General features: G+C 43.1%; 12 protein-coding genes across 29 annotated transcripts; 6 read left to right on the top strand and 6 right to left on the bottom strand.

Annotated features, from left to right (window-relative positions):
* Positions 1-4,749: 4,749 nt before the first annotated feature.
* Positions 4,750-9,685, top strand: LOC109616571 (lipoxygenase homology domain-containing protein 1-like; the record flags this gene model as incomplete). Its single annotated transcript, XM_034297058.1, has 12 exons — positions 4,750-4,756; positions 4,831-4,941; positions 5,661-5,821; positions 6,167-6,253; positions 6,604-6,739; positions 7,181-7,335; positions 7,478-7,638; positions 8,179-8,255; positions 8,357-8,553; positions 8,751-8,943; positions 9,166-9,326; positions 9,512-9,685. Coding segments are annotated over exons 1-12 (1,620 nt in total), but the record flags the coding sequence as incomplete, so codon positions are not given.
* An 89-nt stretch (positions 9,686-9,774) lies between these two features.
* On the top strand, positions 9,775-30,077 carry loxhd1a (lipoxygenase homology domains 1a). 3 transcript variants are annotated; one of them, XM_020053488.3, is made up of 23 exons: positions 9,775-9,857; positions 9,986-10,137; positions 10,352-10,485; positions 10,912-11,081; positions 11,423-11,527; positions 11,633-11,761; positions 12,060-12,224; positions 14,160-14,341; positions 14,600-14,716; positions 14,974-15,136; positions 15,995-16,149; positions 16,774-16,983; positions 17,141-17,273; positions 17,449-17,657; positions 17,868-18,053; positions 18,734-18,861; positions 19,148-19,265; positions 21,208-21,385; positions 25,748-25,933; positions 27,376-27,546; positions 28,179-28,293; positions 28,656-28,811; positions 28,968-30,077. In XM_020053488.3, exons 2-23 carry the CDS (start codon positions 10,021-10,023, stop codon positions 29,446-29,448), a joined length of 3,708 nt encoding a protein of 1,235 aa, XP_019909047.2. In that variant the 5' UTR covers positions 9,775-9,857; positions 9,986-10,020; the 3' UTR covers positions 29,449-30,077. The 3 variants fall into 3 exon arrangements, with proteins under 3 accessions (XP_019909047.2, XP_019909049.2, XP_019909048.2); XM_020053490.2 differs by lacking the exons at positions 28,656-28,811; positions 28,968-30,077 and having other exon boundaries at positions 28,155-28,498; XM_020053489.3 differs by lacking the exons at positions 9,775-9,857; positions 9,986-10,137; positions 10,352-10,485 and having other exon boundaries at positions 10,892-11,081; positions 28,155-28,293.
* A 3,334-nt stretch (positions 30,078-33,411) lies between these two features.
* Positions 33,412-44,857, bottom strand: rnf165a (ring finger protein 165a). Of its 4 annotated transcripts, XM_020053492.3 has the most exons (10): positions 44,664-44,856; positions 43,300-43,496; positions 41,325-41,371; positions 36,711-37,017; positions 36,317-36,442; positions 35,914-36,046; positions 35,620-35,724; positions 35,324-35,419; positions 34,782-34,885; positions 33,412-34,560 (listed from the first exon to the last, which is right to left on the bottom strand). In XM_020053492.3, exons 3-10 carry the CDS (start codon positions 41,344-41,346, stop codon positions 34,443-34,445), a joined length of 1,011 nt encoding a protein of 336 aa, XP_019909051.1. In that variant the 5' UTR covers positions 41,347-41,371; positions 43,300-43,496; positions 44,664-44,856; the 3' UTR covers positions 33,412-34,442. The 4 variants fall into 4 exon arrangements, with proteins under 4 accessions (XP_019909051.1, XP_019909050.1, XP_010862745.1 ...); XM_020053491.3 differs by having other exon boundaries at positions 41,325-43,496; XM_010864443.5 differs by lacking the exons at positions 41,325-41,371; positions 43,300-43,496 and having other exon boundaries at positions 35,324-35,416; positions 44,664-44,857.
* Positions 44,858-47,895: 3,038 nt separating this feature from the next.
* Positions 47,896-62,115, bottom strand: c14h18orf25 (chromosome 14 C18orf25 homolog). 5 transcript variants are annotated; one of them, XM_010864447.5, is made up of 5 exons: positions 61,851-62,115; positions 58,463-59,365; positions 50,755-50,952; positions 50,078-50,189; positions 47,896-49,773 (listed from the first exon to the last, which is right to left on the bottom strand). In XM_010864447.5, exons 2-5 carry the CDS (start codon positions 59,298-59,300, stop codon positions 49,575-49,577), a joined length of 1,347 nt encoding a protein of 448 aa, XP_010862749.2. In that variant the 5' UTR covers positions 59,301-59,365; positions 61,851-62,115; the 3' UTR covers positions 47,896-49,574. The 5 variants fall into 5 exon arrangements, with proteins under 5 accessions (XP_010862749.2, XP_010862750.2, XP_010862747.2 ...); XM_010864448.5 differs by having other exon boundaries at positions 62,003-62,115; XM_010864445.5 differs by lacking the exon at positions 61,851-62,115 and adding an exon at positions 60,774-61,011.
* Positions 62,116-62,176: 61 nt separating this feature from the next.
* Positions 62,177-64,695, bottom strand: haus1 (HAUS augmin-like complex, subunit 1). Its single transcript, NM_001303693.1, is given in 9 exon segments — positions 62,177-62,440; positions 62,526-62,573; positions 62,659-62,730; positions 62,993-63,058; positions 63,283-63,406; positions 63,491-63,625; positions 63,759-63,894; positions 64,283-64,457; positions 64,604-64,695. Coding segments are annotated over 9 exon segments (855 nt in total). The 5' UTR covers positions 64,625-64,695; the 3' UTR covers positions 62,177-62,362.
* Positions 64,696-65,633: 938 nt separating this feature from the next.
* atp5fa1 (ATP synthase F1 subunit alpha) lies at positions 65,634-72,569 on the top strand. The gene is made up of 11 exons (XM_010864451.4): positions 65,634-65,772; positions 66,466-66,544; positions 66,894-67,063; positions 67,321-67,494; positions 68,463-68,629; positions 68,842-69,142; positions 69,246-69,470; positions 69,644-69,751; positions 71,736-71,880; positions 72,090-72,240; positions 72,349-72,569. Exons 1-11 carry the CDS (start codon positions 65,713-65,715, stop codon positions 72,425-72,427), a joined length of 1,659 nt encoding a protein of 552 aa, XP_010862753.1. The 5' UTR covers positions 65,634-65,712; the 3' UTR covers positions 72,428-72,569.
* An 857-nt stretch (positions 72,570-73,426) lies between these two features.
* On the top strand, positions 73,427-82,051 carry LOC105006106 (transitional endoplasmic reticulum ATPase). The gene is made up of 18 exons (XM_010864454.5): positions 73,427-73,577; positions 74,870-74,981; positions 75,214-75,386; positions 75,469-75,611; positions 75,944-76,074; positions 76,292-76,423; positions 76,545-76,647; positions 76,885-77,018; positions 77,988-78,123; positions 78,285-78,397; positions 78,549-78,713; positions 78,875-78,997; positions 79,118-79,330; positions 79,542-79,720; positions 80,184-80,313; positions 80,557-80,712; positions 81,180-81,334; positions 81,493-82,051. The coding sequence occupies exons 1-18, from the start codon at positions 73,561-73,563 to the stop codon at positions 81,596-81,598; spliced, it is 2,421 nt and encodes an 806-aa protein (XP_010862756.1). The 5' UTR covers positions 73,427-73,560; the 3' UTR covers positions 81,599-82,051.
* hwa (huluwa) lies at positions 79,722-84,698 on the bottom strand. Of its 2 annotated transcripts, XM_010864453.5 has the most exons (4): positions 83,663-84,698; positions 82,764-82,959; positions 82,570-82,664; positions 79,722-79,802 (listed from the first exon to the last, which is right to left on the bottom strand). In XM_010864453.5, the coding sequence occupies exons 1-4, from the start codon at positions 84,284-84,286 to the stop codon at positions 79,740-79,742; spliced, it is 978 nt and encodes a 325-aa protein (XP_010862755.2). In that variant the 5' UTR covers positions 84,287-84,698; the 3' UTR covers positions 79,722-79,739. The 2 variants fall into 2 exon arrangements, with proteins under 2 accessions (XP_010862755.2, XP_012992657.2); XM_013137203.4 differs by lacking the exon at positions 79,722-79,802 and having other exon boundaries at positions 82,060-82,664; positions 83,663-84,688.
* A 996-nt stretch (positions 84,699-85,694) lies between these two features.
* zgc:122979 (J domain-containing protein) lies at positions 85,695-89,803 on the bottom strand. The gene is made up of 4 exons (XM_010864455.4): positions 89,601-89,803; positions 88,364-88,619; positions 87,385-87,953; positions 85,695-86,629 (listed from the first exon to the last, which is right to left on the bottom strand). The coding sequence occupies exons 1-4, from the start codon at positions 89,694-89,696 to the stop codon at positions 86,396-86,398; spliced, it is 1,155 nt and encodes a 384-aa protein (XP_010862757.1). The 5' UTR covers positions 89,697-89,803; the 3' UTR covers positions 85,695-86,395.
* A 12,117-nt stretch (positions 89,804-101,920) lies between these two features.
* Positions 101,921-107,954, bottom strand: LOC105027275 (urea transporter 2). Of its 5 annotated transcripts, none has more exons than XM_020053177.3 (11): positions 107,854-107,954; positions 107,638-107,691; positions 106,339-106,472; positions 105,686-105,875; positions 105,250-105,378; positions 104,891-105,020; positions 104,723-104,788; positions 104,092-104,239; positions 103,138-103,272; positions 103,002-103,051; positions 101,921-102,621 (listed from the first exon to the last, which is right to left on the bottom strand). In XM_020053177.3, the coding sequence occupies exons 2-11, from the start codon at positions 107,646-107,648 to the stop codon at positions 102,355-102,357; spliced, it is 1,260 nt and encodes a 419-aa protein (XP_019908736.2). In that variant the 5' UTR covers positions 107,649-107,691; positions 107,854-107,954; the 3' UTR covers positions 101,921-102,354. The 5 variants fall into 5 exon arrangements, with proteins under 5 accessions (XP_019908736.2, XP_019908735.2, XP_019908737.2 ...); XM_020053176.3 differs by having other exon boundaries at positions 107,638-107,701; positions 107,854-107,879; XM_020053178.3 differs by having other exon boundaries at positions 103,138-103,233; positions 107,638-107,950.
* Positions 107,955-111,251: 3,297 nt separating this feature from the next.
* LOC105027274 (KN motif and ankyrin repeat domain-containing protein 1) lies at positions 111,252-127,919 on the top strand. 4 transcript variants are annotated; one of them, XM_020053045.2, is made up of 12 exons: positions 111,252-111,536; positions 115,504-116,330; positions 116,668-118,570; positions 118,879-119,013; positions 119,623-119,731; positions 119,933-120,079; positions 120,216-120,303; positions 122,888-123,107; positions 123,384-123,526; positions 123,663-123,863; positions 124,067-124,165; positions 124,931-127,919. In XM_020053045.2, the coding sequence occupies exons 1-12, from the start codon at positions 111,530-111,532 to the stop codon at positions 124,991-124,993; spliced, it is 3,942 nt and encodes a 1,313-aa protein (XP_019908604.2). In that variant the 5' UTR covers positions 111,252-111,529; the 3' UTR covers positions 124,994-127,919. The 4 variants fall into 4 exon arrangements, with proteins under 4 accessions (XP_019908604.2, XP_019908603.2, XP_010897606.2 ...); XM_020053044.2 differs by having other exon boundaries at positions 118,852-119,013; positions 122,891-123,107; XM_010899304.5 differs by having other exon boundaries at positions 111,253-111,536; positions 118,852-119,013.
* Positions 127,920-129,453: 1,534 nt separating this feature from the next.
* Positions 129,454-136,053, top strand: LOC105027273 (probable global transcription activator SNF2L2). The gene is made up of 6 exons (XM_010899303.5): positions 129,454-129,911; positions 131,971-132,206; positions 132,593-132,698; positions 134,117-134,218; positions 134,345-134,486; positions 135,323-136,053. The coding sequence occupies exons 1-6, from the start codon at positions 129,744-129,746 to the stop codon at positions 135,460-135,462; spliced, it is 894 nt and encodes a 297-aa protein (XP_010897605.3). The 5' UTR covers positions 129,454-129,743; the 3' UTR covers positions 135,463-136,053.
* Positions 136,054-140,696: the final 4,643 nt, after the last annotated feature.

The raw sequence follows: 140,696 nt of genomic DNA, 5'->3' as shown, positions 1-140,696 counted from the left end.
TGCATCTCAGCTGTTTCATTTCAAATCCATTGTGCTGGCGTACAGAGACAAAATTAGGAAAATTCTGTCAGTGTCCAAATATTTCCAGTCCTAACTGCATGTGTTTCAGAGGAAGTAGTTAACACATTGCAAATAGGCATTGAGTAGATTGAGTTAGTAGCAGTTGGCGCTTGTTAGGTTTTCTAAGGAGCTACATTACAGGCAACTATTTAAAGTTTTACATTCAAGTCTGGTCCTATCTCCTGAATCTTTGTCTACTCTTAACTCTATGTTGCTGCACATTGAGTTGATCTGTGCCGCGAAGGAGCCGCGATTTACCAGATATATTGTTATCCTGATTGCTGTTATAGCCTTCCCTTTTGCTCATGATGTCTATCGTTTGTTTCACATTACAGAAGTCGAACGGCATTTGAGAAAAATAAGACGGACGTGTTCAGGATCAAAACTCATAACGTGGGGCCCTTAAGAAAGTTGAGGTATGCTAATTAACAACACTGGTATGAGCTTAAGGTACATTTCTCCTCTTCTGCTCCGGTAGGGGGTGTTTCACAATACAGTTGCAAAAAGGGTTGGCAGATTGCATCAGTTGTACTGGTGTTTCCTTTAATAGCGTTGCGTGTAGAAATTGTTCAAGTAGTAGCAGGAGGCCTAGTTGTCAGATGGGAAATGACTTCCGGTCCTTGTGTCCCCAGGATTGAGCATGACAACACAGGTGGCTTGAATGCCAGCTGGTTCTTGGACCGGGTCGTGGTGACCGATATGAACCGTCCACACCTGAGGTTCTACTTCCCATGCAACAACTGGTTGAGTCGCGAGGAGGGGGACGGACTGTATGTCAGAGACCTGCTTGGGAGCCTCAACCCCATGGACGTCCCCAAATGTAAGGCGTCCTCCCTTACACAGCAGGCTATAGGGCTACAGAATACACCCCCGCACACAGGCAACTGTATGCACGTCATTTTCTTAAATGCAACACCCCCCAATTTTACTTTCTTGGTGCCTCGTGGTGCATATTCATATGGGTAGTGAGACACAGGAAACACTGAAGAAACCTTATATGCCCGAAGGTGGACATTCTCTGACCTTCCCCCTCAATTAAGCTCATTGCTGACCAATTTCATCATCCTCCACGAGGATTCGAACCCTGGCCTTGCGATATTTAACTGCAAGAGTTCACTTTTCTAAACAGGTCCCACCCCAGGGTTATGGAATGACGACAATTTGATGAATGATTTCTGTAATCCCACACATTTTGCCATGAGGCACTGAGATCTGTGGTAGCCTTAATTTCTGTACGTAGTTATATATGACAGAAAGGCTAACATATTCAATGGGGTCACAGTAGACCTATTATTCACAGCTGTCATGGGCTCAGACACACCCGTACAACACACACAAACACAAACAAACACACACAAATACACACACATCTACAGTAGACCTATGAATATTTAACCTGGAAACTGTATTATTGAGCATTACAGGAACTCTGGGCTGGGTTAGACATGCGATTCAGCTACACTTGGATTACAATGTAATTAATGAAAAAACACAAAACTATATTTTTTCAATTTAAAGAGAGACTACAAAATCACCAAGAATTTGCCAGGAAAGTAGTTTAATTCCAGCAATCAATCCATGCAATAAAATAGGAGGCATTATGTGATTGTGTTAAAATTGTAATTACAGTATCTTTATTATTGTAATTTGTTGTATATTTTACGATAACAAATTTGGCAGACATACACAGAGAAACTTGGCAGGTTGTGGTGAACTTGTAGGGTGCAAATATTTTTGGACTGCGTAAGCGGAGCCGGCCAAGGAGAGCGAATGTCTCTTACTGACTGAGTGAGTGACTACCCATTGTTAAATAGCCTAGTAGTTAGAGATGCAGTCTGACACACAGGAGACCAGGTATCCAGTGCCGGCTCAAGTTTGGGGCCCTAAGTAAAATTATTTGTATTTGGGGCCCCCTCTCTCCCAACGGTCGGGGGGGCTCATAAGCAAATTGCCCCCCCCAGCAGTTGGGGGCCCTAAGCAACCGCTTATGTCACTTATGCCTAATACCGACCCTGCTGGTATTTTATTCGACCAGGGACAAAACAAATGAGGATTAGTTGAGGATAAACTTAAACTTCACTGGCTACAAGCTTCTGCAGCTACATATCATAAGCCAAAAATAAAATAGCTTGAAATGTTGGACTCTTTGTCTTGAAACACACTGCTCTCTCATCCAGGAAGAGCAGTTCAGGGTGAGGGCAATGAAAAATATTTCTGTCTCCCTATTTATTCCACTTGATGGATATTTGTGAAGAAATAAGTTAGCCATGCGAAAGAAAAACATATATTATGTTGATTGACAAATGTTTTAGTAGCATATATATTTATGTAGCATGTATATAAGTTCTTAGAGTTTGATAGAACTTTGTGAAGAAATACATTAACTAATGAAAAACTAACAACAAAAATATATTATGTTGATTGACAAACAAGTAGTATACATATTTTTCATTTCTGTTCCTCTTCTGTCCAAATCATTCTGAAAATAATTTGTTTATAGGTACTGCATAGTTATTAGCTATCCATCTACCATAATCATTTTCTAATTTGATGCGTTAAATGTATATTTCTGATATGCAAATGGTGTTCCATGCACTAGGTTTCAGATTAGCACAGGAACAGAGTATTGGCCACTTCTCACAACAAAGCTGGCTTTGGCCCATAAATAGTTGCTCTTCAAACCCCCTCCCTTGTTCATCACCATCACATATACCAGCGGCCTGGCCCAACTAAGCTTGCCTAGCTTTACTGCCTTGTTTTGAATAATCTTTACATAATAATTTTTAATAATGTTACACAAAGTTCCAGCCTCCCCAACCATCTACTCAGACAAAAATGGACCCACGACTAAATCTAGTTGCTTTCGTATGTTGTACATGTATTGCATTATCATTGAGTTTACCAGGGCCTATCCAATGTGATGTACTCTTGTTCCACAGTGAATAAATACATTGTGAGTGTGTTCACCTCTGCTGAGAAAGGCAGCGGGACCGATGCTGATGTTTTCCTCAACATCTTTGGAGAACTTGGAGACACCGGTGAGATGATGCTATGCCATAATTTACACAGATACTGATACTTTTATGGTTTTTAATTATAATTATATATATATATATATTATTTTTTAACCAGTCAGATCAGCTTTTAAGTAGAGCTTATGTGAAAAGATATAACAATAAGTGAAATAAATAGTTTGTACCATTGCTGGTCTTTCTCTCAATAGTTGATTTAATGGTAAAACACTGTGCTCCATTTGCATTATTTCTATATCGCTCTATTCTATATGATTTAATTCTATAAAACATCAACAATAATGTATATATCACTGTCATTCTATGTCACTGAATTCTACATGATTTCATCCTATATCACTGTATTTTATATGATTTAATTCTTTAAAATCAATAACATTAAAGGAGAGAGGCGTTTGGACAGTGACAAAGATAACTTTGAGAGGGGAACGGAGGACAAGTTCACCATTGAAGCACCAAACCTGGGAAGGCTTAAGAAAATCACCATCGGCCACAACAACAGAGGGTCATCTGCTGGATGGTGCCTGGATAAGGTACAAAAACACACACACAGACACACACAGACACACACAGACACACACAGACACACACAGACACACACAGACACACACAGACACACACAGACACACACACACAGACACACACACAGACACACACACAGACACACACACACAGACACACACAGAGACATATGCACCACATGAGATGTTTTCTGACTCAGGTAGTGATTGATGACATGGGAAACAAGGAAGTGTATGAGTTTCCAGTGAATCGCTGGTTCGCCATGGACGAGGATGATGGAAAGATACAGAGAGATTTGTTGGTGGGAATGACAGAAACCATGGGTAAGTCAACTCTTAGAGTACTTTCAGCATTACGAAGGAATTACATGATTGTTATGGGGCAATCATCATCAAGACAATTGAATTACAAAATTCAATTCTCTATGATCATCGGTGGAGAATTGGCCTCAATACCCATACATCTGAATGTAGCAACGTTAGTGACCTGGGCTTTTCATGGTCAGTTCACGTGACATTAGTTCGCGTTGGCTTTTCCAGTACAACAGAATCAATGTTTTGACTTGTAACCTAACCCCCCGTGTGACCGGGTTCCCAAAGCGGTGGTGTACAACGTCCAGGTGATGACGGGCAACGTCAGGGGCGCTGGCACCAACTCCAAGATTCACATTATCATGCACGGCACCAAGGGCCTGAAGAACAGCGGGAAGGTGTTTCTTGAGGGCGGCGCGTTCGAGCGCGGCCTCATCGATATCTTCAACGTGGAGATCGCCGCGCTGCTGAGCCCCCTCAGCCGAGTCACGATCGGGCACGACAACGGAGCTGTGGGCGCCGGCTGGTACTGCGAAAAGGTCAGGCGTCCGGTGTGTGGAAGTTCCAGCTGTTGACGTCGTGTTGTTGAGGACGTTGTTAATGTCGTTAAGCTGTGGGCGCCGGCTGGCACTGTGAAAAAGTCAGACGTCCGGTTGTGTGTTCCTGCTGTTGACGTCGTGTTGTTGAGGATGTCTTGTTGACATCGTGTTGTTAAGGATGTCTTGTTGACGTCGTTAAGGGATTTCATTGTTCCGCCACTTCGCGTTTCACCACCTGCGTGTTCCTGGTGTATAGCACTGTGAGCTTGTGTGTCCATTTACACGATGAGCGGTTTGTGTTCTCATATGATCGGTCCCTTCATACGTTTCTCCCCGCACAGGTCACAGTCTACTGCCCGTTCACAGGCATTGAGCAGACGTTCCCCTGCGGTAAGTGGCTGGATGAGGATGAGGGCGACGGACTGATCGAGAGGGAGCTCTACGAGATGGTGTCCCTCAGGCAGAAGAAACTTAAGAGTGGGTGACCTCTCCATTCTACATGCATGTCAATGTAGCGTCCAGTGGGTTAAGGTTGAACAGAACCTACCAGGACATTAATGTGACACAGAACAGCAGTGAGATGCAGGACACATTCATGTTTTGCATCTTTCCCAAGAAACGTGTCTCGCCAACTAAACCACTGAAAACTGCACACATTAATGGATCAGACATTTGTGCACTGCTTTGAAGGGAGGCTGGAATCTCTGTGTTTTTAGAGTTAAGCATTCCAGTAAGAACAAAACTGTCTGTAACAACCCAACCGTGTGAACTAGAAACATGGTGCATATGTAAGCAGAAAGTCTAGACTAAAAGATAGCAATTGTTTCCTGAGATCAGATTTCATGACAGGACTGTTCTCATATCTCTTGTTTTACTTACCGGCTGTTTCAATTCTTATATTCTATTTTCAAATATTTACCTATAGGGGTTTTGAAAAGCTAATTCTAACTGCAAAATTACCCCTATTATAAAAAAATTATCCTGTACAATATCTCAATATAAACAAACATCGCTGTAAGAAATAAATGTGAGTTTCTGTGTTTCAAAATAAGACCAAACAGAAGGACAATGCAACATGAAGTAGGTCAGTATAGGTCGGAAATATAAAGGCCCTATTGATCATTCCAAAACCACGCTGACATTAACGACAGTAACACAGGCAGGAGATGAGAAACAGGTTCCCCATCTCCTCCCAGAGTTCCCCTGGACCCTGTGGATCTGGACCTCGGACGTGAAGGGGGCCGGGACTGACGCCCAGGTCTTCCTGCAGATTTACGGAGAGAAGGGCAAGTCAGACGAAATGAGACTGGAGAGCAAATCAGACAGCTTTGAGCAGGGTCAGCTGGATAAATTCATGGTAAGACCTCTATCAGACGTGGACCCAGAGCGCTTCAGAACAGTTACAACACTGTGTTGGCCCAATGTAACTCGGGTGTGTTGGCCCAGTGTAACTCGGGTGTGTTGGCCCAGTGTAACTCGGGTGTGTTGGCCCAATGTAACTCTTGTGTGTTGCCCCAATGTAACTCGGGTGTGTTGGCCCAATGTAACTCGGGTGTGTTGGCCCAGTGTAACTCGCGTGTGTGTAGTAGACATTTCTGGATAGTGATTTGTCACCAATTCACAGCCATGCTTGTATTATGCTTCAGATGTTTGAAAGTATTATCTCTTCAATGCTAACTGTTTCAACTTGTTGGACCACTAGATTGAGATGCCAGACATTGGAAAACTGACAAAACTCCGTATCTGGCACGAGAAGAGACATCCTTTTGCTGGCTGGCACTTTGCGCGGGTGAGCTCTACTGGGTGGCTTGATCTGTCGACATTAACCCTTTACAAAGCTTGTTATGTACATTTAATTTTTCAAAGTGATGATAAAATGATGACTGATTGATTCCAATAACAATTTATTACCTGATCATTTCTATAACATACAATTACAGCATACTAAATTACACAGATCAGGAGCTGATTAAGGAGCGGTGAAAATATATTATACATTATTAGGGTGTCTGAGATATAAATTCCAATTTCACTTTTGAACTGTATTCTGATATACCAGGTCACATAGTCAGGAAGCACTGTTATATATTCATGTTTCTGTATTTATTTATACCTTTTTATGTCTTTGTCCTACCCCAGGCCACGGTGATGAAGACTCTGACGAGGGAGAAGTACTCATTTAACTGTGGCCGCTGGCTGGACATCAACGAGGACGACAATGAGATCATCAGAGAGCTTCCAGCCACCAGTGCTCTCATCCCCGAGCCCCTACCATGTAGGACCGTCACGCCCCCCCCAAAACTCTTCTTCTTATTATTCCGCATTTTAGTCAATAAGCAGACAGTCCTATTATGTTTATTGAACATTTTAGTCAATAAGCAGACAGCCCTATTATGTTTATTGAACATTTTAGTCAATATGCAGACAGCCTTTTTATTATTTGTTCACAGTTTTTGTTAATAAGCACTCTTATCCAGAGCAACTGAAATAGTGTGCGTCTTTAGATAGCTAGGTCTGACAACCCCACACCTCAGTGATAGTAGGTACCCTTCACACAACGATGCAGTTGGCAAAACGTCAATACTAAAACCATAGACCAGTGTGGCAAATGCTTACCTTCAAACAGTACCATGAATACACAAACGGTCCTCCCCTTTCAGCCGTTCTATGCCAGGGCTGTTGTTAGCCTTGTGGCCTTTTCTCTGTCCCTCTTTAGTGGTGAAGTATCGCATCACCATCTGCACGGGAAGGGTGAGCGGTGGTGGCACCGACGCCAGCGTGTTCGCCAACGTCATCGGGGAGCTGGGCGACACCGGGGATCGACTCATGCTCCTCAGCAAAAACAATGTCAACAAGTTCGAGAAGGGCAACGTAGGTTTTGGGGGGGGCACTGCGCGTCATGTGATCGGTGCCGTTGCCTGACACCTGAAGGCTCATGTTGAATTCCGCATGTGACGTTGGCTCAGTGACTTGCTTCACCGTGGTTCATCCTGTCCCCGTCCATTCCACGCAGGCGGACGAGTTCCTGATTGAGGCAGTGTTTTTGGGGCCGATCCGCAGGGTGCGTGTCGGCCATGATGGGCGGGGCGGAGGCTGCGGCTGGTTCCTGGATAAGGTGATGGTCAGGGAGGAGGGCCAACCAGAGTCTACAGCCATTGAGTTCCCCTGTTACAGGCAAGTCACCAAGAAATGAGTCGTACGAAACATTTTGAAACACAAGGGCTTACGTGGTCAAGTAACTGACTCCAAATGGGACACTGAAATGTTACCAGTTCATTGCAGACAGCGATCCGGCCAAGCCCAGTCCGTCTCTAATTCCCGTTCTCCGAAAGCCTCACTTAAGCAGTTAGCCAGCTGATGGACCAGCATCTCATTACAAATAGGGATTAAACACATTGTGGTCAGCCAGGTCTCTTTCACCTCCTGTAACCTGAGCTAAACTACAAGACTGCAGTGCCTTGTTACAATGTCCTTGTTACAACACTTTCCTGTTCCAACCACAAGGGTGTACATTAAGACGCATTGAGGGAAAGTGTGGAAGATTGTACAAGCGAGCCTTGCCGCGGTGCTGTTGATTCAGGGAGTGTGTACCCGTTGGTGTTACTCTGCCAGGTGGACGAACCACAAATGGCGACGATGGAAAGATTTGCTTTATGCCAAACGCTGTGCAAAGTTCAAATGAATCGCAACTCTCCCTGTGTGTCTTTGGCGAAGGTGGTTGGACCGAAATGAGGACGATGGGCAGATTGTCCGTGAGTTAGTGCCGGATGGGGACGGTCTACGTCTCCACAGTGAGTAAACAGAGCAACAGAGGAACACTGAAGCTGGTGAAAAATCCCTGTGTACATAGCTGCCATGAATATACTGCATTTCTACTACTATGTATTTCTAGATGTCAACTACCAAATCTCGATAAAGACGGGCAGCATCAACGGGGCCAGCTCGGATTCTAAGGTGTTCGTCAAATTGTACGGGGAGAAGGGTGACACTACGAGAATGCTGCTGATGGTCTCTGACAACGATCTACGGAACTATTTTGAGACCGGGCGAACCGATGTCTTCAGCATTGAGACTTGTGACATAGGACAAGTGCGTGATTTCTTCCCATGAATGTAGAATTCATTAACGGATGTGTGAATTCCAGTTGTGTTTGAACATCATCCAAACACTGTGACAGTAGTGTATGCTGAACTGTCTTGGAGTCGTACGGTTTCTTAAACATCTGCGTTGTGCGTTTGATTTCTGCGTGTGTCACTTGTGATTCTCCCTTCCTGGTTTCTCGGTAGATCCACCGCCTGCTGATTGGCCATACAAATGAGGGTCTGCGTGCTGGCTGGTTCCTGGATAGTGTCCAGATCACTGTGCCAGTCCACGGGAAGCAGTACATGTTCCCCAGTCACCGCTGGCTCTGTAAGGACGAGGCTGATGGAAAGGTGGAGGTGGAGATCTACCCCAGCGAGACCCTGGACATCGAGAAATGTAAAAGAGAACTCCTTATGAACAATTCCAGGCGAATTACAAATGAAAGATCTAACCAGATGACTTGACTAGTTACAGTGCTGTCTGGTGATAAGTGACGATCGCCCACAGTACTTAGCCTTGAAAATGATTATGATGGATTGTGGTTCGTTAGTCCACTCTTCATCATCCTGCCCCCGTCTAATTGGTTAGTGACATGTTGCCCTGCCCTCTGGTTTGCAGTGATTAACTATGAGATCACAGTGATCACGGGCGACATGCGCAATGGAGGCACAAATGCGAACGTCTTCTGTCAGATCTATGGAGACGAGGGGAAGACCGAGCTCATCGACCTCAGGAACCGATCCAACAACTTTGAGCGCGGGGTGACAGAGATCTTTAAGGTCAGGATCACCTTGTTCAGACACATTCATTTAACCAGCAAAACAGTTTATTTCATTGTATGGCTGTTTTTGTTTTTTTGAAGGCATCATAAAATCAGTTGTGTTTGCAGAAGTTGTGAGGTTACGAAGACACATTTCAAAAGGACCCCCGTTGAACGGTCTCACTGTCTCCCATCCTCCCCCAGATCGACGCACTAAATGTGGGTAAATTGTTCAAGATCCGCATCGGACACGATGGATCGGGCCTGGGGGATGGGTGGTTCCTGGAATCAGTGAACATCAAGAGGCTCACTATGGCCATGGTGCAGAGGGAGGTGGTGAAGGACAAGCCAAAGGATGATAAGAAAGACAAGAAGAAGAATAAAAAAAAGAAGAAAGAGGAGGAGGTGGAGGAGGAGGAAGAGTATGTGACGGAGCTCCAGGAGGTGGTGGAGAGTGTGACGTTCCCCTGTCATCGCTGGCTGGCCCGTGATGAGGAGGACGGGGAGATTGTGGTGGAGCTCCTCCCAGAGGACCCCGGAGACCTGGAAGGTAGGTGGAGGAGGAGGTGGAGGCTCACGGTCTGACTCACCCGATTCATCCACTCCTTGTTGACCTAGCCAAGTCAGTGCTGATGGGAGACCAGGGAGGATTAACGTGTGGTTGTGGGTGACCCACAGAGAACAGCTACGAGGTGCATGTGTTTACGGGCACAATGTGGGGAGCTGGAACAGATGCCAGTGTTTACATTAATATCTACGGAGAGATCGGCGACTCCGGCGAGCGGAAACTCAGGAAGTCCAACAACCTCAACAAATTTGAGAAAGGGAAGGTGAGTGAGCCATGTATCGATATGATGATGACAGATATCTCAAGTAATAACTCTCTCCCGTTGACCTAGATGTTTGACCCCTAACCTTTTGTGCTTGATCAGATCAATTACAACATGAAACGATAATCGCTGGTTTGAAAAAGACTGTTTTCTCAAGAATCCTTGTTGGTGCCTTTGGCCTCTGACCTTTCGCATGCTTCTCTGTGGTGCTCAGGAGGATGTTTTCACCGTCTCGGCCATTGATCTGGGCGTTCTGAAGAAGCTGAGGATACGCCATGACAACAGCCAGCTTCATGCAGCCTGGTTTCTGGACAGAGTGGAGATAATAGACAGCAAAGATGACACCACGTAAGGGGCTGGGCCATGGGTGGGGGGCGGGGTTTCTATAAAATAAGGAATATTAATAATAAGATAAATATTATTAACCCTTTGATTAGACAATTTGAGATAAATTGCCTATTTACTATTACAGTTAACTATTACAGCTTATTCATGTATATTTTAATCTAAACTGTATAATATGCTTCTATAGAGCTAGTAAATCACTGCAACAGGTTTAAATTCTTGCTTGTATATTTAAGAAAAGCTGTGTGGTTTATCGAGACATAAAATGGTCTGCCCGTAGATCTAAGAAAATAAGGGAACAGCACCCCTTGGAGGTTAGAAATGGAATATATGGGTTTTAATCGTGTTGCTTACAGACCAACAGGCTGACAGGACCGAATTGCTTGATCGCTTGGGTTGGTGGTAGAAAGACTGACTGTTTTGTTCTAGTTACTACTTCCCCTGTAAACGGTGGCTGGCTGTGGATGAGGATGACGGACAGATTGCCAGGGAGCTGGTCCCAGTGGATGAGGCCTTCATGAAGAAGGGTGATGATGCTGACGAGGATGACGAAGACGACGAAGGAAGCTCCAGTGCCACACTGGGTCTGGAGCAGAAGGGTGAGGCATGAACAAGGCTTGCCCAGTCTTTCTATCTTGTTTTTGTACATGTTTTTTCCTTCTGGAAAATAGCTCATGCTTACTCCTAGGGCTAGTTAAAATGTACATGTTTTTTATTATCTATTTCTCCAAACCTGTCGGACTGTGTCTGTTACTGACCAGTGTGTGTATATTTTAGGGGTTAAGGCGATTTACCCGTCTGTGGTAGGAAAAGCAAACACAGAAGAATACTGCAATGAGACATGCCAGGGTTCACATTTTTTTTTTTTTTACCACTACATCACTGAGCTAAATCACCACGTTCTCATCATACATCCCGTTCTTGTTGTTCTGTCTGTCAGCCATGTCCACCACCTTCACAATGAAGGTCAAGACTGGAGACAAGAAGTACGCGGGAACCGATTCCAACGTGTTTGCCATCCTCTATGGCACTAAGGACGACACAGGTAACCAGAGACACCGGGACGAAATGAGCAACTTGGTGTCTGTAACCACATGTATTTGCATATATTCCATTGATAACCCTGATGTTTCCCACTGCGTTTGCCCAGGCATCATCATGTTGAAGTCATCCAAGTTACATAAGAATAAGTTTGAGCAGGGCATGATCGACGAGTTCACGGTGGAAGCTGTGGATTTGGGAACTCTGAAGAGAATACGTATAGGGCATGACAACTCAGGTACAACCACCTTACAACGACCGTATGAAGGGCGCCACACACACCAGACATTATTACTATTACAAATCGTATTTTCCCAAACCCCTTAGTCTATCCCTAACCTTGACCCCTGAAAATATTACCCTAAACCTAACCCTAATTGTAATCCTCTCTTTAACCCTAAACCTAACACCTTTATCCTCGTGGAGACTGGAAAAATGCCTCGATCCTTGCAGTGATTTCTGGTCGTCCCCAGGATAGTAAGACCGGTATACACACACACATAGTGGTGGTGACAGAACGTGTTATGCCTCTGCAGGGACGGCAGCAGGGTGGTTTCTGGACTGGGTGGAAGTGAACGCCCCGTCCCTGGGCCAGAAGCTCAAGTTCCCCTGCGGTCGTTGGCTGGACAAGGGCGAGGATGATGGCGCCATCGTCAGGGACCTCTACCCTGCACACCTTCAGACTGAGCTCTATACACCATGTAACAACCAGCTTGCAACATACTATACACACCATGTAACAACCAGCCCACAACATACTATACACACCATGTAACAACCAGCTCGCAACATACTATACACACCATGTAACAACCAGCCCATAAACATACTATACACACCATGTAACAACCAGCCCATAAACATACTATACACACCATGTAACAACCAGCCCACAACATACTATACACACCATGTAACAACCAGCTCGCAACATACTATACACACCATGTAACAACCAGCCCATAAACATACTATACACACCATGTAACAACCAGCCCATAAACATACTATACACACCATGTAACAACCAGCCCCCAACATACTATACACACCATGTAACCACCAGCTCACAACATACTATACACACCATGTAACAACCAGCCCACAACATACTATACACACCATGTAACAACCAGCTCGCAACATACTATACACACCATGTGACAGCCAGCCCACAGCATACTATACACACCATGTAACAACCAGCCCATAAACATACTATACACACCATGTAACAACCAGCCCATAACATACTATACACACCATGTAACAACCAGCACACAACATACTATACACACCATGTAACAACCAGCCCATAACATACTATACACACCATGTAACCACCAGCCTGCAACATACTATACACATAATGTAACAACCAGCCCCCAACATACTATACACACCATGTAACCACCAGCCTGCAACATACTATACACACCATGTAACCACCAGCCCACAACATACTATACACACCATGTAACCACCAGCCCACAACATACTATACACACCATGTAACCACCAGCCCACAACATACTATACACACCATGTAACCACCAGCCTGCAACATACTATACACACCATGTAACCACCAGCCCACAACATACTATACACATAATGTAACCACCAGCAAGGAAAATTATATTTTATACTAATAAAACTATACTAGAATACCTATACACTACTAGAATACCTAAACCCTACTAAAATACCTATACCATACTAGAATAACTATATCCTACTAGAATACCTATACCATGCAAGAATACATGTACCTTAATATAATACATATACCATACTAGAATAACTATTTCCTACTAGAATACCTATACCTTACTAGAATACCTAAACCCTACTAGAATACCTATACCATATTAGAATATCTATACCATACTAAAATAACTATATCCTACTAGAATAACTATACCTTACTAGAATACCTAAACCCTACTAGAATACCTAAACCCTACTAAAATACCTATACCATATTAGAATATCTATACCATACTAAAATAACTATATCCTACTAGAATAACTACACCGTACTAGAATACCTATACCTTAATAGAATACCAACACCCTACCAGGATACCTAAACCCTACTAGAATACCTATACCATATTAGAATATCTATACCATACTAAAATAAATATATCCTACTAGAATACCTAAACCCTACTAGAATACCTATACACTAATAGAATACCTATATCATATTAGAATAACTATATCCTAATAGAATACCTATTCTCTACTAGAATAACTATATCCTACTTGAATATCTATACCATACTAGAATAAATATATCCTACTAGAATACCTACACCCTACTAGAATACCTATACTTTACTAGAATACCTAAACCCTACTAGAATACCTATACACTAATAGAATACCTATACCATATTAGAATAACTATATCCTAATAGAATACCTATACTCTACTAGAATAACTATATCCTACTTGAATAACTATACCATACTAAAATAAGTATATCCTACTAGAATGCCTATACCCTGAAAAGCCATACCTGAAATACCATAAGAGCCTACCTAACACACACTGTACTCATTGAAAATAACACCTGTAAGATCGAACGCTGTATGCCTCATCATACCCTCTTCCCCCTTTGTCACAGTTGTGCCGTACGAGATCAAGACATTCACCAGTGACCTGTTTGCAGCGGGCACAGACGCAGACGTGTTTATCGTTTTGTATGGCCGAGACGGGGTGTGCACTCAGCAAAGGGCTCTCTGTGTCAACAAGAGAGAGAGGACCATGTACTTTGAGAGGGGAGCAGAGGACATGTTCATCGTTGAGGTAGGACAATAACACACTTACCTGTTAGATTATGAAAGAGCACACAGCCGCAGGGAAAATATCATTCTGAAAAGAGGATAATGGTGCAGATGACGGTGGTGATGAAGAGGATGATAATGAATATGATCCTCGTAATTATTATTATTATGATGATTAGATAACATATTTAAGTCATCAACAAGTGCATAACCTTTAATATGACCCTCGTGAGGAACATGATGATGATTGTGATGAAGAGGTCTGTGTAACACTGTACAGTTAGAGGATGTGGGTGATGTCATAGAGAAGATCCGTATTGGTCATGACAACAGAGGGATAAATGGAGGCTGGCACCTGGACAGAGTGGAGATCAGACGCCTGCTGAGGAAGGGGAAGGTTAGTTACAGATCTAAGAACAGCTTAACCTCCTCAAATCCTAACCTCAGCCGTTACGGACACAATCTCAAATCTGTTTTTAGGTCAGTGTCTAGAGGATGACCCCTACTCCCTCGTGTTCACTAAAAGGACGATGGGTGACGTCATATTATAAATCAAAACAGTGTCATTGTCAGTCACAAGGTGGTGCTCTTCTCCTCACCAGAGGCCCGGAGTGCATTCAGGCCTGGACAAACTGCTTCTCTGTCTCTCCCCAGGGTTCAGAGACGGTCATCTTTCCATGTGAGCGCTGGCTGGCCAAGTCAGAGGATGATGGGGAAACAGTGAGAGAGTTAGTCCCTTCTGAAATCATCACAGAGAAACTACAACGAGATGGTACCCTAAAAGTCAACGAGATTGAGGTGGAGGACGCACTTGAGAGTATGCACACACACACACGCAAACGCATGTGTGCATGCATGCAAGCACACACACACACACTTTGGCCTAATGACTCACACATACACCAGCTCATTTAAACACACCCACCTCATACTGAGTTGGAAAATGCAGTGGAATACACACTCACAACCACACAGACACTGGAGGCAGGCCATTACAACAGAATGCAGTGGAGTACACACTCACAACCACACAGACACTGGAGGCAGGCCATTACAACAGAATGCAGTGGAGTACACACTCACAACCACACAGACACTGGAGGCAGGCCATTACAGCAGAATGCAGTGGAGTACACACTCACACCCACACAGACACTGGAGGCAGGCCATTACAACAGAATGCAGTGGAGTACACACTCACAACCACACAGACACTGGAGGCAGGCCATTACAACAGAATGCAGTGGAGTACACACTCACAACCACACAGACACTGGAGGCAGGCCATTACAGCAGAATGCAGTGGAGTACACACTCACAACCACACAGACACTGGAGGCAGGCCATTACAACAGAATGCAGTGGAGTACACACTCACAACCACACAGACACTGGAGGCAGGCCATTACAGCAGAATGCAGTGGAGTACACACTCACAACCACACAGACACTGGAGGCAGGCCATTACAGCAGAATACGCTATTAGTTTGTCTGATTTATTGTCTGGCTGACACTTTTTTCTGACAGGTAAACAGTGTGGTTGTATTCTGCTCTAAATTGCTCTGTTTCTGCACTGCAGTCACACAGAATGTTAGCAGTTGGCTTCCCTTTAAACCCATGGTTGTGTTCTGTGTTCGTGTTTCCTTATCATATCTGGGCCCATCTTCCCCCACAGCTCACACTTACAAAGTGTCCGTGATGACGGGTGATGTTTACAACGCGGGCACCGATGCCAACGTCTTCCTCACCATCTATGGTGACCTGGGCGACACAGGCGAGCGCAAACTCAGCAAGTCAGAGACCAACAGTAACAAGTTTGAGAGAGGAGCGGTATGAGATGCAACATACACACGCCATATAAACGACCGGATGCTGGAGGGTTTATGTTCTTTGTCATTTAAATATACCGTTGCCTGGCTTTGGTATAACAATGTAAATGGTAGTACAGTTTTCAGAATACAATAGTAGATTGGGAGAGAAAAATTAAGGCCGTATAAAGTGCCATCCTTGGGAAGTATATCAAGTATTGGGACAGTGAATATTTGTTTTCTTTTTTTACCTTCTGATGCTCTGTCAGATCTTTAATGTAGCCATCTTCAGCTGTTTAGTGTCTTTTTGCCTCAGATTTAACTTTTAACAAATGGTACTTTCAGGTATTTGGCCCTGAAAAACGTGTTATTTGCTGAGGCATAATGTTTGGGTCTTTGTCTTGCACTGTCCAATGACTTTGGAGACAGACGCTTGTACTTTACCAGAAAGAATGTTCGCTTTTGTACACTTCAGAATTTATACCCCAGCTTCTGTCACCACTTACATAATAATTAATGTCAATTAAGCCAGCCATTACATCCATTTCACAAATTCCCACAGCCGAGGTGGCGTGCTTTGAACTTTTCTCCACACTCTTCTCTTGCCATCACTCTGGTGCATGTTAATGTTTGTCTTCCATTCCAGGTGGATCAGTTTGTAATTGAGGCAGTGGACCTGGGCCAAGTGTTCAAAATTAAGATTCGCCATGACAACAGCATGCTGAGTGCCGACTGGTACCTGGATCAGGTGGAGATAGTTGACGAGGACTCAGAGGAGGTCTTCCTGTTCCTGTGTGAACGCTGGCTGTCCAGGAAGAGGGAAGACAGGCGCATTGAAAGGATGTTCTATGTCAAGGTAGTGTAATAAAAGGCTTATGAACTTGCTATGAACTTTACCTCTGCAGTCAGTGTGTATGGGTGAATGGGTGCGTGCGTGTGTGTGTGTGTGTGTGTGTGTGTTTCTGTGTGTGTAGTACCCTGGCGAAGTATGTGTGATGCGTGTATTGTCTCAGGGCTATGAGGGTGAGAGGGAGCCTATCCACAGCAGAGAAAAGAGCTCAGCTCTGATCCTGAAGAGTGTGGACAGCAACATGAACAAGAAGAATAAGAAGGTGAAGGATGAGGACATCCAAGAGGAGAGCACCAGTACGTAAACACCCTACTGTCCACAAACACACACATACACCCGCACCCCGAAACACACGACGCCTGCACCCTAAAACGCACACACCCACACACACACACACCCCAAAAGACACACGCGTACCCCCCTAACCCAAAATACACCTTCCGTATAAATGCGGGACAATGTGTCCTTCAGTCATCCCGTACCACCTGACCGTCTCCACGGGAGCGGAGAAGGATGCCAGCACCGGCAGCAGGGTGTATGTGATCATCATGGGGTCCAACCACGCCCGGACGGAGAGGCTGTGGCTGGACCTAACCGGGGGGAAGAAGGGCTTTGAGTCTGGGTCCCTGGAGTCTTTCGTGTCCCACGGTGCGGATGTGGGGGAGATTAAGAAAGTAGAAGTAAGTAGATGAAGTAGACTGAAATAGGTGCCGGCACTCATTTAAGGTGCCATCACATTTTCAGTCATATTTTAGTGCCAATATTGTGCTGTATATGGTTTGCTGGTACATAAGCAGGAGAGCACATTTTGAGATCCACCGATCCAATGCACGCACACACACACACACACACACACAGATGGATGTGATTGCTCTGTGCCCTCCCTGTAGCTTGGACACGACGGGGCCACTCCGGAGAGCTGCTGGTTGGTTGATGAGCTAGCTGTTGCCGTGCCAACCAAAGGGGTCAAATACATTTTCCAGTGCAAGTGCTGGTTGGCCAAAGACCGGGGTGATGGACTGACTGCCAGAGTGTTCAATGTGCTGGATGCCGAGAGCATCACCATCTCCCAAAAGGCAAGTATAGCAGAGGATGAAAACGACCCTTACTGCTACACTAGTACTAATTGATTTTCTTTACCGTTCCCCTAGTAACTAAAAGTGTTCCATTGACATTCTTGAGCTGTTTCTGCAGGGAAAATATAGGAAAGGGTCAACCAGGAACCAAAAACAGCTTTACCGTTACTTTATCATCACAGTCCTATTATACACCACACACTGGTATCTGAAAGCAAATGAAAGGTTATTTCAACCTTAGACCAATGTCATTCCTGCTCCCGAGAGGGCGGACCCCTGCGTCTCCCAATCTCACCGTGATAATACCCTCTGCACAGTAGAGAGAACTGGGGATTCATATCATAGTGGGATCTATACTTAGAAGGAGCCTTTGCCTGCCTTGATTGGCTGAGACAGACGTATGACCTTCACAGGTCTAACTTTCTTTTTTAGTTATCCAGTAATATTTTTTTCCAGAAAACAATATCCCTTAGGGACAGATGATGAACCCTTATGTAAGCCTAAGCTGCTTTTTAAACAGCTCTTACTTGCTAATTCAATAGACCTACAATGCACGTTTATGTCCATTTTATATACCGTATATTAAGCACAGAATGGTACATTCGTATGGTAAATAATAGTATATGTTCTTTGACTCATTTGATTGCTTGACTGATTTGTCAATTGTGCGTTGTTGTCAGATCATCTATGAGGTGACAGTGGTGACAGGAGATGTTCAGAACGCCGGAACCGACACTCAGATTTACATATCTGTGTTTGGGGCCAACGGCACCACTGAGGAGATCCTCCTGCAGAAGAACGAGGACAGGTGCCACACACCTCTTTTGACCCAGACCGAACACACTGTACCAATCTTACAGCTGAACAGATATTCACACACAACCAAGAACCCTAAATGTTTACATGCATTACAAACACACACCTGAAAGTTCCCCCACGGGATCTTACTGTTCACTCTGGAACAAATGCACAGACATGACAAGCTCAGATAAGTGGACCTCTTAGTGGTGTTGAAACATTAGTCCAGAGCTGTGTTGTGTGGACAAGGGGTGTATGTCCATTATGAAAGACCCTCCGGTCATGCTCTTCCTCAGGTTTGAACGGGGTCAGGAGGACACCTTCAGTCTGGAGGTTGATGACGTCGCTCCCCTGAGGAAAATGAGGGTTCGCATTGACGGCTCTGGCAGTCGCCCTGACTGGTTTCTGAATAAGGTTGGCAGACACGTCACAGTCCACTGGCTCAATACAACTGTCTTTTGTCTTTTGGCCCTTACACGTCAGCGTTTGCTCCATTTGTACTGTAACAATATATGACAATACGTTACAATTCAAGCCAGTCATTCTAATCTGCCAGTCATTCTAATCTGCCAGTCATTCAAGTCATTAGACACAGGGTTGTTTAATCCACAACATCCCGCTCAGACTCTTTCTCTCTCACACATACACGCACATGCACATACACACACATACACACACACACACGCACATACACACAAACATTCAGCCACACACTGATCCCTGCCTGCAGGCGATAGGTCACTGCATAATTCAGCCGCATGCCAGACAGACAGACACGCTCACACTAGACTACATGGCGGGGGTTAGAGTTCATTGCGGTGAGCTCCACTGAATGGCACGTGAGTGTATTGACCCATTTCAGTCACTGTGGTGTTGGAGCATGCAGGCATACAGTCAGGCAAGAGTTGCTGAATCTCCCCAGAGAAAGACATACGAGCTCAGACAGGGGTCATACGCTGTACCCAGGAAGGACACATCTGTACTCTACTATGTAGTGGCAACGAGGTTGGAAACATCACCAGCAAAAACACACTGTGTCATATTGTATTGAGTAACCATCTCAGACATGTAATGCCTTCATTTTACTGAGTGAGCCGAAGTATAATATACTTTGTGACACATCTCGGGTGCATTACAAATTGTACCAATTATCCTCCATATTTCTTTTGAACAGCTTCAGATGTTGGCAGAAGTGGTACATGCTTTATACATTTAATTTCTGAACATTCCCCAGCCACTTCCAGGAAAATATAAGTGTTTTCCTTGATTTGTAATTTGGCCCTCATGCCATTATAGCCTCCTAATCATCCCAGCTTCCAGCTTCCTCATTATTTCTTTCTTTAAAAAAAAGAAAGACATTCCGAAGAACTCTAGCAATTAAAATCTATGCAATAAGTCGTATTTCTAATTCACTTGTAGCGCGTCAGCTAAATGACTAAAACATGAAATCTTGATGTTTTGCTCGTTGCGACGTTATTCTGTTCAGTTTCTGACTGATGGTCTCTTTTTCCTCATCGGTATAGTGTGAACGCTGGCCCCCCAAATTCACAATCATGTCGAGACCTTAAAAAATCTGGTGAAAAACAGGCATCTTCTATGCAGGATTAACCCCTCCATGTCCATCCCTGTCAATCCTGCCGCCCGGAAGACCAGTGGAACGGTAACGGAGCAGCCAGGGTGTCTGTCTGCATCAGGGCCGTGTCCTTGGTCTGCCCCAGAAGCTATAAAGAGATGTGTGCTGCTATTGTATGGATTACACACACAGAGCCTGTTTATTCAAATGGCCGGTGCAGTGAGCTAGGCTCTCAGCCAGAATACTAATCCCACTCAAGTTAATATATTGATGGAAGTTAATGGATGTTGGTCTGCCAGAGCCAGAGCTTTGGGTTTTTACAGTAGGCAGGTTTTTTTTTTGGTTACTGCACCCTGTTAATTGACAAGGGATCCAACATACTTAGAGAGCGATGGTAAAAATGTTTAAGAAAATACATTGTTTTTAATATTTCAAATGTATATACATATATTTTAATTAATTTTATATATTTAAATATGTATATTGTATATTTTAGCACTATTGATTATGTCAAAACATTATTGGTAGTTGTCTGCTTTGTCCTGCAGATAATGACATCGTCCTTCAGACTGGCCTACATATAATCCATTAACCTGATAACGTGGTGACGCTTGATGGTTTCTTCCAACAGAATTACAGTAGTTATGTAAAGACACAGGCTCCAAGCACCATGAATGTGTTGCTAAAAAGGTTGCGGCTGCGAGGGATAGTTCCCTGTGTCAGTTACCTGATTATCCCTAGGGTTAATTACTTGTGCTAATAATGATCATTCCCAAATGCCAGATCATCATGCGTAACCTGACCACAGAGGAGGTGTCGCTGTTCACCTACGAGGAGTGGCTGTCTAAGACCAAAGGGCCCAAGAGGGCCATGATCTGTGAGATGGCTGCCGTAGTGGATGAGGAGGAGATGGTAGAGATTACCACATACATTATCCAGGTCAAGACCAGCGACATTGGAGGTGGGTCCCTGAGCCAGCCGGTCAGCCAGTCAGTAAATGCACAAATAACAAGCATATTCTACACTTCTCAGTTTAGACAGTTATTTTTCTGTTACCAACCAGGGTCGTTATTCATAAAGAATCAGGCCAGGAATCTTCTTCTAGGAAGCTTCATGAATACAGGCCCAGGATTCACATTATCCCAATGACGACATTACCCTGCTGACCTAAAGCCTATTCATTACTGTAGTTTCCTCATCCTCATTTACTATTATTTTTCACACTGTCCCTACAATTCTTTTCTTGTTTTCGGCGCATCGATGCCATTTATACTGGGCTACTCTGCTCCAGATCCAGCTTCAGTCCTGTTCTAGCTCTTCTTGCTGCTCAGAGAGAGACGTGTGAAACTGTGGCAGAGGTGGAACACAACATTTCATTTGGAGGCTAATGAATGAGACGCTCCCCAGAAACCTCCTCCTTACTCCACCTGAGCGGAGAGAGAGGCAGGCTGCTGATTGACGCGATGTGAAAGCTAGGGGTCTGGGGTTCACTTCAAAGCGGCCCTCCTTCTGCCCTGGGCTGCCAGGGTAATGGAAGACACGGCCCTCGTCTTCCCACGGAGCCTGTGTTGGGGTTGGGGTTGGGAGGGGGTGCCGTAATGGGCAAGACTGTCACACACTCTGCATCGGCGAGGAAATGGACTCACACACAAACACACATACGTATGTAGACACACACGGGCACCCGTGCATGCAAGGGCACCCGCAGAGGTTAGCGACGTGCATCACACTCATGCACCGACGCTAGCGTGCACCAGCCACTTTCATACTCACACACACGGAGTCACGTGGTTAAATCAGAGGAAACGGGGCTTCTCTGGTGGCTCTGGCTTGAGGTTTGATAAGGTAGCTGGTTAGTTAATGGGGGAGTACTGGGAAGGCCGTCTCTACTTTAAGGTTATCTGACCACTATTGGTGAAATGACTGAAAAAGAAGGTAGCGGTTGGTGGGGAAGGTGGCTTGAAAAGCCGTGAATTGGGATGCTTTGTAGTGAATTCCTGATGGTGAGTTGAACATTCCATTGCTGTTAAAATGGAAAATATCTGAAAAGGTTCATTTATTTAGGTTTGTAACATGTATTTTCATGGGGAAAGTTCAGTTTCATAGCAGTTAATTAGTTTACCTTCCCAGAGTCTGATGAACTATGCTCAGCATGTAAGGAGTGTAGAGGTCATACTGGGAATGCTGACTAGCTTACCGTATAGTTCAGAAGACTGTAGAAACAGATTCTGCTGCTAGTTAACAACTATGCAACATTAGATAATTACTTCCCCATCTGCATACAGAGGCATAAACATTTTATCCACTAGTTCATCTGATTCTGCAGAAGTAAAATTGATTGTCAAACATCCAAACTATCCATTACAGTTTTTGTCAGATGTTTACAGAATTTGGCTCGTTGTGTCAAAACTATACACACAAGCCAAAAAAACACTACCTAACAATCCTTTTTCAAAATGTAATTTTTGCGACAGAATGATACACATATGAACCATTTGAATAACTCTTTCAAAGCGGCAGAAACGCACTGATGTACTTGATAGAAAATACTGCTGTCATTAGTACTTTGTAGACCATTTACATTTTCTCATACAAGCATCTGTGAAAGATTGTTCCAGTACATCTACACATTTCATTGAACACAAAAATAGAAAGGCTTCAACAAATCTACAGCTTATTTGCCTGTTTTTGCATGTTTTCACAACAAAAACACACAAAGGAAAGTACAAATCCGATTCCAAAAAAGTTAGGACACTGTACAAATTGTGAGTAAAAAAGGAATGGAATAATTTACAAATCTCATAAACTTGTATTTAATTCACAATAGAATATAGATAACATATCAAATGTTGAAAGTGAGACATTTTGTAATGTCATGCTAAATATTGGCTCATTTTGGATTTCATGAGAGCTACACTTTCCAAAAAGTTGGGACAGGTAGCAATAAGAGGCCGGAAAAGTTAAATGTACAGATAAGGAACAACTGGAGGACCAATTTGCAACTTATTATGTCAATTGGCAACATGATTGGGTATAAAAAGAGCCTCTCAGAGTGTCAGTGTCTCTCAGAAGTCAAGATGGGCAGAGGATCAACAATTCCCCCAATGCTGCGGCGGAAAATAGTGTAGCAATATCAGAAAGGAGTTTCTCAGAGAAAAATTGCAAAGAGTTTGAAGTTATCATCATCTACAGTGCATAATATCACCCAAAGATTCAGAGAATCTGGAACAATCTCTGTGCGTAAGGCTCATGGCCGGAAAACCATACTGGATGCCCGTAATCTTCGGGCCCTCAGATGGCACTGCATCACATACAGGAATGATACTGTAATGGAAATCACAACATGGGCTCAGGAATACTTCCAGAAAACATTGTCGGTGAACACAATCCACCGTGCCTTTCGCCGTTGCCGGCTAAAACTCTATAGGTCAAAAGAGAAGCCGTATCTAAACAGGATCCAGAAGCGCAGGCGTTTTCTCTGGGCCAAGGATCATTTAAAATGGACTGTGGCAAAGTGGAAAAGTGTTCTGTGGTCAGACGAATCAACATTTGAAATTAATTTTGGAAAACTGGGACGCCATGTCATCCGGACTAAAGAGGACAAGGACAACCCAAGTTGTTATCAGCGCTCAGTTCAGAAGCCTGCATCTCTGATGGTATGGGGTTGCATGAGTGCGTGTGGCATGGGCAGCCTACACATCTGGAAAGGCACCATCAATGCTGACTGTTATATCCAAGTTATCGAACAACATATGCTCCCATCCAGACGTTGCATTTTCCAACATGACAATGCCAGACCACATACTGCATCAATTACAATGTCATGGCTGCATAGAAGAAGGATCCGGGTACTAAAATGGCCAGCCTGCAGTCCAGATCTTTCACCCATAGAAAACATTTGGCGCATCATAAAGAGGAAGGTGCAACAAAGAAGACCTAAGACAGTTGAGCACCTAGAAGCCTGTATTAGACAAGAATGGGACAACATTCCTATTCATAAACTTGAGCAACTTGTCTCCTCAGTCCCCAGACGTTTGCAGTCTGTTATAAAAAGAAGAGGGGATGCCACACAGTGGTAAACATGGCCTTGTCCCAACTTTTTTGAGATGTGTTGATGCCATGAAATTTAAAATCAACTTATTTTTCCCTTACAGTGATACATTTTCTCAGTTTAAACATTTGATATGTCATCTATGTTGTATTCTGAATAAAATATTGACATTTGAAACTTCCAGATCATTGCATTCTGTTTTTATTCACAGTTGTACAGTGTCCCAACTTTTTTGGAATCGAGTTTGTAGAATTACAGTACAGTAATCAAGACAAAATGTTACTGTAAAGTCCCAGAAACAAATATAATTACAATATTACAGCGCATTGGTAAACAAAAAATAATAGTGTCAGGGATGAGGTGGATGGTTCATGTATCCTGCCTTCTGTTAGGGTCTGGTTACCTCATCCACATCCCAGGCAATGTCATCCCTGGCTACGTGGAAAATGTGAAAAATGTCATCCCTGGCTAGACAACATGGAAAATGTCATCCCTGGCTAGACAACATGGAAAATGTCATCCCTTGCTAGACAACGTGGAAAATGTCACCTTGCGTTCCGTATCAACCCTTCTATATCCACCTCATTGTCTCTGAATGCCTCTTCCATTTCTTGCAGAAGAGACAGGAGGTTCCCTAAAGTGGCCCTAATGTTGTCAGAAATATGTCTCTGTCTATTGCCTGGGCCCTTTCTTTGTTCTTGTCCTCGCCCTACTCCTACTCCTCCTCTCGCTCTCTCTTCCTTTTCCTCTCGTTTGCTCCATGTTTGCAAAGTTCTCACAAAATGGGAGAGCTTACCTGATGTTTATTTGTAGTTCTTAGGCTCAGACAAGTTGATGTTCAATTACTGTATAAGTGTTTTCGTGTGGGTGTGTGGGTTCTGCCAAATTCAGGTTTGTTTTGCATTTTGAATAGAAGTATTTTCCCAATAACAGCAAGAGATTTCATTCTTGAACGAAATGTCTAATGTAAGGAACATTGTGCAGTGTTTTGCAGAATTGTGAATAAAGTGCAAAGCAGAACATTTTTGTACTTTTGCTGCCTTTGTTTATGGTATGGTTACAGAAGTTAAGGTTTTGATGCTTTTGTCTAAGCATTCACTTTTATTGTGTAAGCAGTTGGCCAAAACTGTATAAGCTGTAGGCTATACCTAAGGTTGGTTAAGTAGTAAGAAATGTGGTTCAGAGAACTGTGTCGCCATTATGTCCAGTCTTGTGATGCCAATGAGACCCAGTTTACACTGTGGTTTTTCTGTATTCCTTGTCTTTCCACAGGGGCAGGCACTGATGCCAACGTGTGGATCATTGTGTTTGGGGAGTGTGGTGACACTGGGACCCTCGCTCTGAAAGAGTGCCAGAAATCAAACAAGTTTGAGCGCAAGCAGACAGACGTGTTCCGTTTCCCTGACATGTTCAGCCTCGGGGAGCTCTCCAAGGTCCGTGTGTGGCATGACAACTCAGGTGAGACAGTCAATCATCAGGCAAATGTGGTGGGGGAGCGGATTTTACAGTGAACCAAAACTGATATAGGGTTAAGTTTCGCACAAGTCTATGCTGGGATTACCCCCCCCAAACTGATGAGCATTCATGAGCTGAACCCTGTGATTAGCTGAGCCCAGTGATGAATTGAACCCAGTGATGAGTTAAACCCGTTGATGAGCTGAAATGATCTCAGTCATGGCACCAGTATTTGCAGTGTCATTAATATACAGTGTGAACAATAGTGAATTCAAAATCCAACACTGAAGTACCACTTCCCTAAATTTAGACACCCGTCTAATGCAATATTCTGAAACCTGTTCCCAAACCTGAAAACGTCAACTGGTTTAGTAAAATACCAACTTAATCCTAACCACATGCGTCCAGGTCCATTGTGGACTGTGACTTGACAGGCTCTTCCTGTGACACAGCACCTTTCCTCCTTCAAGTTACAGAGATAATCTGAAGTTTCTTAAACCATGAAGCTCCCAGCGTAGACGGTGGTCAGAGGACAACAGTGCCTGAGCTGGGGCACACTATGTTGGCGGGCACGGGCGTTGGCGGGCACGGGGGTTGGCGGGCACAGGGGTTGGCGGGCACAGCTTAATTGTCACCCGACATTCTTCTGAAGCTCTCAGTGTTCTAGGGATTGAACTGTCATCAGTGTCGCCATCTCCTGAAACCCGCTCTCTGGGACACCCACTTCAAAATGTAAAACAAAAATCCAACGCAAGTTATGTTCATAATGTTCATAGTTGTTTTACTTCACATTCTGTTTACACTTTGGGCACAAATAAAAAATCTTCCTCTTTCATCACAGTCTGTATTTCACACAGTTCACATTTCATAGCTTTACAGCCTAGCCAGTCCAGTTCAGAAATATTGTCGAAAGCAATTGTGTTTGGAAGCACGTGAGTCAACTTAGAAATAGTTACCGGTTAAAAGAAGAACAAATACAATCAAATAATCTGCGATGTGAAATCTACATGCACATCATTTTTCATGCCTGTCTGTATTGTACCTTTTCAAGAGCCAACCCTGTCTCACACCCCCAACTCCCCCCAAGCAGTTGTTTCCTTTGTGAACTAATGCTTGAAATGTCTGTTATTTGTGTGGTCTCCCTTCCAGCTCTTTTCTGACAGTTACTTCATTCACTTTGACATTGTGGACTTTTTTCTGTCAATCAGTGAACACTTCTAAATAAATCCATTTGGATTTTATTTTAAAACACAAAATGTGCACAAGTCCATACTTTTGAGAGGCTCTGCACTTCAGTAAGTGGGAGGCACTACCTACTACTGATTTGCTTTGTTCCAAAAGTAGTAAGTAGTAGTAATTACTACCACTGTGTTGCTTCCAACTGTCTTAAAATGTGTGATCTAACTATCTGCTAAATGACTAATGTAAATGTTTACCATGACCAGGCCCTGCTCCAGGATGGCACCTAGAATACATCGATGTGAAGGATGAGATCCTGGACAAGACGTTCCGTTTTCCCTGCGACCGCTGGTTGGCCAAGAACGAGGACGATGGTCAGGTCATGAGGGAGTTGGCCTGCGCCAACAATGACATTTTAGATCTCAACGAGAAGACCAGTAAGATCAACTGCGCACAAGCCTTATATGCTGTCAGACAGAACTCCTGACTTGAGTCTTTACAGTGATCCAGTCAGTAGTTTCATTGAGGTTTTCAAGGGCATATGAATTCCTCAATAGCCTATGTCAATACCAAAATTGGAAGTTAGCATTGAATTATGGCATTAATAGCAATGTTAAAATTGTTCACATTATTCAATGTCTATTTCAGAACAAGAACAACAGTAACTTTAACGGGTGCCCAAAAAGAATCTAACTTCGCATAGACGTCCACCTCTGTATTATTCAAGACATTCAAAATGAGTATTGGACACTGACCATACCATTTTTAGAACCCCACAGTTTCTTCCAAGCACCTTTCCTCATGTGTCATATTGAAATCTACTATGAATTCTACCACATTGCAGCCTTTCTCAAATCCAGTCCTTGCGTTTGTCTAAGCTCTTCACTATTTGAATAAGGTCTGCTTTGTCTGGGCTCTAACAGAAATGTGTAAAACTAGGGTTACATGATAACCTGAGACTCACTGTACTTATGTCTACGATTATCTATGGACTGTTCCCCCAGGGCCAAACTAACATAATTTTGTCTGTGCTTTTGCTTGAAAGAATATGAAATTATTACCACTACAGCGGACACAGACGACGCAGAGACTAAGGAAAATGTCTGGATTGCACTGGAGGGGAGAAAAGGGCGATCAAAAGAATTTGTGATGGAGAACTCTTCAAAGAAAAAGAGGTTCTTGCGGTATGCTGCTCTTCAGAAACAGGCCTTGTGTTTGTGTGAAGAATAAGCAGAAATGATGGGGTTGGAGGGTTTTCCTGATGTTCTGTGACAGCTAGGCTCATTAGAATGAATCCCCTTACCACTAAGAACATTTTGCAAACGCTATGATGAGTCAGGCTTCTCAACAGTGTACTCTGCTCTTATTTTGGAATTCAACCACAAGTAATAAACCTGTTAGACGTTGCCAGGCATGGCAAGATCTCATAAATTGGGATCAACACATTTTAATGTAAAACCCGAATGACACTAAATGATTGATGTAGTACTTCTAAGGTTTTTTATTATAATTTGATGGTTAAAAGGGGGACTTCTTTTTCATTCAGGGGAAGCACGGACAAGTTTGAGTTCTCTTCCAAACAACTAGGCGACATTGCTAGTATCTGCCTGGGTCACACCCCGAAAGATGGGAAGAAGGTGAAAGGGGAGGCGTTCTGGCATGTAGAGGAGGTTGTTGTCATAGAGAAAGAACTGGGCAATAGGTGAGTAGCCTTTAGTCTCACCTTTGTATATTAACAACCTGGGCCTGATTCAGTAGATGCAACATTACACAAACATGCAGCTAATATTTTGGATCCACAGAGTTCACTGTCTTGCGGAAAGAAACATTGTCCCTTTTTAACCCCTCATGGTACCAGGTTCATATTCATCTGCAATGCTCTGATCCCCCTCTCTTCAAAGAGGGACGAGTTTGTGACCATCGAGTGCACCAAGGCCATCGAGAGCTTTGCCAGCAAGGCCCGCAGCCTAGTTCCTGTAAAGTACGAGATAATCGTCATCACAGGCGACGAGAAGGGGGCGGGCACCGACGCCAACGTCTTCATCACCATCTATGGTTCCAACGGCGACTCGGGCCGCCGAACGCTGCGGCAGAAGTTCCGCAACCTGTTTGAACGTGGCCAGACGGACCGCTTCCTGTTGGAGATGCTGGACATGGGCGAGCTGCTGAGGGTGCGCGTAGAACACGACAACACCCACCTCAGCCCTGGGTGGCTGCTTGACCGCGTGGAGATCACCAATATGGCCAACGGCGTCACCACAATCTTCCTATGTGGGAAGTGGCTGGACACCAAGAAGGCAGACGGGCAGATTTCCAGGGTGCTTTACCCAAAATACTAAACAACTTCTATTGAAAGTGCTCAACTATTTAAAAATGTATAATATTCACAGGACTGAATTGCACAGTGGGGTTGGAAAGAAGCCGCACAGTACATATGTTGGACTATTTCCAATTCTCTCTGTAATGATGGAACACAAACTCTTGGAGTTAAGTCTGAATGTGGGCCGGTGTTTCATCTTGAATGGAAAAAAACCTGCACTCACTGGAACACGTCTGCAGTTATAATTAATTTTAGCAGTAGCAGAGGGCAGCAAAACGGACTAGTCTCATCCACAGCTTTTGAAATTCATTAAAATTGCAGGAGTATTCCAGTGAGTGTGGGTTTTTCTTCTTTTCATTATTCATTTTTAAAGCTGCCACTTGAAGGCTAAGACAGTACATCGATTACTTTTTCAATCTTTTTATTTTCCCATGAGCATTTTTTTTTTATACTGCCTCAATATGTTCATGATCTCAGGAATGGAAAATGTTTATATGTGTATAAGTAGATTTGTGAAATAGGGTTTGGTATAGAAAATATTCCACTCTGCCTGATAATTGGCTGGGAGTTGATTGCTAAAACACAATAGGGTCAAAAAGCCATGTAACATGATTGTGCCACAATTTTTAAACAGCCTACTATCAGTGATGGAATGTTGTTCAGCTGCTTTCTTGTAAATCATATTTTATAAGAAAGGATACTATTTTCTACTGTGGATTGCAGAATGTTATTGTTTTTCAAAACTGCTTTTTTAGATCATGGTTTAGAGAGGTGTTTTTTTACTCCTGGTGAGATTGATCACCTTAAGGCACTCAGAAAACAAATCAAAAGAGCCTCATCAGGATGAATATTATGTGGTCTCTTATTCTCAAAGAAAGTAGTCTATGGGGTAAAAACCCACATCTGTATCACTTCTTGAAAGAGGCCTTATAAGGAGTTGGGACACTGGTTCATCTCTACTGAGGCACTCACACACACCACATACGTACACAACATCTTCCATTTTATCCAATTTATTACAAAAAGAGCACATACAAAAAGGATAATATACAAGCCTTGAAATAAAATTGAAATTAAAAAAACGGAACAGTTTGGGTTTAGCGATGCAACTTTTAAAATCATTATTATTAGTAGTAATAAATAAAGTAAAAAATTCCACCAAATGTGAATCTAACATTTACACATAATATGCTCATCCAGTTTATCAACACACTCATCATTAATGAGCTATTGCTTTAATATTAATGATAAATAGTTATATTCTCCGATAAAATATCCTATATTGAAAAACATTGCGCAGTCACAGCTAAACAGCAGAGTTCTCATACGAAGATGGAGGCAGCCCTATCACTGGCACTTTTTGGGATATTTTCTCTTTCCTTCAGTTTTTGTTTTTCAGATGCAAGCAGCAGCAAAATTAATTATCTAATATTCTTTGTATATTTGCAAATATTTTCACTATATACTTCTATACCATTGAGAATATATTCAAACCTGAGAAAAAACATGCATTTTTAGTAAGGTTGTGCTTTAAGAAATCCTCTGTCTGTTCTTGCTTTCCCTAGAGAGAGGATTGTGATAGGAAACATTGGATGGGTTCTGGGTGGAGGGATGGATAGACAGTGAAATAATAACGAAAATAAACTGACGGAAAGGCAGGAAAAGATTACGAAATGATGGGAATAATTAGCGGTGTCTATGAACACAGTGAAACATGCTTCTGTCATCAGAAAGATTTCCACAAAGATTTGTAAAATATTCTCTTAATTTGAACAGGAGATAGATGTTTCAAGGGAATTACCAAACAAGATCAGGATTTGGAGTTTAACTAAGTAAAATAGGTAAACTAGAAACTGGCTATGTCCAAGTACTGCTCAAATGCTGCTTAATCCCATAAGGTGACCACAGATCTATTTGGCTAGGGAACGCAATATGATGCCGACCACACCATCTTGGAGTTCCCACACTCCATCAAGGGGACAATTGTTTAACCTAGCAGGTTGCTCAGTGGTTATCAAAAAAAGAGAAAGGTGATCGAGGTGGGAGAACAACATTGAACAGTCTCGAGATATACAGTTCAGGCTGTTTATGAAGCAAGACCTCCACATAAATATGTACTCAGTTCAGGCAGGATGGCTTTTGGAAAAATCTCTTGACACTAGAAGCGAGGCACTTGTTGGGCTCAAAACTACATGTTTGTCTGGAAAAGAGGGTAGAAGGAGATATATCCCAGGAGAAAGAAAAAAAGGAACATGCTTTTTTTTTTTTTTTTTTTTTAAGATAATGATAAGATGGACGAGAGGCAGAGAGCTGGAAATGACAGAGTATGTAGCAATACGTATGTTATAATAATACATATAGGATCAGAACTGCGTTATGCCAGTGAGAGGGTTCCCAGGTTAAAAATAAGAGTGCAAAACGTGACAGGGAAACAATTACAAACAAAACAAAAAATAATCACTCCATTTGTCCACTACACCGCATAGGGGATCAGAGAAAATTGCATTGAATGGAATGTAACCAAGATGTCCACAGCACCACATGAGAAGAGCAGGCTGGACAGCTCAGCCCGGGACAGTAAACATAACACAGCCGACTCAGGGAGATCAAACAGCGGGGCGTTTAGTTTCATCAGGAAAAATACAACCGCATGCGAAGCATTCCCACTTAAAACAATGCAAAAATGAGGTAATCGTTTTTTTTAGTATTTTTTGTGTTATTTCTAAATAAATAAATTATGATTCAATTGCAAAAAAAAAAAAAAAAAAACTATATAAAATTAAATACGTACCCACAATATCTACAGTTAGTAATAAATTATGATTGTTAAATACTTAAGGCATCTCAACTGACAACACCCTGTGTAAACTATCAAAACTTTCCATAGAAAACTCCACTAAGGAGGAGGCAGTATCTACACTGGTAGTGCACAGGACAGTTGGGGTCCATCCCAGTCTGTCACAACTCATCCTTCAGTCCACAGGGCTCTAATCATTCAACAGAGTCCTCAAAGCACAGGTCAGGACAGTTGTTCATGCACATCGACACACACGCACGCACGCACACACACACACACACACACACACACACACACACACACACACACACACACACACACACACACACACACACACACACACACACACACACACACACACACACAGACAGACTGTAACGTAGCGACAGAACAAACGGAAAGAGCACAAAATATCCAAATTTAAAGAGTTGTTCGATTTTTCTTCATTTGTTTTATAACAAATGTGTTGTATTTTGGTCCATATTTTGCCCCCGCCCCCCCCCCCCCAGCCCTGTCCGTGTGCACTGAGCGGTCGCTACTGCCCCCGTCACACAACATTCTACATTGTTGTTCTAGCAATACAGCGTAGCAACCAGCATAGCAACCACGAGGGGAGATCTGTTACACAAAAACACACGTTTTACACACAAACTCCTCACTCGGTCCAAAACACTGCGTGTTTATATACCTAAATATACGGAAACCAACGCGAATGCAAATCCAAAGAAAGAGGTTGTTGCTATATCTATCATCACATGTGCTTGTTCTTTAGGCAATAAGGTAAACGTCACAATAGGATTCCATTTGCCACCAAAAAGGGACAAGATGAACACACGCTACAGGTCAGGGGCAGCCACTGACATCGTGCTCAGTTTTTTTTCTTCATTTGTTTGTTAGTGTTGAGAAAGATAGTCACAGCTCAGATTAACTACGTCATGCACAGACAACCCCCCCCTCCCCCACCCTCCATTTTTTATTTTTTATTTTAACACGACAGCCCAAGCCAACATTAAAACATGCATTTCACTACACTGCTCAGCCATAACAACTGCATCGGGATGGGATGACACAGAGTCACTGTTTCCAGGGCAGCTAACGCTCTTGCTTACCCAGAATGCCCCGTGCATCTCACTCAGTCACTGTAGTGCATGATGGGGGATGGGTCCAACTACATTTGTATAGTGATTTTTTTTTTGTCCTTATTTGGCTTTGTATTCTACACTCCCATTGACATTCTTTTTTAAAATTGCCCTTTTAACCTTGAAATAAAATTGAGCCCGCACTTCAAGTTCATCACGCACACTCACACGTTGGTTAAACACACTGAAACCCAGACACTGGGGGCGGAACACGCACGCTAACCCGCGCTGCTGTGGGTCAAGCAAAACCAGAACAATGCATTTGGTAAAACACTCACGAGCTTGTGCATTCACTCAAACACACACTGGGGCGGGCCGACGTGACAGCAGTGAAATAGTCATTATGTCGTGACACTGACAGCAGCATCAGTCCCAAGCAAATTTACAACTACTGTATTGCAAAAAGTACAAGCTGGGTGAGATCTGAACACTCAGTTAGTCCCCTTCTCCTAACAAAGCGAGAAGGCTTTGAAAACACCACTGTGTCGGATGTGTCTACGATTCTACCACAAATGATCAGTAGGCAAACATGGCGACAGGGCTTTTAAGGGGTTGATTAGCTTCCTGTTGTGGCAGAATAAGCAAGTTGTGTGTGTGTGTGTGTGTGTGTGTGTGTGTGTGTGTGTGTGTGTGTGTGTGTGTGGTCACCTGGCCAGTGGGGTTGTGTGTTTTTCACTCAGTACATTAATGTCATGGCTTTAAGAACATGCTACAAAGACACAGGAAACAGGACACACACCTGCCCCCCTACCTAAAACAACAGCAACGACACCCCACCTCCAGCAAGCAGCTAGTGAACCCTGTGAGTGCATATATAATATGTGTGTGTGTGTGTGTGTGTGTGCGTGTCTTTTTGCTGGGGATGTGCTTTTATTGAGAGAGAGAGAGACTCCAGTCTATGGTACAGTAAGGAATCCTGGGTTGGCTCAGTAAAGCGTGAGTCAGAGAAGGTGATGACGTCTGGAGACATTTGGCAAAGCACCCAAACACGGAGGGGCCGGGACTGTGTGTGGGGGAGCAGGAACCACGCCAGGGTGATTGACAGTAGCCGGTCCGTCAGGCTCCGCCCCTGGGCCATCAGCTGTCTGGGTTGAGCTGCGTCTCAATGTCCACGCGGCAGATCGGACACTTCCTGCTGGTCGCCAGCCACTGGTCCACGCAGCCCTGGTGGAAGAGGTGCATGCAGGGTAACCGCCTGGTCGGGCGGTATGGGACAGGGAGGGGGGTGGAAGGGGGAGAGTGAAGGGGTGGGTGTCAGTCACAGAGTTGTCAATACACAAACCGTAGGTGAAAAACAGAACAGAAGGCACATCACACTTAGCAAGCGTTTGGCAAGCACCCCAGGTCACTGAGAGAAACGGGCTCAGGTTCACCACCTTTGGGGGCCTGTCGGAGTGGTGACCTGGAAGTGGTTACCTGACATCCTCTGCCTCCTCAAGCATTGACAGGCAAATGGTACATTTCTCGTCCACGTCAGTTTCCTCGTCATCCTTGCCAATCTTCATATCCAGAGGCTTCCTCTGTGTGCCGATGGGGAGACATGGCCAGATTAGAACTCGAAAGGGCCGTCAGTGCTTAAAAAAATAACCCCCTCATTTAGAAATCTAATGAAAAAATGACTGGGGATGGTCAGAGGTCAGCATGTCTTGGGGGTGGGGGGTTGGGGGTCTCTGAACCTCTGCAACTTTCTGACTCAAAATTGTGTACGACTCATTCAGGCTTGCAGGTTTTCATCACATAAAAGCATAAAAGAGAACACTGCATTCCTAACAATTTAGTCCATAATTTATTTGATAAAATACATCACTTATAAAGTTGTAAAAAGCATAAAAGCAATAAAGCATCATTATTTCTGCTAATTCATTTTACAGAAGTTCATTAACAATGCGAATAACTTGAAGGCACTGTAGCTCCGCGGCGTGGGGGATATTTGCAACGCAGAAAGCTGCTTTCCTCACCTTCTTGTATTTGTGTGGGAAGGTGAATCTCTCTATGGTGGTCTGAACCGCTCCCCTACTGACACTCCCCAACCGGTCTTCAAGCTGTAACAGCTCCTAGGGCACAGGAGAGCAAGGCTTTAGACAGATAACTGCACTTCATCCTCTGCCACGACCAGTGGAAACCCATGACGACTGGATAGCAGTGACACACTTTGCCATTAAAGCCTAACCGATTAAAAACAAGCACAGCACGAGGGTGCGGCACAAGCGAGGACATCAACAATGACAGGACAGACGCAGAGACGGACATTTACCTCGTAGCTCTCTCGTACGGCGGAAGCGTGGCGTGAGGGGTTGAGGCCCTGCAGGGCCAGGAGGTGGAGCTGGGGGTACGGGTAGTTTCTGATATCATGCACAACCTGTCAAATGCGCATGAGGAGACACTTCAGTCATCGACAGTTCAACGGAACCAATGTTGGACAGCACTGGACTGAACATCTCATCACGTCCGTACAGACAGACAGATCCAATAACCGGTCAACATAGACAAAGGAGCAAAACAAAAAAAACCAGGGGCCAACTGGAACAAGCAACAGACACGAACGTACCACTTGTGCCGAGGTGGCGTTCCTGGGAAAGTGGTGCATTCTGGGGGATGCTGCCAAGTAATGCTGATAGTGCTGTGGAAGCTGCTGGAGCTGGTACTGATGGTGAGAGAGGCCAGCATCCACACTGAGGTCCCTGATGGACAGACAGACACATAAAGGAACATCAACACAAAGTAGGACTCATCCATGGCCATCTAAGGTTGGGATTATGAATGGGTTTGCATTACTAAATCTGTCCGTATGAGTAACTACTACCCCGGAACACTAAGCGCTCCCGACGTGCTCCCTACAGGCAGGTGGAGAGACACCTAAATCACCCATCAACACTAATGCCAGACAGATGGAGGGATAGAAGAATGACTTATCTCCCCGGCTCCCTGTTTCATTTCAAAGCGTGACTCACCAGTCTGTGCCCTCGGCCAGGTAGCGCGGCTGCTGGGTGATTGGTTGGGGAACGTGGAGGGGAGGGGAGTAGTCGTACGCCGAGCGAAGCCTGTGAGGATTCAGAGGAACGCGCTCCGGTGTTCGTCTGCACGGAGGAGACATTTACATACATTAGCATTGGAAATTGGAAGGGATGCAGTGTTCTCTTAGTCACACACTGTCTGCCCATCTGTGGGAATAGGCTTGTGCGTGTGTGTGTCTGTGTGGGTGTCTGTGAGAGAGACAAAGCATGCCTGTAATTGTTTGCACAACTGAGCAGTCAAGTGTGTATTTAAGTGAGCATGTCAAAGTGTGCGTGTGCACGCGCAAGTGTTAGAGAGCACGCCTCAGAGGACGTGTGTGTGGGTGAGTACCTGGAGTGAGGGAGGATCCGGCGGTGCTGCGCCTCCAGAAGCTGCTGCTGGATGAGGTATTGCTGGTGTAAGGCCTGAGGTAGGAACTGTGGCCCCGGGATGTCCTGGAACTGAGGGGGGGCCGGCAGGGCGGTCAGGGGTGGAGGGTGGTGTGGGGTTGGGGGCAGGTGAGGAGCCAGACCAGTCTGTGGGGCCTGGCTGGCATGACCCAGGGGGAACTCGGCTGAGATGGGCGCCTGGGGGGCGCCCAGGTGAAAGTGTCTGCACGAGGTAGCATGGCTGTGCTGATGCCTGGTAAAGTGTGCCCCTGCAGGAGACAAGCACACCTGATCAGGATTCAGCGAAAGTAAGCTCCAACCAGTCAGACAGGGATAACGGTCAGCCAATCAGACGATAGAGAGACACCAATCACATCCACACAAAAGAAGAAATAATGATCCACCAATCAGCCAGGATAGGTGAACACACTCACCCAATCAGACAGGACATCAGAGTAGACAGACCGAATAATCACACCAAAGCAGACACACAAACACCAGAGGTGATCATCAGGTAAAATTAGACACTCAAACAGCAGAGGGGATCATCAGGTAAAATCAGACACTCAAACAGCAAAGGGGATCATCAGGGAAAATCAGACACTCAAACAGCAAAGGGGATCATCAGGTAAAATCAGACACTCAAACAGTTTAGAGGATCATCAGGTAAAATCAGACATTCGAACAGCAGAGGGGATCATCAGGTAAAATCAGACACACCACATGACAGCGACACTGACAACACAATCACACAGAAAAACACATCAGAAACACAGATGAAGCAGGTATAGTCAGTCTGACAGACAGAACACAATGACAGACACAGTCAGAAAAAGACACTGAAACACCTAGAGATCACTTGCACCATCATACAGATCAGTCACACACAGAAAGAAACCAGAAAGAGTGACCTCACCCAGGAAGAGAGAACACAAAAGAGGCAAAAGAGCAGATGGGGAACACAGACAGTGACCCCAACGGAGCAACCTTTAACCCCTTGAACCCAACTGCCCTGTCATATCTTGCCGTTCTATAGGGTCAGCTGGGAGGAAAGGGGTTCGTTGGGCACTAATGATTGCCCATTAGTTTGACAAGGACATAAATCTCTGCCTCTGAAAATATCCATTAGGTTTGATTTCAAGTTTCAATGTGGACTTGGGTTGAAGTGGGTGGGTGTAGAAAATTGTGTTTTTAATGGGACCTGAAAAAAAGATGAATGTTTATAATCATACACATTTTAATATACCTGCCACACTGATCTTTTGCTAGAATATTTGTCCAATTACTAAATAAAAGATAAGTATAAGGCTACCTGTTTGAGCTGTAACTGTATTATAAACATTGGACCTCTTAGCACTAGACCCATCAGTGTCTCCCATTAGGGTCCCTGGCATTATAGGATCCAGACCCATTGGTTTCTCCCATTAGGGTTCCCGGCCTTATAGGATCAAGGCCAATCGGTCTCTTCCATTAGGGTCTCTGACATTATAGGTTCAAGACCCATTGGCCTCTCCCATTAGGGTCCCTGGCATTTTAGGATCAAGACCCACTGGGCTCTCCCATTAGGGCCCCTGGCATTACAGGATCCAGCACTGGATTCACCAGCTACTGGGGCCTCCTCTCCATGACTTATTTAATCTGACCTGATCTGATTGGACGGGTCAGGTGAACCCAACTTGGCAGAAACAAATCCTCAATTAGCTTTTACCAGTCTAGTTCTCTGAGACATTTTTGAAGGAAAGGACACATGTAAAGGGAAAGCCTACACCACCTCAATCTGAGGTGAGCTGCTGCTGATAATTCCTATATACCACCCCCCGGAGTTAGGACCTCCCCTCGAAATGCCTGTTTATGGAAGGAGGAGCAGTGAGAAGCCCTGGTCAACCTGCTGAATCAGCATGCTGCTGGGTTGCAGCCAAACAATCAATATCCATTACACCCGGAGGAGGGGTTTGTGGGGAGGGAGGAAGGCAGCTGCTCCCTGGGCCCCGTTTTAACCCCCCAGCTGTCTGAGCTAGGGAACAGACACCAAGGCATGGGGGGTTGGGATGGCGCTGACACGCAGCCCTTATGCGAAAAGCACAGACCCACCGACTGTGGCAATGAATGGCCAGGCGCCGCCAACAGACATCTTTAGTGCCAGTTCATTCAGCAGGCTGCATGTGCACTGACTGCTTTCTGTGATAATAAGCAATACTACTGAACTCCACAAATGATAAAGAGTGGCTTGTAAAACATCTATGTAATGTAGTTCTAATTTGATGCAGAGAGGGGTGTAATAATTATGCTCACTTTACCAAAGGGAATTACAGCACCTCTGTAATGACTATGATAAGCAGAGGTGTAATTGATACCACATTCCATAATGTTTAGTACATGGTTAAATCCCACTGAGTAAAAAAAATTGCACTAATTAACATGAATTGATACAGTGGTTGGGAAATTTAATTACAACCTAGAGGGTCTTTCGGGTCACCATACTTAGGTCATCAATCTTTCTTCCTCTACATCATAGCCTATTTCAAACCAGTCCTAATGCTGCATTCACACTGTGGACGAAAATGCCGTAAAACCTGCGGGCATTGCATAAAAGAAAACAAGACAGCTGGCGACGCAAAAGCAACGACCGTATGCATTGCTATGGTGATATCCGCAAACAGCTGTATTCCACGTTGTTAGGCTACACTGTAGGCTATTAAAAAATAAATTACTGCGCAGTGTGTATCAATTTTTTAGGACACCTACTGTTCATTTATAAATAATATATTGCTAGATGACTAGCATTAAAATAATTATTTAACTCCCTCAACAAAAAAAATAACTCGCAGGATCCAACGAGAGGTGACAGTTTCGGCTTGGATTTTTGTTCCTTACTAGGTAATGCCTTGAGACACGAAAGACCGTGAACCTCAGAGCCATAATAACAATGATGTTGGCCTGCTGAGCAAGTAGAGCACAAAATAATGCTGATTTCTGGATTTGGAAGACCAGAGGATGCTGTGAAGGCATTTTCAGTCCTTTCTGAGTGCGCCACGTCACTGATGTGCAAATATAGAAGTTATCCCATAAAATATTTTAACCCAATAAAAAATACAGTTATCCCCTTAACAAGGGGCTATTACACAGAATAAAAATAACTCATGAATAAATGTGGTCATAACGTATTTTAGATTTAGATGCATAACAAGACATCAGGGTGGAAACTGCCAGCGAATAATGACTATAACCATGATCAGACCATAAATGGCCAATAACATAAAATTGCATATATAAACGGCCTTATTCTGCACATATTCTTGCCCTCAGTCTCAGCAGCATAATCTCTACGGTAGACTGTCGGTCTGCCCACACCTCAGTGCTATATTAGGTCTGTAAATCTCCTAGACTGGTGCATATCCGAGCTCTCAGCCCCTCCAGAGCTGCACAGTAGGAACGCGCACACAGCCAGCCCCTCCCCCACGGTGTGGCTGCGGCATGGCTCACCATGTTTGACTGACAGGCCTGTAGCCCTGCCCACCCATGACTGCAGCAGTCTGACGTCCGACCCGGCTGCCACTGCAGCTTTATAATCGCCGCTACTACTCTCCCCACCGTAATCCTCATCTACACCACACACTCCGTTCCCTCGGCATCTGAGCATCCCATTACTTAACAATGCACGAATAGGGGGACGCGGTAATGTGTAGGCAAAGCAGTGCAGTAGGTATCAACCAATCCTGAAAGATTTAGTAGGTACATAGGCCTATCTGATGTAATAGTATGTAATGTAACCAAGTGCAGTGGTTAGTGGGAAATAGGTTTGAGGAGGGGAAGCTGATAAACACAGTTTGCTTTGCATATAAATAACCCAGCGTACCAAACGATTCATAAATCATGGATATAGGCGTCCTGAGTCTCATAAAAAGTATATGAAGACACTGCTCTCATATTAATCATTGAGGTTTGTGTATTATTTCATCCCATTATTTGAATGCAGCTGTCTGCATGGAACACCAAAATAGGGTTGAATAATTTATGTCATTGATTGGCCAATATGACCTTGTAAGTGTTTGAAGAATGATGCGCTGACAATAGCCTTTACCTGGGTAGAGAGGCTATAAACCTCAGCCAGACCTCTCAGCTTTCTTAATAAAAACACTAGTCATAGTATGCCTCAACTCAACAACATGAGATGGGGCATGAAATGAGGGCAGGCATCATTGGCCATGAAAAGTGCCCTGTACTGTCATTGGCCAGAGGAAAACAAAACTGAACCAAAGGAAGCCTATATTTACATTATCAGACAAATAATCTAGCAATACAGAGCATACCTCTTTTTTTGTTCAAATGCTTTGCCATGTTCATATCACATATTTAGGTTATTGGATTTCATAACTGTGTAAGTGTCAAAGCAGACTGGTTAAAAAGAGCAAAGAGGTCAGACATGGCAGGTAACTGAAGTACTTGTGTGATAGATCTACACAACCATAATTGGGTTGATGAAATGTTTTTAAACAAATGTTGTACCCAACTCAAATATAGTTTAATTCAATGTGCTTTCCCCCCCCAAAAATGGATGCTATTTAATCTAGCTCACCTGAACAATTGTGCCATTCCATAATAAACCAAGGGAAAGTTATGCATCCAAGTGCATGTATGTTAAGGTCATGTTTTCACTTGTTTGTGGCGATGGATTGTTGTCAATGTAAACCTGCTAGATTTGAGATATAAGATATATAGTTATATAAAGCATTATAAATTTATTTTTTAAAACAGTTTAACAGCTACGTAAGGGAATCGCCATGGAATGACTGGTGTTATGTTTGTCAAGACTCAACAACACCATAGTAAACAACACCGGCATGACCTCCATTGCATTTTGATCAGTGTTTTATGTTGTGTGTCATGCAGAGGGACTTCAAGGTGCATATCGAGCCTCCTAACAAAACTCCAAAATCTCCCGTCCCGGACATTTTCTGAAAGACACTAATTCAAGACTGATTATTTTGCAAAGGATTCAAAGCGAAAATTCCCCAGTTGCGTGTGGGACATTGTCATAATGCCTAATAACACTTTCGGAAACTTGATTACGACAAAGAAAAAGACTCCACGAAAACCGAGACTGGCGGAAAAAGGGATGAAAGGAGGTTTTGGCCCGCTATCACTATCACTATCACTACAGTACACAACCAATGTGTCACAGCTGAAAATAGTCAAATACAGATGGAATGTATATTGATTGGGGAGTGGGTGGGTGGGTGGGTGACTGCCTCATTCAGACATTAATCCATGCCTCCCATGTCTCAGTATTTCCACAGCAAGACAGAGAGATTTAGCGGTCCCTAATCCTATGATTGGGACTCTGGAGAGAGCAGCACCTTGAAGTGCCTCCGCGAGAGAGCAGAGAGATGGGAGCACAGAGATATAGAGGGGAGAGGGACCCGCCTCGGTGATGGCACGTGGGGGGAGGAAATACACACACATGGAAATCAGCAAAAAGCACACTGAAGGTTAGGAAAAATACTAGAAGTCTTTATTGGAAAATATTAGTATGTGTGGCACTGTGTGATAATAGTAATAATAATGTAACTTCATGCAAATAAAAGACCAAAAGGCAAGGCCCAACCATGCTCTGTAGGGTTAACAGAACAGAAGCAGCATCCAATGAGTAGATGTGTATGCTACAGCACATTTCAGTACAGCAGGGACATCTCTACACAAAGATTACATTGGAATCTGCTGTTCAATGTGAAAACATAAAGAATAAAAAAATGACCATGCATTAGGTTCTAGTACAAGAACATAAGGTAGAGAAACCAAAAACCAAAGAATAAAGACATTTTGATTCTAGAAGGAGTTCTACAGCAGTGCGGGATATACACATCCCTGTAAAATGGATAGCATTCTGTGGAGGTGGAGAGACTGGGGAGATTGGCATGACAGTGGATCACAAAGGGAATTTTAAACAGCGAGTCAAGTCTCGCCGATTCACTGTGACCAACTAAATGGATTCATTCAATTAAAGGAGACAAAGGCCTGTATACACGGACAGATTATTGCTGGCCATTGAGCCACTAGAACAGGTACAGTGGACCATTGAAAGTGGCCTTTTCAGTTTGGAAAATAAAGGCATGCAAATTAGAATGCAGATTTATTGCAGCCAGTAACTGTCCAATTGGTTAATTGTGATTAGGATGGTAGCGTTTGGGAGGGGGAATGAGTGAGATTTATGTTTCAAACAGGCTAGCAGGTCCAACTGACAAATGCAAGGTGGTAAAACGCACCTTTGATTAAAGGGGGGGGGGGGTGACTGGAGACAGCTATCCACAAGTTCGATCAAGCCTGGCTATAATCGAATTGGGGGCCAAGGGGTCAAAATGTATCCACTTTACAGAAATTTACAGCAGAATCTAGTCTATCCACACTGAATGAGAAAATCACAATGACATTTTATAGTAATAAGACTAACTCTACAATGGGTTATTTACTAAAGAGCAACATGACAGTTTAAATAAAGACAAACTGTTTTCTAGAGAAGGTGTTATTCTTTAGTCTGTTACACAGAAGGATACGGTATGAGTGGGAGAACTCTGTTTTAATGCCAATGTCGTCTTCAGATGAAAAGAGGAAATGAGGAAGAAGGGGTCACAATACAGCTAGATGCAGAGAACAGGCAGAGGCTACGGCAGACAGCAGCAGATGATCGTTAGCTACACAATGGAGGGGGACAAAGGTCTGAGAAATGCGGAATGTAGCGCCAGCCTCGATACTATGGAACAGGAAAAAAGAACACAAATAAAAGCACAATGAAATCATTGGTGCTACTGCATGTCTTTTTTAAAAAAATGAACGTTCATATTATTATTACATAATCAGCACAGATAGCCTTTTGCTGCATATGGAGGATGTCATTTTGGTCAATTTGGGTAAGATGTTTTTTGCAATCAAGTAAAACAAAAGGCGGTCAATTGTGCTTATGTTTTCCTTAAAAATTTTAATGCGGTTTGAGAAAAGAGAACATTTCCAAAAACTACGGGATAGTGTTTTGGACCGTGCTACGGTCCAAAAGAAAAAGCGTCATAGAGACTGCAGTGCATTTTAACCCACAAACTCATATTGCCACATCTTCAGTTGTTCTAGGGATTAGATAGCATAATGAAAAAATATTTATAAATCAGGGATTTTAGCGAGCTGACAAAAGTACAACCTCAACCAATAACATCGAATGTTACCTAGTACAAAGAAGATCAAGATATCGAAGTTAACACCACACAATGTGTTCAAGAATCCAGGCTCCCCCAAACCAATAGTACATACGGCTAAGGGTAAACAATTGATGTCACTGATGTCATGTTCGCTAACCAGCTGCTTGGTCAGATTAAAAACAAATCAGCCAGCTGTTAAGATATTGGTCGACCAACGCGCAGAATATAAATGTACTGTTACTTTGACTACAACGGAATTGGCGAAACGACATCGCTAACGTTACAACGTTTATATAAAAAAAAAATACTGTATTGTACAGAGTGTACTCGCGCGTCAGTCACCAAAATATCAGCCTAGGCTGATCAGATAAACTATCTAGCTATGTTAACGCAAGCTAGCTACCATTTTGCTTACTTAGCATTTGAATTTGACAATTGCAGACCAGGACGAACGATAACACATGAACGTTACACTTTCGTTAGATATTTAACTGTATTAGGTATACGTTTCGCTATTTCGCTTAATACGGTTCGATTAGAAACATTATCTAAAGCCAACTCGAGTTTAATTCGAACGAACGCAGCTAGCTGTCTGGCTAAGCAGCTAGTTTTCTGGACAGTTAGCATTATTGCTTGGCCATTGCAGATAGAGCTTGCTAAATATAATATGTACATAATAAAGGAACGGGGAAAAACAACCAAAAGTGTATAGAATAAATAAATAACTTTACCTCTATTTCTTACAGAGCCAAATACAGGAAGAACCAAATATCCGACATGTACTAACACCATCCTGGGTCCTTTGTTGTATCACTAGCCTGTGAGACAGATGGTCCATGGAAATGGTCCCTTCCAATCCCTGCACATTCAAACAGGACAAGCTTCTCAGCTGCCTCGCAGACAAAGACAGAATGAACCAATCAATGAACACCTCTGTTAGGAAGCCTCTTCCTGTGGCACTCGGAGCAGCCAATCAGGTTAGCGACGAGTCTTTAGTGAATCACAAAGAGGTGGAGATGTCAGTCTTCCCAACGCCTACTCAAGTCTATCATGCTCAGATCCAGTGTTGAATATCATTGCGCTTATTTAAAGCTTCCTGTTAAAATGTATTATTTTTCTATAGGCACTCCAGGACATATATAGTTCAAGCAAATAGTAAGACTGACAAAAGGATACATATTCCTATCATTTTTACTGGTCTTTACTCTCCAGTCAGCACCACCAGAATTAAGACAGGAGCTGAGCAGTACTGACATGCTGACAGATGGAGAAGGAAGGTAAAGGGGGCCACAAAACCAGCCCCATATGTCATTCTCTGCCCAGTGGAAACCCTTGGGCTGCCTAGACTACCTAACACAACCATTGTAATAGCCTTTAGATTGCCTCACACAAAGGACCCAGAGCTCAATTATTGCACACCAGGCTGTCTATTGTCTGTCTAGGCTTTCATGGAGGCCATGCTCCAGCCACTGATAGGACCTGATGCTATACACTGATTCTTTACTTTGAATTCTGGCTGACTGATCTGACTGATATCAGATCTCAACTAACAAACCAATTCTTCATTTAGTGGAAACACCAGTCATTAAATATGAGAACAGGGCTAGACCACTCTTATGAACTGTTCCCCAAATAATCCAGACACCAGTTGAGTGACAGATATGGTTGAATGTGTGTAGTACAAAATAGCTCTACACTTATCTTAAACTCCTAATATTTCTGCACATGGGTTTACAATAGCGTTTATTTTTTTGAGACAAGGAAGCACATGTAAGATTTGTTGATTATTGTGTGTAGCCTAAATCATTGAGAAATTATTTGGAGATTTAGTGCAAACCACTAAGGCCTTCAGCAGGCATTAGTCATTGCAGGTGAACTACATTTTCATTACAGCATTCCATTCAGTATGGGCCTTCATTGCAATACACACACAAATTCCCTTCCAATAGTCTAACACAGTGAAAACTTAAACTACAAGGCAGGAGTCAAGGAGATGTTGCCATGCAAAGTTATAATAACCCTAGATTGTTGGCCAGTGAACAGCCACCTGAATAACCCAGTGTATATCCGCAAGTACAGGGCCATCTGGTGGTAAAGAGTGTAATCAACAATCACAGGCAAATATTGATTAATTTGAGCAGCTGTCAGTGAATTTCACTGAACTACACTTACTAAAATCCACAATATGCAAATCATTCAGAGCTTGCTAAAATACAAGGACAGAATCCTTTATTTTCTAGGCTAGTAAAACATCCATTACCAATTATTTTGCTCACCAATGAACAGAAGACCGTGGGAATTAGCATGCAGCTGAAACGTTGGCCGCAGGATGAGTAGATGACAGAAGGGCTCGAGGACTGAGGTTAGGACAAGCAGATCCGCAGATCCGCAGCTCTCCCTTGGTTTCTTGTCACACATCCCTTACTGGCAGGTGCCTCTGCCTGACCTTTGACCCCATCCCTCTGTGAGTGGTCATATTGTTCTAAGACAGAATGAGTAGTCTAGACAGCCTTGGCCATAGGGCAGAAGGGAACAATGAATGATTGCCGTGAACCCCCCAAAAAGTGTTGTGGAAACTCACTGACACACACATTATAATGCACACCCTTAGACATGCGTGTTGGTTATTGATAGACACTTTCAAGCACAAAGTCAATAAGCTGCATTTACACAGACAGCCCAAATCAGATGTCGTCCCCAATAATTACAATAACCTTTTAACCAATCAGCTCAGAGAAATATCTTATGTGAAAAGATCAGAAGGGATTGGTTGTAAGGTAGATGAACGTAAAAACAAATCCATACTTGGCAGCCTGTGTAACAGACATAATGAATCAGAAGCCAGTCAGATGTAAAGCAGAAATACCTCTTGTACCTCTGATCACCTGAATATTATTGACATCCCAGGAATAAATATAAAAAAGACAGTATTTAAATAATACTCTATTTTATTTTGTTTTAAAATAGTTTTCTTTTTGTTCTACAGACATATTACAGGAAGTCAGGGTCTTGCAGAAGCAACAAAATATTAACACAAATTTCTTGTTTATTTAAAATACTGACAGTAAAATAAATGAAAACAAACAGAAGAAAATGGTTAAATTACGGATGGGACAATAAAATAAAACGTGTAAAGGAGTTTGAAGTTGAGGCCTAAGAATTTTACAAAAATATGGTGTCACAACAGTTGAGCATCACTGCTCTAGTCTTACAGAAAGCAATCCTCTGAGCCAAAAAGCATCATTACTGACATTTAACAATAATCATAAAGAACTACACGACAAGCTACACTTTGCAGTGTTGGATGCAAAATAAGATGTCTGGAATTAAAACGTCAGTGCTAGCCGCATCCAGCGGTGATAACTGGCCAGTTAAAAACAGTCTAGGATGGCTAACCCCTGATCAGATGTCGCACGTTAACACAAGGCTGATACTTAAAATGCCTAAACAGGCTTTGTAAGATCGGTCAAGCATCAATGATATCTGAGCTGAGGAACATACACAAGGTGAATGAAATTTCAACATAATCATGTCATCTAATTTACAAAAAGTTTTGCTTGCTTTGTGAGGTGGATGACGAAACTAACTTAAGAAGGAATTCATACAGAACTAAAAAATAATTTAATACATGCAATGGAAAATAAAAGCTGTCAAAGCTGAAATATCACAAGTCATTACGGTTTTTAAATCTTTCATTAACAAACGTTCAATTAGACTTTGGTTCAGTTTCTGGTGTCAAGCACTTATCCCTTTCTATGAACAAAAGCGAGCAAATTAAATGCTTCAATATACCCATCTCATGACAGAAAGAGATAGACCAGACCTGTGTTCAGTAAGGAAAAAGAAAGTTGCTGAACGGTCAATTAAACAGAAACGTTATGTACTGAAAGACCATTTGAAAAACAGGGAAGGGCTGGGTTGTGGGTACAAAATTAATTGCTGCCCTTAAAATATATCACTCATTGCTTCAAGCCACTCTCTAGCACACAATTTGAACAAAAAGCAAAACGTACCACACGGTCTCTTCAAGACGCTGGGGTAACGTATCGTGAAGTACAAACATTAAAGCAAACTGAACATACCCGTTGGAGGGTCATGCAGTTCAAATGGATTCAACTTGACATATCAGACCATTGGTAAAAATTAACCAGGCTTGGTTATGGTCTTGCCAGGCCTGACATACTGCATGAGTACATGAGAACTACAGGGAGTCCTGAGGAATTAGGGATTAAACAATTCAGACATTAAATAGGTCTCTATAAAGTCCCCAAATGGGCAAAAACTCACAAGTATTTTACTTCTTTATATCTACGTAGTAAATTCACATCTATTATTAAAATATCTTTTTCGTAGAGGGCCGGCAAAAATCCGCCACGCTTTAAGGTAAAACAATATACATGATTCTAAAAGAAAATAGTGCACATTCCAAGGCATTCCGGCCATCTTTGCTTTGCAATGTTCAATGGAAGATAAACGTCCTCAGTTGTCAGAATGGAGCCCCAGGAGATTAAGAGGGATAATTAATTCGCACTGATACATACCCACAACTCATAAGTGCATCCAGGGCCAAACATTCACTGACTACCAAAATATGAACTGGGACACTTTCAGACAGTCATCCATAACAATGGCTCGAACTTCGGACCGGCGTTACAGTACTAACACTGTACAAAAACCTACCCTGCCTTAAGACTGTGGCTACCACTTCAGTACAAACACACAACCGCAGCACAGTGCTCATCTAGTGTCCAACAACTGGCCACTCGGAGGGAGACAGAACTGAACACGGGCCAGGGTTGCGGTTGGTTTACTTGAATAAGGGGGGGGGGGCATCTTAGAACTTGATTTAGTCGGTCTTAAACACGCTCTGAGAGCACCATTATTACATTTTATATATTTTGTATACTACAGCCCTGTTTAAAGTATAACATGGTAAAATCAACCTAATGACAGTAGCTAGCTTGACCAATGGGGGTACACTAAGGCCTTAACGACCAGCGGGGGTCATGTCAGACCAAGGCAGGCGTAGCGGGCGGCCTAAAGTGAACCGGCTGCCGTTTAGCATTGACTGAAAGCCCAGTCCAGTCAGTGGGTCGGTCTGTAGTGTAGCAGGTTCGAGCCACAGACACAGTCCTGCGCTCATGCAGCAGCTTTGAGTCTCACGTTACAGCTAGTGAAGAGAACACAGTGCCTATCTACCTACCTATGTATGGACATCAGTCCCCAAGATCAGTGAGGTAACAGCACAAGGACAATATTGCTATGGGTTATATCGGCATGGTTTAATCTGCACTTGTCTTGCCCTCTAGATAATTTACTTTTATTTTTAACAACCATGATAAAGGAACCACCTTCGTTAAAATGGCTTTGATACAGAAGGTTGCACAGTAGGTCGAAAAACAAACAGCATTCAGGAGGAAAAGGAACGGCCCACGGGGCTCAAACGACATCCCCTTTCCCTATGAAGCGCACTTCGTTATACCAGAGCCCTGTGTTATATAGGTTGTAGGGCGCCTTATAGGGAACAGGTTGTCATTTGAGATGCGGCCCGTGAGTCACAGGTGGTGGCTGTAACACGTCGGGGTGGGGGCTGCAGGACGAGGACGAGAGGGGCATGAGGAAGTCTTCAGTGCACAAGCTGCTCAGAGTAGATATTTGTGTCTGGCGTCATCGTCCAGAGTGAGGTCCACCACCTCGGGAGGGGAGGCCCAGTTCGGTTGGGGGGACACTGTAGTCCAGTGCTGGGAGGACGGCCTGGTGCTGCTGTTGAACTGCTCCACTGAGTTGGGCTTCCGGGCGGAGGACAGGCTCTGGATAACTCCGCCCCTGGGATGGGCACATCTGTTGGGAGAACGAGACCGTAACACGACACGGACGTTAGAGTAGCGTCAGTCACACACAGACAACAAGATCCCCCGAGGACTTGAGGCTCCAGTTCAGCTGTTCCATGACAGTCCCAAGGAGCCATTGCATTTATCAGCTGTTAACCAAGTTGGTGACACGCAGTCAAACTATACAGGCAGTACTGCTGCTGCAGAAAAGGAATAAACGACCTGCAGCCACCAGGACAATAACCCACGTTCCAAAGACACAGTGGCCCCGCGATGAAACGCTGTTGCGCACCGGTCACGTTTTCCCAGCTCACCTTGTGTTTTCTTGTACTCCTACTATTTCTACCTCGCTGTCGGAGGAGGGGATTTTGATGTGGGCTTTGTGCTGTGGGGGTTCCCTGTGGGCAAGCTCTGCCTCCATGTGACCTGCAAGACAACAACACGCAACGTTTTCCAACACACAGGGACATGCAGAGTGGTACACCTCATCTCCGTGACACGCGGACCACAGGAGTAATCACAGACACAGATGAGGAAAAGTGTTGCAATCCACACACCAATTCCAGGAGCCTGGCTTTACTCTTTGTCTGAGTAAATGGACTGAGATTTATATTTATGTAAATTTGGTAATTTTAGCAAACACAAGACATTGATATCGAAGGAAGAAAAATGGACGGGGGGGGGGGGGGGGGGGGGGAGAAAACCCAGTAGATTGTCATCGTAATTTCAGTTTGAAACTCCAAAATACATCCCCTTCACAGCATCGGAGCACAAAATGTTTTATTCATATTTATTTTTTCACCTTAATGGGACTGAGTTTTTTTTTGTGTGTGTCAATGACACCATTTCACCATCTTCTGAGATTGTGGTTCCCATCACCAGGCTTACTTGTTGCACTGACATTATCCCAGCTAAACACTGTTAATTAAACACCAAGCCTTCCCAGGTAGGCTGGACATTGTCAGTGCAATACACCAGGTTTGTGACTGACCTGCTGAGATAGAGCACAGATGCTGCACTCTTACTGCCCCAGAGTCTGCTCCCATATCCTGGTCCCTGTGTGTTTCTAGCCTTTCATGAGTGATCACCGTGGTCCGGCGTGGGCACACTCGCTCCACAGTCACAGATAAGCTCTCCTGGTTAGAATCAGTGTCTGAAATATCATAGTGACCCACTACAGGAGGCCCGTCTGCAGAAACAACAGAAAACACTTAATTATTCAAACCTCGTCATCTCTTAAGTCTTACAGGTTATCTTGCCTTCAGGGCTCACAGTAGAGCCATCTACCTCCATTAGCACAATAATTACATTGCAATTTGTCCTTTGTAAAAGGTTACGACCCTGTGACAACTTTATAAAGACGCCAGTTCGCAGCACCCAATGGGAAATTAGGTATCAGCAAATAACACTTTAGCAGAGATAAAACATCCAGTCTATGTAAAGGCTACTTGTGGAAGCAGCTCAATAGGATTACAGCCATGTTATCATCTGAAGATCAGATCCATTATACAGACACTCCACAGCCTCTGATATATTATGTATTTAATGTTTTAAACTGCCAAATGCCACCTACTATGATTGGTGAAGAACTAGAAAAATTCACTGAAGCATTAAAAATGCAAAACAAATAGCAGATAGGCCTAAAAAACTTTTTTTGCTGAGCTGTAAACTGTTGAAAGCAATATCTATGCGATGAGGTTTATTTACATGTAAGGTAAAATCTAATGTGTGATTTATGTATAAGATACTGATAATCAGTACAATTAATAATAAACACATGAAAAGATTAAAGAATTTCACTTGGGTATCCTTTTTAATGCTTTTCAAATAAGAGCCATTCACAACAAACTACCAACAGAACCAATAAAAAATAAACGGATAATGTCCTTTTTACAGTTCAAAATCTGGATTTGATTTTCTCATGTGAATGCAATAAGGCAAGTAAACAAACAGTAGTTTCACTATTATATATATAAAAAATAAAAAAAAAACTTAACAGACCAAATTGTAACAAAGGGCCAAACTAATTGGATAACTACAGTGTAAAAACCCTGGTAGAGTATTGGGGGGGGTGGGGGGGGGGGGGGGGGTCATGAGTCTGTTCTACCCTGTGAGAGGATTCAGAGTTCCACATTGTTGCCAGGCGTGTGCCCTGGCAACAGTCACCAACACAGCACACTTTGAGAGTGTACAGACAGTGCATTCTGGAAGTCAAGATCAATGGGCACCCGGGTTACTTCAGCAGATACCGGGCCCGCTAATGTCTGTACAAGGTTTTCTGGCTGGTCAGGACCAATCCTGGCCCATCCTATTACGAATGATGAAAGGACTAACATAAACCAAGATTTTCTCTTTGGTAAACATCATACCTGTCCTCAATGGAAAATGACCATCAAGGTATTTGATGCCCTTGTAAAACCGGTGTCTCGCACTCTCACGTCTTGCTCTCATACAATACTGTGGTAAACAAATGGATAACCATTTACAGTACTGTGACCCATGCAGGACAGTAAGGCAAACTAAATAGGGTCAGATGAACTGGGCTTCATGAAATTGAAGGCAGGAGACGAGAGCTGGACCAAGTCCTGTTAACATAGAATCAAAGGAAGGTATGTCACTCACTACAATAAATGAGCATGAGCAAACGGTTACCTTTGCACACAGGCTAATAAATTAAGAATTTTTGATACTTGCACATATACATAAAGAGAAGATTACATGCAAACAGTAAGAATTTGATGCAGTTTACACAGTGTTAAATTTTGTTCTGTGTAGCTATATTCCGTATGCAATACATTTTCATTTGCAAAACCAACAATGCTCCAAGACACCCCAATGAATGACACCGCACTTCCGGGACAAGTTCCTCAAGCTAGCTCCTGGATATTTAGTTAGTTTATAGAAGTTATCATTACATTTAAAAATAGCTGGAGACTGGTGTTCAGGCTCAAGCAATTAAAATAGTTGAACCAGGAAACACCACTGGCTCAACTAATTTACATGTAAATCTCTTTTACAGAATCCCCTTTTGGTTTAACCAGACCTTACCTAAATGTTTGCTGACGGAGGTAGTGGGCAGAAAGTTACTTTTTGGACCTGAATGTCGAAACATCCAGGAGAGCAGGGAGCTCAGAATTGACCCATTTTTCAAACTGCACCGTATTCCGAGAGAACGTTTTCACCCCAGACAAAGAGTTTGAGAAAGTTTAAAATAAATGTGGATAAGTTTTAGTCATAGTTCTGAAAGTGGCGCTGGTGAGCCAGAACTGCAGATACTACAGCACAGCATATTAATCCGCAGCGTACATCTTCCTGAACACAATTAAATATTAACAGCCATTTTATCACTTTCAATGACCACAATCTGCTGGAGAAATGTGAACAGAAGTTGGGTGAACACACATTAGTCAAATTACTTTCCTTATGAAAGCCTGTAATTTCTTTAGCCAGATAACAACATGGACAGCTACCCAGGATCCAAGAATGGTCGGTGTTATACAGTATTTTTCACATCTCCTTGCTAGACAGAAACTACCTTTGCACAGCACATGAAGTGACAGCGCTCTGCTGGCAGATATTCACATCAGAAACACTAACAGATGACCTTGTTTTTGGTAGCAAGCACTACAATTATATTTTCTATAGACGAAGATATGAATGTATTTATTTTTTTTTTTTTATAATTTTGGCATTCAGGTCACAGAGTATCAATATGGGCCATTACAATGTATGTATGGAAGATTTCATTGAACTCAAATAGGCGTGCTGTCAAAAAGTCATTTGACATCAAACTCCTATACATTAGGTAACAGTAAACATTGACATGCGCTTTACTGCTCCTCATCCCCACCACACTGTTCTGTAAGCTGGTTTCAGTCTGGGAAAAAGTTAAATCAATCCAACTACTGGTTTAAAAACATAAAAAGGGCAGCACTTGCTTGAGGCACAGGCAAGTTAAGAAGAAACACACAACCAACGGCACAACTAACTACTATGTGGATATGGAAATATACCAGGCTCTTCCTGTTAGCACTTATTAATCACATAACATCACAGGCATCTAGAGCCCACAATTTACCAGCACAGTTAAAGGCTGAATCTGTAACGGTCTTATGCCACCGCAAACACTGCTGAGGTGAAAGACATCTAAGCTTTACCTAAACATGAGTCCAAAAATGTTGGACATCCAGCTTGAAGCCAGGAACAGTATCGTTGGACATCCTGCGTCAGAGAATGTTTCCTCTAGTGTTCACTGTTAGTAAAGCTTTGCCACCAAAGTAAAAGGCTATGAAAACACTGACACGTATTTACCTCATGAATTACACTAACCCAGCGGATGTGGTTCTGATTAACACGGACTCTGTTTACAGGGTTTGTGTTCCTAGAATGAATAGGGCGTAACAAGGCACATGCTACGAAGCAGCCCCCTTCCAACATGGCTGTCTGGGGGGGGTGGGGGGGGGGGCTGTAATGCACGTTATTCTACCAGTCGGTGCGAACTGTAGGGGTGTGTGATTGCGCGCGTGCGTGTGTGTGTGTGTGTGCGCACGTGTGTGTGTGAGAGCTGGTAAACGTATAGTCTTGTAATCGGCCATACCGCAAGCAATACAAGGAGAGCCCTGATTCAATGGTCTCTGTTAATAAAATATGCACTGTCCATGTCAAATAGCTAAACATTTTCTATAAATTGCAGTAAAAACAAGTCATTTGGCTCCAAGAACCAGCAGCTGTTTAAAATGCATTCAAAAGATTAGGAGATCTCACAGTGATTTAGCACCCGCAGCTGCCATGAGCCACATAGCTCTTCGCAGGCATGGAGGACATCTGTGTCATTCAAACAGTCCCCGAACGCACTTCATCCAGTCTCAAATCCTTAGTCAGTTTTCCGTTGAAACACAGTCAAGGCCAGGCTCACCACGTTAACTAGTATGGAACAACGCACACCACGCTGTCAGTACAATTGGTGGCTGGGTGAATAAAATCCACAATAAAACACGGAAATCAGATAAGCACATGACCCGCCGTCACCAGGGTGTTGACTGTGTGTGTGTGTGTGTGTGTGTGTGTGTGATGGTAGTGGAACTTTATCCATTTGGAAAACACAGCTCTGATGCACTCCACAAGTGCAAGGAGGGAATCTAAGCGTTCAAGAGCCTGGGGTCTGACACATCCAGGTTTCCATTCTGAGCGGCCACTGGCACGACATCAGGCAAGACGTTGTTGTTGTTGTTCAGGGGATCGGGGGCCACGCCTCTCATGGTGACATTGGCGTTCTCCCGGGCCAACGTGTAAGCCGCCATCGTCTCCTGCGACTCAGAGGAGGGCAGGAACGAGCTGGGTGGGGACGGGCGGGGCACCCTGTGACGGTGGCGCCGGCGGGGCGCGTCGCTCGACTGGATGGACGAGTCGCCGCTGTCGTCCGAGTCGAGGCGCGTCAGCTTCTCCATCCAGACGCGGAAGCGCTCCTCGGTCTGCCGCTGCATCACAGCAAAGCGTGTCATGGCCTCCTCCAGCACGCTGCCGATGCTGTTCCTGTCCCAGGAGCCGCCACCGTCGAGCAGGCCCTGAATCTGAGCGCCCACTCCGGAACCCTCCGAGGCACGGTGGAAGCCAGCTTTAAAGACATTGAGGCCAAGCCATAAGAAACACAGTAGCAGTTGTCATGTTCGCTGGTGGACTGTTTTTTTTTTTTTTTTTTTTTTTTTTTTAACTTTTCTTTTTAAATATTAGAAACGTGCAGATCGACTTTTCATGCTGATGATGGACTATGTTCATGCGGTTGTAGCAGTCAGGTCTGCGTACGGAATGCAGTAATGGTTGATAACATGGAATTCTACAGATCCTACGGAGATGAGGATTTGTTATTTTGTTGATGCAACACATTGTAATAAATGTTTACTGAAAACTAACAGGTGTGGTCTTGGCAATAAATAAATCCTGGAAAGTCTGACTCCACACACCCACAGGTTAAATAGTAAGGGAGAAGATGTAGCATCAAGCCAGCAATTTCCAAACTCCAACATCAGGTGTACAAAGTGCAGTGAAGATGTGGCCTAACTAGCACACAACATAAGTACAGCAGAACTTTGTCATGTTCTATACAGACTAGCTTACCAAACACACAAGCCCTGCTTGTATCTAGGCAAACAACGTTACGAGTACCTCCAAGTAATGAGACAGTTTGAACCTAGTCTAAACAAGGACAAGACTAAGTACCCAAGTTGCCACCTCCAAATAAAAAATGGGAAAAACATTAGCTGCTACAATGAGCAACATTAACTCCAAAACTGTAATAAACCCCCAAACACACCAATGCCATATTAATGGAATACCAAGTGTGAGTAAAAAACAGAAGTAACATGAAGAAGCGTCAAGTTTAAACATTAAATCCATAAGTCAAATGTACAATCCACTGTACTGATTAAAAGTTAAACAAGAAGATCAAGAAAACTAATTTCAGTCCTAATTATCGGGAAACTAAGTCACAGGAAAGACAAACAAAGGCCATCTACAGTAACAGCAAAATATGACACAGTGCAATGAACACAATTGTTTTCTTTCTTGTTTTGGGATAGCTTGATCAAGACGCTGTGGCTTAATAATAGATTGGCTGAAGATTCGGCTTAATCTGTATCTTTAGTTAGTCAAACCAAAGAACTGGAACTTCAACATTGTGCAAAACCAGGCAAAACCAAGTAAACAGCAGTTTAACATCACCTGCTTTAAAACTGATGCAGTCTAGGCTATAACTCACCTAGAAATAAATGTGACTGAGTGAGAACAAAATGCTAATATACTGAATAATTCATTATTCATCATTAATGTTAAAGCCTTAATTATCAATAAAGATTAAATGTGGTGGTGATTGTCTTACAGCAACGTTACATGCGTTTATATTCTGAGCTAATATGTAGCCTAGAATAATCAACAGCTTGTGTGTAATCTGCACATGGTCGGAAGCTTTGGGAAACTCAGGATCCTTCACTCAGGCAGACAAGAGATACTAGTCTGACCCACAGCAACTTCCTAAATAACAATGCAGTAACAAAGACTCCTGAAACGGCCTGGCACTCCCAAACGCAGGGTGTGAACAAGGGTTTACTCGTTCCAAACAAAAATCCAGGTAGGTCCTTCTGCATTTCAGTTTGTTTGAAATGTTTTGGCAGAATAAATACAACCCAGGTGTTGTTGGCCAAATTGAAAAATCAAACCCCACACGCGGAGTAGATCGGGAACATTTGAAGTTATTGCACATGCAACATCTGCTTTAAAAGAAAACCTGGAGCCTTGCCAAACAGCTGCATCAAGCAGCTACCGGTCTGGAAAGCCCTGGACTGGAGCCTAGGGGAAACTCACAGGCCCAGGATCAAATAATTCATCTGAATCACTCAATACAGCCAACACGTCAGACTACACATCCGGTGCTACATGACAAGGGTATGGTGAATTAGGCTCTGGGGATAAAAACCTCCCATTCCAGGAAGAACTAAACCACATTCCAAGGGTTAGCCGATCCTTCATTATGAACGGCACATCTACTACTTTGGTTGGTCAGAGCTTAGCGTTTCTACTAGCATGCTAATGTCCCAGGTTTGCCGGCATGAACGTTTCACAGCGAATTCCACACAGTAATACTGTCATGAAGCAGCACAGAACAAACCGACGAAGTTCATGGGAAAACAATAACCCAATTGTGTCATTCTCACTGAATGATGTCTACATTCCCACAACATGCAAATAACAAGTCATCGGGCCAGACACAAGTTAAGACTAGTCCTGGACCAAAAAATAAATATTACTGAAGTCTCCATTACACTAGAGATTTTTCGTCCAGGACCTAGCTCAATCTGTGTCTGTGAAGCTGGCCAACAGTGTAAAAAGAACACTTCCTATGGATGGATGAGGACGAGACATCAACTGTTGTAACCTTCACAATGCATGTGGAATGGAGACAAATGAACAGTGGAACATTCATTAAAACATTCAAACCAGTCAGTGATGCCTGTGCCGTTACCCACGGAGACGGGCAAACATTAATAACCAGAAGAGTCAGCGTTTGAACTGGCCAGGGATGCTACGGTTCCTTGATGTTCATGGTGAACGCGTGTTGAGTGACTGATCTGAGATGTCTATGAAAGATGTGTGGAAACTCTAAGCAAACTGCTTTGTAATAATTACCTGTGATTCATGGAGCAACAATCTGAGAGCTACCTAACGGCAGGGGTTAGCAACAGTAGGCCCAAGAAATGGCCTCCAACAACAACAAACACTTTGTGTTGTTGTTGATTTCCTGTTGGGATTCATGCATATTGCGTCAGACCCACAGGAATTTTGTTGTTGAGTTTAATTTAGCTATAAATCACTCTAGAATAAAATAAGAGACCTGATTGTGTGTCAGTGTAGTCAAGGTACAAAGTTATGATTATTTTCAAATGTAATGTCTTTTTGGGTGTAGTCGGGGTCAATTCGAAGTGTACAAGTTACTTCTCGACAATTACATTCCAGCCCAATAACCATCTGCTCAGACAAACATTGACCAGCGGCTAAATCTAGTTGCCTACCCCAGCCTTACAGCTCGCTGGAAATGCGGGTTTACTTGGAATTGTCCGTAGTAAATGCATTAAATATGGAATATATATACACACACACACACACGCGTAGGGAGCATTATCTCTGGGTGGGTTGGGTAAATGTGTTACCTGGGATGTCTGTAGGGATTGTCTTGCCGCCGGTTGCCTCATCCTCATCTTCCGAGGAACTGGTGCTGGAGTCACAGGTCAGGTCGCTGTCACTTGTACTGCTGTCCTGCAGCAGGTTGTACTTTTTCCGTGCCGCCGCCTCGCGCTTCTGCCTCAGGAGCCGGATCCGCTCCTTGTGCTTCTGGCTCCGGTGACCTTTGACTTTAGCCAGCCGGCCATTGGTCTGCTTCTCGCCGCTTGCTCCTCCTCCTCCTCCCACCACCACCGCAGCCGCCGCTGGTGCGAGCTGGCAGCGGTTTTTCTTGGCAGCCATTGTGCTGGTGGACATCTCGCTTTCGGAACGCGAACGCCGGGACTTTCGCCCACTTGATGCCGACATCTGACCCCCAGTTGCCAACCCGGTGTCGGCCCCAGCCTCCGCGGACCGGGCCTCTCCGGCCGCCCGTGGCGTGCATCCCTCCTCACCGGACGACAGGGTGTCCGAGTCAGCCAGGTGACCGCTGGAGGAGGGCGACAGCATGCAGGGGTTGGACGAGTCACTCTCGTAGACATGGCCAGAGGTGGGCTTGTCGCTGCCAGTGGAGGCATGCAGGGACTCTGGGGAGTCTCGTCGCAGCTCCTTCATGAGGCAGGGCATGGACAGCAGACTGGGGTCACCCTCCGTCTGCAAGGGGCTGTCCCCATCTTTTTCTCCAGGAGCGGAGCTGGTGGTTTCTGTTTTAAGGGCCTTCTCCGGCACCCTCCTGACAGAAGCAGCTGACCCACCCTGTGCAGGGCACTCTGGGAGTGTGTCATCAGCCGCAAAGCCCTCAGTCTTCTCTGTGTCGGACATCTTCATGCTAGTTGAGAGGAGGGCCCCGTCGTCTGACTGTCTTAAAAGGGTGGGCCTGGACAGGAACTCACCTGAAAGAAATGAATCAAGCCTTCAAACTGACTGTTTGGTCCAAGTGTCTAATCTTGCAAAAGATTATAATGTTGATATACTATCAAGTCTAATAGCAATCACCCAGTATTTGAGAATGTGCAGGGATTTGAACAGGATTACAAATGGTCAAGTTAGAGGAATGTCTGTTTTACAATTGCATATATCTGAATGCTCCAGAACATTAAAAGAAATACTGAACAAATACAATTTGATTACAGAATGCAGCTCAGATAAGAATATAACCAACGTGGTACTAAAAGGGTACCAACATAATTATTAGGTAGCAAACTCACGAAGATTAACATGCCATGCATTGTGTCCATAAATGTATTCACATTCCACTGTAACTGATTCTGGATTAAGGATAATCTGCCAGCTGACCAAAATATGTAAATAATAAGAGTACAGGTTTTCTGTTCTACCTCATTGATTGCACCCAGCTGGTGTCCCAGGTCTAAAGCAGTCCCTGATCAGAGGGTTACAATGGCACCGACTACATATCTGCTGTATCGGAGTCTAGTTGTACAGCATTTAGCCAACATGGTAGTAATGTCAAATGTAATTCTCTGCTGTTTCTGTTTTAGCAGCATGTGTCATGCATTGGCCGTAAACTGCAGACGGATCCAAAGGAAAATGCATAGTTTGCCACAGAGTAATGCACAAGTGTTAAATCGAATTGTCCGATGCCACCAACGTCCTTCCAAATGAAAACAAAACACGGATTCCCATGCTATCTCACTTATCAAGCATATATGCCTGTGTTTCACACCTATTTGTCTACCAGAATCAATCAATTTACAGCTGTAGCAACATTAAAACAGATTTAAGATTTCATTTAGATGTAATACTTCCTTGGGCACTGCCGGGTGAACCAAGATGCACTTTCCATCACAACCGTCGACAGTTGAGGAAACTGCTTAACTAAAGACACATAGCACTGAAACAAGTAGAGCAACAGGTCCCCTAGATGGACAACAGAGAACAGGTTCTGAGCCAGCTAATTGGGCTTCTTTCTGACCATTAAAAGTTTTAGAACACGTTGGTTGTTATTGCCCCCCTCTGATAATATGCCTTACCAGATAAGGAAAACAGGATAGAAGGAAAAAAAAAGATTTCTCCGTTGTGGCATAACTAGTAAAGTCACCTAAATGCTTCACATCTAGACAAATACAGTAGGTATACCATACAAGCTGCATCTAAAAACAGATATGGCAAGAACAGTGAAGTTGAACGTTCTACTTCCATGCTTTTAGATACATAAAACTGTGTGTCAGCGCACAAGAAACACTGGTCTGAGCAGATGTTTTAAAGGTGCGCTCTGGTCACATGACCACCTCATTGAAATTCACAAGTTCCCCTCATGCAGCTTTCCAACGGTGAACTCACCTTGTCTAAAAGTGATTGCATCCATCTCACGTCATCACTAACCACAACCAAAAATAAGTTTCATGTGTGCAGCAGGTTGTTTGTTCCGGAGATACACTGCTGTCTGTTTCAACAGGATAGAATCTGCTCTTTTAAACCACTAACTGGTTTGCAAGGTGGGAATTTTTCGATGGAAGGGCACGATTACGTGTCCATTGTTTTTTAACGCTATATTCTACAAACGTTTTATACCAGGTGCAAGTGTCTGTACAATTGTCTACAATTACAACCCGTATTGCATTCTAATGGTCTCTAAGCATGTCTTTAGATGAAGTATAAACAAGCCCACCTCAGATAATAGACTTTCGCACCTAGCGTAATCATGAGACCATGGGTCCCTACGAAACTCAAGTTAGATTTTGCGCCACACCTTCCAGTAACTAAGGAAATGAGCAAACTCAGACAGAGCCTCATCTATCATGTATGAATAACGTCACTGTCTGTGATAGCGAACACTGCGAAAAACGACATGTACAGTAGCAAAGTAACCAACAACCGATCTCGTACAACAACTTTGCTATCAAGATATGTAACTGAACCATGTTAGCAAACTCGGCTGAACATACGCATATGGCGAAATAGTAACATTAATGTCAAGAACGGAGGAGGCTGTTTTTTTCAGCTCCAGTTTGCGTATGTAGCCGGTAGCTTAGCTGTCCGGCTAGGTAACTCACTAGGTCACACAAGCGGGAGGTTGGGGCTTCATTGACTAGCGACCTAGACAGCGACTAACCACTTCATCATCCTGACCAAGTTTCTTATAATCGATATTTTCACGAGTGGTGTTGCTAGGAGACTTCAGCACATAACTAGGTACAGTAGTTCACAGTTCAAACATTGACAATACCATTAGCACGAACTCGATGGACAGCAAGTTAGCAAGCTACCTAAAATGGAAGAGACGTAGCTAGCTATGCTAGCGACGGTTCCATCTTAATGTTGCCCAGTGGCTAGCCAGACAGTTAGTACGACTGATGGTGGCGCAACATTAGCTAGCTATGCAGGCTCATATGGATGCTAGCAATGGTACGAATTTACCTGGGTGTTATACACTTGTTTCTTCAGTGTCCGACTTCAGTGACATCTTAAATTCAACATTTTAGTTATGCGAGATATACACATAAAAGTAAATGTAACTTCTGAAGTGAACCGTGGTCCACTCACACATACGAATACCAGCTAAACGTTACCATTAGCTTCCTATTTGAAGTTAGTTCAAAATGTCCACACCAGCCGTTGTTCTCACAAATGTGTGCGTAACTTCCGTGAGGACAACTGACATGGGAGCGAGCGTCTCCTTGCATCGTGGAGGTGGAACAGCGACATGATCACCACTGGTTTTTTAAGTACACGCACAGACTTCGGGGTATAATGAACATTTTATTAATTGTTTCTCAACCCAACATTTCACAAGATCCCTTTAGGACATTCAGGATAAATAAGCAAAGCAGCCCATGACAACTTGGGTAAAAACAAAAAAACATTTAAACATTTTTCAATGTATTATCATTACATACACTTTCAACAATCAACATTTAAAAATGAAGATTTCATTTCAAAGGCCGTCCTTTAGGTATGGAGGAATTCATAAAGTCAACCTTCATTTCCAGTTGTGCATCAATTGCAGCCTTGGACAAGGATAAAATAAATTGTCACAAAATACAGTAACATCAGAATTCTTGTAGAAAATAAATACCAAATATAAAAACTCACCAATTCGCGCTTTGCCTCTTCAATTTTCACTATAGCCAAAGATGGACTCTAACAGAGAAAAGCGGTATTAAGAAATGTATATCCACAGATGTAAAAAGTTCCACCAAATAATAATACATATAAAATGTCTTACTGGGCTCAAATCTCTATAGGGTTCAAGTTTCTTTGCCAAAGGGAGAATTTCTTGTTTCAATGTAGAAACTTGCTGGAGAAAGAAGACGATTGCAATATTTCAGATCAAAGCAAAAAAGCAGACACTAACATAGTAGAAGGTAGAGTCAATGAAATGACAGTGCCACAAGCAGCACACATTGAGATGAGCGAGATGCAAGACTTTGCTCTCAGCCAGTCACACACATATTGGATGCATCAGTTCAAGACCGTTTTTGTGGAAATCGACCTACCATGAGGTTTACTTTCTGGATCAACATCATTACAATGAGGGGTTGGTCATAACATGAAAATACCTCAGAGAGCTCCAAGAGAGTTTGGTGGGAGAGCCGATTCTCCATGCAACGGGATGCCAGCTGGTCCTACGGGTGAGAAGATAACACATTGCTGTTGAATACATTGCCGTTGAATAATCCATTTAGCTTTTCTTCCAGTCAAAAACGCCTAACCACCTGAACATTGTTTCCGTGGTTGACTTCTGGATGCTCGACAATCCACACCATTTAAACACTCAAAACCAGAAATGAACTTGTAAGGAAACCTTGACCAGGGAAGAAAGTGAACAACCTAAAACAAAAACTCTGACCTCTGCCTTCTTGTTTCGGTATAACAGGTCTTTGGATTTTGCTTTGACAAAATCCATATTTAGCAGTCTTTCTTCAGCTTTGGCACTCTCCACCTCTTGGGCTTTCACTGTTTTCTGGACATCCCTGTACATAGATTACATCAATGAATTAACTATATAGCTTTACAGATTAGAGCATTTTAAATGTTGCGTTTCAAGTTCATCCTACTCTTGTAAGGTTTTCCGCAACACAAGAGCATCCCCAAGTTTCTTTCTGATAGCGGTGAGCTCCCTATCAAGTCTCCGGTCTGTCTTCTCAGATTCCAGAAGCTCGTTGGTCAGGTTATTCACGGCAGGGACTAAACTAAAAAGAAGAGCATGAATGCAAGATTATTCTCTTGCAAATTCAAGATCCAAAATCAAATTTCTATGGTTCTCTCTGAAAGTGCCCCTTTGTAATTCTTTATATAGGCAACCTTGTTGAGTCATAACATTACCTGCTTAAAGATGTGTCTCGGGTTCCAAGCACCATAGCATTTTCTACCAATGCTGTCAGGTAGTCTGACGAAGGTTTTGATAAGCTTCCAGTGGATAAGCCCACTGCTTGTAAAACAACATCCTGAAGATGAACACCTGGAAAGAAAATATATGAAATAAACTACATTACAGCATATCTAGACATTGTAACTGCACTGAGGCCATGTTTACATGTTGCACCCTGTTTTTTTACTGAAAGAACTTGTCTTGTGGCTTTTCTTAGATCACGGTGTAGAACACAGAGCTAAAGTCCACAAACAGTATCCTTACATAGGTCTTTCGATTGTCAGTGAGTTGGAGGATCTAGTGTAATGCCATGTTGTGTTTAACAAAGCAACCAATAATGTCAAACGTAAATACATTCTAAATATCTTGACATTAAAACTGGTTAATGACATTTGAATAGCTGAATTTGAGTGAGAAAGATGAAAAGGTTATAACAATCTTGCCGAATATGTATTAGTACATGGAATGTTAACATTACCATCAGCCTGATACTCAGATGCTTTCTGTGGATGATCCTCTATGAGCAGCGAGGTCTCTTTGCACCGAAGTGCACTTGCTTCGGCGAGCTGATACAGTAAGTCGATCGTCCGTGTGTTAACTTCATATTCTATAATAGTCTGATCTCCAAAGACCGTCCGGAGCCACCTGCTCACCTGAAACGTATAACAAACATCAACGCAGATAGTTAACCAACATATTAATCGCATAGTCGTGAGAAACGGGCAGTCAAGTTAACCAACATATTAATCGCATAGTCGTGAGAAACGGGCAGTCAAAATCCCTGTCATGAAAACGTCACCTTCTTGTTCTTCTCGCACATAGTAAGTGGCAAACCAAAAAAAATACAGACTGACTGCCTGGACCGCTAATAATTCCACAACTAATCGTTTCGCGCCCTCCGTTCATTCTTCTGCTTCCGGGATGAGTGATATTGCATTTTCATTGGAAGGTGCTCAGCCTATGAGAATTATTCTCTGCATGTTATTGAAAACGACCGTTCTTTCCATAGAGATGGATAAAGGCCTTCACTGACTGTTGTGTCATTTTTAAGTAGTTAATTGGCTGAGACTTCTCACACTGATGCTGATTCTATGGATTCGCATGATTGAGATCGTTCACTGAATAAATTAACTATACAATACTTTTGTTCTGAGCGAATATTCCATAACTTTAGGTTGATGTAAATTTCCAACCTTTCATTTACACCTATTTAAATAACATTCTACATGTGGCAATGAGTAATTCCTAAAAGTAGCAGAAAAACAGATAATGCACTACTTCAAAATGGTAATTGCCTCCCTGTCCCTTCCATTGTGCCATATTTCTTTAAATGTTTTTGTGGTAGAAAATTACTAACATTGCTTATTATTTTAATTATCATATTAGACACTTTCATACTAGTGCTTTTTAGTATGTGTTTCAATTTTCTTTGATAAAAAAAAATTATTTGGTTTAGGAGTTACAGATTATAGAGTGAATTTCTCTAAATTAAATACCCTCTGCATTTACAAGTTGACTCACTCGGAGTATATTATTTCCGAACCAGTATTCTATAAAAACATATTTGTTTTTGCATAATATGTCCTGATTATTTCATATGACGTTTGAGGCATTTTGCGCTTCAGACTTCTAATGTGAAGCATTCTCTATCCGTCTCTGTGGGGGTCTGGCGAAGATTGAAAACGTGTTAAGATTGATTATTTACATAAATAATATTGTCTTCAACTTTATTATAGCATTATCAAGTCCTCTAATTTAAATATAAAATAGGTTGATGATGTTAATGTAAAAAAATAAATATCGTTTTAAAAGTGTTTCCGGTTAAGTGTCTTTTCATCCTGTCCTCCATCTTCTTTACGCGATTCAACCGGTCGCTGGAGTTGGACAAATCTGCATTGAAACATCAATATGCTGTCAGTTCGTGTTGCTGCGGCCCTTGTCCGTACTCTTCCCCGTCAGCCTGCATTTGTAAGCTTTTTTTTAATTATAAAGCTGTCTGAGATGTATTTTTATATGTTTAAAAAGATATAACTATGTGCTTCAGTATTGTGAAGTCTAGCAGACGGCCATCTTGCATGTCTTCAGGATCTGTTCAGTTTATACTAGTAGCCCTATAGTTAATATTCTAGTTCCTCTAATTTTAACCAGTTAAAGTCAATTATAAATATATTACAAAGACATGTTCTGTTGTTACACAACGATCACAGTTGTATACATTTTCCAGTCGACTGACTGCATGGATGTCAGTCCTTGTCCATAGTGGCTGCAGATCAGAATGTCAATACTCTATGTAGTTCACCAACGCCACAACGTTACTCTAGACTAATGGAATGTTACTGTGTCGATTACTTACTAGTTATAACTTGACGGCAAGCATTGTAGGTCTAAAATTTAGACCTGACCTTGTCATTTGTGAATGCAAGCTATTATTTTGGTACTGAAATCTGTCTTTTTTTTATGATGCTTTTTTTTATGACATCGGCAGCAGTCCCCATATACGCAGATCCCTTCTCAGCAAGGTGTACTTGTTTTCATTCAGAATGACATGATCGGTCCACTCATTCGGGAATATGGTGCACACAAAGTGTTTTTTGAAGGCAGGATTGTTGCACAAGATCTAGGATTTCCATAGTAACATTCTCTCAACTGCCGTCCGTACAGGTCTCCAAAAAGGTTGCAGCTGCTGCATGTGTAGGGGCCAGACACCTGCATACCACCAAGCCATGGATGGCCAAGACAGGTTAGAGCTCTTGACTGGCACATGTTACAGAGGCTTGGTAGCGTTGTACCGTGAGATCACGGATGGTGCTGTTAATACTTTCCCCCCCCAGTAGAACCGCCCTAGAACCACCCCCTCTCAGTATCCTGTAAGCCTGACACCAGGGTTAACTCTCCGATGTAGAACCAGCCCCTCCCAGTTTACCGTAAGCCTGACACCAGGGTTAACTCTCCAATGTAGAACCAGCCCCTCCCAGTTTACCGTAAGCCTGACACCAGGGTTAACTCTCCGTTGTAGAACCATCCCCTCCCAGTTTACCGTAAGCCTGACACCAGGGTTAACTCTCCGTTGTTGTCCCTGTACGCCACAGGCACGGCGGAAGTCTCTTCCATTCTGGAGGAGAAGATCCTGGGGGCCGACACCGGCGCTAACCTGGAGGAGACCGGCCGGGTGCTGTCCATAGGCGACGGTATTGCCAGGGTCTACGGCCTCAGGAACGTGCAGGCTGAGGAGATGGTGGAGTTCTCCTCCGGACTCAAGGTGAGACTGTCAGTGCGCTGCAGTGATTTCCGGAGCTGACCGAGTCACGGTCGACATAATTGTGAATTAGAATCTTGATTAGGGGGTGTATTTGTGGAATTGACTTGTAATATAGGTGAATTTGCTCTTGGTCTGTGTTATTTTCATTGATATTCATTCTGTTTTCACATAACGCTATCCAGCAAAGTGTTGATGTCTGGTGGCCTGTTTCCCGTGACTCTGATCTCTGAGTAATGATATTCTGTCATTTCCTCCAGGGCATGTCTCTGAACTTGGAGCCCGACAATGTCGGTGTTGTGGTTTTTGGTAACGACAAGCTCATCAAGGAGGGTGATATTGTCAAGAGAACAGGAGCCATCGTGGACGTGCCTGTCGGTGAAGAGTTACTTGGTCGTGTGGTGGATGCTCTGGGAAACGCCATTGATGGCAAGGTCAGGACCTTTGACGGTTATTTTTTTATTTTATTTTTAATTGTGTAAAGTGATTAGTTGGTGAGCTGATACATTTGTTCTCGGCAAGGTGGCCTAGTCAAGATTTTGGGAAAGTTGGGGTTCCAGCTTAGAATAAATGGAGCCGGATTGCTACAGTTTTGAGGAACTGTCACAACTCTGTAGCTACAATGGTCTACAATAGATTAGGATCATGCAGGCAGCATTAGAGATTTGGCAGGAGCATCAAGATCTCCGGATTTTGAATTTTGCCTTCAAAATAAGTCTGCTGTGAAATGTAACAGTGATGACATATTTTCTGGGCGGAGCCTGACTAGTGGCAGAAAGTGACAATTAGCAGTATCAGTTCTCTTTACAACAAATAGGAATATGGATCATCTGGACTCCATCTCCAATTATTTTGTAAAGTAAATGTCGTATTACAGACAATCTTACCGTATATCCCATTCATTCATTAAAGGCTTGCATAAACATTGAGTGATGTTTAGCTGAAATGTCAGCTAAAAAGTATGAGCAATTTGGTTTGTTTGCATGCTAATTCTGCTTACACGTTGGCTAATGTTGCTAACTTTGGTCAGTGGTGTTTACCATTATGAAATAGCCTACTGAGAATGACAGTTTTGTGGTTGCTGCTGTTACTAATTTATTGTTATTATTATAACTACATTGATTTTGCCTGTGTGTGATAAACAATGGACAAAACCTTGCCTGATATGAAATGAGCAATGCAGAGTCGAGCATTCTGGATGATTTCATCAGTCCAATTTGTCTGTTTAATGGCTTGCAACCAGAAACGTCTGCATTTAGCTTCAAAGGGCGTCTTTGATGATGGTATTCTATTAAAAAAACGGCACAATTCCCAACGGCACAATTCTTTCATTTTGTCCAAGGATCTTGCCCGTTTCTCTTCTGCCACCACCAAACTTCAGTAACGTAACCATTTTTTGTAGGGTCCCCTTGGGTCCAGCATTCGTAGGCGTGTGGGTCTGAAGGCCCCTGGCATCATCCCCCGGATCTCTGTGAGGGAGCCCATGCAGACAGGCATCAAGGCCGTGGACAGCCTGGTTCCCATTGGCCGTGGCCAGCGTGAGCTGATCATCGGTGACAGGCAGACTGGGTAAGACGGTAGCCTTAAAGGCGTTGATATACACTGCCAGTCAAAAGTTTGGACAGTTTCCACATTGTTAAATAACAGTGAAGACATCACAAATATGAAATGACACACATGGAATCATGTAGTAACTAAAAAAAGTGTTAAACGAATGGGATCATTTATAAAAATAAATAAAAAATATGAATACAATCTTTGTAAACCAATGTTTTTTATAGCAAAACCGCCATTGCCATTGACACCATCATCAACCAGAAGCGCTTCAACGATGGAACCGACGAAAAGAAGAAGCTCTACTGCATCTACGTGGCCATCGGCCAGAAGAGATCCACAGTGGCCCAGCTGGTGAAGAGGCTGACCGATGCCGACGCCATGAAGTACACCATCGTGGTGTCCGCCACGGCCTCCGACGCCGCTCCCCTGCAGTACCTGGCCCCCTACTCCGGCTGCTCCATGGGCGAGTTCTTCAGGGACAACGGCAAGCACGCCCTCATCATTTACGACGACTTGTCCAAGCAGGTCAGTTCGACGGACGGAACTTAGAGGTTGACGTCCGGTTTGCACTTGTGGACGGTTGGGTGTCACGTGTCGTTCTGACCCTCGCTTCTCACCTCTGTCGAAGGCTGTGGCCTACCGTCAGATGTCTCTGCTCCTGCGGCGTCCTCCTGGTCGCGAGGCCTACCCGGGCGACGTGTTCTACCTCCACTCCCGTCTGCTAGAGAGAGCGGCCAAGATGAACGAGAACTTTGGCGGCGGCTCCCTCACTGCCTTACCCGTCATCGAGACCCAGGCCGGCGACGTGTCTGCGTACATTCCAACCAACGTCATCTCCATCACGGACGGACAGGTAGGCGTGTGCGCCGATCAGGAGCCGAGGTGGTGGCGTGGTTTAAAGGGAGACACCTCCAGCCTGTCCTCGCGTATCTTTCTTGATTCTGCCATTGGGGTTTTAGAGTTGATTGATGGGGCATTCGCCCTGTTGGAACACCAGCCTTCACTCCTGCATTTCTTCCCCTTCAGATCTTCCTGGAGACTGAGTTGTTCTACAAAGGTATCCGACCAGCCATCAATGTGGGTCTGTCTGTGTCACGTGTTGGCTCTGCTGCCCAAACCAAAGCCATGAAGCAGGTAGGCCTCTTTCTTTCCCCAGTATTTTTCATCTGCCTGTGAAAACGTAACGTTTTGCTGATAACCATCAAGCCTCAGTTAAAGTGTAAGATATGACGGCTTTAGATGGGCAATGTAGAGGGGCTAAATAATCTATAAATATATTACATTTATGAACTGATACTAGAAGAAAATAACTTAGAATACCTTTGCGCTTTTACCTACTGTACTCAAGAAGTACCTAAAATATCAGCATGTTTGCAGACAAACAGCATTTAAAACGTGGTTTGAATTTAAATGTTTACATATCTTGAATAGTCTATGTATTTCCGTGGGTACATGTAAGTAGTCAGTCCTTGAATACATGGCTGACTATATCCTTATGTAGCTACGTAATATGAAGTTCTGGTGGATATTAGGATTTGTTCAGGAAAGACAAACACTTCGCTGCCTACACGATTCTCTCGTCTTTTCACTTGACAAAAAAGTCAGTTATCGTCACCTGTATTGAAAGTACTGTATCAATCTCATTCACGAATGGCTAATTAGCTGTTAAAACTGCCAGTGACAAAAGTGGATTTGTTCAGGATTTGCGACTATTTCTGGTGGATTTTCGAATTATGTCTTAGGCTTTCTTCAGGACAGACAAACCCTTCACTAGCTACACGATTCTCTCGTCTTTTAACTTGACGAAAAAGTCACCTATATTGATACAATAGTTATTGTATCAATGTCATTCATGAATGGCTAATAAGCAAAAGCCATATAGTTAATAGATGCTATTTGTGGTGTAGGTAAACTTGATAAGAAACGTTACTAAGTTTAACACAATGCTTAATGGTGTCTAGCGACATATTACTGGCTAGTAAGCTTTTAAAATTGCCAGTGGCTAAAGTCATACAGTTCATGGATACTATTTGTGGTGGAGGTAAACTTAATAAGAAACGTTACTCAGTTTAACACAATGATTAGTGGTGTCTAACGAAATATTCAAACTTGGCATGATGTTAATGCGTATACAGCTGTGTCGTAGTGGTAAACGACACAGCCTTTGGGCGACCCGGGTTCGAATCTCGAGAAGGCTGCCACGATCTACACTTTCTATTGCTGGCCGGCTGAACTAGGCTTGCCTGTTTTTTTGGTTAAATTTTTTTGGTAGAGTGTTTATTTTTTCCTTTCTTTTTGAGAATGGGTACATTACAATCCAAACAAAAATCATGGGTACAGAGTAATAACAAAAAACTCAGGCCATAGAACATAATAAACACAACAAACACTGGCAGATAACTGATACCTATTTTCTAAGTAACACTGGTACTGAGTATTAATTTGGGGGGAGAGAATTTACATAATCCTTAAATATAGCAACAACAAGGCATTACAGACAACACCAAAGTGTTTGTTTCATTTCAGTCAGGTGTGTATCGTCTGGTTCTCTCCCTATAGGTGATCCAAAGTATTGCCTTGTCGTTTCTAGTTTTAGGGATCATTAACCTTTTCTCCCACCAGATGAATATGCAGTGTCTCCCTCTATTTAACCTGACACAGAGGGAGACACCAAGCCATGAACCCAGCTGCTGATAATCAGGAATATGCTGGCCACCATCTCCCCTAGGAGTTTGCTGTTTTCCCCTGGTTGGCCACTGATCTCCTGCACAGCGTAAAGTTGTAATGTCCCATAAAGAACAAAAAAAAGATTTCAAAGGTGCACTGTACGGTTTATGCTCTGAACTCTGAAGTTTCACATGGTCAAAATCTTTAACCTTAAATGTTGCTACTATTTACTTTTTTATAGACAGGTTCAACAGAGTTTTAGCTAGCAATGTCAGATATGTCTGCAAAAACTACTAAGTTCATTAGCAGGTGATGGGGATTTCCAGTTTTAAGTCTGGAGACAAATGCCGGTGGATGCTTCGGCTTCGTATCTTTCGTACACAAGGAAAGCTTCAAGTTCCAAAGGAATAGTGTCCTAACTTGTCACTGACCCAGTTTCCTCCCTGGTCAGGTTGCTGGTACCATGAAGCTGGAGCTAGCACAGTACCGTGAGGTGGCTGCCTTTGCCCAGTTTGGGTCCGACTTGGACGCTGCCACCCAGCAATTGCTGAACCGTGGTGTTCGCCTTACAGAGCTGCTCAAGCAGGGCCAGTACTGTGAGTATCTCCTAGAATATGATACTGTGACATTTGTCTGAATTTTTTACATTTTTATTAAATTGTATGCTATGCACTGTCCCTGTCAAATAAATCTTGTAAATGAGAATTCTGCATTTCCAGCAGGGAATCTGATGTTTGCTTTAATCCACTGGTGTGCCTCATTTTGTCCTATAACTGAATGACTGACATTTTGTTTTTATTTGCAGGCCCCATGGCCATTGAGGAGCAGGTTACAGTCATCTATGCTGGTGTCAGGGGACACCTGGACAAAATGGACCCAACCAAGATCACAAAGTTTGAGAAGGCTTTTCTTCATCATGTTGTCAGCCAGCACCAGGATCTCCTGGCACAAATTAGGTGAACCAAATGATCATGTTTTAACACATTATTTTGTTCATTACTATTTTGTAAGTTACTGTACCATGGCTTGGAACTATTTTAATCCCTTTTTCTTTCCTCTTGCAGAACTGATGGCAAAATCTCAGAAACTGCAGATGCTAAGCTTAAGCAGATTGTCTTGACCTTCCTGGCAAGCTTTGAGTAGTGTTATGTTTGGTCAACTTTTCAATGTTTCATAGTGCTCTGATTTAACTTTCTATACAATTCAGAAATAAGTTGGCACTTTATATTCATGTACAGAGATCTCCTAACAGAGAATAAATTGTTCCTACTTCAGGGCCCATGGATTTCCTTTTTTTTCTCTTGTCTGCTTATCATCTATACTGTTTTATGTTGTGCATTTTGGCAGTTTGCTGACAGATCTGCTGTATCAGAAATGTGACTTACAATCTGTAAATTAAAGGTAAGGTGATCGAGGACCACATAACAAGAACATGAAGTAAACACAGTTCAAACTAGTTTTTTACTGCAAAAAGACATCTCACTGACTGTCTTTTCAAATGATTTTTAATAAGAGCAAGTAATAATTAAAATGCAACATTGTGCCTCCAAATTGTCCTCAGACATCATTTATTTGGCCTACTCACGAAAAGCTCTGAAATCACAGTAAGGTCACTCTTTCAAGTGGCTGTAGCCCTAAACCATACAGTGGGGATCTGAGGGGTTTTGACTGATGTAGCATTCTGGTAATAGCTATGTAATATACTGATGAGGTCCTTGTAAAATTCACAATCACTTATACCAATCAAATCTAATCTCTACAAGTGATTAGGGTATACTTAATTTGGTAACAGGGTGATTCCTTGGGGTAAACAGGGAATTCATACAACTCCAACAGTAACAAGGAACTATGACTTAGAAATTAATCCCTTTAGTTTTGTCAGGGAAAAAACAATATTGAACATGTGTGCAAGAGCATCAAAACCGCAGTCTTTTCGATGTAAATTGTGACTGATCTGCAAATATTAAGTAATTATTTATAATGCAATAGTGATTTGAAGTTTTGTTTACCATAAAAATAATAGCTGCTTTATATTGATGTTGTTTCACTTAATCGTGGCCAATGGCAGTTTGTTACTAGGTGAAAGTACATAGAAACACATAGAAACGTCTTATTCTGATTGGCTGTGAGATTCGCTGTTCTGTTTTCTTACCGCAGCGCCGATCAAAGCAAACTGTCGGCGTTGCATTCACTGGAGGGGCAAAATACACATAAGAAGAGGTCACAAACTATTAAGAAGCCGGGATATATACTTTAAACATACCAAGCGGAGCACCATGGCTTCAGGAGGAGAGTAAGTTAGCATTTCTAGCTAACTGGCTAGTTATTTATCTGAGGATGCGGTTTTAGGTTCCCAATAATACATAACATTTGCTTTGTTAGCTGAAGTTAGCTTGGTCCTGTAGCTTACTAATACTTATTTGCACAACCAGCTAACTGGGCATAACATGACGAATGAACGTCGTGTGGACATGTATACATCGTTTCCGCAGTTCTGTCTAGGCACAAGATTATACAGTGACCTGTTAGTAAGATAGATACAGTAACTAGCAATGTCAAAGATACCAGCCGGCCATCTCATCGACATCTGTCTACCCAAATGTTAGCTAAATAGCTAGCTAGCTGTCTGCTTGCTAGCTAATAGTTGTAAAGCTAACTGACAAAGACATGAATGGGAATAGGTTAATGTTGTATCCGGCATGTGCAACTTAATGTGGTTTGTTGTAAATACTGCGTGGTAACAGTAGCCATTTAAGTTCAACTGTAAAGGGACCACTGCACCGTAGCTCGTGCAGTATTTCTTGCTGTGTCATGTGGGGCCTGCACAACATTATTAGCTCTAGATCGCGTAGATGTTACCGAATTTTAATCTAGTTTGCTTTTAACAAACCATTAACCAAACCTTTCAGAATCTACAGTAAATAACAGGAATGCCCTCTTTACTGACATTTACGAATTTTGTTCAAAGGGACATTTATATTATTTTAACTACTATAGCTTATCAGTGAAGTTTCAAAACAGAATGTCTCTCCATTCTACTAGTGCTACGAGCTTGTTTAAATTTTACTTTCTGTAATATGAGAAAATAAATGTTTCATGGCGGTGCCGTTTATGACATTATTTAGATGATTATCATTATGGAATACTGCAATACATGACAGGAAATATATTTATACACTGTTTGGGCTAAATGAAAAACAGCAATTTGTGTTGCAGCATCATGTTGTCATCATCACAGACGGGGTAGTTAAAATGAAATTAACAAAGCTTAGCTCTTTCTATTTTATAAGGAAAACTAAGCGTTCTGAATTACAAACACTGCATTTAGATTTTCTTATTGAAGGTACTCCGCTTAAGAATTTTACGACCTTGTGATGTGCAAAGTTTTTAGAAATACTACTCAAAAGAAATAACTGGAACGGCTGCCAAATATGCTTCCAGAAGAGCTAAGTATTAACTCTTGTGTGGGAAGACTCACTCAATAAAAATGATCTGTGGTTGTGTGGAGTTTTACTCTTTATTGTATTCACAGGGTAATGTATGTTTCCAGCTGGTATTTATTGTTTGTTTGGATTTTCCCTTCAGATCAAAGAATGATGATCTATCCACAGCGATTTTAAAGCAGAAGACTAGGCCAAACCGGTTGGTCGTCGATGAATCTCTCAATGAGGACAACAGTGTGGTCTCACTGTCTCAGGTGAGGCGTGGATAGGATGACTCAATGGGTCCACACAGTTTAGTTTGCACTGAGTAATTCATTCACTTTACATGTTAGTTATTTACACACTCATCTACCCCCCCCCCCCCCCCCCCCCATTGGTAACTTAACCCCCAAAACCTGGTGTTGCAAGCAAAATGGTCTACCAATTGAACTACACAGGATCACAGTATTTCACAAATGAATGTTCCGGTCTGTTCCTCTGGCCTAGGCTAAGATGGATGAATTGCAGTTGTTCAGAGGAGACACAGTGCTGATGAAAGGGAAGAAGAGACGGGAGACTGTCTGCATCGTGCTCTCTGATGACACCTGCTCCGATGAGAAGGTCCGCATGAACAGAGTGGTCCGCAACAACCTGAGAGTCCGACTGGGAGATGTGATCAGGTGAGATGTGGGGAAACCCCACCTCAGCTGCTCCTTCATTGGACAGTATCGCTGTACTTATTATTTTCGGTGATTCCCACAGTATTCAGCCATGCCCGGACGTGAAATACGGAAAGCGGATCCACGTTCTTCCCATCGACGACACCGTGGAGGGGATCACGGGGAACCTATTCGAGGTCTACCTCAAGCCCTACTTCCTGGAGGCCTACAGGCCCATCAGGAAAGGTACCAGTGATTGTGACGAGCACCTGGGGTGAGATCAGTAGGCACTGTATGGAATCGCTCGGTTCCTATGAACATGACCCAGCCGTATCGTGTTCAGGTTCATGACCATTAAGACATGTTTTAAACCCCCCCCCCCCCCCCCCCCCCCCCCAACACAATTGTACTACGATTCAATGATTTATTCAGATTTGTGCGTACTGAACATAACCCTGGTGTGGTAGTAGGTGTGTTTTTGCCATCACAGTGTGGTTTATGAAAAACACTAAAAGGTAAATGCAAGGTCAGAGGACTGAGCGTTTAAGTCAATGTTAATTCATTGTTTTGTTTTTTAGGAGACATCTTCCTGGTTAGGGGAGGAATGCGAGCCGTGGAGTTCAAGGTGGTGGAGACCGATCCCAACCCCTACTGCATTGTGGCCCCTGACACGGTCATCCACTGTGAGGGCGAACCCATCAAACGAGAGGTAGGGCTACTACCAGCACGCATGCAGTATTATTAATTTTTTTGGATCCCTATAGCTTTATGGCCGAGTCTTGTGTGTAAAAGCTGGCGTCTTGGTAAGGTGTGAGGAATTTAATTATTATAATTTTTTTATGAAGAAGAATTTGTGACTTTGGTATGTTATCAGCGTATGTACTAGCCATCCTGCGCTGTGCCATTAACCCCGTCTCTGTGTCCAGGACGAGGAGGAGTCTTTAAACGAGGTTGGCTACGATGACATCGGAGGTGTGAGGAAACAGCTGGCGCAAATCAAGGAGATGGTGGAGCTTCCCCTGAGGCACCCAGCACTGTTCAAGGCCATCGGGGTCAAGGTGAACTCAATTACTCCACTAGTAAAATTGCCATTTCCATTTCACTTGGTTTGATTTGATACATGGTGAATTAATTGCTGTTAAATTAAAAATGAGTTATCACCCTTACATTTTCATTCAGCCTCCAAGAGGCATCCTTCTGTATGGACCCCCTGGGACAGGAAAGACTCTGATCGCACGCGCTGTGGCCAATGAGACGGGAGCCTTTTTTTTCCTTATCAATGGTGAGACACTGGGAGACAGTTGTTTTTCTATTAAAAAACCCTAAACATTTCAGTTCTATAAGTAAAGATAAATTCCATCAAAGTCTGACCTGTGTGATGGGATTTCAAGGGAAACAAGCTATTTTTAAATTAATTTAACGCACTGTCCACTTACTGTCAGAATTATGCGGAGTGATGAGTTTGTTTGGAAAAATGGTTACCCGATAAGCTGGAAGTCGTGCCTACTAAATGTTTCAGGGCCTGAGATCATGAGTAAACTGGCTGGAGAGTCTGAGAGTAACTTAAGGAAGGCCTTCGAGGAAGCAGAGAAGAATGCCCCTGCCATCATCTTCATCGACGAACTGGACGCCATCGCCCCAAAAAGAGAAAAGGTGTGCTTGTGTCCGTTCCGTCTAGTTGATGTTTTTAATGCCATGTCCCCTTGATAGGATATACTCTTTCCCTGTTGTTTTATTTAGTGCCAGTGGCTTCCATCTCAGCTATTTGAGCAGGGGAGAGGTGTTCAATTAGCCCGTTTCAGGATTCTTGTACTGGAAGTGTGGAAGCAGATGGGTTTTCCCTGCGAGCAGCGGTGGCTAGGCATATAGAGGAATGTTGAATTGGACAGATTTATGAAATGTGTCTGAGCCATGGTTGTTCATGATGGATGTACAATGCTGCTGACTGTGTTGTGATGGAAAATGCGTTTCTTGAAGCTCTGTGGGAGAGATTTCCAAGCCGACTCGCTTTATCCCCACATGAGACTTACTGGGTCTACTTCTGTGCATGCTCAAGCAGCAGGCTGTATGAAATACAGCTGTAGACTGTTAGCCATGCATTATGGACAGGCCAGATTACAATAGAAAATCCATGTGAAATGGTCATGTTCAGTCTATTTTTATTTTTATTTAGAAAAAAAAATATTTCGATATGGTCCTGGTACATATCTGACCATGTGGCATTTCATGTCTCATCTGAGCCGCACTGATGCTCCGAAATCCAAATGCCATGTGTATTCCACAGATCACCTGTACATAATGTTTTTTTTTGTTATTTAAGGAAAGGTTTAGGAAAAGTTTGTCAAGTCAAACCAGTGTGCCACGACATAGCAATTAAAAAACACTGCCGTAGAGACACCAAAGGTCTTTTTCCACAAACATACTCGGCTTTCAGTCGAATTAGACATGGTACCAACAGGGTGGAACAAAAGGCCTGCATGCCAAAGGCATTAAACACCATCATTTAATAACACACCATGTACAAGTTGATATTGTAAAAAAAAAACTTACTGTTGTGAAATCATCACTAGAGTATAGCCCCTACCATAGGCATCGGAATGTCATTAACCCCTTGTTGCGCAGACACATGGAGAGGTGGAGAGGCGCATCGTGTCCCAGCTCCTCACGCTCATGGATGGCCTCAAGCAGCGGGCTCACGTCATTGTCATGGCAGCCACCAACAGACCCAACAGCATTGACCCTGCTCTGCGGCGATTTGGTACCACAACTCAGTACACGTCACCTAGAATGATATCAACAATTCTCAGAGGCCTCTTGTTTGATACAGCATACTTTATTAATAGCTTCATCTTGTGTCACTACTGTCTGGGAATCACCAGAGTTGGACGTGAAAAATGTCATGGCAACCTCTCTCTACAGGGCGTTTCGACAGAGAGGTGGACATCGGCATCCCTGACGCCACAGGCAGACTGGAGATCCTGCAGATCCACACCAAGAACATGAAACTGGCGGACGATGTGGACCTCGAGCAGGTGTGTGGCACCACAGTGATGTGCATTGTGTCAGTGAAGCGGTAACACACCAAAGTGTTGCCAGTGTACGATCTCTCTCCGCTGAGTCGGTTCTGTTTGCGCGTGGCTACTGTGTGTGTGTGCGTGTGAGCATGTCTTCGTGTTTCTCCAGGTCGCCAATCAGACTCACGGTCATGTGGGTGCTGACCTGGCCGCTCTGTGCTCCGAAGCCGCCCTGCAGGCCATCAGGAAGAAGATGGACCTTATCGACCTGGAGGACGAGACCATAGACGCCGAGGTCATGAGCTCCCTGGCCGTGACCATGGACGACTTCAGAGTATGGAACTGAGCACTTCATTCCTTCTTTGTAATGATCATGTTACATCCACGCCATTCGCCAGTGGTCTTTATGCTAATGGTCTGATAACTCAGCAGCCAGTAGAGTGATCATTTAAAACCAGCAGGACTAACCGGTTGTTTGTGGGATTTGTGTGTCAGTGGGCTCTCAGCCAGAGCAACCCCTCTGCCCTGAGGGAGACGGTGGTGGAGGTTCCCAACATCAGCTGGGAGGACATCGGCGGTCTGGAGGATGTCAAGAGGGAACTCCAGGAGCTTGTACAGGTAAGCTGTATTCTAACAGTGTTTATGTTACTGAGAAGATTCAGCTTGGTGTCATTGATTATGAGTCTGAATGGGGGAATGAATGGTTTGATTAACCTTTCTGGACGGCTCTGTCTTCAGTACCCAGTGGAACACCCAGATAAGTTCTTGAAGTTCGGCATGACCCCGTCCAAAGGCGTGCTGTTCTATGGGCCCCCAGGGTGTGGGAAGACCCTGCTGGCCAAGGCCATTGCCAACGAGTGCCAAGCCAACTTCATCTCCATCAAAGGACCGGAGCTGCTCACAATGTGGTTTGGAGAGTCCGAGGCCAATGTCAGAGAGATCTTCGACAAGGTAAAGGCCAAACCCATTTGCTGTTCTGGTCTGTCATACCTAATTTGTGTGTAATATTTTAATCTTGTGTTACGCGTGCACACAGGTGGCTCATGCATCTGAAACCTGAGTTGTGTTTACAAGGCAGAATAGGAAACTAACTGAAATGGGAGTGGCTGTCTTGACTTGACCAATGGAATGGAACACTGATTCTTTCCCGCTCCAAATAAAGGCTCGCCAGGCGGCCCCCTGCGTGCTCTTCTTTGACGAGCTGGACTCCATCGCCAAGGCCCGTGGCGGCAATGTGGGTGACGGCGGCGGAGCGGCCGACCGTGTCATCAATCAGATCCTGACAGAGATGGACGGCATGTCCAGCAAGAAGAACGTCTTCATCATCGGGGCCACAAACAGGTCGACCATATTAACGCCTTCACTCTGCGTCAAGGGTTTTCTCCATAATGCCGCTAGATGGTGTTTTTGACAAAGGTTTTACCTGCAATGGTAAATGTTAGGTGATTTAGTGTATTTTTCTTTGTCTGTTTTTCCCATAAAAGTAGTGAAACAAAATAAAATCGCTAACCACAAGGTTTTTTGCAGGTCCATATCAGGAAATGATTTATTTCCATGTTACATTTAGGGTTAAGACTTATAATTGGGCATAGTGATAGAATTGGGGTTACTTTTTGATTCAGGCATTACGGGTTAGGTTAAGTTCAGGGATAAAGTTTGGGTTATTGAGGTTAAGACCTAAGGGGGTAGTAAAACCTGTATTTCTGGTTTACAGTTAGGTTACAGGGTCCCAACAAGGAGAGGTATAATGTGTTTGGTAGTAAAATGTAGAGTTAGTTAATTAGTAAACGGTGTGCTGTCTCAGGCCTGATATCATAGACCCAGCCATCCTGAGGCCTGGAAGACTGGACCAGCTCATTTACATTCCTCTGCCAGATGAGAAGTCCCGCATCAACATCCTTAGTGCCAACCTCAGGAAATCGCCTATTGCCAAGGCAAGCCTCTTTATATTCAGCCATGTCTGGACACTTGTTGGTTAAACTCGTCAGCATGTTCTGAAATTGGGGCTCATCATCATATGTCATTATTCCGGGCTTTCTGTGTAATGGATTTTGATTCCATGAAATTGGTGTGCGGGGAGATACTTGAAGGTGTTAACATTGCTGCGTGTACGAAATGTTTTAGAATCAACAGTGTCCGAAAGTGGTTTTAACACACCTTCACACCTATTTGAATAGGATGTGGACCTAGATTTCCTGGCCAAGATGACAAATGGTTTTTCTGGTGCTGACCTGACCGAGATCTGTCAGAGGGCCTGTAAGATGGCCATCAGGGAGTCGATCGAGAATGAGATCCGGAGGGAGAGAGAGAGGCAGACCAACCCCTCAGCCATGGTGAGTTCAGTCACTAATTCACCGTCGTATATTCAGTGACTGTCTTCCACACCCGGGGTTTTCAAGTCTGAACCGACTAGGGCCAGAGCTTGCTGGTTTTCTGTTCTCTATGATAATGAATTGCACCCACCTGGGTCCAACGCTGACATTGACAGAAGACATTCACAATAAATAATACGATACAGGGCACTGCCGATTTGACACCAAAGCCTGCCGAATTATATGCCCGCTAATGTAAAACTGGTTGTTTGGATCCTGAGCTGTGCTAAGACGCTTATCTCTACCAAAAGTTGCATTGGGAAAATATTACAGCCCTTCCCTAAGGACGATCATGTTAGCATTGTTGTATTTATCCACGCTATAGCCTCAATATAGGCTGTATCCCTCTGTTTAAAACACGTTTTTGTTTAGAGCCCTGACCGGATGAGGTCATACATTCTTTAACCGTTCTACCATCTCGCCCGCAGGAGGTGGAGGAGGATGACCCTGTCCCAGAGATCCGTAAGGACCACTTTGAGGAGGCAATGCGTTTTGCCCGACGCTCTGTCAGTGACAATGACATTCGCAAATATGAGATGTTCGCCCAGACATTACAGCAGAGCAGAGGCTTCGGCAGCTTTCGGTAAGCAGGACACTCGACAGCAGATGGCCTTGACTAATTCTGTTACAGAACCTTCCGCTCCCATGTGTCCCGAGTCATTTAGAGCCAGTAAGCATGGCTTGTAAGGAGCACATTGGATGGGGTACTACAGAACTGCTCAAACTTCATCCTCTTCTCAGGTTCCCCACCAGCTCCGCGCCAGGTGCTGGACCTAGCCAGGGCTCCGCCGGCGGCAGTGCCGGCACAGTCTTCAACGAAGACAACGATGACGACCTCTATGGTTAAACCGCACCATGACCAAAACACAGCCACTCTCTGTGGACCAATGTTTCCTCATACTTTCTGGCAATGCTGTACAATGCCAAAAAACGCATACACCATTCCATTACCATTGGCAAAAAAAATAAAAAAAGGCTTTCCATATTATTTACACACTTCATTCCCCTTTAACAGTTAGAGATGGCATGTTGCAGCTTGTCTGTATTCTGGCTTTGGGGGATAGACATGGTATTTCGAACTGTAGGAATTTCAGATGAGTGGGGGTGGGAAGTGAAGGCTGTGGTTAACTGGGTACATTCTGGTGATATGAGCCATTAATGAAGGATACAATACTAGTCTGTTATAAAGGAAAGGGAGGGGGATTACTTATTTAAATTTTCTATGAATATATAATGTAAAAGGGTTGGAAATGTGAATTGAATTGTATGAAATAACAATAAATTAACTGGTAAATAGGTGTCCCTGTTTCAAACTTTATTTGTTGTGGAAACTTTAAATATTGGTTTTGGAGATTTTCTTTATTTAATCAAATTCAACCATGAAACCAATACATCCTTAAGGATTTATGCATGGTTGACAACACAATCTTTATTAAATTGAATAGTAGATAAAAATGTTCAAGCAATTTCTGTGCAAATAATCAAAATGTGCTTATTTAAGTGTATCACATGAAAAGGAAACATATACATTGAAAATGGCATAGGTTGTGAGTAAAACAAATGTGACAGTGATTAGTTTGTGTCTTGGAAATTTAAAGAACATCGTTTGATGAAAGAGTGCGATTTACTAAAGTGAGCACAATTCTTTACAAAACACGTTTAAGTAAAATAGTGACATTAAGTAACTCCTTTAAAAAGTGAATGCTTTTGGAGATATTTGTGTCTAAAACATTTCATTCTCTGGCATCACACCCAGTAATTCTTGGTATGTAATGCAGGTATGTAATGTTTCTGTTTCGGAATGTGTTTCTCCCTTACATAGCATGGGTCATAACAGTCCCACTCCATTCCAGAGGCCCGCCCGCTGTTGGTGAGACCATCACTGTCCGCAGACAGAATCCGGAGCGACACACCTGCATAAGCGCACGTGTAATTGTACATTTCAGAGACCTCTCATCTAATAAAGGCTATGTAATAGAAATGAATTGCAAAAAGAAAACTGGGCAACTTACCGGCACTTGCTCCAAAGTCACTGTCCAGCCCGGGACCCACGGTAGATGAGTTCACAGAGGCGACGAAGCATGACGTCTCCAGAGCTATGCTACTGGCATACTCAACCATATCGAAGTGGTGATCGCCTGCGTTGTTCAATACATTCTGCAGCTCCATGGTGCTACTCCGACGCAAGGCCCTCGGCTCAGGTGTTATCTGCACTCGGGAAAACAGTCATACATGTAGGCTACTGCGTGGCCGCTCAGCAGCAAAATGCCAAATGGGCAAGGAAATCAGTTAGGGTCTCATTAGCGATACACTTATGCCAGGGCTGCCCAACCCTGTTTATTGGAGATATCTTCCTGTAGGGTTTTAACGCCAACCCTGATCCTGGAGAAGTGATGTCCTGCAAGTTCCCTACAACCCTAATTCAGCCAACCTGATTTTAAATAATTATCTGGATAAAAAGTGAAGTCTCAACTGGGGTTGGTGAGAATGTACTGGATACCAAATCTATGGGCACTGGGTTGGACAGCCCTGATTTATTACATTTAATGTGTTCTTTCTGCCCCAAAGCATAATGTGTGTAGTACAGGAAAACGCTGTTTCAAGCTGGAACTGTACAATTTGAGTGCCTTCCTCAAAGGCACAACATATCCTTCATCTTGTTGTATCAGGGATTCCAACCAGCATTCTTTCAGTTATTGGCCCTACACTGACACTTGACTATCTACTTCCTCAGTCCTTTTCCTGTTTGTAGTGTGAGCACTAAAATGTTTTGCTAGTGGCCCCCAACCAACTTTCACACTGGGCTTCAAAAGGGCTAAGACCAGCCCTGATGTAGGTCACTGTATGTACCATCCAGACAGATTTCAAGGGTTATATATTAAAAGATTAATGAGTGGAATTATTAACTTACTCTTGACTGTGGACCAGGTACTGCAGGTGAATTGGGTGGCACAAGGTTAGGTATTTCTGCCTCTGAATCACTTGATTGCAATACAAGAGGTGCGCTTCTGCTCCAGTTCATTTTGTTTCTGCTGCACATGCGTGACCTACGGGGCAGGTTGAACCTGGAGGTGCAATCGGCCTTTGTGGCCAAACTGGTGCTTGATGCTCTCAACGTCTCTGAAACACCACCTGTTGCCCCGTCCGGGCGCAAGAATCGAAATCTCTGGTCTACTGCTGCCCTTTCCTTTGACGAGGTTCGGGAAGAGCTCACGGGCTGTGACAACATTGGCTCTGAAACCGAGATATAGGTTATCTTGCCGTCTTTATTGGAAAATAATGGCGCCTCGGATATTCTGCTAATTCTTTGTCGAGTCGAGAAAGTAGACTGTAAAAGTGTGTTTTCTGAGTCCGATCGCTGTTTTTTTCTGTTCTTCTTCGAAAACAGTAGTAATTTGTAACCCAAGAACAAACAGTTCAACAGCAGCAGAAGAACCACGCACGGTATGAGCAGGATAATAAGTAGCGTTAAACTGGTTATTGGCAAACCTTCAATCTGATTTAAGGATGATGTAGACGGGCCTATTTGAGACATTTCATTACATAGTTAATGAGCTCCAATAACTAAACACAACAACTGGGATTTTGTTTAACAAAAATTACTTATCCTATTTCGGAATCTTGTTTTTAAGAGCACAGGTGTTTTGTGGCACCAATCAATTTGGGTAGCTTGCGTGACTGAACGCTGCTTAATGATTAGGCCCACTTGGACTATACTTGTTGACCTGTTCCTTTGTAGCGATGATTGTTGGCTACAAGATGTAATTAATTCGTTTGGGTCACCTCAATACATCCGGCCTATGTATCTTATGAAAATGTTTCACCCCTAAATTGAGTGCTTCACGCTAGACTAGTTTTTACCTTCATTTCAACTTGCTTCGTGCTTGCCTGTCCCGCAGAAACAACCCTGTTAACTGGTGTATATCAGGATGTATTAATCCTAGATTACTGATAGTTGGCGCTGTACAGAAGCCGTCAAGCTGCCATCTGGGCAGTACAAAAAAAACATTTAGGAAGCATTTAAAATGTCTTCATTCCTTTCCCCATAATATTCTCTTAACCAGTACCCACACATTCATAATTCTAAATTATTTTATCTAAGCAAATTGTGCATTTCTTAAGTATGTTTTTAGATATTATAACATTACATGCCCTAATGCAAAAACAATATCATTAATATAGTTTTGTTCTTAAGATATTAATGAAATACTCTTTAATCAACGAGATTAAAAAGGTGTCTATATGCCTTGTTTAAATAACCTTCTTTGTTGGTTATTGGAGCTGTCTGGGTAGAAATTAGCACAATCTGGCAAGAACTTATAGCAGGTGTTTTCTTTTTCCAGTAGGGAACGCTTACTCTGGGAAGTATGTGTGCTGTACAGTGAATTTGTCCATCGCACCTAAACAATGCAAATCTACAAAACATAATCCACTTAGATTGTAACATTTTGAAAACTGTATGTCCACTTAGATTTTTCATTGATGATAAAATCCGAAAACATTGTTAGTCCAGTTCCATCTTGCTCATAAACACTCAGTGACCGGCCTCTAGGCTCCCCCTCACCATGGGGCTTGAAATATAAACCAGAAGCTTCAGATTCATACGTCTGGTTGATCATATCTCCAAATTCTGTGCTAGTATTATGTTTATTTCTACGGAGGACTACTCTCTAAGCATACCATTAGCAACCTAAGGTTCATACACATCGTGCATAAATAGGCGCCTTCGAATCAGCTAGGATTTGTAATGACAGGAAAGAGAATTGGCCCAGATCATTTATTGTACATGTTCCTGGTCTTTTAGACCTATTGTTCATCTACCTACATATTTATGATATTTCTCATTGCTTTTTGGGATATGGACATGCTTATTCTAAGACAGAATCATTGTTCAGGAACACTGCTGCACATTGTCTGAGAAAATTACAAACCAACCTAGTGAGTTAAGATTCAGGTATTTTTATTTCTTTAACATGCTTTTATTTTTGTCCATTTGTCAATTCAGAATAATACATTAACATCCGGTATGTTAAAGCACAAATATATACAAACATTTCAAATGATTCAGTTGAACATTTGACAGAGGAATCTCTTTTAGAGACAAAGTTATAACTATGTTTGTACAGAAGTACACTCTTGTACACAAGTACATATTTGTTATTGTAATAAATCAATGTAAAACCGCAGTCATATAAAGACCATACAACCACATTAGTGGTAGTTTCATTTAGTCACGTGACTATCAACTACCAGAGGTTTCTGTTTTAAGTCAAATGACCTGATTGGCATACCAAGTTCCTGATATATGCAAGCAGTATACACAGTAACAGTACCTCTACCCTTCTCATTCAAGAGAAAGGCTGGAAAGTTAATCAGTAGACATGCCTTGACACACTGGGGGTCCATTCCCCAGTTTAATTGTAAACCTTTCTCCTTGTGGCATCTTAGAAAGTAAATAAGCCTATGAATTGTGCCTATTGTAGAAACATTTTTCAACTTTCCATCTGACCCTCTTCTGCGCCCTGGAAACCGACCACAGGGAGAAGCTGTGCTGAATTCCTATAGCACCAGGTAAGGCTGTGAATGTGTTGGCTTACACAGTGTCAATCTGTTGTGGGCGTTAGCGTGATGGGATGCTAGCGCATTAGCACCCGGCAAGGCTGTGTTTGATGATCTCTTTGGACTGGGGAGGGATCCTGTCAGGGAACACCACCTGGAACTCAACCACCAGGTCACCGCGTGTAGAGGGGGTCTTAGCGTGTGGTAGCCCCTCTCCCCTTAGCCGCCGGATGGCTCCCGGCTTGATGACGTCACTGCATGGCAGAGGCATTGTCCTGTTGTCGAGGGTGGGAACATTGACCGTGCATCCACATAGAGCCTGGTTAACAACAGAAGAAGAAAGGGTTGGTTAGTCGTCCGTTTTCTTCTGAATGAATGAAGAACCTATTACCTAACCAGGGCAATTTTCTATGATACATCACAGACTCATGTGGAGCATTTTCATTCCAAAGACAATGCCTGGCACTGTTATGCAACGGTAAGTGTTACAAATGCCATAGCGTTTATCTCTATTCTGAGTGCGCGCGTGGGCGTCAGCACTCGACAGAGTGACCGAGTGGGGCCGTGCGAAGACGAGGATGAGCTCTGAAGAGCCAGCAGTGTGTGCGACTGCTAACTTTATCTAAGAGGCGTAGGAGTGAGTGATTGCAAGGCAGAGGGAGAGAGGGACGGGAAACTAAAAGGCTGGCAGAGGGAGCCAGTGGGGAGCGAAGTGAAAGCGGTGTGGAGCGGCTGCCAACAGGGAGGCTATATTTAGCTACTGCTGCTGCCGCCGCTCTTTGCAGGAGTGGATGAGGTAAGTGAGGAGAGGCGTTGGCGGGTTGATGCTGCACCGTCTGTTAGCGGGGGTCTGGGCCGGGCCGAGGGGTTGGCTGACAGGGCTGTATTTAAGACAAAGTGTTCTGTCTATTGCCACCAAATCGAGCAATTATCCTAAGTACGAAAGTGGCCTCTGACTAGGTGCATTGTGTAAATCCAGCTGATACATGTGTTTATGTGTATTATATGGCTTCGCTGTGCTGCATTATTCAACCAAATGCACACACCCAAGTTTCACGACAAACACAAACGTACTTCTTTGAGGGTGATCTTGGCCGTGTAGATGATGTTGGACCCGTCCCTCTTGTAGTGGGGGTGTTTCTTGTCCTTCAGGACGAAGGCCACGTCGGCAGGTATGTTGTTGGGTGTCTCGTCGCCCTCCCTGGGGAAGGTGATCTTGGTGCCCTCCTTCCAGCCCTTCTTCACCACCACGTTCAGGACCTTGTCCTCCGTGCGCAGGCTGCGGCCGTCTGGGTTCAGGCGGCTGCGTGTGATCTTCATGTGCTTGGTGCAGCCGTGGAACACCTCTTCCAGGGTCACCAGGAGGTCGTGCACGACCGCCACGCCCTGCAGACGGCGACGCCCGCGGCGAAGCTTCTCGCCATTGGGTCCGTAGTTACAGTGGTAGCCACCGACATGGCTGAAAGTGAAGCGGCTGAAGGGGTTGAATAGCTCCTCCTCACCGTCGGGACCGAAAAAGATGTCAAAGTGGTCCGAGCCCTGGAAGAAGGAGGAGAAGGTGGCGTGGGCATCGCCGTGGTAACTGTAGTGATGGGGGTTGTTCTCCTTGCCTGCCATGGACACCCCACCTCCGTTCTTAAGGCCTGGGACACAAATGAAAATACACAACTTCAGTACACTTTGGCAGAGTGGGTGTCGCCTCCATCTTCATCCCTTCTCCCACACCGAGACAAATTAGTCATGCATCTTATCTAAACACTTCTAAAGGGCAGTTTAAATTTACATGTGGCACTTTGAAGTTTGAGGAAAAACACTTCCTTGGTCTCTGGGTAATTTATAAGCCTGTGGTTATCTACACTGCATGTGTCGGATTGGCCCCCAAGTGATGCCGAAATGTGTGCGAGTTGAAGCCATTCTCAGCACATGCACTGCTGTTTCTCATCAACTGTCTAACAGTAGAGGTTTTGTAGCTAGTCACTACTGCTAATCAGCTAACAAAGACAAAGGGCCCAGCTACATCTGGTCAGGTGACTAAGGGAAGAGAGGATCTCACCTTCTTCTCCAAACTGATCGTAGATAACCCTTTTCTTGGGGTCGGTCAGAATCTCATAAGCTTCAGCGATCTCCTTGAACTTCTCCTCAGCATCTGCATCGCTATTCTTGTCGGGATGAAACTTCAGGGCCATCTTTCTGTATGCCTTCTTGATCTCATCTTCGTTTGAATCAGGCTCGACACCCAACACCTTGTAGAAATCCTTCCCTACAGGCTTGATGGGCAGTACAGGCACCTCTTGGTCTTTTTGGGTCTCCTGGTGAAACAGAGGATTGGAGAAGGAACAGGTTAAATCTCTATACAGATGTTGGCAGCCTTATGAATGGACAAATGCCAAAATCAATGGCACCCACCCATAGATTAACTTTGCCCTGTTCTAAAGTAACTGTACCCCATCTGGATAGGAGGTGGCAGGAGGAGGACTAATTCCCTGGGCTCTTCCTTTCTTACAGTGCTCCCTCACTGCCATACAGCGTTGAATTTAAACTGTCTAATAGTAATGCGAAGCCTCCAGCATCGTCACGGCTGCCAGCAGGTGTCAGACAGAGAATAGCCCAGAAAGGTAGTGCTGAGTCAGAGATGATCAGGCAGCCGACTGGGCCAGCTGGTCAAACTCATTAAACTAATGTTGCAGACCTGGAAGCCAACACTTGATTTTAAATAAACTACCACAATGCATTTGTGATGTCAACTCTGTAAAATTGCATTCAGTGTGTGAAGAGTTGTGTGTCAAAATGAGCCCATGGCAAATAGTCTGCAGTATTGACTGCAGTGTTCTAGACCATAATGCAACTATATTGCAGACAACGTGAGTATAGGGGAAACTCGTGTGTATCTGCAGCTGGAGACAGACTGCACCTCCCACAGCAGGCACTAGCTGCGCCCTGATAGGCTCATCTAGGCTACACTGTCTGCATGGGAATTAGGGGTACAAGACACAAAGTGAGCCACCGGCTAACCCGTTTTGCGTTGTGCACATTGCTCGTACAGCCTACTCTCTTTCTACAGACTGCAAAAAATGTAAATCACCATGCCTTAATGTCAGAGTATTCTCATTTCTGAGTTACGTTTAAACTCACTGTCAACTTTTTATTCACACTAATATATGGCATAATTAATGTTGCTATACATAACATTAGCATCACATTCACACTGGGCTACTTGAATTTGTTAAATTATAAAGACTACATTTCCGCAATTAGGAGAAATACAGAAAAATACAAATGTTGCTACTTACTCCTGATGAGCCCGAGCTGTCATTCCTGTTCATAACGCGGACCTTGCACTTCACATTTTTGGTTTTCACTCCAAACTGTGTCCAGATCAGAACCATGTTGTCTGTAATTGAGGAGCTGTCCGCGATTCTGTGGTGCTGAAAAGCTGTGCTTGAGCTGTTGGTTGACTGAGCGACTGGCTGAGGACTGTGCTAAATACTGCCGCCGCAGCCCTTTACTACACTCTCACCACCCACGCACCGTGACCGAGCTTTCCCCAAACCCGCCCATTTTCCTACGCACAAGAGGGAATACCGTGCCTACCGATTCCTCCGCGAGACCATTGGTGTTCCCAGAATGATCACGCGGATGTAACAGCCTCCTTCTCCTTCTTGAGACTCGTTTCCGGAATTCTGAGCAGAGGCTAATGGAACAGTCACGACCAGTAAGGTGTATCCTCAGAACCGTCTCGGGTTGCCGACTAAAGACTTGACTGACAGATCGACGTCCATGGAGGCTATAGCTCTGGACCTTTGGATTGAACAGTTGACGATGCTTTCCTTTGAGCTATGTGATCCATTTATCAGAGAAATCATTCATTACTATTTTTTATTGATTATTGATTACATATAATTGACTACATTCTTGATTGGGTGAGTAGATTAGACGTGCTGATAGTATGGTGCGATCACGATTCTAATCACGATTCTAAATCTACTTAATTAAAACAAATCGATTATTTGAGATTCTGCAGGAAGCAAGGTTGAGGTCAAATAAGAATTTAGTTAATTTAATTTTTATTATTAGTTTACTACCCACAATAAGCTGCATTTACATTTAAAATAAAAAAGTGGACTTTGATTCAATAAAATTAAAATGCCTAGTTTACTGCACACATTGCCACAGTAATGTTTATTTTGACAATATCTATGGTTACAAGTATTATATAGTGTCAGGTTTTTCTCATTCTGCTAAAACAAGAGCATGTTTTGGGTTGTGTATAATAACAAATAATTATGTTCATGTTTTTAAATATCCCAATTCAGTGTCCAGAAATGCATGATCACTACAGAAATGCATGATCACTACAAAAACAAGAGCACTATGGAAGAATCGAATTACACATTCAATCCAGATTGACATGGCATGTGAAGTTTTTGCTTGACTTTTTAATAAAAACGTGTCTGAGGAATCATACTTGTTTGAAATTCAGTTTTCCATTAATTAATTAGTCAAATCATAAATTATTTAATTAATTCAACATTGACCTCAGTGATCAATGATAAATTCAAGAGAAAATGTTTGAGTCTCCTGCAATACTTATTTTGTGTTGTTTTGTCTAGCGGTGTTCTTTGTATGGCATAGACAGGCAGTACAGTTCAGATCCGGAGTGTTTGTACACGCTGTACTCAACCTCAGATCCTCACTTTCACTGTAGTGGCTGTTATGGAACAAAAGAGCACATACATGGCCATGCTTCCTCTCTGTGATGCTCACCACAGCCAATGGGAGGAGTGGATTTTCCATCTTCCAGAGGATTCTCCCAGCCACTCCAACAGGAAATCGGAGACATATTTGGTCTGTACATAGAGAGTCATGAGCGTCACAGGCTCTGGCTGGAGTGGAGCTCCGCTAGAGCAAAGCGAGATGTGTTCAGAGTGAATCAGAAGATTGAATTCTTTTCTCACTAGGCTATTCTGAGCGTCCTCAGTCTCTCATCCGCCCACGGGAACATTGGGACTCTTGCTATCTCTCACTTCTCTCCTCACAGAGAGAATCAAAGTTATTAACGTCTGTCCTGTCAGACCATAACTGCGGGGGTGGAGGGTTTTTTTGGAGGGGGGGTTGCAGTCACACTGCAAATTGTACCAAGAAAACCTAGAGACAAGCACCCAGAATACACTCACATTCAATCACTTCAAAAAATTTTCATCTAATTTGCATTGTCATTGTTGCATGCTGTATTTAACATATAGAGCATTTCTAACAAAGGTGTGGGCTGGATTCTGAGATCTAATTTAGCACACCTCTCAACATATACGACAGTGTTTCTCCACTCTGCTCCTGGGCGCCCCCCTGCCATGCATGTTTTAGATCTCTCCCTGCTCTGTCACATCGGATGCATATGATCAGCTCATTATCAAGTCCTTCATGAGCTACATCAGGTATGTTCGGGCAGGGCAGGGGTGGGTGGGCGTGTCCAGAAGCAGGGTTGATAAAACACGGCTCTAAGACCTCTGGAACAACCTCTCAGTCACCATCCTTTCCGTCCGTTCTAAAGCAGCACCTCTCCGCAAGCCCCCTCATCCGTGTATGCATCCCGTTGTGGAGTCTGTGAAGGCATATGGCATTTTAATGTGGGTGTGACTTCCAGCTTGCTTCTTCCTGACAGCTGGTTCGGTGACTCCAGCCAGGTCATCGGGAAGGAATAGCTACTTTTTTTCCTTTTTTTATTTCAGCCATACCGGTGGCGACCGCTCTCTGTGGTTCTGAGACCTGATCTATTTGCTTAGTCTTGACATCAGAATTACTGTGATCAACAGAGCCCACTGAGCACTCTTTATGATGACTCCCAATGTGTACATCTGTCACAACTGCTGCACGTTTGTAAAGTGTTTAGGTCATCGCCTATAGCTAACACCAAACTGAAAAAGGGATATGAATGTCAAAATCCCGGGGGTTAATCCCTCTTACACAGATGCAAGTGTTTGTGTGTGTGTGTGTGTGTGCTATCCTTCACAGCTTCAGCTCTGTCCACCCTGCTCATGTGGGAGTATGGGTGCTGCGATGTCCTTGGGGTGATGAGTCACACTGCTGACAGTACATGTACAAGGGAGGGTGACACTCAGTACATTCACAAAGACACTAAGTGACACCAGCCCACTCACTCCACAAGAACACAGTGTCACAGCCTATTTAGCAGCGGAAAGGTTACAGTCTAAATTGGTGCAGTCGGTACAATGGGGTAGATAAGTGTTGGAACATCCGCTGGGTTTCTCTCTTGCCTGACAATCAGCTGTTGCTGAGTTTCTCCCTGACACTGAGTCTGTGCATTGCTTTCTCTTAGGGGTTTAAGGTACACAGTCCTGTGCAAAAGTCTTAGGCACCTCAAAGTCAGACTAAGACCTTTTATTTGGGTAGTAAGTGTTCTAATTAAAAAAAATATATACATAATATATATACATGAATATAATATATATCATTTTATTTTTAAGACTAAACACTTACTTTCCAAAGAAATAACTTTAGTTCGACGTTCCAAAGTGCCAAAGACTTGCACAGTACTTGTATATCCATAAACAATGTGTGACGTTCACACAGAGACAGTACTGTTGGAAGTGATGTCCCCACAGACAGTACTGTTGGAAGTGATGTCCCCACAGACAGTACAGTTGGAAGTGATGTCCCCACAGGGACAGTACTGTTGGAAGTGATGTCCCCACAGAGACAGTACTGTTGGATGTGACTGTCCCCACAGAGACAGTACTGTTGGAAGTGATGTCCCCACAGAGACAATACTGTTGGAAGTGATGTCCCCACAGACAGTACTGTTGGATGTGATGTCCCCACAGAGACAGTACTGTTGGAAGTGATGTCCCCACAGAGACAGTACTGTTGGAAGTGATGTCCCCAGGGCTGTGCTTTAAAACGTGTCAAGATCAGGCAAAGGGAGAAGTTTGCAGGATGTGAAGGGGATTAGCAATGCACAAATTATTCCTTCTTAGTCAGGTAACCCTTTTTATCTCCTTGTCCGACATCACTTCCAACATCTTTCCTTTGTCTATGACACATTTGGAAATGTGACTGTAATTGCAGCTGGACCATTTGAGCTTGTATCATGGTCTGACAAGAGCGCACACACACGTACACTACTGTTAAAAGGTTCTGGGTCACTTAATAATAATCTCCATTAATATAACATCAACTTAATCAGAAATACTGTATAGACATTTTTAATATTATAAATCATTACTGTAGCTGGAAAACACAGCTTTTCAATGGAATATCTACATAGGTGCACAGAGGCCCATCATCAACAACCATTACTTGTGTGTCCCAATGGCACGTTGTGTTTACTAATCCAAGTTGATCATTTTAAAAGGCTAATTGATCATTAGAAAACCCTTTTGCAATTATGTTAGCATTGCTGAAAACTGTTGATTAAAGAAACAATAAAACTGACCTTTAGACTAGTTCAGTATCTTTAGCATCAACGTTTGTGGGTTCAATTGCTGGCTCAAAATGACCAGAACTTTCTTCTAAAACTTGTCAGTCTAGTCTTGTTCAGAAAAATTAAGGCTGTTCCATGCAATAAATTGTCAAGAAACTGAAGATCTTGTGCAAAGTTATATTTTACTTCCTTCACAGAACAGCAAAAACTGGCTCTTACCAGAATAGAAAAAGTGGGAGGCCCTGGTGCCCAACCGAGCAAGAGGACAAATACATTAGAGTGTATAGTTTGAAAATAGATGCCTCACAGGTCCTGAACTGGCAGTTTGATTAAATAGTGCAGTGAAGTGGCGACTTCGGGATGCTGGCCTTCTAGGCAGAGTTGTAAAAAAATAAGTTATATCTCAGACTGGCCAGTAAAACGAAAAGATTAAGATGGGCTAAAGAACACAGACACTGGACAGAGGAAGAAGTCTGCCTAGTAGGCCAGCATCCCGGAGTTGTTTCATTAACTCCATTACAACAATGTCTACACTGTAATTCTGATTAATTTGATGTTATTTTAATGGATACATTTTTCTTTTCTTTCAAAAACAATACCACAAAAGTTTGAATGGTAGTGTATACTAAAAATACTGTATATATATATACAGACACACACACACACAGTGAGAGAAAAAAGTATTTGATCCCCTGTTGATTTTGTACGTTTGCCCACTGACAAAGAAATGATCATTATATAATTTTAATGGTAGATTTATTTGAACAGTGAGAGAGGGAATAACAACAACAAAATCCAGAAAAACGCGTGTCAAAAATGTTATATATTGATTTACATTTTAATGACTGAAATAAGAATTTGATCCCCTCACAATCAGACAGATTTCTGTTATACAGGTAACAAGCTGAAATTAGGAGCACACTCTTAAAGGGTATGTTTGGCGCAAAAACAACACTGCACATCACCCAAAGAACACCATACCCACAGTGGAACATGGTGGTGGCAGCATCATGCTTTGGGGCTGTTTTTCTTCAACTGGAACTGGGGCCTTAGTCAGGGGGGAGGGAATTATGAACAGTTCCAAATACCAGGCAATTTTGGCACAATACCTTCAGGTGTCCGTTAGAAAGCTGAAGAGGAGGTTCACCTTTCAACACGACAACGACCCAAAGCACACATTCAAATCCACAAAAGCATGGCTTCACCAGAAGATTAACGTTTTGGAATGGCCCAGCCAGAGCCCAGACCTGAATCCAATTGAACATTTGTGGGGTGATCTGAAGAGTGCTGTGCACAGGAGATGTCCTCGCAATCTGACAGATTTGGAGCGCTTTTCCAAAGAAGAGTGGGCAAATATTGCCACGTCAAGATGTGCTATGCTAATAGACTCCTACCCAAAAAGTGCTGTAATAAAATCAAAAGGTGCTTCAACAGAGTATCATGCGTGAGTTTCAAATATTCCTTAACAGCCCCCCAGTGTGAGTTTTTGGCACGTGAGTTCAGTACTCACTCAGAGTTCCAGAATTTGAACAGTCACCTTGCGAGCTAAGGAACACTACATACATTGCATTGCAAGCTTCTTCATTGACTCGAATTCAAAGAGCTGCAAAAGCTGGTTGATGTGTAACTGTAGCTAGCTAGCAAACATCAGCTAACCGCTAGCTAACAAAGCGTGACCTGTAATTCAGTGCAGTGAAAATGAATAAACTATATAAAAAGCATAGTGGCGCCCACAATGGGAAACGTAACTTCTAGAAGGTTTTTAAAATGGTTTTGATCAGTTGTCAGCTCTTAGAGGAAATGTTAAGATGCTCTATAGTAGTCGCTAATATCATTCGTTTTTGTGTATTAGTGTTGGCTGTCTGTTGGTAGGTAAGTAACACTTCTTGTCCCGATTTGAATGCTTGCTACCTGGGTAATATCATAGTGTGGTCTTGAAATAATTACAATCAGGAAATAAAGTTATAAACACTGTTTGAGCTAAATGTGAGTAAATAACAATGCGGTCTGACCAGCCATTGTTACGTTACTTGTACCTAGGTGTTCTAATGGTTAGAACACCTAGGTACAAGGTACGCTTCAGGGACCACTCTAGCCTGATCACACTGGTGTGATTGTACGTGTCAAAGGGTTAAGGGTGTGCACACTTATGCAACCAGGTAATTGTGAGTTATTATTTTTTTTTCCTCAAAGATTTCAGTTTGTTTTTCAATTGAATTGTTCACGTTATAGGTCACATTAAAAGGTGGAAAAAGTTCTGACATGATTTATCTTTTTCTCATTCTTTTACATCAAAAGAACCTGCCATTTTAACAGGGGTTTGTAGACCTTTTCAATCCACTGTATACATACACTCACCTAAAGGATTATTAGGAACACCATACTAATACTGTGTTTGCCCCCCTTTCGCCTTCAGAACTGCCATAATTCTATGTGGCATTGATTCAACAAGGTGCTGAAAGCATTCTTTAGAAAGGTTGGCCCATATTGATAGGATAGCATCTTGCATGTTGATGGAGATTTGTGGGATGTACATCCAGGGCACGAAGCTCCCGTTCCACCATATCCCAAAGATGCTCTATTGGGTTGAGATCTGGTGACTGTGGGGGCCATTTCAGTACAGTGAACTCATTGTCATGTTCAAGAAACCAATTTGAAATTATTCGAGCTTTGTGACATGGTGCATTATCCTGCTGGAAGTAGCCATCAGAGGATGGGTACATGGTGGTATGTATCCATAAAGGGATGGACATGGTCAGAAACAATGCTCAGGTAGGCCGTGGCATTTAAACAATGCCCAATTGGCACTAAGGGGCCTAAAGTGTGCCAAGAAAACATCCCCCACACCATTACACCACCACCACCAGCCTGCACAGTTGTAACAAGGCATGATGGATCCATGTTCTCATTCTGTTTATGCCAAATTCTGACTCTACCATCTGAATGTCTCAACAGAAATCGAAACTCATCAGACCAGGCAACATTCTTCCAGTCTTCAACTGTCCAATTTTAGTGAGCTTGTGCAAATTGTAGCCTCTTTTTCCGTGAAAATCCCAGTAACTGAGCAGATTGTGAAATACTCAGACATCTGGCACCAACAACCATGCCACACTCAAAATTGCTTAAATCACCTTTCTTTCCCATTCTGACATTCAGTTTGGAGTTCAGGAGATTGTCTTGACCAGGACCACACCCCTAAATGCATTGAAGCAACTGCCATTTGATTGGTTGATTAGATAATTGCATTAATGAGAAATTTAACAGGTGTTCCTAATAATCCTTTAGGTGAGTGTACATATATATACACACACCCCCCTGCAAAAACAGTCATTTAAAGCAGGGTTTTACAAATGTAATGTCATCAGAGGTGCTTAGGAAAATGTACCTATATACACTTGTTGTATTGGTATAATAAAGCCAAAATGCAATTTAGTGAATAACAAAGGGCTACATTCAGTACAATTCATTATTACCATCTTTGTAATGTTCTGCAGACACTGATTTAATATTGCCTGTCTGAAAATAGGCTGTTAAAGCTGGAGGAGCACTTTATATAAGAGTGCCCTTCAACAGCTTACTGTCTGTCTACAGTGATTTCATGATCTGCGGTGCTGTTATCTTTGACATTCACAGACAAGGTGCTTGTGAGAAGAAAATCAATGTAGGTCCATCTTTATCCTACCAATCTAAGAAATAATGAAATAAACGAGGTGTTCTTTTAAAATAAGTCAATGAATACAGAAATTCTGCTTCTCGTTTATATTAGTCCCACAGCAAGCAGCCGTGTTCCCTTGGTGAGTGCTGCCATCTACTGTGCAACTATGTTATGAAAAGTAGTGGTTCAAAGCCCAAGTTACACAACTACTTTCCTAGCAACATATCCTAAATACACAGCGACCAAGAAAAGTGTCCAAAATAAGGTTATCATTGGATATAACAGTATTTCTAGAATATAATAAATCTAGTTTGGAATCATGTTTAGCCTGGATTCCTGGATAGAAAAGGTTCTATTCAAAATGAATGAAGTCTGAAGTCTGAGATTTATTTTACCTTAACACTATTGTTAAAGAGCTTTAAATAGGTGATGCAGTCAATCAGGGTTGGATCATTTTCAATTCCAGAAAATTCAGGTTGTTCACCGTATTTCAATCACACATTTTCCTAATAAAAAAAATCACTGACGATTATTTGAATTAGCATTTTGGTGTACTTCATACAGTGGGGAGAACAAGTATTTGATACACTGCCGATTTTGCAGGTTTTCCCACTTACAAACCATGTAGAAGTCTGTATTTTTTATCATAGGTACATCAACTGTGAGTGATGGAATCTAAAAAAAAATTCCAGAAAATCACATTGTATGATTTTTAAGTAATTAATTTGCATTTTATTGCATGACATAAGTATTTGATACATCAGAAAAGCAGAACTTAATATTTGGTACAGAAACCGTTGTTTGCAATTACAGAAATAATATGTTTCCTGTAGTTCTTGACCAGGTTTGCACACACTGCAGCAGGGATTTTGCCCCACTCCTCCATACAGACCTTTCGGGGCTGTCGCTGGGCAATACGGACTTTTAGCTCCCTCCAAAGCTTTTTTATTGGGTTTAGGTCTGGAGACTGGCTAGGCCACTCCAGGACCTTGAAGTGCTTCTTACGGAGCCACTCCGTAGTTGCCATGACTATGTGTTTTGGGTCGTTGTCATGCTGGAAGACCCAGCCACGACCCATCTTCAATGCTCTTACTGAGGGAAGGAAGTTGTCGGCCAAGATCGTGATACATGGCCCCATCCATCCTCCCCTCAACACGGTGCAGTCGTCCTGTCCCCTTTGCAGAAAAGCATCCCCAAAGAATGATGTTTCCACCTCCATGCTTCACTGTTGGGATGGTGTTCTTGGGGTTGTACTAATCCTTCTTCTTCCTCCAAACACGGCAAGTGGAGTTTAGACCAAAAAGCTCTATTTTTGTCTCATCAGACCACATGGCTTTCTCCCATTCCTCCTCTGGATCATCCAGATGGTCATTGGCAAATTTCAGACGGGCCTGGACATGCGCTGGCTTGAGCAGGGGGACCTTGTGTGCGCTGCAGGATTTTAATCCATGATGGCATAATGTGTTACTAATGGTTTTCTTTGAGACTGTGGTCCCAGCTCTCTTCGGGTCATTGACCAGGTCCTGCCGTGTAGTTCTGGGCTGATCCCTCACCTTCCTTATGATCATTGATGCCCCACAGGGGGGATCTTGCATGGAGCCCCAGACCGAGGGAGATTGACCGTCATCTTGAACTTCTTCCATTTTCTAATAATTGCGCCAACAGTTGTTGACTTCTCACCACGCTGCTTGCTTATTGTCCTGTAGCCTATCCCAGCCTTGTGCAGGTCTACAATTTTATCCCTGCTGTCCTTACACAGCTCTCTGGTCTTGACCATTGTGGAGAGGTTGGAGTCTGTTTGATTGAGTGTGTGGACAGGTGTCTTTTATACAGGTAAAGAGTTCAAACAAGTGCAGTTAAAACAGGTAAAGAGTGGAGAACAGGAGGGCTTCTTACAGAAAAACTAACCGGTCAGTGAGAGCCAGAATTCTTACTGGTTGGTAGGTGATCAAATACTTATGTCATGCAATAAAATGCAAATCAATTATTTATAAATCATGCAATGTGATTTTCTGGATTTCCTGGACCTCTACATGCTTTGTAAGTAGGAAAACCTGCAAAACCGGCAGTGTATCAAATACTTGTTCTCCCCACTGTACATTTATATATATATACACCTCCCCCCACGTCAATTTGTAGATGGGAACACACACACAGAGACAGACAGACAGACTTTCCCTTAGGTCATTCAGTCACATGAGGTGTAGTTTTTATTGTCATTATGTCCATAATGAACTTTAAGTGCAGAGGAGGCAAAAACAGTCATTTAAAGCAGGGTTTTACAAATGTAATGTCATCGGAGGTGCTTAGGAAAATGTACCTATATACACTTGTTGTATTGGTATAATAAAGCCAAAATGCAATTTAGTGAATAACAAAGGGCTACATTCAGTGCAATTCATTATTACCATCTTTGTAATGTTCTGCATACATTGATTTAATATTGCCTGTCTGAAAATAGGCTGTTAAAGCTGGAGAAGCACTTTATATAAGAGTGCCCTTCAACAGCTTACTGTCTGTCTACACTGATTTCATGATCTGCGGTGCTGTTATCTTTGACATTCACAGACAAGGTGCTTGTGAGAAGAAAATCAATGTAGGTCCATCTTTATCCTACCAATCTAAGAAATAATGAAATAAACGAGGTGTTCTTTTAAAATAAGTCAATGAATACAGAAATTCTGCTTCTCGTTTATATTAGTCCCACAGCAAGCAGCCGTGTTCCCTTGGTGAGTGCTGCCATCTACTGTGCAACTATGTTATGAAAAGTAGTGGTTCAAAGCCCAAGTTACACAACTACTTTCCTAGCAACATATCCTAAATACACAGCGACCAAGAAAAGTGTCCAAAATAAGGTTATCATTGGATATAACAGTATTTCTAGAATATAATAAATCTAGTTTGGAATCATGTTTAGCCTGGATTCCTGGATAGAAAAGGTTCTATTCAAAATGAATGAAGTCTGAAGTCTGAGATTTATTTTACCTTAACACTATTGTTAAAGAGCTTTAAATAGGTGATGCAGTCAATCAGGGTTGGATCATTTTCAATTCCAGAAAATTCAGGTTGTTCACCGTATTTCAATCACACATTTTCCTAATAAAAAAAATCACTGACGATTATTTGAATTAGCATTTTGGTGTACTTCATACAGTGGGGAGAACAAGTATTTGATACACTGCCGATTTTGCAGGTTTTCCCACTTACAAACCATGTAGAAGTCTGTATTTTTTATCATAGGTACATCAACTGTGAGTGATGGAATCTAAAAAAAAATTCCAGAAAATCACATTGTATGATTTTTAAGTAATTAATTTGCATTTTATTGCATGACATAAGTATTTGATACATCAGAAAAGCAGAACTTAATATTTGGTACAGAAACCGTTGTTTGCAATTACAGAAATAATATGTTTCCTGTAGTTCTTGACCAGGTTTGCACACACTGCAGCAGGGATTTTGCCCCACTCCTCCATACAGACCTTTCGGGGCTGTCGCTGGGCAATACGGACTTTTAGCTCCCTCCAAAGCTTTTTTATTGGGTTTAGGTCTGGAGACTGGCTAGGCCACTCCAGGACCTTGAAGTGCTTCTTACGGAGCCACTCCGTAGTTGCCATGACTATGTGTTTTGGGTCGTTGTCATGCTGGAAGACCCAGCCACGACCCATCTTCAATGCTCTTACTGAGGGAAGGAAGTTGTCGGCCAAGATCGTGATACATGGCCCCATCCATCCTCCCCTCAACACGGTGCAGTCGTCCTGTCCCCTTTGCAGAAAAGCATCCCCAAAGAATGATGTTTCCACCTCCATGCTTCACTGTTGGGATGGTGTTCTTGGGGTTGTACTAATCCTTCTTCTTCCTCCAAACACGGCAAGTGGAGTTTAGACCAAAAAGCTCTATTTTTGTCTCATCAGACCACATGGCTTTCTCCCATTCCTCCTCTGGATCATCCAGATGGTCATTGGCAAATTTCAGACGGGCCTGGACATGCGCTGGCTTGAGCAGGGGGACCTTGTGTGCGCTGCAGGATTTTAATCCATGATGGCATAATGTGTTACTAATGGTTTTCTTTGAGACTGTGGTCCCAGCTCTCTTCGGGTCATTGACCAGGTCCTGCCGTGTAGTTCTGGGCTGATCCCTCACCTTCCTTATGATCATTGATGCCCCACAGGGGGGATCTTGCATGGAGCCCCAGACCGAGGGAGATTGACCGTCATCTTGAACTTCTTCCATTTTCTAATAATTGCGCCAACAGTTGTTGACTTCTCACCACGCTGCTTGCTTATTGTCCTGTAGCCTATCCCAGCCTTGTGCAGGTCTACAATTTTATCCCTGCTGTCCTTACACAGCTCTCTGGTCTTGACCATTGTGGAGAGGTTGGAGTCTGTTTGATTGAGTGTGTGGACAGGTGTCTTTTATACAGGTAAAGAGTTCAAACAAGTGCAGTTAAAACAGGTAAAGAGTGGAGAACAGGAGGGCTTCTTACAGAAAAACTAACCGGTCAGTGAGAGCTGGATAGAAAAGGTTCTATTCAAAACTCTGGGAAGCTGGAATGAAGTCTGAGATTTATTTTACCTGAACACTATTGTTAAACAGCTTTCAATAGGTGATGCAGTCAATCAGGGTTGGATCATTTCCAGTTGAATTCCCGAAAATTCAGGTTGTTCACCGTATTTCAATTTTCCTAATTAAAAAATCACTAACAATAATTTGAATTAGCATTTTGGTGTACTATATATATTCAAACAGAATTTACCTTTACCCTGCAGTAAATATTTTTTCTCAATGTCTCAAAACCAAAAACCAAAGATTTGATCATAAATCGCTTTTATCTAGGATATTCCCAACAGGTTATTAGCATTCCTTAAAAAGAAAAGGAAGCCTATTTCCTCAGTACGGTCAGTATTCACACTTCTTCCCTACTAACAGGCAGATTTGTAGGATTCACGCTTCATCCCAACTCCACTGACAGGCTGATTTGCGGCCGTGTCTCTTCACCCTCCTCCAGAAGTACCTCTGCTTTACTGACTGTTTGCAGCTTCTCCAGAGGACATTCGACATTGGAAGATTCTGTCCTTTCTCTGTAGTATCGGCGATTCTCCTCAGGGTAGGTTACAGCTGACAGAGGCAGTCTGTAGATGGCTCTGGTTTCCGTGATGATGAGGAGAAAAGTGAGAGCCGACATGCAGAAAGGCCAGGTGCATGCTGGGAGTCCAAACTTAAAATGCGGTTCATGGTGGGAAAGGGGGGTTTAGAGCATGAATGAGAGTTCGTGGACAGTGTTGATCCAACTGTATATTAAGACTCCCACCCTGAGACAAATAAATAGTGAAAATAGTGCTCTGGATATTGTCTACGGTAAGATTTTATGACATTTAAACAGTTTCCTACAGTTTATAGTTTCAAAATTAGAAAATGATGTTTTAGAGTCTGCTATTTGTCTGCAATGTGTATCAGAAAGTTCTCAACAGAAAAGGAATAATGGACAAAAGGCTAGCGGATCAAGGATGTCTAACTCACTCATCGTTTCTTAGTCCCTTGTGTATGGGCTGAAATGCTCTGCACCCCCTACCAAAAAATATATATATTGGTACTTACTATAGACATCAGATTTGAGATGGCAGAACTCATGTATGCAGCGAAAAATGCTAAAAGTAGAAAAACAACCATTTGTTTCATGGACCATTTTTCTATGATTGTCAGAGTAAGGTGAAGGTTTGGCTTCTGAACCTACCACATGTAAGAGCCAGCAGGTGTGTCTGCCAAGTCAGAGCATAGAACATCCCTCCAACAGCGATGCAGGACAGACAGCTGTTATATCCCCACAGACCTGAATAGATGTCCTCACAAGGGGCAGACAGAGCAAGACCTGCATTCAATAAGTCATCCATTACAGCCCGGTTAAAGAGTCTCTACAGACCATGGGATCAGGCCATGTGATCTGTCCAGGAAAATATGCTTAATTTCAGGCCCTAGTGATAAAATATGACTACAGGGCCTAGACTGGTCAGGTCACATGGCCAGAAACCACTTAGCCCAAACTGTGTCATTCAAACCTTGAATGCTAATTGGCTGAAATCTGTGCTCTATGAGAAAAGCATGTTTCACTGTTTTAAATGCATTGGTAACCGGTTTATAATAGTAATAAGGAACCTTGGGGGATCGTGGTATATTGCCAATATATCATGGCAAAGCGCTGTATTCAGGCATTCCACCAAAAATTGTTCCTAGGAAGAGCTAAACATCCATGGTACATCGGCCATATATCCAGGCAGCATACAATGAGGAGGGCATCATGCCCAAGAACCCCCCCCCCCCCCCTTTGGGAACACTTGAATTGAACTTCAATGAGTTTTGCTCTAATAAACAGTAGAACAATAGTGTACTTCCTGTGTTTCTAAGTCAGTGCACAACTGTTAAGCTCCCCAGATCTATTGAGACCCACAAACCTCCGGCATATCAGACTCCGTTCCTATCCCACAATGCAAGCGCCCCTTTCAAAGTTCTATTGTGTTCCGTTTATGGGACCGTTGTTTTCTCAGCTATATCCCCACAGAGCATGTCCATCGTATCACTAGTGTCGCAGTGAAGCCACACATTGTGTTTCACATCTCCAACCGGCGCTTCGGCATTCTGGGATGGGGTCGGAGGTCACGTTCCCCCTTGAGGGGAAACGGGAAGCTCTTACCTGAGGCTACGCCAACGGCAGAGCCAAGAACGGCGTGCAGGCAGATTGTGGGGGAGGAGAGCAGGAGGGCCACGATAAAGATGCCTCCGGTCCAGGGCCCGTCACAGCCGTACACCTGGCCCACGCCAACCGGCACCGACACCAGAAGCTACACCGGGACGTAGTCACCACTGATCCTGGGTAAGATCTATTTTTCCTTCCTCCCCATGGGTCAGGTTTCATCTTTGGATTTGGGTTATCCTAGATCTGTGGTTACTATGTCATGGTCACTAGCCTCACGGTCACACCTAGGCAGATCTCGGTTGCCAGTTCTACTTCCGACTGGAGCCAATTAATCTGTGGTGAATTTATTGGTTTACATGGAATCAGGTCTGGCTATCAGGCTAGGCTAGCAACACTAACTGCCATAATCCAACACCCACTCATTTCCTGCTCTTGGAAAGTTCAGCTAAACCGCATGCAAAATCCCTTCTCTGGATTATATTCGTGGGGATTATGTATGGGACCTATTTGTTTGTTTTTCTAAATTCTTTAATTGATTATCATCTAGAATATTATGAACTTGTCATTTAGAAACATGCATAATATTTTATTGTAACTAATATGGTCACCGTAGAAAATGTTGTCCAACCTTAGGTATGCTTGATTTTGCCATGGTGATGTTCAGATGGAGGAAGGACTTTGGCTGGATTAGCACCTGGGCAAAGGAGAAACTGAGGCTTTTAGGAAATGTGTGTACGAGAGCATGTACAGTATGTGCTCGTGTGGGCTTGTGTGTGCTTGTGTATGTCCGGCCTACCTCTGGAAAGTAGGGGTGGTTTGATCCCATAGCAGCCATGTGCAGACACAGTAGAATGTTAAATGGTAAAGTGAACACAGGAAGGTCCCATTTGCTGAAGACTGAGCCCAGAGCACTGGAGACTACTGGGCTGCAAAGGGACAAGAAGTGAGGAATACAGAACTAAAGGAAGCATTATATTTCATTAGTAGCTATCAGGTTATGGAAAAAAGGATTATACAATCAAATGAGTTGGGTCTTTGTGTAGATCATACTTCAGAATGTTTCAGTTGGATTTAATTCACGTCCGTTATTACACAAGGGTGAACTAAGAGGCTATTGTTGTACATCAAAAGCAGTGTAACTTCTGACTAACATACCATAACATAGCCATGAACAGGTTAGGGAGCAGAAGCCACCAGTACCAGTCGCCTTTGGCTGAGAAGACACACATCAGCATTCCTACAAGGGTTCCATTGTAGCCGTAAAAACCTGCGGATATCGCCCCCCTAAAGTACAGAATGCACAAACAAATCATAATGCACAGCTCCAGAGAAATACAACGATTCTGAAAGAGGCGCATAAATACCAACAGAATACGTGGAAAACAAAAAGGTTCTGAGAGACAGTGATCTGTTCTGATCTGACTTAATCCGACCAATGCCTATTTAAAGCTTTATCCATAAATGTGCACCATTCCGATTATTCAGTTAGCGGGCTGACTAAATAATCCTGTTGTGTAGTATATCCGTCTGGCTTTGTGAGCCGTCTGACAGGGGTAGACAGCTGGTGTACTGGTCTGGACCACGGACCTACCGGTCTTGTCCAATCAGGAGGGCAGACAGTGTGGAGGCGAAGGTTCCTAGCAGTCCGTTCAGTGCCCACCATGGGTTCTGCAGCACCAGCCCAACGGAGATGAGCAGCCCACTGAGGGGGCTGTTGACGAACATCACCTGGGCCACGCCTCGGAGGACCCAGTCCAACACTTGGACAAACAGAACCTGCCCTGGAGCGGAGCAGCCGAGACACACAAGCAGTCACTGGCTGACCAGTGAGAACACTTTCCACACGTCTGGCCTCTTTGCACGTTCAGTCAGGTGAAAATGTTTCAAAACACTGTGAAACAGAGGTACTACCCAAATGTATCCATTAAGGTCACAGAAGTTTTGTTGCTACTGGACATGACTTAGCAATGCAGGCAGACTTTTAAAGACGCATTGTGGCCATTTTTATTTCAGTATCGACTAATTTCTGGGTAAAAATGAAACACATTTCATATTTCTTTTCTGCATTCAGTTAAAATAGAAAAAAAGAAAGAAAAATATATTCTTAGTGAAGACCAAAATTAACCAATTCACTGCCAAATGATGCCACTAGGTAGGCCAAGAGTTCTATTCCACCTGAACAGGCGAATATTCCACATTTCATGTATTTTTATAAGTTATTTAAATGTTATGAACATGGCTTACTTTTCACCCATTCTCTATACACACGCATGTCTCCAGTGAGGAGATTGAGAGCTCTGGAGAGACGAGTTGTAGGAGTGGCCTCTTTCTTCACAGGCATGACCTCCTTCTCCACTGCTGGGGTCGTCATTAGTGGCCTCAATTCACATCCAGTAACAACATTATTATTATTATTATTTTATTAGTCCCGGACGTTCAGAATGTTCCAAAACAATTAAAGTTAATTTGAGTATGCTACCATTACCACATTTTTCATTTACTGACTCCACAGTGAATGGAAAAAAGCTATAAACCAAACAATATATTGACAGTAATGTTTTTAGAAAGTGTACTTATACACCATCTGGTTTGAAGTAACATTGAATTGTTTTAAGCTTGATATCTGGAGCAGGCAGCAGGGGTTCCACCAACCACTCCCCAGCTCAGTGGTGCTAACGCTATTTAATACAGGCAGCAAATCCACAGTTTCTGTCATTGGCTCTATGGGCACGAAAACGAATTTCTAGGTGAAACTGGAGAACCAGAAATGTGAAACCCTGCACTAACGCACCTGATAGAAATAGTAAACTAATCATGGTATTCAATCAGGTCAAGAATTGGCACTTCCCTTGGCACTTCTGTTTTCATAAGGGCATAGCATTTACCTGATGCATTCTTCAATACACAGTTTACACGTATTACTAAATATTGCAATTATTATAATCAGCTAAAGGTGGGACGCTGCGTTAATTGTGAATAAAAACAATATAATTATGTGCAAATCACTTTAACCCTATACTTTTTAATTGTTGCTCTATTTGCCCGCACAATCTTTCCCAGAGTGGTGAACTCCTCCAGTTCCTCACTTCTGAAAGACTCATCGTCTCTGGAATGATCTTTTAATACCCAATCATGTTACTGACCTGTAGCCAATTGACCTAGTTGTGAAATGTTCCACCAGGTTTTTTGTTTTTTTTGCATTACACAACTTTTTTTAAAACTAGCATCCAGCGTTGCTAGCATCAATTTCAATATGGGCAAGTATTTTTCCAAAAACAATAACATTTCTCAGGTCCAACATTTGATATGTTGCCTTTGTACTATTTTCAATTAAATACCAGGATAAATCATTTGGACATCTTTGCATTCTGTTTTTATTTGCATTTAACACAGCGTCCCAAATAGTTTTGGAAACGGGGTTGCACGTATAATAAACTTTCAAACTAAGTCCCATGAACAACACGATATACACTAGCTAGACAGTCCCAGTAAATCCATATAAAAAATATACATCCTCAGCAGAAGTATTTTAATGATAAATACCTGTTATACATGAGCCAGGCATAGAAGTGCCCAAAACTCCATGAACAGCAGCTCCTGTTTAACACTTTAGTTAGAAACAGTCTGGGTTATAGAGATACACCCCTCTACCCTGCCTCTCTCGAAACTATTCACAAATAACAAATCACCTATTACGCACACACAAACATACATACATAGCTACTATGTCCTGTCCCATTCTACGTTCAGTTTTATTACCGCAGTATCTGAAGTTAGCATGGTTATCTACGTCCTCACTCCAAGGTTGGATCAGAGATTTTATTCCGCTCCCACTCTGGTGCCCAATTTCAATAAAGAGCATTGTCCAAGATTTGCACTATAAAATACGTACAGTGCAGTGACAATAGTTTTCATTTTTCATTGTACAAAAGTAGGAAATAGTAACAATGGGAAAAAAAAATCAAGACATAAAACACAAAAATACCAATTATTATGCAAGCAATTCATACAGTAACATGCAAAAGAGTCAAGATCGTCATTATCCCTACAATGTATACACTTGGTTTTATTCGTTTCATAATACATTAAGACACTTTGAACAAAATACATTTAGATGCCAAACATATCCAAGAACTTCTACATTTCCTTTTAAAATAAGCAGCTTGTGGTAGCCTGTGCTCCCGTTGAATGCCTCGAAGGATCTTGATTTAATTTTTGTTCTAGGCAGTGCTCTACCTCATCTCGCTGTTTCTTCACCTTCTCCCCCAACTCTAACCCTGAAGTTGGGCGAGTATGTTACCAAGCAACTAATCAGGGATCAGAATCTGGACTTCTCATTCACCCCTTGTTTACAACTACTCCAGAATGGTAAGCTTTTTTTCCAAAACAGGTTTTGCATCACGTAAAAAATGCTCTGCCTTTGAAAGTTAAAGATGATTGATGTTTGACATGGTTTCCGACCCTGAAGTGTTTACACACATTCAATAGCTAAGAGTTTAACCTAATTCCAGCATAAAGAAGAACAACATAATGTGTTACATTCTTTTAAATCAGGGTTTCTTGCTGATCATGTGACTTAATCCAGGGAAACATATGATCCAGTGATTAATAGTGGTAAATAAATTACGATTTTCATTATAATTTACTCCTTAGACAAATAATATTTTTTTTGACTGACTTACGTGATTAATACTAGGTCATTAATTATACAAAAATGTTTTACTCTTTTGTTACATTACAGATGCTTGTGCCAAAATACCACAGTCTGCTGAAAAGTACATGGTACAGTCCTTGTTTCCTTAACTAAATATAAAACCATCAACAACATTAACTGAGAGACTGTAACCCATAGACATAACTAGACACAGTGTATCTTCCCTGTTTATGCTTATACCTATCAGTCAGATTCTAGTTGTTGTTTTCTTCATTATAGGGAGCATTCTATCAATCCTATCGGTCAGACTCTTGTTTTCTCTTCATTATGGGGAGCATTCTTTGGTTATCCATGCAGTACTACCCTATTATTATTGTACAAAACAGGTGATTTTGGCAGTCGATTGTGTCTCTGACTTTTCCTGACTAATCTGCCTCATGATGGCCAGTATAGCTTGAACTGAGTGCACACTTTAGGTATTGGGACAAATAAGTAAAAGATGTTTGGGGTGTAATCCATTTTGAATCTGCTTTAATTAGAAGGTATTTGTGTACATTTTGGTTTCACTGTCTAAAGTGACAGTTTATATTCATTTACATTAGCATATAGCACAATGAGTATTTGGTTACATATATGTTGCATGGAATAACTACCAGAGGTCTGCAACCCATTGACTGCCAGAAGTCTACAAACCAATCATTTATTGTTGTTTGTTTTGAAGTTTTTTTTGCCAAAAAATGAAGAAAGAGAGAGAGAGAGAGAGAGATGAAAAATACTTTTACTTATTAAGCAAAACATTGGTTTAATTGGTATGAGTAAATGAAAGGTAGCAGGCAGAAATATGGAAATGATTAAATTCCTAAAAGCATTCCCTGGATCACAGGGATGGTTTAAAACAAAGCGTGGAGGGGTAGAAATATTGTTATAATAGTAACAATATTAAATTAATAGTATGTCATGTAGAGATTTTTATGTACTGATTGCAAGAGAGATTTATATTGATGGCGATGACCATGCAAATGCATCTAGGAAAAATGTAATGTTTTAGATGTAATATGCTTGAAATTAATGTTTTTATATTTATCTGAATATTGTTTAGTTCAAGAACTTCTCTTAATTTAGAGCATGAAGTACTGTCTGAGATGACAATCATATTGTCGAAGTCCAACATGGTCTTACTTTGCAAATTTTCACATTTGCCTGCTCAACCCACATTGCTAACATCAGTTTTATAAGGTATAAGAAACACATCACAGGAACAACGTTGCATGGTGTTACAAATAGAAGGCCCACACCAAACTGTATGGCTACACTTTCATCCCGTGAGGCTGGGAAGGAGATTACTGCCGCTAATGGCTGGAATGGAGGTGTAACCAATGCGAAAAAACACCGTTCGTCAGCATAAGCAGCATGTCAACTTTTGATTTAGTCAATTATTTTCATGTTTCCATATTGTTTACCAACAGACAAATATAACATTTCAAACATTTGAACATGTGTTTGAATAGTTCAGCGTCTGTTCATGTGGCCGTATTTTTCTGTCCATTTGTCTGCTATGCTTTTTCCCCAGTGCCAGAAATGAGAACGACAAATCTCTGTTTTCAGGTTTTGAAATCTCCAACTGCAGTCATTTGTCTGAATTTGCTATTGGTTGTTCACTCGTCTTGTTGCCGGAGGAAAATATACTCGATGACAGGTTCTTATAAACATGCCTCACAGACCATTTTATTTGGAATGTTTAAATCTTTCATGTCCCTCTTTTACTGGACAGACAGATTAAGCCTTATTTGTGTTCTGTTTCTATAAGAAAGCTCTATACCGCCATCTGCTGTTAAAAGCCTACATTTTTATGTTTTTATCACGCGAACACATTCATGTTAAAAACGTTTTCTGGGTGTCTGTTTCGGAAGTGTGTTATGACACTTTAAATAAACAGTGATTCGTGAGACTTTGATTTTCTTTTTAATTACTGCATGAAGTACAAGGCATTGGCTTCGAAAGAGTATAACTTATCCTCATCCTTTTTTATTTTTTTTATTGTTGCTTGCATTTGAGGCAGTTAGCCTAGCGGTTTCTAACATTGTGCCAGTAAAATAAATATTGCTGATGCATACCAATGAGCCGACAAGGCGAAATATCAAAAAACTTCAGCCCATCAATAATGGCTGATCCACCAACACAACCACACTGAGGTTTTCTTCGGGAGAGAGGGATATGCAACACACATCTCATTAAAACCTACGTTTTGTGTGTATATATATTTGTGCACATTCCGGGGCTCAATAACTGGGGTCTTGACTTCCTAACACCCAGTTCAGAATTGTGCCATGCAGATGTAAATGGACACCAAGGATGTGGGCTGCTTTCAATGTCAACAGCTGTTTGCACCAGCATCTGAAAATGCCTCATCAATATTTCAACCATAGCAAAACCAACTCTCTCTCTCTCTCTCTCTCTCTCTCTCTCTCTCTCTCTGTGTGACACACACACAAAAGCCCCTGAGTTATATTTATTCCACGAAACAAGACGTAGCATATTAGTCGCGAAACGTTTCTTAATTTGAAACGTTTCTGGTGAAGAAACGTTTCGTAGCTCATGTTTTGTTTGACAGCAACAAAACACCCGTGACGTCTGTGAAAGCATGGCACAGCTCTCTGCTGTGTGGTATATTGACAAGTTTATGCGCATGAGCTTTGGAAGGGCCGGTGGCTTGCGAAAACTTTGGTGGGATAGACTGTACGAATGTCGCACCTAAACGAAGATCGAAGGATGACAAGCTAGATGAAAAGTAAGTTAAATTGCGTTAAATGTTGATGACAAATTCTAAAACTAACTGAATGAGCGATTTGTTTAAACTTTAAACGCGTATTAAACTATTCAACAATGGCAAGACAAACAGTTGCGCTCAAGGTTCCAGGGCAGTCGATTAATCAAATGTATTTAACATGTTTCGTTGTTGTTTTGGTTAAAGCCTACCTGATATTCCTGTCGTGTGTTACGTAAACCTACGCAATTCGATGCTGTGAACGTCAGTGTCCTTGCTTCCCCAACTATGCTTTTCTCTCGTTTCTGTATATCGTTCCAATGTATCACACTTATATCTGGCTGTGATGGTCTATAAAAGTTTGATGGACGGATCAGTGAGTTGGGTTTTTGTTTTTCTACACTCCGGTTTGCTCCCTGATCCGTTTGTGTGCTACCTTGTCGTCAGAAGTGGAATAATGGCTGTAATCAAAAGAACCCATGGCCCAGACCTAGAGTGGCAACTTACTAACCTGTAGAGGAACCTGACTTTTGAGAGACCTACCTGTTAGGTTGATGTGTCTTGCTTAAGGATGATTTGAATTTTTACCCAGGGTTCTGAACCAGCAACCAAATGCTTCTCTGTTAACGTGGTTAACTATTTGAAACCTATTGAAGCTACACATATGATTATGCTTTTTATATCAGAGATGTATCCACATCCCTTCCTTCACTAAAATATTCTGTTCAGAAATGGGCCTATTCTGTACCAGTCAATCTAGTTCAGTTAATCCATAGATCTGTCTGAATTGTTTGTGCTTCCACTAAATGGAGATTATCTCTTAAACCAGGGAATTAATCCACTGGTCTGGTTAAAGGCTTATGAGGAACCATAAGGTGGAAATGTTTTGTAGCACTGATAGTTTCCCTTCTAGGCAACATATCCAATGTGAAACCATTCCTCTCTGCATTCAGTGAGGTTTCAGTCAGTAAAGGATTACTTCCAGGTTTGTAGTTAACAGTCTGTGACAGCCAGGTCATGGCTTGCCTTGGTCTCCCTCAGTAAGTGTCAGGAGTGTGTTTTTTGAAGACACACACAGAGAAAGGCCCTCTCAGGTTTCTGACCTCACAGCAGAGAAAGGGCCAGGGAGGGATCACCTTGGCAACGGGGTTTCCGTGTCTACCAGTGTGCTGAATGAGAGCATTTACTGAATTGGGTTTGGGGGCTGGAGGTGGGGGCGGGGGGCAGTTACAGAGAATGGAAGACAGAATACAGGCACTTGGGGACTCAGGTCTAAAGCTGCGTAATGGCTTGATTTTGTTAATGGATTCCACCTCTAGCATTTGTCCCTTTCTTGTTTTATTAGTCTCTTTCCCATCCTCTGTTGAACTCTTTAACATGCAGGTCCATGACCAGTGTACTGACAATTTCTAGACCGACGCCACTGAGCACTCACCAAAGGTCAGGGAGCTCTTGCTTAGTCATGATGTAATGCTGTTGCTAAGAATCCCGAAGTGTGTGTGTGTGTGTGTGTGTGTGGAGGAGGTCTTTCAGAAGAGGTCTTTCAGAAATAGACACAAACTGTCATTTCTAAGCAACCTCTGCCTCCTCACCTAAGAACAGCTGTACGTGTGAACCTCCTCGGTAGGATATGAGCTGAGTGTGTTCTTTCGGTTTCCTGGCCCCTGATGATGGTGACTCGGACTGGCTTGCCCCAGGCCTGGATGTTTTCAAAACACCCTCCAAGCCCTACAGATGGCGGTGCATGCCTGGGTTAGGTGGAGGCCCGCCAGCTCTGGGTCTGTGGCTGACTGCCTCTGCATTTTCTCTGGCTTGGCTCTGAGGGGAGGCCAACATTGGCTCCTCACCACCGTCCGTCCTAAACCGAGTCCTCAAACAGCGGGGTGTGCAGAGTGGTAGGTTTCCAACCAAAATGAACCCGGCTGCCAGTTTTACCCCTTTCATAAACTTCGTTGTAATTTGAAGGCTTTGAGCAGCCTGACAGAATTTGCGGTCATCTTTATTCATTAACCAGTTTTGAAGTGACGTTTCTGAATATCCAAAACGTTCCTCCTCACCTGCTCGGAGTACTCTGCTTCAGGCTTAAAAGTGGTGCGCGTTTAGGTAGGGAACGTTTCTGTCGGTCATACGCTGTTGTCTTCACTTCAGAGTCAACCCCTCAGAAATAGAACCACAAACGCTACAGTTGTCTTCAGCTCTGCAGATGCATAGACGGTGTCAGTGCTTGACATAAGAATGTGCTGAAAGGGGAAGATGTGCGAAAGCATCTTAACCGGTTCATTAGACAACACAGGAATAGGGCACTTCATGGGGAATAGGATGCCATTTAGGCCAGAGTTCTCTCTGAGATTTTCCTTTTCTATGACAGCGTCCTGGTAGAATTGAGGCTTTCTTTGAAATTACTTTAATCTCCTGTGCAGTTAGATGCCTGGTTTTTGAAGATTTGCGTTCAACTTTAATCTGTCTCATATGTCTCTGTAGAACAACTTTATCTCCCGTGTTCATGCATGTGGTGGATTTGTATGCTCCCAGGATCTTATAAGATATTTCAGTTCATTTGACGGTCTTCAAGGTGTCTGTAGCTGCGTGTCTAGCGCTGGACTTCACACATGGATGGGACCAGGACCACCTCTCTGTGCAATAATGATGAACCACACCAGTGGCTCAACAATCACACATTTATATAAATGGCAAAGGGTATCGTGCAGTACCTTTTTGTTGTACAGTCATCTTGTCAGGTTGGGTCAGTTGTTAGTTTTTTTCAGTATCGTTACATTCACTATCCTTTTGTGGATGTGAGCCGCTAAAATACAGAATACTAGGAGTGAGTTCATGGAAGGGAATGCCAAGAAAATGTTTGGACAATGTGGAATGAGTCCTAAGTAATTATAGACTTCAGATGGTCCCGTCTAAGTAGATAGGCGTTGTGATTGGATGGTTGGGTCAGCCACTGACATTCAATTTGAGTTTTTTTTAAAGTCTACTCTATTGGCCGATCTCTTCTAACCTTCTCATTGGAGAGACTGTGGAGAGCCTGAAAAGTTAGGAGAGGCAAACACTCTTAATGCAGGGAGGAGAGTACAGACTACTAAGTTGGGAAACTGGACTGAGGATGTCCTGTAACATGTAAGTAAACCTACTGGACTGAGGATGACCTTTAACATTTTGGTAAACATGCAGGATTGAGGATGTCCTGTAACGTGTTGGTTAACATACTGGATTGAGGATGACCTTTAACATGTTGGTAAATATACTGGGCTGAGGTTGACAGCATGTTGGTAAACTTTTTATTTCCACCAGAGGGCCAGTATGAAAATATGTGCATTCACTATTGTAAATCGCTGTGGATTAATTGTGTGCTAAATGACCTAAATGTAAATGGATTAAGGATGATTTATGTTGGTAGACTATTGGAATTACAGTGACATGTAACATGTAGAATGACCCACTGCTTCTAAAAAATTCCTGTTAAACATTACTTGACTTCCTTTGTTCTTTTTATCTGCCTTCCAAATTATGTACATATTTGCTGAGGTGAGAGACTTTCTTGTAAATATAATATTTCTTAGTAAGCCCTGTGTGTCAGAAAAATCATGCAGGATCTTGAAGCAGATAAAAACTGATTTTAATACATCCCTGATTGTAATACATTTTGCGGATTCATATTGAATCCGCAAAATTCTAGAGAACAAATTCAATACTCGTATATCTATTGTTTTCAAAAATGTACTTGCAAACTAAAAGTAGTTATTTTGTAACTTGGTTTAACCTACAGTTGATTGAATCTTGTTTTCTTCCATCCCTGTGTTTCTGGGGATGCTTTCAGGAATTTAATAATTTCCACATTCCGGCCTGCCGTCTTTCATTTCCTCATACCAACAAACCCAATATTTTGTTCAATTTGTCTCAAAAAATATTTTTCATTTCTCCCTATCTCACTATCTCTGTCCGTCTGTTTTAATAAAAATGTATTTTATTTGACTTATGCCAGGTAACAGTGGAACGTCAGCCAGTGCTGCTGACATCAGCTCCATCAGCTCCTCGTACAGACATCAGCTGGACCTAGACTTCCTCAAGTATGTGGATGACCTCCAGAACGGCTCCACCCTTAACAGAGTGAGTCTGAGCAAGAAACTCCCTGGGGTGCCCAACCCTGGGACAGAACCGCAGAGTAGGACCGCATCCAGCCAATCATGGACCTCCTTTGAATCCCTGTCCTCTGTGACTAGCTATGACACGCACGTGGGTCAATCTGCCATGTCGACCGTGAGCCGAGGAAAACCACCTCTTCCTCCATCCAGTGGTGCCCTTGCCCCCTCTGCCACCACCACCCCCACTAGTGAGGGGGGGTCCTCCACCGCTCTTAAACCCCAGGAGGGGAGGCTGGTCATTCGCCCTCAGACTCCCCGGTTCAACCCTCTAGTGGAAAGGACCCTGATGGAGACCCGTAGACGCTTGGAGCAGGAGAAAACCGGTTCCACCCCAGCCCAGCACCACCCTGATCCCCATCCCCGACGGAGGCTAGCTAGCTTCGGAGGAGTGGGCTCCAGTGGTTCTGTTTCCCCATTCACTGGCTGGGGCTCTTACAACCAGGACAACAACGGAAACATTAACAAGCCCCATGCTGAAGGTGAGCTGCCTCTGTCCCTCCACACTGGAGCTTCCCTGGGCAGTGGGGGCAGCAGAGGGTCCCTGAGACCCAGCCCCCAGAGCTCTGGCAGGGCCACCCCTGTTACAGGCCTCAGCCCCCTGCATTTGCAGCATGTCAGGGACCAGATGGTGGTGGCTCTGCAGAGGCTGAAGGAGCTGGAAGAGCAGGTGAGCATAAAATGGATATTGACATTCTGGCAATGGCATTTAAAGTTCAGCCATCTTAGAAAGAGATTCTGTGAACTGCCTTTTTCAAGCCTGGTATTCATCTATATGTTAAATAGGACATTGTTCACACATTTGAAAAACAAAATATATGTACAGTATTAGAATGATTTTGATGTACGGTGCTACCCTATGTTGTTATATTTCTTTGTATTTGCTTTCATTTAAACAGGCAAGTTAGTATAAACAAGTTATTTTTACAGTAATGTTTTTACAATAATGGCTTGTAGTTAGTCAGCCAGTTAAGTTTAGTTGACTAATTGAATATATCTCTATACAGGTGAGGAGCATTCCTGTTCTACAGGTGAAGATATCTGTCCTCCAGGAGGAGAAAAGACAGTTAGTCTCTCATATAAAGAACCAGAACCAGAACCAGCAGGAGCAGTGTGATGTGTTCCGGAAGAGAGCCCACAGCATGGGTAGTGCCAATCAGTTCCGGGTTGGCCCTGGGGTTAGAAATGTCTCTGAGCATCCAGGCGAACCAGAGGATGGACTTGAGGACAGGGCAGAGGACCACAGTGTCTCTGGTCTGAAGGAGTTCCAGCAGCTGACCGCTGAGATGGAGGCTTTGGGAAGGACCGTCAAGGGAGGTCGCCTGCAAGCACGTCACGGCCAGAAAACGTCAGGCAGCAACAGCCGAGCTCTCTGGTCAGTCGGCATCGACGACGACTTCAATGCCAGTTCTGACACCAGGTTCTCGAAACGGGACGTAGCCGTTGAGACCAAGCCGACAGAGACGCGGTGCGTGGCAACCGAGACCCACCCGGGTCCCACCGTGGTTGGTGAGGCGGAGCTGGATGCCCGGCAGCGAATCATAGAAGCCCTGAAGGATAGGGTGTGTCAGTTGGAAGCAGAGCTGAAGGAGTCCACCCTGCAGACGGAGATGGGCAGGATGAGGCTGGAGCTACAGGCTGCCGGGGCCAGGAACAAAGCTGATAAAGGCTCCACAGCCAGGCCTTCCACCCTTAGCGCCTCGACGGCAACCGAAGGCCTGGAAGCCTGGCCCAAAGCCCATACCAGGAGCCTGGGGGTGGGCAATCACACGGAGGTCCGAGACGCCTCGGCTGGAAGAGGGCTGCAGCTGGAGGCCTGGGGCTGCAGCGTTGGAGTGTCCTGTAGTCCTGCTCTGAGAAGTGTGAGCTCCGGACCTGAGTTGCCTATGACTTGGTGGACGGTGAGAGAGCGAGTGGAGACCCGGGACCAATGTGTCGGGAGACGGGTGGTGATGGTGAGTCAGGGCGTGGGGGCAAAGGTTGGCGTGCGCGAGGAAGGGGTCAACACTGACCCGATGGCAGATGGCCAGGTCGCAGAGCGGCGAAGGGAAATGGTGTCGGTGGGGAGTGGCGAATGTACAGTCGTCGACGTGACAACGAGGGCGGTTAAGGAGGTCGCCGTGGCCACAGACCCTCCAGCGAAAGTGGTGGATTCCAGCGTCACAGCGGTGCCTCAGACTGTCTCCCAGCACACCAACACATCGCCAACACTGAGCTCTGTCTCCCGGTTCACAAACACCTGTCGCTCCTTCAACACGCACTCTGGCACCAACACTGTTCTTAACACCCAGGAGAGGCACACCAACACTGTTCTTAACACCCAGGAGAGGCACACCAACACCGTGCACTGTGTCACTCGGAATGTTGCCATTGGGAATGACACGGCTCGAGGGTTAACCCAGGCTGTCGCTAAAACCCGCTCTTTTGGTGTCGGCACGACAACACCGTGGGGGCAGAACGCAGGACAACAACCCCGAACCGCTACGCCAGAGGCCGTCACCAAGACAACCACCCGGGACACTGGGGTTGGGATGACCAGCGTGAACGACAACTTCCTCGTTGGTCTAAAGACCCGGAACTTTGCCTGTGGTCCTTCCTGCCTCCCTGACCCCACAAAAACCAGGAGTATTGGGATCGGGGTGGGCGAGGGGCGTGTGCGGGACCTTACAGGGCCCCCACCACTGACAGAGTCCCAGGGTCAGTGCCAGGGAGAGCCTGGCCTGGACCACTACATTGAGAAGATGCAGCGCCTGCTGAGGGAACAGCAAGGCCTGCTGACTGAGAGCTACAGCGAGCTGGGGGAGGTGTTCAACCAGCCAGGTTCCCACACCACCACCGCCCTTGGCACCTCTGTTGTCGGCTCCACCATGATTGAGGGAGGCACAGAGGGCATGCCCTCACAGTCCACAGGCAGGGCTTCAGCTTCACACCAAGGCTGCCCAACCCTGTTCCTGGAGGTTCTCTCTCCAAGCCCAACATAGCACACCTGATTGTAGTAATTAGCTGGATGAGGAGCTAAATTAGCTGAGCCAGAACTGGGGTTAGAGAGAACCTAGATCTCTAGGGACTGGGTAGGGCAGCCCATTTTACGGCATGACTGTTTTGTGTAATTGACATTTTCTTTATACACAACATACACAACATACATGACATTCTTTATACACTCTTTCTCCTCCATTTTCCTTATAAAGATGGTGTACAGTCTCGCTCCATCCCAGGGCCGGCCCAGCTCACTAACACCTTGCCTGAGGGAAACACGGAAAGGTCAGGTGTCAGCCAGCGTGTCGCCAAGGACTCGGGGGTCAAGCAAAGAATACTACAAATAGAACACCAAACGTCATCGGCATTCCATGGTGTGTTTGTGTCCTGTATCTCGGAGGGGTCACTAAAAAGGTTCCAGAATGTTTAGGTAAATTAGGTAAAGACAGCGGAGATGTTTTTGCTGATAGAGCAGTGGGCCTTTTAAAAGAGCCCTTCAAGGACCGCCGCCTTAACCACTAGACCTCCCACAGTAGTTCCATCATGCTGACGGTTGAGAGGCGTGCAGAGAGGTGAAGATAAAGGAGGACTCTGCTGTCGGACCACTCCTTAGGAGATGGCCTCTTGAAACCCTCACGGAGGAGGAAATAGCCTTTTCTCTGGTTTGTCTTTGGCTCTGGAAGACCTACTATTGAAATTCCTGGGCCGATGCTGGGTTTGAGAAAACACACATGTCTGACTACACAGAGGTCTGTGGCTCACATGCTGCGGCTGCAGTGTTATAGATGTGTATGTTTAAGAGGGTTTTTATATGTGACTGGAATCTCTTTAGAAAGTACTAGATGAAATAGAATATCCATAAATGACTTCCCAAGAATTCAACATTTAGTTGGAAACAATAAGGGGATGAGGGGCTGGTCAAGGCTACTGTCAATTTTATATAAATGCTGGGAAACTAACACACATGCTATGTATTAATCCAGCTCAGCCCAGTAACTCCTACATGCTGAGGTCCATCATGAAGAAACAAGATGGAGACGGAGGCTACGTTGGAACCAGGAAGAACCTAAACTTTATGGGCTTGGTCACTGGGTAAGAGTCTCATATGAGCTGTAGGGAGATTTATATATCATGTTTCACTGGGTTAAACATATTTAGACATACCATATTGGCTATAAAAAGACAAATTGAAATAACATTTTTATTTATATCAAACAACAAAGCACATCTAAAATTGCTCCCATTTAACACAACAGCCATTTTTAGGCTCATATAGTGCAATGTTTGCTGCAGGTGTGAGGCCTCCACCTCTGAGGAAGAGGAGAACGGGAATGAGATGTGGATGGAGGTCTCCGGTCAGAGTGGAACAGACCAAGGCCAATACAAAATGTTGGCCAACAAAGAATGGGATGGCCAAGTGGGGCAGGAGACACAGGAGAGGTGGATACTGGAGTTTTGAATTCAAACAATGTTTGTGAGAAATATACAAGAATTGATTACTCCTCAGAAGGCATGGGCAATTCATGATTCATTATAATCAATGTGTAACTCGTGTATCAATAAACTCTCTCTGCAGGTTTAAGTTGAGTGAAAAGATGCAGTCGGCTTGTTATGCACTGAAGGCCCACCTGAGTGATAACAAGGCCTTATCCAGCAGAGAACTGGTGAATATGAATCATTTTGGCTTCGGTTTCTTTTTCACTCATAATGCATGCATGCATCCATTTATATATCTAGGTCATAATCATGCTATCTACTGCATAATTGTGGTAACATCCACATTAACATAATAATAATAATAATAATAATACATGGGATTTATATAGCGCTTTTCAATGACCCAAAGACGCTTTACAAAAACAAGCAAAACAAAGAACACTGAGAAATAAAATATACAACAACAAAGGGGCTATGGGAAGGCTTGTTTAAACAGAAATGGCTTAAGGCGGAGTCGGAAGGTGTTAAGAGAGTCAGAGTCAAGGATGGATTGTGGCAGTGAGTTCCAGAGCCGGGGAGCAACCCTGGAAAATGCCCTATCACCAAAGCTCTGTAGCTTGGATCTGGGGATGATGAGGTGGCCTGCTGTACAAGAGCGGAGTGAGCGTGAAGGTTGATAGTGTTGAAGAAGGTCCGAGAGGTAGGGGGGAGCAAGTTTGTGGAGGGCTTTGTAAGTCAGGAGGAGTATTTTGTATTCAATGCGCTGTTTGACAGGGAGCCAGTGAAGCTCACAGAGGATGGGGGTGATGTGCTGCCAGGACTTTGAATGAGTAAGAAGCCTCGCAGCAGAGTTTTGAACCATTTGGAGCTTATGGAGGTATGAGGAGTTGATGCCGGACAAGAGGGAGTTACAATAGTCAAGACGGGAGGAGATGAATGTATGAATCAGAGTTTCAGCTGCAGGTGGGGGGAGGGAGGATTTGAGTTTTGCAATGTTACGAAGATGAAAGAAAGATGATTTGACAGTATGTTTAATGTGTTGCTCGAAACAGAGGGTGGAGTCAAGGATGACCCCAAGGTTGCGAGCACAGGGGGAAGGAGAAACTACAGTGTTGTCAATGGTGAGAGAGAATGTGCCAGTTTTACTAAGGGTGGATTTGGTGCCAATGAGAAGAAGTTCTGTTTTTTCACTGTTGAGTTTGAGGAAGTTGTGATGCATCCATATTTTTATTTCAGAGAGACATGATTCAATATGGGCCAGAGGTGGGTTGGTGAGAGACTTGGTGCTGAGATAAATCTGTGTGTCATCAGCGTAGCAGTGGAAATTAAGGTTGAAGTGGCGGAGGATCTGACCAAGGGGGAGGATGTAAATAATGAAGAGTAAGGGACCCAGAACAGAGCCCTGGTTTGAGCAAAACATAGTTTGAGCAAAACATTTCCCAAAAAACTGCAGTGGTCACAAGCTTGATGTGTTCATTGTCTGCAAGGTTTGTGGGACCATATACTTTTGATCACTTTAATATTCTTATATTAAGCAGATTAATCTAGAAATGTATGTTTTCTTCCGAAAAAGGAAGTTGAATGTGCCTCATCCTGCTCAATGATGCTCAAATAAAAAATAAGAAATGTTTATGGGTTGTTTGTAAAATCAGGTTAACTTTATCTCGTATTTGGATGACGATCAAATTTTATGTGCTGAAATACATTCAAACGTTTTCTCTCACCAGTGAACATTAATTTATGAACCTTAAAAATGTTGGCAGCACTTCTTAGCATCTTAGAATCCAAACCATTGAAACAAATACTTTTCTGACACAAACATATATAACTAAGGAATTTGCCGACTCCTGTAATTTTCTACCCATTGGGAGGTTTTTTTTTCTGGGCAGGGACATTAAGACCTGACTGTAGAGGCCTTTTCTGTTCTTCTCAGTATAACGTCTGGCTTAATGTGGGTTCATATGTACTCCATTTGAACTCGTCCAACTCTGATGCCACCATATGGGTTCCACACCTGTTTTATTATCATGTCCTTGTGACAGATTGAGTCAAAGAGAACAGAAGGTGACAGAAGATTGGGGATGGGGAAACGGATGAGAAAGACGAGGCCTTCAGATTAAAAGGACAATCGGTCTGAATTAAACAGAATCAAAGATGGAGAATGAGGTGGAAAAATAAACTGTACATGTAATCCCGACAGTATTTTGAAATGCTTGACCAATTGTTTTCCTCCTGTCTAATTCCCAGAGCCCTAACCTTACCTAGTGTTTTTAGCACTGCTTAGAAGGAATGGACTGGGAAATAGTCCCTATAAATAGTTGTCCTTGTGGTTAGGGGGAAGTTGTGGATGACCTCGAACCGCCCTGCAAAGCCAGTCACACTCCTCAGCCTAAGGAAAAGGGTTTTGTCCAAGCAACGGAGGATTTGCTTATTGTGTTCACTGTTTATTTTCATCCAGTAATGTCTCCATAATAACGGCATGTGTCTGGCTAGTCACAGTTGAAATTGCCCTGCACAGGCTGCTTGATAGAGGGTTGTTGAATTACAGGATTACTGTGTGGATATTTACTGATCTTTTTCCAAAATAAAAACATTGAGACGAAAGAGGGGGCGGTGCATTCGTGGCCTTGGATTCGTTTTAGCCAGGATGTGTTTGTTTTATATCCCTATCTGTTGACTACTAAGTGAAAACCCTGCCAATCTGCGCACGTTAACACCTATGCAACTGCTGTAGGCCTCGTGCGGCCATACTGTGCATGTGTTCTACCTGCATTCTACCTGATGTCTGTGGTTCTGCCCCCCCCCCCGAAGCGGAACTGCCTGGACGCGCTGCAGCAGGACTGGTTCCGTGTCTCCAGCCGGAAGTCTGCGTCCCCGGGCGCGGTGGCACACTACTTGACGGCGTTCCGGGCCACATCTCCGGCCGTGCTGAGGCACATCGCCAACATGGCGGACGGCAACGGCAACACAGCACTCCACTATAGCGTGTCCCACTCCAACTTCGCCGTGGTCAAACTGCTGCTGCGGGAAGGTGCGTGGGGGTGAAGGGTCGCGCCGACAGTCACCTGATGTGCACTGAATGTCCCTGTCGTACCGTGTCCTGTTGGCAACGTGAATCTAACATGTTTCCTGGAGTGTCCCTGAAAGCCAGACCCCAGGGTGTCACTGTACTGCCCTGAGGGGTCTTCTTCCTGTCTGTCTGGAGTTTTGTCATTGAGTGCAGATGAGTTACCTGTCATGTGCTGGTTTTGCCCCTCTTCCCCCTCTTCCCCCACCCCCCAACCCCCCCGCCTGGCCTCCGTCCCAGATGTGTGTGATGTGAACCAGCAGAATAAGGCAGGCTACACCCCCATCATGCTGGCTGCCTTGGCTGCGGTAGAGGCTTCAGAAGACATGGAGGTGGTGGAGGAGCTCTTCACCAAGGGCGATGTCAATGCCAAGGCCAGCCAGGTACACATGTTAGAGGTTGAAACGACGTTTTCCCTGGAGTAGATTACTTGACTGACTCCAAAAGGTCGTGAGTTCGTCTGCGTCACGATGTGTTACTTCGTTTTGTGACCCCTGACCTCAAACCCTTGACCTCCAGGCTGGTCAGACAGCCCTGATGCTGGCGGTGAGCCATGGCAGGATGGACATGGTTCAGGCCCTGCTGGCCCAGGGGGCAGAGGTCAACCTCCAGGATGACGAGGGCTCTACGGCCCTGATGTGTGCCAGCGAACACGGCCATGCTGAGGTAGTCAGGCTCCTGCTGGCCCAGCCAGGCTGTAGTGCTACCCTGAGTGACAGCGTGAGTTACTGTGTGTGTGTGTGTGTGTCATTGTCACATACTATCACTTGGCTCATATCGTTAGCATTGCCTGGCGTCCCGTTCCCATGGTCCTAAGAAGAAATCTCCCCCACCCAGGACCATCCCGGACTCCAACTCTTCTCATGCTGTGTTATTCTCTGTGTCTGATCCACTGTTTGTGCCCCTTGTCTGTCTGTTTGCAGGATGAGAGCACAGCCCTGTCTATTGCTCTGGAGGCTGGACATAAGGACATAGCATTGCTGCTTTATGCCCATGTCAACTTTTCCAAGGGCCAGGCTGGGGTGGGTAACACTAAATCTAAGGATGAATGGATAACTCCATGAAATATTTTATAGAATGTGGTTTGTAAGTATTTAGACAGTGTAAATTGTAAGTATTTAGACTGACAATGGTTTTGTTGTTCTGACACTGTACTCCAGGGCATTGGATTTAAAATTAGGCGCTTGGTTGAGGTCTTCCACCCATAGACATCAACAGACCCTGGGTGTCTGCCCAAGTGATGCCCTGCCAGGCCTGTACTTCAGCAATATTCAGATCTTGTTTGTTATGGGGCATTTTGTTTTTTCATATTTGTCTTCAGCATGTGAAAGGCGTGCTCATTCGGATTTGAGTTGGGTGATTGACGTGGCCAGTCAACAGCATGCCCCTTATTGGCCCTAAAATACTCCAGGTTGCTTCAGCAGCGTGTTTTTTGGGGTCGTTATCCTGCTACAAGGTGAAATGCCGTCCAATGGGGTGAAATGCCGTCCAATGGCGTGAAATGCCGTCCAATGGGGTTTTGAGGCATTTAACGGTACCTGAGTGGACAACATGTCTCTTCAATTCTGAATTCCTGTACGGATAAAAACACTTGTGACTTTAAAACTGACAATCTGCACTTCAACCCAATCGTCATTGTGTCCTTACAAATCCAAAGTGCTAGAGTACAGAGCCGAAAAAAACAAACTTGTCACCTTCTGAAAGCTTTTAGACTGCACTCTATCTATTCCATAAGATTTGATACACCTTTTCCATACGGCTAAGTGTGTGTCTGTGTGTCTGTCCAGGGGACACCTCGTCTAGGTAGAAAAACACCCCCCAATTCTGCTGGAAGAGGCGTCTCTGAATGAAACAACCTGCTGCATCACAGACATATGCTTGGTGTCTGAAATAATTTGTGAAGCGTGTTTGTAGCCCTTATGGGGGACTTACGAAGGCTTCATCAGGCCTGTGTCACTGTTGGTTGGATAAAGCAGGATCATGATGTTACATTGGTGTCTTCCTGAAACCTAGTGGACCAGTTCAGATTCTATGCAAATAATGATCGTACAGTAAGTATATCCCCTCCACCAGGCTACTATTTAGGATTATAGCCGGTTCCTGTATCCTATATCTGAATGGCATGTTGGTCTATAGATTCTATACATTTTATAGGGTTGATGAATCATGTAATTGAATATATTTAAGCCAATTGGATGTACAGTTATGCATTTATGATGTGTATGTGTTAAAGGAGAGAATATTATATTGTTCCTAATCTGTGCCTTATTCTTATGCTTTGATAATATAATAAACTGAAGTACCTCTATCGTAAATGCATTTTTTATTAATTTGTTTTTCTTTATTGTGTTTTGGGTGATTTGAACTACTCTATATACTGTCCAAATGAATTGGCTCTGTATTCCAGCGCTTACATTCGAAACACAATGGGGTTGAAGGGCAGTCTGTCCACCTTAAATTGCACTTGCATTTGGCGCGTTGCTGTCTGACAGCATGATGACCAAAGATGTGTGGACGAGGCAGATAAATGGCAGTTGATTTTTTGGGCCGTTTTGTGCATTAAGAGAAGTAAGCGCCTGTGAGCTCGACGATAACAAACGACCTGAAAGGCCAGTGTGGTGGATCAGAACGGCATAGAAAACAACAGTGCAAAAGATCAGGAACACTCTCCAGGAGGCCGGCCCAGAGGTGTCAACGACGACTATACACAGAATCCACAACAGAGGGTACGCCACATGATGTTTATAGGTGGCAAAGGATATATAACAATGTATACAAAACGTCGTACATAATGTTCAATTGTCCAAAAACATGTGCGACGCTGAAATGGGGCACTATTTCAAACATGCCGTAATTTCTAACTGGTTCATCTAATGTGGATGAACATTCCCTCAGAGCAGATAGCCTGTGGTGATTCTGTCAGTGTGAAAGGGATGTTCTTCATAGGCAACATTTCTTTTTTGAGTTTATTACAATAGAACAGTAAGGTCTGGGTGAAGATATTTGTTGCTTGTGTGACCTGCTAGGGCTTTCTGGTTGAATGGCTTCAGAAGGATTGCACTGTGTGAGAAAGAGGACGGTCTGTTTCATCCTGGTGGTTCTGTGTTTTATTGTCCTTGGGAAAAGAAAAATATTCAGTCCTTAGAGGACAACAACAGGGAAATATTTTTCTCTTGTTGAAACCAACACAATCTGGGGAGAATAAGGTGAACGTCACATTCCGGAAAGCTTCGGCAATACAAAGGCCTTTTCCATTTGTCCTAGAGGCTGTTCTATTCTGTTCACGGGCAAAGATATTGTTTGCTTTTATGACTGTTTCATCATCATTATATTTCAGATTTTTCTTTCAATTGTCTCACCTTCATTCTCTCTGTACTATTTTATCTCATCCAAGAAGCTAATATAGGGAGGACAGTTCTGACAAAATATAACTTCCGGATTAAACGTACTTTCAAACCTCCCATTGCCATCGAAAGCCTAATTTATAGAAATCAACTTTTCACACTACCATAGACCATAACGGTGGATGTAGTCAGTATTCACCCACAATCTCATTTCATTTTTATGTTGGGTTCCAAAGTGGGGTTTTAATGGATTTGTATGTCTGCCCAAAAAAGCTTGTGAAAGTGCAGGAAAAATGATCTTTAACTAAATGAAAAATGAATGAATATACTATATTCACATATTGTTTTTTTATACTTGTGTATTTGACACTATCTTTGCAGCGTGAAACACTCTGATCTCAGCAGAAACACTCAAGGCTTAGCTAAAAGAAGCGTCTGGTGACGTCCCTGATTGAAACCTTGATAAGGTATCTCCTTGTCTTGCAGCTTTGTTAAGAAAGACAGCTGTATCTCTGGTTTAAATACATCGTCTACATCAAAATCAATGCTATTCAATGTCTGACTTCTTATTGTAAACTATCTAATAATTACTGCTGTTCTGTGCCTGAAATCTGTGCCTTATTTATTTGTGCTATAAATCTGTGCTTCAATAATTATTATTTAATATGTCCTACCCTAGTCTTAATGTTCAATGAGGTAAGAAAACACACAGCGAGGGATCTGTGATGAACGTTTTGGCCTGAGCTAAACGACACATTAACTCAGATATTTAAAGATTTTGTGAGTGACACAGCATCGGCCCGAGCAGCACTGCAGATACTGAAATAAACACAATGCAACTTCAATCACACACTGTCTTCACATGTTGAGACCAAAACTGGCAACGTTGTGCAACACTGTTCTGCCTTCCAAATAATTTACCCATCATGTGGTTTACTTCCTGCATCTAGATGTCAATTTCTCGGACTCTACCTTAAATTAATTTAACGGGTGTTGCCTGGAAGATGAAGCTGTATAGAAGACTGTGTTCCCTGCATAGGGAGTCTGGCATTAAGGAAACAGTTAACCAGAAATGACAGGATAATGATAGCCTTTGCAACAACTAGTAGCTGTCTCTAAGTCTTTGTTTTCCGAAACGTGTACTCTGACAACCGGTTGAGATCCCCTGCAGGGGACTACTGAGTAGCTGTCAAAATGGCTGTGTTCCTCTCTTAAGCGTTTTCTCAAGCCTATGATCTCAGGGCCCCCTTCCCTCCACCAGAACTGACAGCTTGACCCACCTCTAGGACTTATACATGGCCTAGCCTTCCCACTGTTCTCCGAAATACTGTGATGTCGTCCGGACCGGAAACTCTGAGCATTTGGAAGTTAGTTCACATGATTAAACTTTGCCTTTGTTCAAACTAAGGGAATTAAAATGAGATTAAACACATTTGTCTATTTATTCATTTCCTTACTATTCTGTGTCCCAAATTGCCCACTGTCCCCAATATACTGTAGTAGGAGCAGGAGTATTGTAGGAAACGACACAGCCGATACAGTTCTGGTTAAAGGAAGGAAATGGAGTCAGACCCTCCATTTACTTCCACCTCTTTAGATTTCCTTTATATAAAAGCTCACTTAAACGTTAATGTAAACTTTTTCTGAGCTTTAACAACTGTAAACAGTTATTTCATATTCTTTAGGGTAAATTGTTAGCGGGTTCTAAGGAGGCTGATGAGAGGAGATCTGTAATTGGCTGCTATTGAGTGTGTGTGTGTGTGTGTGTGTGTGTGTGTGTGTGTGTGTGTGTGTGTGTGTGTGTGTGTGTGTGTGTGCGCGTGTGCGCGCGTGCGCGTGCGCGTGCGTGTGTGATGGAGTGAGAGAATGCCCTTTTATATGTATGTGAGCGATTAAGCATGTCCGTCAATTCCATTTGGTCAGGTCCTGACTTTGGGTAATAATGCAGCAGTATCTGTCTCGTGTGTGAACTCATCATGGCTGTGTGTTGAATGTCATGAACTACGTAAGTCTTTATGTTTGTCTTCGGGCCTCTGAGTGTGTGTGTGTGTGTGTGATTCCCCAGCTCAATGGAATACAGAACCATAACTACCATCAAAATGTGCTGTTGCCATGGTAACAAGCAGCACCAGAAAATGTCGTTTTGAGCGAGGGGCAATCTCCAAGGGGATGAAAATGAAATGATATCTTTGTCTCACTGGAATGAACATGTCTAGACGCCATTACTCAAACACTCAAATCAATATTTTATAATAAAATCAACACATAACATTGATTTGATATTGATTGTCTTGCTCACATCAAAACTCAGAGAGCTTTTCCTTTTTCCTAATTATCCCATGTTGTTTCCATGGTGAGGGCAAGAGCATGTAGGGGGATTATTGCGCCCCCCCCCCACCCCAAACCCCCACCATAAAAAAACATGTTCTATGCAGAACAGGCTCCGACATCATGTCTGAACATGGCTGGAAGAGACGACAATTCCTAGGACATGTTGAATGTGATAACAGCTATTACTATAAATACAACAGAAAATGTCAGTGCAAATCAATGCGATTTCAATCAAGCCAAAATGTGCTTCCTTTTGAGTTCACAACATGTCCTTTGCCCAGACATGTAATTCTTTCATGTAAATGGTTCAACGTAGTTCTGCCTCCCTTCCTGTGGCTAAGTTGGCAGCAGGTTCCCCGGTGGAGACCCCCATGAGGAATCACAGGTGGTGAGAGTCTGCTGAACGCGCCGTGAATTGAGTCCACTCACACGCGGGCAGAACCCCTGAATCACCCACTGGCATGACATCACCACGGCGGGGCCGCTGAGCCCGGATCAGTTGTATACAGCCTGATCCGTGTCTGTGTGTAACATGCACATCATCGCCCCCCCCCCTGCACAAACACAACCGCACACACTCTCAGCCTCCACACAGTCAAAACCCCACTTAAGTCTGTCGGGGGGTGGGGGGTTGGGGGCGTTGGGGGATCGTAAAAAAAATAAAAATGGAGCCGACAACTTCAACGGCATGGAGGAAAAAAAAGGCAGTCGATATTAAAACATGCAGAGAGGCAGACGAGCTCGGGGCCTTACTGAGAGGAATGAGACTGCAGCAGAAGGCAGAGGAGAGGGAGAGACGCCTACTGCAGCCTGCCCGACACAGCCAGAGAGAGATGACTTCTACTATTATTACATTGTTATTCCCCCCTGCTCAGCTACCCATTGATTTGTGTATGAAAACCTAGCGCTTTTCTTTTTCTTCTGCATGCTTGCCCCCCTTCTGGGTTCCTGCTTTTTGAGTGATCAGCTGATGAAGAGGCTAGCAGCTCGCCGCTATGCTGGCTTGCTAATTCTCTCCCCTCCAGCTGCAGCCGCGGCCAATCCAGCTACAACCCGTCCTGATCCGCAGAGCCAGACTGCAGACTGCAGCCAGGTAAATATTTCTCCTTCCATTGTCTTCCTTCGTTCTCCGTCTCCGTCTACCTATTGTCGGGACAGGATTCAGCCGGGCTGCATCACATAGACCCAGCACAGAGGGAGAGAGGGATACACCAGAGAGAGGAATAGAGAGAGAGTGAGTGTGTGTGTGTGAGACTGTGTGTCTGTCTGTCTGTGTGAGTGTGAGTGTGTGTGTGTGTGTGTGTGTGTGTGTGTGGTGTCTGTGTGAGAGGAAGTGAGTGTGTAGGTGTGAGTTGTAATGGATGAGGGGGTATCGTTTGCCAGTTGAGGAGGGGAAGGAAGAGGCAGACATGTGGCGATGGCACAGCCGCGGAGAGACACGTTCTGCACCCACACTGACACTCAGGGACTGTCTAGCTCTTTTCTCCATTTACAGTTTCAGGATTGCTCTGATTTGCATTCGGCTGTCACCCCTGAGAGAACGATGGCGCCCCTGAGGCCTTATTTGGATGACCTCAGAGCTGACCGATATCGCCCATATCTTTTGTTGTCCTTTTTGCAGTCCTTGACTGTTTTATCAATACGAAGACACACGCCCAGTCGTCTCGGTTTTATTCATGCTTTTCTCGCTTCCCGTGTGTTTGTGCACAGCGCGTGTGTAGGCTGTGTGGGGCGTATTACACCGTCTGGATATCACGCTGATCTTTAAGCGTTGATGATGGTTATTAGGCCACGGCTGACATGATCCTCCAGGGTGTGTGTTGCCTTCGGATAGACTGGGAGAATACAAACGTGCATTTCTTAGCGCACACAACACAATCGCGTGAACATACTGTGTAGCCGCGTGCACTTTTGTCTTTTTCTTTGTTGGTGTTCACATGTCCTGGTTTTGTGCGCCAGGGGGCCTGGGTGCGGGCTGTCATGTCTGCCCGTCTGTACCACTCATACAGAAATATTCAATTCAGATCGCCCAGTCTGCAAGTATTCCTCAGAAATGATCATCTCTCTCTCACCCCCCCCCCCCTACCCATACTCCCCTCCCTATCCTCCAGCCCAGCTCTGCTGCATGCATACGACTAAGCTTTAATTGCCTTTGTGTAAAATATAGCAGTTGCCTGCTGCAGATATTCGCCGCTATGAGAGATGAAAATAAGATATAAAAGGAGCTATGGAACCCAGGCGAGCCTGTCTCATAGGGATAACCATAGACATATGCAACCAATCAAATCAGTCACTCAGTTTTATTGTACATCGCCCTGTTTGTATCAGCAGCTGGCACAAATGGCTCATACATATACCCAGCCTAAAAGCAAGCCATAGAGCAATAACACATTGAACTCGCACACTCTCTGTCACACACAAACCTCTTTTCCATTTTCCCTTCCTTCTTATTGGTTGTAGTGTTTTAGGTGTGTTTGAATAAAGCCTAAAGTGAACCCAAGATCAAGTTTTGATATCCTCAAAATGCTTAGGTATATTGATAGGTAAAACAGAGTAAGAATTTCTTATGTATTTAAGTTAGAAAGAATGTATTCATGTGTTTATAAATTATTTCATGCAGTTCTTGCAGGAGGGGTTTGAAGTCCTTAATGAATAATGGAATAGGGAAATCAATAATCTATGCACATTTTGCATACTACAAATTGAATTATTTGTAGTTGTTCTCAGAGAAAGAGCTATTCAATGTCTTTTCAAGGTCAAACTTTGTCTAACTGTCATAAACATTAAGTCTCCAGACATCCATTGAACAGTTATTTCATAAAACACTGAGGTGTCAAGAGCGTAGATAATCATTACACAGGTCCATTTACTGTCAAGATTATCTCTAAAGTATTTTCCCAATTCTTCTTTGGCTGTATCGGTCCAATCTTCCTCCTCTTGAATGTAAATTCGGGGCATACCTTTTCATTTATGGAGGTTCTCTCGCCCCACATTTATTTGTTATATTACTGTACCTATATCCATTTAGTTTTAAGTGGTCCCCAGGAATGTTGACGTTGCTTAAGTAACAGTTTATTTTAATCGAAATGAACAAAGAAATCGTCTCTTTCCTCCTCTCAATCCTCCTCTCTTTCTTCCTCAACCTCCTCCAGGTGAAGGAGAACGGGGTCTTGGAGGACATGGAGGAGGACATCAGCCTAAAGAAAAGGAAAGGTGATCACCACGGTGACAAAGACACAGAGTCACGGGACTCTGGGCAGGAAGCTGGAGGTGAAAAGGTCAAAAAACGTCGCGGAAGACCTCCGGCGGAGAAACTGCCGCCAAACCCACCTGAGCTCACGAAGCAGCTGAACACACTGGTGGACATGGTCATCAACTACAAAGATGGGTAAGATTCACATAGAGAATTGGTGGGGCCATGGTAATTATATGTTATTGTATGACACAGTTATGTACCCACATTAATTAACTTCTAATTAACAATGTCTGGCAATAAAGGGCAATGATGTTGGATGTCAGACCGTGCAGGGAACGGTTAGACATGAATTGCTTACATAGCGTGCCTCCAGTCTACAGTGTTAGCAGAATGCTGCAGAAATGACAGGACATGGAGCACTGACTTCACATTGCATGTTGATGTTGCACTTGATTAGCTTTGCCTGGCCTATTGGAAGTAGCTCCCGGCAGGCTCCTGGCAGGCTCAATCAAATGCTCAAAACATTTGAACCAACATTTCGGTTGGTCCCTAACATAGCCTATGCATAATGCTTCCAGGTTGGGCCGACAGATCAGCAAAGGTTTTGTCCAGCTGCCTTCTCGGAAGGAGGTACCAGAGTACTATGAATTAATCCGGAAGCCTGTGGACTTCAGAAGGATCAGGGTAGGCTCAGTGGAACCTAATACGAATAATAATAAAACTTTATTTGTCACACACTTCGTAAACAACAACTGCAGTCTTAAGGTGAAGCCCTTACTGACAGGCCCATTTCCCCCCAATACAGACAGAAAATAAAAAGAAATAAAAAAGATGGCTGCTCTTCCTGGGGTCCAAACATTGGCTTTGTAAAGTATTCAGAGCTTTTCACTTTCTCCAAATGTTGTTGTTATAGACGGAATTTATGATTGATCAAAAAAAGTATTGAAATTGGCATGAATCTACACACAGTAACCCCCCCCCCCACACACACACAAACCCCATAAAACATGTTTTTACAAATTTGTGTAAAGTTATTGAAAAACAAGTTAATGTGCATAAGTATTCAGGCCCTACATTCAGTACTTTGTAGAAGCGCCTTCAGCAAAAATATCTGCTTTGAGTGTTCTTGGGTATGCCTCTACCAGCTTTGCAAACTTGGATTTGGGCTGTTTCTCCCATTCTTCTTTGCAGATCCTCTCAAGCTCTGTCAGACTGGATGTGGAGTATCGGTAAACTGTTATCTTTAGGTCTTCAGATTATTGGGTTTGTCCAGGCTTTGGCTGTGTCACTTAAAGACATTCATAGATGTCCCAAAGCTACTCCAGCATTGTCTTGGCTGTGTACCATGGGTCGTGATTGTGCTGAAAGATGAGATACTGTGTGCTCGTCTTTGGGCTGTTATTGAGATACTGTCTGGTCTGGATCCAGTTTTCTTCATAGGCCACTGTATTTTTGTTCATCCTTCTCTAATACCTGACCAGTCTCCCAGACCCTACCTCTGAAACGCTTTCCTATAGCATGATGCTCCACCAGGCTTTACCATAGAGATGGTATTAGCCACGTGGTATTAGCCTTGTTTTCACCTGATAAAAAAATTGAATATTTTTCAACATGCTAGCAGAGTCCTTCATGTTCCATTTGGCAAACTCCGGGTAGCATATGCATTTTAATCAGGAGTGGCTTCTGTCTTGTTTCTCTGCCATAAAGGCCTGATTGATGATGTACTGCAGAGATGGTTGTCCTTTTTGCAAGTTCTCCCATCTCTGCAGAGAAAATCTGAAGCTCGGTTTGAGTGGTTATTTGGTTCTTGGTCACCTTCCTGACCAAGTCACCTGTTGCCCGGTTACTTAGTTTGGCCGGACTTTATTTTCAATAAAACAATGTTTTCACCTTGTCATTATGGGGAATTGCAGTTATCACCGTCACAGGTGGCAGAGCTACATTTGTATGTGTCCCTCCACAATCCTCTGATCATCATTAACTCAATAATTCACAGTTTCCCTGAATCTTGCAATTTTTTTACTGATTATTTAGGATTCTGGTGGTAATCTTCTCTGTCCTTTTGTGTGAGTACATGTTTTCTAAGTATGTGTTATTTATAGGAGCGTGTGCGCAATCACAAGTACAGAAGTGTGGGAGATCTGGAGAAGGATATTATACTGCTATGTCACAATGCCCAGACCTTCAACCTGGAGGGATCTCAGGTGCGCCTCAGGGATGTGATCTAGGCCCACTGGAATTTCACACCACGGCCTACTTTTTATTTTATATGAAAACCACATACCATGATGCACTTAATCGTTTGAGTCTTTTCTGTGTGTTTTCTATAGATATTTGAGGACTCAATAGTCCTCAAGTCTGTGTTTGAGAGTGCCCGACAGAGGATCGTCATTGACGATGAGGAGAAGAAGGACAGCACTGCCATCTGTGACAATGACAAAGGTCGAGACAATCAGTTTGTTTCATCAGCAGGTGAGACATTCTATATAGGAAACCTTTTGAAACAACATGAAAAAGCCATGTTAAATTGAGTTGACATTGAAAAGCTAATTTTACGTTACTTAACTTACTTCAATCTTATCAAACATTATTGTAGACATTTTCCACAGCTTTAAATTATTTATTTTCTGAATGACAGGACAAACTATTCTAACTCTTTAGATAACACATGTTAACAGAAACATTTGCATTGTTTTTGCAACAGGATTCATTTCCACGCGATTAGACCCTTCGAAAGGAATGCTCTTTTCAGACTTTTGGACTGTGGTGCCTCAAAAGCCCTTCAGTTACAGCATAGTTGTATATCTGTGAGGGCACACCACATATTTTTAAATGCAGACACAAGAACTGCAACACTCAACTGGCGACCAGAATTGTTAATCAATTATAATGTTAAACGGCATTGGCATCCTGAGTGCAGAGCACTTTATCCTAAGAAAGTACTGTACCAGCTCATTAACCCAGTGACTTACCAAGATTCTTTGTAGAAATAAATACATTTTGCCATCCAACCATATACAAATTGAATAAAAACAATATGTAGCAAATAAATCTGCAACGTTTGTAGCTGTCAGGGAAACAATACTGAAGATTCTATGCTGAAGGGCAATTCTACTGTCTGAAACAGTCCAGAAGCTTTTGATGCGTCACTTCTTTTAATTGTCTGAAAAGTTATAAATGCTTCTATCAACATATTACTGTAGCTGTGTTCCATGTCTAAAAAGGTTATAAAAGGCATCTAATGTATGTATTGTCTTTCCAAGAATCCCGGTAAAATGCCTTAACCCTTCGATTCTCACTCTCTTTAGTGAAAACTGTGACAAAGCAGGTGAAACAGAGGATGAAAAAAGAGGAGAGGAGCAGAAAGACCAGGGTCAAGAAAACAGTCTACAGCGATGTGGACAGTGATGAGGATCTGGAGAGCAGGACAGCTAAAGATGTGGATTGACCCGGAGGACCAGCGCTAGTTCATTCATCCCCCATATCCTGTTTCTTTCGGGCCGCTGTCCACTTTTTTACATTGCAGCTCATTAGTTTGCTCACCTTTGCGAAAGGTTTGTCTCATCTCAAGCGAAGAAAGCTACTCAAAGAAAGGAATTCACATACCTAATAATGTTGGTCCTCAAGTATCTCACGCAGCCTTCTACTCTCATGTCTCTTGACTATAATTTTCTTCCTTTGGGGTTTGATAGTGTTGCTTCCTCGGTCTTAATATGAAAGCTACTGTATGTATCCCCAATATTTTCCCAGAGGGTATCTCCCGGTCCTTTTTCATGAGTTGTTTTTGTATTTGAAGGTATTATTACTGTATGTGTGAAATGTCTTCATATGTCTTAGAGCATGATGATGTATTTTTGGCTGAGATGGAGAACGCCCTCAGAGAGTGGCGCCTGTTCACGACGTCACTACACATTGTCTACAGGCTCGGGAGTCATCAGAACTTGATTGATCTGCTCTACAATATGACCGGGATGGACACTACTGGATTGTTTCATATCTCAAAGTGTGTGTATTTTAAATTAAGTAAGATTCTGTAATAAAAATCAAAAGTGTATTTGAACAATACAGTGTTTTGAACTAACTTACTTCATGGAGACTTTTCATGGAGCAGTTACAAACAGATGAAGTTGTGTAGTTTCAAGTTTTTCTAGTATAGTTTCATTAATTAGTGAGTGAGTGTTTTTGTTTCAATAAGTTACATCAGATCTTTACATGTAGGTTATGCTCAGAGTAACAGGTGTCCTTAACCTTTAAATGAACTTCACCTGAGGCATCTCTTTTTTTTTTTACAAAAGGGAAAGATTTACTACAAATATCATGACCAAAATTTGTTTCCCCCATCAAACAAATGAGTTTGTGTATTAACCCCAGAGCTGAATCAACCAATCCCTAGCCAACATTATTAATCCTGTAGTTATTTATGTAAGTAGCTCAGCTGGTTGAGAATCAAAGATATGAAGAGGCTGTCTTGTGCAGCTCCTGAAAACAACACATGCATGATTATATATGCTGTATTTAATGCACTTGTCTTGGTTCAGTTCTAAAAAAATAACCAAGTGTTTTGTCCTATACAAATTCAACTTTACTGTAGCAAATCACCAGAAGACCACTGTGTTCTTCACCAATGACCAGTAGGTGTTGCCGTCGAGCCATTCAGTGCAATCCAGTCACTGCTTGGTGAATCATAACTCATCTACATACATCTTCAGTCCTCTGGGACCGCAGGGGTCTGCTTCTACTGGTTGCCTTGTGTCACTAAAACGACAGTCACAAATGTAGTTACTTACTCACGAGAGAGACCTTATACCTGCTCTCTGAGGTCTTATAGTGGGTCTCGGAGGGAATAGAAGGAACAGAAAATTGCATACTGTGGTCACCAAAGAGAGGACGGCAGTAGTTTGCTGATAAATCATAATAGAATCTGAAACAGAGTAGGCACTATGTTTGTCCACCATAGTAATAGGTGTTGTAAAACATGTTTTACCTCCATTCTCCAGTGTTTCTCAGACATTAGCGGCAGTTTCCTTTGTATTTAAATTTTTTTACACCTACTGTGACCTTAGTGAATCTCTCTGTCTGGGCTGTTTTTGTTTCAGTGTACATTAACAACTGTCTCCACATTATGTTGTGTTATACACTTAAATGCCATCAATCCACTCACAAATACCCGATAATGAGAAAGTGAAACAATTTGTATAAATTAATTAAGAATAAAAAATGAAAATCTGTTATTCAGACTTTATTTAGTACTTTGTGGAAACACTTTTGGCAGTGATCACAGTTCTTGGTTTTCTTAGATATGTCTCTCTACCCAGCTATGCAAAAATGTATTTGGATTTATCGTAGATGCTTTCAAGCTCTGACAGACATTCTTGAAAGTGTTGGTGAGCTGTGGTCTTTGGTCTCCCCACCGATTTTCAGTGGGGTTAAAGGCCTGAGTGAGAGAGTGCTGCAGAGATGGTTGTCCTTCTGACAGGTTGTCCCACCTTCACTGAGAAACTTTGAAGCTCTGCTAAATCAGCCATTTGGTTCTTGGTCACTTCCCTAACCACAGACTTCTTTGCATGAGTACTCGGTTGTTTGAAACCTTCACCCAGATCTATGCTTCAACAGAATAATATCTCAGAGGTCTACAGAGATTTGCTTGGACTGCATGGCTTTCTTGCGCAGACATTTAACTGTGTAATGCGTGGGACATGAGTTAGACAGGTTTGTGCATTTGCTAATCACGTCCAGTCAATTGAATCCGTCACAGATGGACTCCAATCAAGTTCTACACACATCTGAAGGATGATCAATGGACACAGGATTCGAGCTTCACGCCAAAGGCCTTGGAATACCCATGTACATGGGACATTTCAGTTTTATAGTCTTTTCATTACAGGTTATTGTGTGTAAATTAATGGATGGGAAGTTCAGTCTGGCTGGGCAAAAACATGTTTATCGTCAACACAGTCTTGTGTACAAGCTCACTGGACTCTCCCCTTCGGGGGGTTAAATTTGTTCCACACTATCAACAAAGTTGTTCAGAATCATTTTTCCCCAAGTAATGCAATGACGACAAACAGAGTCATTCATCCATTCATTTTAAAAGCCATGAAATTCCACGAGCATCTGTTTTATTATGCTCGCAGCTAAACTACCAAGAAAGGAGATCCATTAATGAGCAATGGCATGAAGGAGTGGAGCACATGGAAGCTACTTAGGAGGAGGACTTCAAAACCTGGTTAATTTCATTTAGAGAGAATCAAAATTCATGTTATGCATTTTTAAATGAGTTTTTAGACAATGACATGGCTTTCTTTTTTATTAGCATAGACAGCTCAGCCAGGGAACCCGAGTGGTAATTAGCCAGGGATGCCTCAGCTGAAGACAGATCATTCCTATCACACTATCAGAATTCATACCTGTCTCTTTAATTGTCAGGTTACTCACTGAGTCCGACATGCTGATGGTTGTACAAGCATATGTTGCATATCCATTGTCTAATTCATGACATTTTCAGTCTGAATTTCTATCATTAACAACAATTCAGCAGATATTGTTTATTACTTTCACCTGATGTTTGCATACTTCACACAACTTTTGTTGCTAGAAAAATGGCTTGTCAGGGAAATGTAAATGTTTTTCTCCTAAAGAGACTTGAAAAACATTAACCAGCTGAAACATATGTACAAACCCTATTCCAAAAAAGTTGGGACACTGTACAATTGTGAATAAAACAGAATGCAATGATGTGGAAGTTTCAAATGTCAATATTTTATTCAGAATACAACATAGATGACATATAAAAATTTTTAACTGAGAAAATGTATCACTTTAAGGGAAAAATAAGTTGATTTAAAATTTCATGGCATCAAAAAAGTTGGGACAAGGCCATGTTTACCACTGTGTGGCATCCCCCCCCTTTTTTTTTTTTTATAACAGACTGCAAACATCTGGGGACTGAGGAGACAAGTTGCTCAAGTTTATGAATGGGAATGTTGTTCCATTCTTGTCTAATACAGGCTTCTAGTTGCTCAACTGTCTTAGGTCTTCTTTGTTGCACTTTCCTCTTTATGATGCGCCAAATGTTTTCTATGGGTGAAAGATCTGGACTGCAGGCTGGCCATTTCAGTACCCGGATCCTTCTTCTATGCAGCCACGACATTGTTATTGATGCAGTATGTGGTCTGACATTGTCATGTTGGAAAATGCAAGGTCTTCCCTGAAAGAGACAACGTCTGGATGGGAGCATATGTTGTTCTAGAACTTGGATATAACTGTCAGCCTTGATGGTGCCTTTCCAGATGTGTAGGCTGCCAATGCCACATGCACTCATGCAACCCCATACCATCAGAGATGCAGGCTTCTGAACTGAGCGCTGATAACAACTTGGGTTGTCCTTGTCCTCTTTAGTCCGGATGACATGGCGTCCTAGTTTTCCAAAATGAACTTCAAATTTTGATTAGTCTGACCACAGAACACTTTTCCACTTTGCCACAGTCCATTTTAAATGATCCTTGGCCCAGAGAAAACCCCTGCGCTTCTGGACCCTGTTTAGATATGGCTTCTTTTTTGACCTATAGAGTTTTAGCCAGCAACGGCGAATTGCACGGTGGATTGTGTTCACCAACAATGTTTTCTGGAAGTATTCCTGAGCCCATGTTGTGATTCCCATTACAGTATCTTTCCTGTATGTGATGCAGTGCCGTCTGAGGGCCCGAAGAGTATGGTTTTCCGGCCTTGAGCCTTACGCACAGAGATTGTTCCAGATTCTCTGAATCTTTGGGTGATATTATGCACTGTAGATGATGATAACTTCAAACTCTTTGCAATTTTTCTCTGAGAAACTCCTTTCTGATATTGCTACACTATTTTTCGCTGCAGCTTTGGGGGAATTGATGATCCTCTGCCCATCTTGACTTCTGAGAGACATTGCCACTCTGAGAGGCTCTTTTTATACCAATCATGTTGCCAATTGACATAATAAGTTGCAAATTGGTCCTCCAGCTGTTCCTTATCTGTACATTTAACTTTTCCGGCCTCCTATTGCTACCTGTCCCAACTTTTCTGGAATGTGTAGCTCTCATGAAATCCAAAATGAGCCAATATTTGGCATGAAATTACAAAATGTCTCACTTTCAACATTCGATATGTTATCTATATTCTATTGTGAATTAAATATAAGTTTGAGATTTGTAATTTATTCCATTCCTTTTTTACTCACAATTTGTACAGTGTCCCAACTTTTTTGGAATCGGGTTTGTATAATCCAGATAAGTTTTACATGGTTTGTGTAAATATGTACTGTATTTTGTATATTAACATTTTCCAGAGTTTTCCAAATGCACACCTGATTTGTGTAGGCACCTGGGATAACACTGTAATCACAAGGGAGTGGGCTTCTTCAAACATGAATTTAAAAGTAGTTAATTTTGAACATACAGTGACTCTCAAATGGATTCATAAATGGATTTGAAGGAGCAGATAGCAAAATACATTGTTCCTCTGGGCTTAAATTAAACATTAAAATCACAAATGCTCGAAAGCTTCAGAAAGACTCCCTCAACGGTATTCACTCTCCTAGGACCTTTTCACATTTTATCGTGTTACAAGATCAAATCAAAATGGATTCAGTAACTTTTGAGTGCCACTGTAACTCACAGTGTAGTTCAACCTGACTTTTAAGGGGATTAGAGA

The sequence above is a fragment of the Esox lucius genome, chromosome 14 (assembly GCF_011004845.1).
Source record: "Esox lucius isolate fEsoLuc1 chromosome 14, fEsoLuc1.pri, whole genome shotgun sequence".
NCBI lineage: Eukaryota > Metazoa > Chordata > Actinopteri > Esociformes > Esocidae > Esox > Esox lucius.
The sequence above is the reverse complement of the archived record's forward strand: the minus strand, read 5'-3'. Positions and strand labels throughout refer to the sequence as shown.

What these genes read in the sequence shown, in the direction of transcription:
- loxhd1a (XM_020053488.3), top strand. Translation starts at nt 10,021, where the DNA reads ATGTGGGGAGCTGGAACAGATGCCAGTGTTTACATTAATATCTACGGA. An exon ending in GACTGAGCTCTATACACCAT is followed by an intron (nt 12,225 to 14,159) that starts GTAACAACCAGC and finishes CCTTTGTCACAG; the next exon opens with TTGTGCCGTACGAGATCAAG. An exon ending in AAGAAAAAGAGGTTCTTGCG is followed by an intron (nt 28,294 to 28,655) that starts GTATGCTGCTCT and finishes TTTTTCATTCAG; the next exon opens with GGGAAGCACGGACAAGTTTG.
- rnf165a (XM_010864442.5), bottom strand. Translation starts at nt 44,724, where the DNA reads ATGGTGTTAGTACATGTCGGATATTTGGTTCTTCCTGTATTTGGCTCT. An exon ending in CGGATCCTCCCTCACTCCAG is followed by an intron (nt 36,443 to 36,710) that starts GTACTCACCCAC and finishes TCCTCCGTGCAG; the next exon opens with ACGAACACCGGAGCGCGTTC. An exon ending in GAGGAGGCAGAGGATGTCAG is followed by an intron (nt 34,561 to 34,781) that starts GTAACCACTTCC and finishes CCGCCCGACCAG; the next exon opens with GCGGTTACCCTGCATGCACC.
- c14h18orf25 (XM_010864445.5), bottom strand. Translation starts at nt 60,798, where the DNA reads ATGGATGCAATCACTTTTAGACAAG. An exon ending in TCTGTGCTCTATCTCAGCAG is followed by an intron (nt 50,190 to 50,754) that starts GTCAGTCACAAA and finishes GTTGTCTTGCAG; the next exon opens with GTCACATGGAGGCAGAGCTT. An exon ending in GGAGTACAAGAAAACACAAG is followed by an intron (nt 49,774 to 50,077) that starts GTGAGCTGGGAA and finishes TTCTCCCAACAG; the next exon opens with ATGTGCCCATCCCAGGGGCG.
- atp5fa1 (XM_010864451.4), top strand. Translation starts at nt 65,713, where the DNA reads ATGCTGTCAGTTCGTGTTGCTGCGGCCCTTGTCCGTACTCTTCCCCGT. An exon ending in TTCCCCGTCAGCCTGCATTT is followed by an intron (nt 65,773 to 66,465) that starts GTAAGCTTTTTT and finishes CCGTCCGTACAG; the next exon opens with GTCTCCAAAAAGGTTGCAGC. An exon ending in ATCGGTGACAGGCAGACTGG is followed by an intron (nt 68,630 to 68,841) that starts GTAAGACGGTAG and finishes TGTTTTTTATAG; the next exon opens with CAAAACCGCCATTGCCATTG.
- LOC105006106 (XM_010864454.5), top strand. An exon ending in CTTTTTTTTCCTTATCAATG is followed by an intron (nt 76,648 to 76,884) that starts GTGAGACACTGG and finishes TAAATGTTTCAG; the next exon opens with GGCCTGAGATCATGAGTAAA. An exon ending in GGAAATCGCCTATTGCCAAG is followed by an intron (nt 80,314 to 80,556) that starts GCAAGCCTCTTT and finishes CTATTTGAATAG; the next exon opens with GATGTGGACCTAGATTTCCT.
- hwa (XM_013137203.4), bottom strand. Translation starts at nt 84,286, where the DNA reads ATGTCTCAAATAGGCCCGTCTACATCATCCTTAAATCAGATTGAAGGT. An exon ending in TACCTGGTCCACAGTCAAGA is followed by an intron (nt 82,960 to 83,662) that starts GTAAGTTAATAA and finishes TCCCGAGTGCAG; the next exon opens with ATAACACCTGAGCCGAGGGC. An exon ending in TGACTTTGGAGCAAGTGCCG is followed by an intron (nt 82,665 to 82,763) that starts GTAAGTTGCCCA and finishes GCGCTTATGCAG; the next exon opens with GTGTGTCGCTCCGGATTCTG.
- zgc:122979 (XM_010864455.4), bottom strand. Translation starts at nt 89,696, where the DNA reads ATGGTTCTGATCTGGACACAGTTTGGAGTGAAAACCAAAAATGTGAAG. An exon ending in ACAGCTCGGGCTCATCAGGA is followed by an intron (nt 88,620 to 89,600) that starts GTAAGTAGCAAC and finishes CTGTTTCACCAG; the next exon opens with GAGACCCAAAAAGACCAAGA. An exon ending in CGATCAGTTTGGAGAAGAAG is followed by an intron (nt 87,954 to 88,363) that starts GTGAGATCCTCT and finishes TTTGTGTCCCAG; the next exon opens with GCCTTAAGAACGGAGGTGGG.
- LOC105027275 (XM_020053177.3), bottom strand. An exon ending in CTGTTCATGGCTATGTTATG is followed by an intron (nt 105,021 to 105,249) that starts GTATGTTAGTCA and finishes GTCCCTTTGCAG; the next exon opens with CCCAGTAGTCTCCAGTGCTC. An exon ending in CCTGCTGGCTCTTACATGTG is followed by an intron (nt 103,052 to 103,137) that starts GTAGGTTCAGAA and finishes TTCTACTTTTAG; the next exon opens with CATTTTTCGCTGCATACATG.
- LOC105027274 (XM_010899304.5), top strand. An exon ending in AACGTCATCGGCATTCCATG is followed by an intron (nt 119,014 to 119,622) that starts GTGTGTTTGTGT and finishes GTATTAATCCAG; the next exon opens with CTCAGCCCAGTAACTCCTAC. An exon ending in CAAACTGCTGCTGCGGGAAG is followed by an intron (nt 123,108 to 123,383) that starts GTGCGTGGGGGT and finishes CCTCCGTCCCAG; the next exon opens with ATGTGTGTGATGTGAACCAG.
- LOC105027273 (XM_010899303.5), top strand. Translation starts at nt 129,744, where the DNA reads ATGCTTGCCCCCCTTCTGGGTTCCTGCTTTTTGAGTGATCAGCTGATG. An exon ending in AGACTGCAGACTGCAGCCAG is followed by an intron (nt 129,912 to 131,970) that starts GTAAATATTTCT and finishes AACCTCCTCCAG; the next exon opens with GTGAAGGAGAACGGGGTCTT. An exon ending in GTCATCAACTACAAAGATGG is followed by an intron (nt 132,207 to 132,592) that starts GTAAGATTCACA and finishes TAATGCTTCCAG; the next exon opens with GTTGGGCCGACAGATCAGCA.